Genomic DNA, 122,685 nt, shown 5'->3' with positions numbered 1-122,685 from the left:
TAAAATACAAAAGAAATTAACCGGGCATGGCAGTGTGGGCCTGTAGTCCCAGCTACTCGGGAGGCTGAGGCAGAAGAATTGCTTGAACCCAGAAAGTGGAGGTTGCAGTGAATCAAGGTCACACCACTGCACTCCAGCCTGGGTGACAGAGCGAGACTCCATCTCTACACACACACACACACACACACACACACACACACACACACACACACAAAAATCACTGGGCTCACACTAGGGTGGGCGTACTATCTGGACCAGCCAGTTCTGGTACTCCACCTCCCTGGCACACACCTTGATCTGGTAGTGGGCATGAGACCCAAATGAAGCCAGAGTTGTCTATATGAACAATATATAGATATCGCGAGAGGGTCTCACCTCCCTTTGTATATCACAAGTAGTGGAGATGTAGGCTTTGTGCTGACAGGGGTCACCTTTCCCACCATGTGAAGAGAACCTGCCTGAAAAGATGCCAACACACCATGCTCAATAGATGTTACCCACTACAATGTGTATATTCCTCTTTTGTGGAAGAAGCCAGGTCTCTGCAGACTAATGGGGAGGTGGGGCAGGGGAGCAAAATCAAAATCAAAACTCCGGTTTTTGTTATACAGTAGCAGTTATCTTTACTTTGGGGAAAAAAATCTGTTTTTGTGGGAAAAAGACAGGCTTACTAGGCTGAGACCTGGGTTGGAATCCAGATTCCAGCTGTGCTTGGCAACTGGAATTACTTAGTGCCCTGGGCTGATGTGAAGATCGAGAGAGATCTAAACACATAATTGAGTGCCCAGCTCAAGTAAATGGCAGATCCTTTCAATTAGCAGCAGTACCTACCAGGAAAGGCCCGTTAAAACTGATTAAACAAACAATGTACCAGAAAAAGTGAAAGCTAATTTGCTCTTTCTCCATAATCTACATTTATTTAAAAATTTGGGACATTTATCGATAAGACCAAATAGTTAACAGTGTCTGTGCACAGTCCCTCTTACACTTATTTACAGAATAATTTGAAGACACTGACATCTTTAGCATGTGAACACCCCTGCAGATTAATCAGAGGTTATACTTGAGGATGCTGCTACCACAGCAGTGGAATAAACAAAGGGGTCGGGGGGAATCTGTATGTTTGTGTGTGTATATATATACACACATGTGCATACACTATTGACTGAAACTTCGTGACAATTCCAAATGAAGTCTCCACTGTGGCAGAAGAGTCAACAAATGGCTTCACATTCACTCTTAGGTGAATCCAAATATGGTCAGGTGTTAAGTGGTTATCGAAAATGTCATCCTTCCCTCCCCCACTTTTTGTGAGAGAGGATCTCTCTCTGTCGCCCAGGCTGGAGTGCAGTGGCGTGATCACAGCTCATTGCAGCCTCAACCTCCTGAGCTCAAGTGATCCTCCCACTTCAGCCTCCTGAGTAGCTGGAACTACAGGCACGTGCCACCATGCCTGGCTAATTAAAAAAAAAATATTTTGTAGTGATGGGGTCTCACTAGGTTGCACAAGCTGGTCTTGAACTCCTGGGCTCAAGCAATCCTCCGGCCTCAGCCTCACAAAATGTTGTGATTACAGGCATGAGCCATCAAAGCACATCTGGTCGCCAGGGATCCCATGGCATCTTCCTGTCCTCCAGGATACATGACAATTTTCTGAATCCAAAGAATATATAGGTTCACTGGACTCTCAACAGTCAGGTATAGAGCAGTTCTGTTCCTGCCCCACACTGTTCAAATGAACAACTACCTCCATTGACTCTACCGCTGATTACACATAATGATTCTCAGGTGCGGCCTGAGGGCACCTCCATCCCACCAAACCCAAAGGGTGGTATAAAGAAGGGAGAAGAGGACTGGAAGTAATATAAAAAGCACCACCTCCAGAGACTCTGATACATTTCCTGGCCAACACCCGGCCTCACCCACCAGCTTTCCTCACATTCCTTCCCTTGTTTTAAAATTAAGTAGGTTTTTAAAAAAAGCACAAAAGGCCGGGCGCGGTGGCTCAAGCCTGTAATCCCAGCACTTTGGGAGGCCGAGACGGGCGGATCACGAGGTCAGGAGATCGAGACCATCCTGGCTGACACGGTGAAACCCGGTCTCTACTAAAAAATACAAAAAAACTAGCCAGGCGAGGTGGCGGGCGCCTGTAGTCCCAGCTACTGGGGAGGCTGAGGCAGGAGAATTGCGTGAACCCGGGAGGCGGAGCCTGCAGTGAGCTGAGATCCGGCCACTGCACTCCAGCCTGGGCGGCAGAGCGAGACTCCGTCTCAAAAAAAAAAAAAAAAAAAAAAAAAGCACAAAAACAGAAAAAGTAATTTGAATAGACCTGGGATTCAGAAAGCATGACTGGTCACTATATATGAAGTAATGACAAGGGTAGAAAATATAGCTCTAACTTTCCAAAATGTCACAACAATGAGTTGTATGATCCATGAAATCTTTATATAAGAATAGCCTTAAACAGTGGTTCCTGAATTGTGCAGGCATATACTGTAATGTCATCCACGTTGAAAACATTAAAAATAGAATTATTTACAAAATCAAGTTGACATTTTTTTTCCATTTTTTAAAAAAGAAAACTTCTTGAAAGTTGTCTTTCCTGAAGAAAAACTACTTTCTTTCTCTAATTGCCTATTATCTTCATACTTCAGAGTTTGACTCATCTCAGCTCCATTCATTTACATGAAACTTTCCCAAGATTATAAGCCACATACAGAAACAGCTGCAAGTGGAAAAAAAAATATCACAATGTAATGAAAAAGGTGAGAGCAGGTGCTCTGCTACCAGAGGCAAGTAGTTTTATACACTAATACTCTTTTTTTTTTTTTTTTTGAGATGGAGTCTCGCACTGTCGCCCAGACTGCAGTGCAGTGGCACGATCTTGGCTCACTGCAAGCTCTGCCTCCCGGGTTCACGCCATTCTCCTGCCTCAGCCTCCAGAGTAGCTGGGACTACAGGCGCCCGCCACCACGCCCAGCTAATTTTTTGTATTTTTAGTAGAGACGGGGTTTCACTGTGTTAGCCAGGATGTTCTTGATCTCCTGACCTTGTGATCCGCCCGCCTCGGCCTCCCAAAGTGCTGGGATTACAGGCGTGAGCCACTGCACCCGGCCTATACACTCATACTCTTAAATAAATCTTTGGGTTGGCCAGGGTTCCATTGCCACCTACTCATTTCTCATCTTTTGGAAAATAGTTTCTTTTTGGTAGAATGATGCCAAATATGCCATTGTCATGTCAAGATAAACGTGCAACCGCTAAACAAATTCTAACTGTTTAAGAGTGATTTAAAAAAATACTTGAAGCCAGCCCACTCTGCAGACGGAGTCTTGGGCTGATACTACTGTTCAGGGTCAAATCCAGAGGGTCACGTTGTCACTTCAATGAGTAGTGGAACTGACTCACACTATCTTTTTATTTATTATTTATTTGAGACGGAATCTCACTCTGTCACCCAGGCTGGAGCGCAGTGGCGCGATCTTGGCTCACTGCAACCTCCGCCTCCCAGGTTCAAGCAATTCTCTGCCTCAGTCTCCTGAGTAGCTGGGATTACAAGCGCCTGCCACCAAGCCCAGCTAATTTTTTTTGTATTTTTAGTAGAGACAGGGTTTTACCATCTTGGCCAGGCCGGTCTTGAACTCCTGACCTCGAGATCCACCCACCTCGGCCTCCCAAAGTGCTGGGATTACAGGCGTGTGACTCACACTATCAAGTGCATAGAAAACCAGTGAGCTAGGCGACAGTACATCCATTTACAAGTCTAAATAGTCCATTCTTGAGACTCTAACATATGTACATGCTATCAAGGTACTCTTTTTAAGTCACAAAACTATTCTGATGGCCGGGCGCGGTGGCTCACGCCTGTAATCCCAGCACTTTGGGAGGCCGAGGCGGGCGGATCACAAGGTCAGGAGATCGAGACCACGGTGAAATCCCGTTTCTACTAAAAATACAAAAAAAATTAGCCGGGCGCGGTGGCGGGCACCTGTAGTCCCAGCTACTCAGGAGGCTGAGGCAGGAGAATGGCGTGAACCCGGGAGGCGGAGCTTGCAGTGAGCCGAGATTGCGCCACTGCACTCCAGCCTGGGCAACAGAGCGAGACTCTGTCTCAAAAAACAAACAAACAAACAAACAAAAAAAAAAACAAAAAACAAAAAAAACTATTCTGAGCTATAAAATTGAGTTTTTCTTTTTTGAGACAGGGTCTCTGTCACCCAGGCTGGAGTGAAGTGACACAATCACAGCTCATTGCAACCTCGACCTCTGGGGCTCAAGGGATCCTCCCGCCTTAGCCTCCCAAGTAGCTGGGACCACAGGCATGTGCCACCATATCGGGCTAATTTTTTTTATTTTTAGTAGAGACACGGTCTCACTATGTAGCCCAGGCTAGTCTTGAACTCCTGGGCTCAAGTGATCCTCCTGCCTCTTCTCCCAAAGTGCTGGATTACAGGTGTGAGCCACTGCACCCAGCCTGAGTAATTTTTTAAAATGCAACATTTGTTGAGTAGGGAATCTTGGCAAATAGAATCAAGAGGTTCTTGCAAACTATTTCACTCAGGCTGAAGAAAACTGACATAACTTACTCCACCATGTTTATTTTCTAGTTTTTTAAACCTCTTAAGGAATATTGCATAAACTATGAAAATTATTTAACTCTTCTCCAGATTCTACAAGCACCATTATTTTTTTGTTTACCACACTGTTCTTTTATTTATTTTTTTGAGATTGAGGCTGTTGCCCAGGCTGGAGTGCAGTGGCACATCCTCGGTTCAGTGCAACCTCGGCCTCTCGGGTTCAAGTGATTCTCCTGCCTCAGCCTCCTGAGTAGCTGGGATTACAGGCATGCACCACCACGCCTGGCAGGCTAATTTTGTATTTTTAGTAGAGACGGGGTTCCTCCATGTTGATCAGGCTGGTCTCGAACTCCTGACCTCAGGTGATCCACCTGCCTTGGTCTCCCAAAGTGCTGGGATTACAGGCGTGAGCTACCGCGCCCAGCCTTACCACACTGTTCTTAAGACAAATGATAATAAAATCACTTGACAGAAAAACTGGGTGCAAAATGTGTGGCTTTGATTTAGGAGGCTGACTGAAATTAAAGCTTTCTTTCTGAACTTAAACCTCAAAGCTATAGGTAAATTTTTTTTTTTTTTTTTTTTGAGAAAGAGTTTTGCTCCTGTTGCCCAGGCTAGAGTGCAATGGCGCGATCTTGGCACACTGCAACCTCCGCCTCCCGGGTCCAAGCGATTCTCCTGCCTCAGCCACCCAAGTAGCTGGGATTACAAGCATGCGCCACCACGCCCAGCTAATTTTGTACTTTTAGTAGGGACGGGGTTTCTCCATGTTGGTCAGGCTGGTCTCGAACTCCCAACCTCAGGTGATCCATCTGCTTCGGCCTCTCAAAGTGCTGGGTTTACAAGTGTGAGCCACCACACCTGGCACAGCTATAGGTAATTTAAACAAAATAGGTGAAAAAATTTCCAGCTATAAAATGGACACAATTAGTCTTAAAACTCAAATAGAATATGGAAACATTTAGAAATAGAAAAAAGCTCAATGCATTCTACAGAATAAAAATGTCCAGTCTTTTCATATATATTTAAAGCCAGGGATCCCATTTTTATTAATATCTGCTAAAACCCATGCAGCAGTTTGTAGATGTAGTTATTTACTCAGGAACAGAGTGAATCCTAAGACACAAAAAATAAACTAAATTGTAAGCAGCTGTTTCAAAAAAGACTATACACACATAAAATAGGATTACACACTTTAATCTGATTGACATGGAGGAAGTAGGGAGGACATGAAAGAAATTTAGTTTTAGCTCTGCTTTATGCATAACCAGATGCTCCTTTTCTAAAAAGTATATTGAGGTTTTAAAAAACACATTTATCAGAATACTTCAGGAAACCATACTATGTGTAATCCAGGAAATACACTGTTTCAGAATAGGAAAATCATCACTGGCAACAAAAGATTAAAACAAAAAATAAAGCACCAGGGTTCTGAGCAGTTCTAAGGTGAGTATATCGGCAGAAATAGTGTAATTGCTCTTGACTGGTTGCTATGCAAACATGCTAATGGCGACTGGTCCACGTCTTAAAATTATTTTTTAAACATGTTTCTTTGGAAAAATGGCAATATTGAGTGGAAGAGAAGCTGTCCTTTTAGACACCCAGCTTATTGGCCTGGGTGAGAACAACTTTGAGAACTGGCATGAAAGCAGAGGTCTCACTGAAGTTGCTGGTGCTAACTATGTGGGTATGCATGGTCAATCCTTCTGAGTAGTTTCGAGTTTCAATGCTCCGTGCAATGCTGTGTAAACCACTGGTGATTGTTGGTGAAAGCTGAAACAAAAGTAGAACCAAGAGAAAGAATTAAATTAAGGGAGAATTTCCCATGAGATCCTCTACAAACATTATACCCAGATATTTAAGTGGAACTTGAAACAAATATTATAAAAATGTATAAACCATTTAGCATTTCTAGAAAGTTTCTCGAACCAAGCAACAGTTATCAAGTAGAACCATGACAAAATGATTTACATAAAGAAGTTATTAATGGATTATACATGTATAAGCCAGGTATTTTATTATATAAAAGCGGCCCGATTTCCCCTCCAAACTGAAATGCTAATGTCTCTCTCCACTTAAGAGAGCCTCAGGCCAGGCGCAGTGGCTCACGCCTGTAATCCCAGCACTTTGGAAGGCTGAGGTGGGTGGATCACAAGGTCAGGAGATCGAGACCATCCTGGCGAACACGGTGAAACCCCGTTTCTACTAAAAATACAAAAAATTAGCCGGGCGTGGTGGTGGACGCCTGTAGTCCCAGCTACTCAGGAGGCTGAGGCAGGAGAATGATGTGAACCCGGGAGGTGGAGGTTGCAGTGAGCCATGATCGCGCCACTGCACTCCAGCCTGGGTGACAGAGCCAGACTTTGTCTCAAAAAAAAAAAAAAAAGAGAGCCTCAGACCTTTAAAAAATTCTTCTATGCACAAAAAGGAGATTAAAGATTCTTAATCATAATATCTCAAAGGGCGGGCCCAAATTTACTAATTCTTAACTGCTTTTTATAATCCTGTCATCTCTTAAAACTATAAAACCTGTAGTTTTTTACGTCATTACTTGGCACAGGTGTCCATACTTTACAGAAGACTTTATTTTGGTATTTTTTTTTTTTTTGAGATGGAGTCTCACTCTGTCACCCAGGCTGGAGTGCAGTGGTGCGATCTCGACTCACTGCAACCTCCGCCTCCTGGGTTCAAGTGATTCTCCTGCCTCAGCCTCCTGAGTAGCTGGGACTACAGCCATGTGCCACCATGCACAGCTAATTTTTGTATTTTTAGTAGAGACAGGATTTCGCCATGTTGGCTAGGCTGGTCTCAAACTCCTGACCTCAGGTGATCTGCCCACCTCAGCCTCCCAAAGTGCTGGGATTACAGGCATGAGCCACCGTGCCTGGCCTGTTTTCATCTCGTTTTTTAAAAAAGTTTTAATATACACTCATCTAGATGTATATGCTAATTGTATCTTTTTTTTTTTTTGGAAATGGGGTCTTGCTATGTTGCCCAGGCTGGTATCAAACTCCTGGGCTCCAGTGATCCTCCCGCATCAGCCTCCTGAGTAGCTGAGATTAAAGGCATATCCCACTGTGCCCAGCGAGAAGATTTTATTTTGGATCAGTACAAGGACCACACTACTACTGTTATATCAACTTTCTTTAGTTTGGTTCTCATGAGAGAAATGGTTATTTTCATCTGATGGAACTGGGTGTGGGGAATGGGGTAGAGAAATGCTGAAATGGAAAAAATAAAAAGTCCCACTTCTTTTTTTCCTCTCCTTTCCTAGTGCTTTCATTAATAAAAAACAAGACAATTTTAGAAAGGAATGGTGAGGTGGGGACAAGAGGACAAACATAGTGAATCGACTTCTTACTCCTGGCTATCTTCATAGTTACAGCACATTACCTTATTCATCTTGTGGCTACATTTGGCTTTGTTTTTGTATAATGGCTATCCTAAAAGAAAAGGATCAAGAGTCTTAGACTCTGAGAAAGATTATAGATTCAGTCCCTGGAAAACAGAGTACCTGCCTACTCTTTGATTTCTTGTAACTGGGCCATATAAAAGGAACAGCAGAAGGTCAGTTACCTTATGGCCAACACAGGCTAGTTTGTATTTATACTCGTTATGAGAGGGTTAAAATTTCTCTCTCACCACACACACATAAACACACACACACACACACACACACACACACACACACAGCCATATCCCCTTAACCCCAGTGAGTGGAATTTATGATTCTAACACAGCCATGCCCATTCTCTAACTGTCATGACAATTTTGCCCCCACGCATACTAAATGGGAGTGCTGATGAGACAACTGTTTTACTAGCAACTAGGAATAAATGATTATCATAAATACTTTTCCTCCAAAACTTACTGTCTGTTCCCTAAGTTTATCATACAGAAACTCCAAACGTTTGCTGGCATCATCTAGCTTCCTCTTGGTTTGCTGCAGGAAAGAAAAAACAGATGTTATATTTGAACATTAACTTTTAACCTAAGAACTTGCCCTATCTCATTGCACTAAACCTTATACTTAAAATGTTGAATGGCTTCATTTTATAAAGAAATGGAGGCAACTACAACTAAGAAACTTGAACAGATTATGGCCAGGCACAGTGGCTCATGCCTGTAATCCCAGCACTTTGGGAGACTGAGGCACGCAAATCATGAGGTCAGGAGTTTGAGACCAGTCTGGCCAACATGGTGAAACCCTGTCTCTACTAAAAATACAAAAAATTATCTGGGCGTAATGGTGGGCACCTTTAATCCCAGCTACTTGGAAGGCTGAGGCAGGAGAATTGCTTGAACCCGGGAGGCGCAGGTTGCAGTGAGTCGAGATCTTGCCACTGCATTCCAGCCCAGGCAACAGTGCAAGACTCCATCTCAAAGGAAAAAAAAGAAAGAAAGAAAAAAAGACACTTGAACAGGTTATTAGAACAGAGATCAATCATCTATCAAGGGTGGAGGATGGAGAGCGGAGGGTGGAGGGGACTGGGATGAGGAGAGGATGGGACTTCCTTCCAGTGCACGAAAGAGTACTGATTGGATTTCATACGCACTGCAAACTCACTTGATAAGGTATATATGCATGTTTGCTTGCACTATATTCACAAGCATCAGGAGGCAGCAGTGGGTCAGTGTATCACAGAAAAGAAGGTCTAAGTACAGTTATTGTCGATTATAGGTGGTAGAAGGCAAACATACAGGTGAACTGTGGAATCTTGTTTTAACCTTTCAAAAATACTACTTAAACACTTAGTTACATTTGTTTAATCCTGCCTTTTTCTAAGCCTTTAAAGCACCAAGAAAAAAAAGAAAACTATTTTTTGGCAGCTTAAGATTACTGAGGGAAGTAGTAAAACACATGATTAAATTAAAAAGCTTTTTTTTCTCTCTACCGTAGTACTGTAGAGTCAAAGAAACTATTCTAAAACTAAAACTACCAGTTTTAAAATTACATGATTAACTTAATGTTCTACATTATACCACAGCCTCATGTTAGTTCAATATTTATTGACTGCTTACTGTGTGCTGTACCAGGGACAAAGTCTTGTATGTCATGCAGCTCATATCCCACTGGGTGAGAAAAGACACTAAATGAACAATATATTGCATGTCAGATGGTGATAACTGCTATGAAGAAAAGTTAATGCAGGAAGGGGGCGACATATGTTGGGAGTTGGGGGTAATAAAGAAAGGCCTGATGGCTAATGGGACATTTGAGCAGAGGCCTTGAACTTGGGAGGAAACAAACAATGCAGATATGTGGAGGAAGAGTTCCAGGCAGAAGGAGCGGCAAGTATAAAGTCCCTGATGCTGAAGCGCTCTTGGTGTGTTCAAGGAAGGAATGCCAGTGTGCTTGGAGAAGAGACAGGAAGAGACAGGTCATCAAGGATGCTACACATCAAGTTGTGTGGCAAAATTACTTTGTGCTGTTTAGACATAAAGTGAAAATAAGATAAATCCATGCTATAAAAACCATTACAACTATTGATTAAAATGAACTTTTCTGGAAAGGAAACCTTACAGTCCTTGCTCAAAGTTAACCTGGCCAGGCGTGGTGGCTTATGCCCGTAATCTCAGCACTTTGAGAGGCCAAGGTGGATGGATCACCTGAGGTCGGGAGTTCGAGACCAGCCTGACCAACATGGAGAAACCCCATTTCTACTAAAAATACAAAATTAGCTGGGTGTGGTGGCACATGCCTGTAATCCCAGCTACTAGGGAGGCTGAGGCAGGAGGATCACTTGAACCTGGGAGGCAGAGGTTGCGGTGAGCCGAGATCACGCCATTGTACTCCAGCCTGGGCAACAAGAGTGAAACTTCATCTCAGAAAAAAAAAAAAAAAGGAAGTTAACCTTATCTAGCGACAAACAGGAGCCCCACCCCAAGGGGGCAAGGGCAGCCAGGCAGGCAGAATATTAGAACTTCTTCCCCAACTAATTACAGGAATTATAGGAACACTTTGTCTTTTATGGTTCTCTACTACCCAGAGCTCCTTGGTATCCAGGAAGAATACAGAATGATGACCGAGAGAAGGGTAAATTATGGCCTGTCTATTTAGAAGTGTGCATAAGGGCTAGCATGTATCTGGTTATCAGCTACATCTGCTCTCTTGTTTCCACCTTGGTCTTCCCATCACTCCCAGAATGTCAGGCACGAAGCTTTCCTGATACTTTCAGTACAGAGAATGGCTTTCCACAAAGCCACTGACCAGCAGAAGGCTGCACATATTCATACTCAATGTCTGATGAACAATAAAACCCAGAAGTTGTTTTTTCATGCAGACAAGTAGCCAATGATTGAAAATATTCAATGTGTGCTACCAGAAAATGAAATTTCACTTAAGACTGGCTTTGTGGAATGTTTGTTGTTGCAATACAGGGGTATCCTAAGCAAACTAAGTAAAAATCAGTTGCTTTAAATGTAAATATGCCTCCGATATCTAAAACATTTAACTATCTTTAACATCTCTGCAAAGCTTTATAAGATGATCTATCTACTTTTAACAATTTCAATATAAGCTCAAAAAGAAATCCCAAATCTGAGTTTCTTGCATAGCACCATTATGTTCTGTTTATGTGCCAAATACCATTTTGTTGATGAGAGGCAGTAAAGCTTGGTGGTTGAGAGCATGAATTCTAGAGCCAGAATGTCTGGGTTTGAATGCTGGCTCTGACCTTAAGTGTTACTTACCTGCTCTTTGCCTTAATTCTCTGGTCTGTAAATAAAAATGACAAATCTATCTGCCACAAGTTATTGTGAAGATTAAGTACATTTATATATAAAAAGCAATTAAATATATTTCTATATGTAATGCAAACTATGTAAGTGCTAGCTTTATTACTTTTGTGCAAACTTTTTAGAAATATACCTTGTAGGACTTCAAGCAATAATTATAGAAGAACTCCATAAAGGATTCTTTTATTTTATTTATTTATTTTGAGATGGAGTCTCTCGCTGTCACCCAGGCTGGAGTGCAGTGGCACGATCTCGGCTCACTGCAACCTCTGCCTTCTGGGTTCAAGTGATTCTCCTGCCTTAGCCTCTTGAGTAGCTGGGACTACAGGTGCATTCCACCACACCCAGCTAATTTTTTGTATTTTTAGTAGAGATGGGGTTTCGCTATGTTGGCCAGGATGGTCTTGAACTCCTGGCTTCAAATGATCCACCTACCTTGGCCTCCCAAAGTGCTGGGATTATAGGAGTGAGTCACCATGCCTGGCCAAGGATTCTTCTAATTAAGCAAAATATGATTAAAAAAAAAATACATACAGGGTCTGTTGCTGAAGAAAGGCAGCGCTGAATAAGATCCTCAAATGTGGTCTTTAGAATGAGGTGTTCATCTGGAATAGGTTTCTTGGTAATTTTTTTTGTTGGCAAAGACTGCACATGCTGGAAGAAACACAACAAAAACTGATCAGAAACGACCAGAAGCTACCTTATATACACAATCTTGAATCTATATGATAAACAGAAACTGACAACCTTATAGATAGACCTATTCAAAATCAAATTAAAATTTAATGTGTGAAATCACTTAGGATAAGTAAAAATAAAAACCAGATATCTAGTACAAAGTGTAGGCATTCTTCCTACAGTTTGGATTTTCATATACAGGACTGGATACAAAGTAGTTGATTAATTAGGTAACATATGTTGGTCAATATTGTTTATAACTGATGGGAAATAAGTATGTGCCAGCAGAGAATAAAAACAAGGCACTGGAAAACACACTTGGCTGGTTAGAATGGCTGCTTGCTCTGCTTGTTGGCTCATTCTCGTGTGTGCTGGCATTCTTCTATTCTTTTACTCTTAGAGGTTGTTAATTGGGCTGTGATCAAAACTGTAAGATGAAGCCAAAGATTAAGAGAGAAGACATCCCGATGCTGCTGAGTGTACAGATGAAAGAACAAAGAAGAAATGGTTAAGTTTTATTAGTTCATTCTTTCACTCATTCAAAAAATATTAGGCAACTATGTGCCAGGCACTGGCTATGTACTACTGGTGAGCCAATACAGAAATGATCTCAGTTCTCAGGGAGTTTACAGGCTAATGGAAGAGGCACAGTTTAAAAACATCATCAATGTATGTAAAATGGCAACTGTAGTACATTAACACTTGGTGGAAACAAAAGATGCTATAACTGAGATTTGACTGAGGGAAGGGAAGGCTCTCTTCAGGAAATTTTACTGGAAGGACAAAATGGAGTTGAACAGTTAAGTGAGGAAAAAAGAGCATTCCAGATGAAAGGAATAACATGTACAAAGGAAGGATCACGGTAAAAGGGAGCTAAAAGGTCAGTATAGCTGGAGCAGAGAGAACAAGGAGTATGAGCTGAGGCCTTCCAGACAATGTTGAATATTTTGGTCCTTATCCTGAGAACGATGGGAAGCTGTAATGTTTTAGGCAAAGACGAAAAAAGGCCAAATTAGAGATGGATCAAAGTAGATATCAGCAGACCAATTAGGAGGTTCCTGCACTGATGAAGATTAGAGATGAAGGTAGCATGGACTAGAGTAAAAACGTGGAGAAGAAAGGATTCAAAAAATATTTTGGAGTGATATCGACAAGATTTGGGGAGACAGATTTAAAATAGAGGTTAAAGGGAAAAGTGTATAAAGATGATCCCCAGGTTTTTGCCTGGATTCCAAAGAAAAGATTATGGTGCCACTCACTGATAACAGGAAACAAGGAAAGATGACTAAGTTTGGGAAGAAGAGTATGAATTAGATTTTGGACATGCTGAGGTTGAAGTGCCTCCAAGACATCCAAGTAGGCAAGCAGCTGGGTATATAGCCTGGCTGAACACTATGTATCTTTCTCTTTTGATGGTAACTAAGCTTCAGGTCTAGGCGAGTACAGCATGAGAACCCAGGTCTAAACAAATATAAGGGCTAAGTAGCTTCCCAAAATAACACAGGCTTGTAATCTTTTTTATTTTTATTTTTAAATAAAACTCTGTAATTTTTATTTTTCCAGAAAGAACCATTTCTTCTCATCTTTGTCAAAATGTTTTTAAAATGCAACTCTTAACATTTAAAAATTCCTTAGGCATATTATCTCTTTCTTTTTTTTTTTTTGAGATGGAGTCTCGCTCTGTTGTCCAGGCTGGAGTGCAGTGGTGCGATCTCAGCTCACTGCAACCTCTGCCTGCTGGGTTCAAGCAATTCTCCTGCCTCAGCCTTCCGAGTAGCTGGGACTACAGGCGCCCGCCACCACGCCCAGCTAATTTTTGTATTTTTAGTAGAGACAGGGTTTCACCATGCTGGCCAGGCTGGTCTTGAACTCCTGACCTCAGATGATCCACCCGCCTCGGCCTCCCAAAGTGCTGGGATAACAGGTGTGAGCCACTGTGCCCAGCTTCAGGCATATTATCTCTTAACAGTAAAGTATACTCTTGTGACAAGAGATACAATCTTTACAAATTTGACTTCAATGAATCAAAGACAGAATCAGACAGTAGAACTAGTTTTTTTACTTGGGCAGGAGTTTGTTTCATCTTCTTATATTGAACTTTGATCTAAGCTCTTTATTTCTCATGAATAGATCAAAATACTTAACTATGTCTAAGTGTGTTATGTAGAAATGTGTTCAATTTTTCAACATTCAGGACTTTGCCAACTGGCTGTTTGTGTTGTGAAAAGCAAGTAAAAAATGTTTTTCTCTATCTGAAGATAAGGCTGTATTATTAGCTTTTATACATACACATAAAAATATATAACTCACTACATTTTTATTTTCTATTTTAAAGAGAAAAATCTTTGGAAACAGCTTTTACTTAGCAACCTCAGATGCAGAGATGATTCATCTGATTTTAAATTATGGCTATTGACCTAGCCAAGTTATAGTAAACACTCTTAAATGTATAACCTTCTTTTATGTGGCCATGTAATTGAAAAATAATATACATACATGATCAATCTTTAAAAAAAAAGTTACTATTTTTTGTTTAGGTTGTCTAGATGTTTAATAATAATCATGTAATCATAAAAGTTAGCACATTAAAGAAAATATACTGAAACACAGCCATCCTCCCATTCCACTTCTACAAATTTACTGTTACCTGGAAGGTATTTCCGATAGGAGCCCCTGGGGCACCTTCAATATTGGGCTTTGAGAAAGATGGTGGCATGCCTGTTTGACCAAGAGGTTGCTGTATGCCATGGAATGGCTGGCCACCTGAAAGATGTGGCTGTGGGAATGAAGACTGGCTTGACAGTGGTATTGGAGCTGAAGGCTGTTGCTGCAGCATCTGTGACTGGGGGTCACCCAACGGGTTCATGATTGGTGATGTGATGGGAACAGGAGGCATGAAGTTTTCAGGCATCTGTTAAAAGATGGAAATAAAAGACACCAGCAGTAAGAATAAAAATGATAGCAACATTTCTTCAGCTTAAAATAAGGGAGTGAGGTTATACCATGGCTAAACAAATTTTTTAATAGTAGTAGAAAGCTTTTTTCTAATGAAATTTTATGCAGAATAAAGTAAAGTAAAACAAAAATAGAGCTGATTTGGCTAAGACGGATAGGGAGCTCAAACTTGGACTTCTTTGTCTCCCTTTGCCCTCCCATACTTATCCCCAATAAAGGGGAGCTAAAACCATAGCTTTTTTTTTGAGACAGTCTCGCTCTGTCACCCAGGCTGGAGTGCAATAGCGCAATCTCAGCTCACTGCAACTTCCGCCTCCCGGGTTCAAGCAATTCTCGTGCCTCAGCCTCCCAAGTAGCTGGGATTACAGGCGTGTGCCACCACGCCTAGCTAATTTTTGTATTTTTAGTAGAGACAGGGTCTCACCATAATGGCCAGGCCGGTCTAGAACTCCTGACCTCATGATCCGCCTGCCTCAGCCTCCCAAAGTGCTGGGATTATAGTCACCATGGCATTTTTGAAAGAGGGTATCAGGTCTGGAGAACTGTGTGTAGCAATATTGGAATCAGAGGTGCCAAGTATGCATGTGCGTGTATGTGCACATGTGTTTAATATGATCAGAATGTAATACCTAAGTAGACATTATTTGGCAATTCTATCACACTAAAAGTACTAAATTCAGTTTCTGATTAATACTAACCTAAATATTGGCATTCTTTCCTCATTTAAAGCCTCCTAATTTTATATTGTGGCCTCTCATTATATTTAGGGAAGGAAGTCACTAGGAATTTTTTAGAAGTAAAAATGGCTTGGGCAGAAAGAAGCATCTAATTTGTGCTCTAACAGCTCTTAACAGTTACTGAGATCTGTACAGTGCTCAGCCATGAGGCTATTTCATTCACACTATATGTGACAGAAAAAGTCCAAAATTTAATTGCCAAATTCATGATTACTAGTAGAACCCAAAGACCAAAGTAATTCCAAAAAAAAAAAAAAAAGCAACCCTGAAGCCTGAAATTTTCTACTTTTTGAAAGAGGCTGGTTGGGAATTTATATCTTGCCTTCTAAAAGGGCTTTAATTAATATCACCATCATCAGAACAAGGTTTTGATGATACTGTTTTCTACTTTCTTTCCTTCCCTCCATGGAGTAGAAGGCGCATGTTGAAGTACGCTTTAAATCACTTTAAATACATCACTCAGTAAGCTTCGCCTTTAAAAGGATCAGTGAAGTATAGTGTGTTCCAAGTGGCTATGTGGTTAACATTACATCTGTAGGCCATTGGATGAACATCTTTTTCTAGTACCTTCTTCTTTTTGGGGACTCTGTTCAAAGCTGGAGGGTCATTCCAACCATTCTGAGGACCTATAACAGAGAACGTATTCCTTTAGAATCCTGAAAGGAAAAAAGTAAAACTGAATCCATCACTTAATACTTCAAAATTCTGCCTTAACCCTGAGATAACTGTCACACAAAGGTTTTACCAGCTGAGTGTGGGATCACTATGTAGCCCTGGATTCTCACACTCACATCTCTTAATAGGAACAAGGCCTTCACTTGGTAGGTAAAATATCTTGACACTGTTTCCATTTAAACTGAAAGAGCTGTGCTAAATTTAGGGTGGTGAAGTTTTTATTTATATTGGTGTATGACTTTCAAAGATCAGTTTACTATTCTCTCCTAATAATGAAAATACAGTCTGCTAAAAAACAAAAACAAACAGAAAAACAAACAAACAAAAAAAACACCAGGCTTCTGATATATTCAACATATAAAAAAACAATAAAATTAGCAATCTCCTATTTGCCAAGAGGGCAATTCAACATGAGCAAATCATCTATTCTAAACATGGTAGAAATATTAAGATAAAAGCAGACTCCAACTATGTAACACTAGTAATTTTTACCATCTTTGCCTTGGGAATTATAAGCAAAGTAAAAAAGGGTATTCAAATATCTGTGCTAAGATTTTTAATGCCATAAAAAAAATTTCCAGGCTAATAGCAAATATAAAATTAAAATACTACCAACTGTAGTAAATTTCCTCTTAAAAAAAACCACACACACACACTAACAAATCAAAAAACCGTGTTACTTCAAAGTGAAAAATGAACGATAATAGCAGAACTTATTAAGTATTTTAATGCCAGTATCTTTAAAGAAAAAAGAATACAACATGCTGGAAATAAGACAGAATAATTTCTAAATCACAATTAATTCTTTTACATTTCACTAAGTGTGAGTTTTGATATCCTCTATAAGGAACCAGATACTTGCTAAAGAAACTTTTATGTATGTATATATGTAAAGACAAAAAATTATTCCCTTCCCAATAAATGTTCTTTCAATATTTTAACTTGCACTTGTTTAAATGATATACATATTAAGTCACAAGAAAACTGTCAAACCAAAGTCACAGAAACTTTAAAAAATACAGATCTTCAACTAACCACCAGCACTTACTTGTCTTGATTTTAAAACATAATTCAGGCGAGGCGCAGTGGCTCACGCCTGTAATCCCAGTACTTTGGGAGGCTGAGGCGGGTGGATCACTTGAGGTCAGGAGTTCAAGATCAGCCTGGCCAACATGGTGAAACCCTGCCTCTACTAAAAATACAAAAATTAGCCGTGTGTGGTGGTGCACGCCTGTTGTCCCAGTTACTCAGGAGCTGAAGCAGGAGAATTGCTTGAACTTGGGAGGTGGAGGTTGCAGTGAACCAAGATTCTGTCACTGTACTTCAGCCTGGGTGACAGAGCGAGACTCTGTCTTAAAAAAGTAAAAAATAAAAATAAAAAAATAAAAGTAGAATTCATTTCTTAAAAGTTTACTAGGAGACAGAAAATCAGATGTGGCTCAAAACAGCCAAGAGTTAACCACAAAATATTAACTCATATGCTGCTTTCTGATTAACAAATTCTTAAACTTCTGGTTCTACATAGATTAATCATTCAAATCTCTGCAATCACTTTCTAGTCTTACCCGTGGCTTAAGACAGTCTTGGCATAGTTGTTTTCTTTATGTCTATATAAAACAGACAGCCTTTATAACCAAGCTACTTGTGTAATCATGTAAATTCAATCAGTTGTAAAATTTGATTCAATTGGGAAGCCAAAAAAAAAAAAAAAATTATCCTGATCAGATTTAGGATATCATCATCTTTGAAGTTCACATGCATTATTGTTAATGTTCATTCATTAATTGTATTCAATTATTCAAAGATTTCCAAAGGTATATTTTACAACCAATTCACCTTCCAACATAGGTGCCTGGTCTTGGACAGAATGGGTTTCTGTAGACAAAATGTAAAAATTACTTAACAGTGTTTACTGAAGACATTCTAAACTTTACTCATTTTATAATTGTTTCTTCTCCCTTAATTAATCCCCAGAAAGTATAAATTAATTTAATAAGAGAACAAAACTTACTTTTTAACCAAGTCATGTGAATTGTCCTCTAAGTAACCAGTTTTTTGACAAAGGGAATTCATTTGTTAGATCCAATTAACTCTTAAACATCACTTTTTTCTTACTCTTCTATCTTTTTTATGAGAAAATTTTATCCCTTCATATTTAAAAACAAATGTTTCCCTAATTGTTTGCATTGATTGTTTTTCTACTATTTAACTAATGAAGAAATATCACTGAGGGGATAGCACTTCCTAACATATTCACCTAATGTGTCTATTTTGGTATTGTTCAAAGCTGTGAATCCAAATCAGCTATGGATCTTGTTAAACCACAGATTCTAATTCATTAGGTATAGTGATAGAAGCTTAGATACTGTCTTTGCAGCCATCTCCCAGATGATATGAATGCTGCTGGTCCAACACTCTCTTGAAGCAGCAGGGAACTGGAGAAATGGGGTGATTTCTACACGTCCTACAGACTTCAACCTGCATTTGATAAAGATAAATGTGCTTATCTTAGCACAGTGGTATCATTTTTCACTGCTGGATTGAGGAGGCCCCAGTGGTCTGCACTCTGCAGAAACAATTTCTGGGGTCACACTGTGCATATAAATGAGAATAGGCCCAGCAAATAATGTAACCACCTCATATGGTCCTTTCTGTAAGAATATACAGATTTATGAGTGAACTCCCATTCACAACTGCTACTAAGAGAATAAAATACCTAGGAATACAACTTACAAGGGATGTGAAGGACCTCTTCAAGGAGACTTACAAACCACTGCTCAAGGAAATAAGAGAAGACACCAATGGAAAAACATTCCACGCTCATGAATAGGAAGAATCAATATCAGGAAAATGGCCTTACTGCCCAAAGTAATTTATAGATTCAATGCTATCCCCATGAAGCTACCACTGACTTTCTTCACAGAATTGGAAAAAACTATTTTAAACTTCATATGGAACCAAAAAAGAGTCTGCATAGACAAGATAATCCTGGGCAAGAAGAACAAAGCTGGAGGCATCACAGTACCTGATTTCAAACATTACTACAAGGCTACGGTAACCAAAACAGCATGGTACTGATACCAAAACAGATATACAGATCAATGGAACAGAACAGAGGCCTCAGAAATAACACCACACATCTACTAGCATCTGATATTTGACAAACCTGACACACACAAGCAATGGGAAAAGATTCCCCATTTAATAAATGGCGTAGGGGAAAACTGACTAGTCATATGCAGAAAACTGAACCTGGACCCCTTCCTTACACCCTATATAAATATTAACTCAAGGTGCATCAAAGACTTAAATTTAAGACCGAGGACCATAAAAATCCTAGAAGAAAACCTGGGCAATACCATTCAGGACATAGGCATGGGCAAAGACCTCATGTCTAAAACAGCAAAAGCAACGGCAACAAAAGCCAAAATTGACAAATGGGATCTAATTAAACTAAAGAGCTTCTCCATAGCAAAAGAAACACCATCAGAGTGAAAAGGCAACCTACAGAATGGGAGAAAATTTTTACAATCTATCCATCTGACAAAGGACTAATATCCAGAATCTACAAAGAACTTAAACAAATTTACAAGAAAAAAAGCAAACGACCCCATCAAAAAATGGGCAAAGGATATGATCAGACACTTCTCAAAAGAAGACATTTTTGCAGCCAACAGACACATGAAAAAATGCTCATCATCACTGGTCATTAGAGAAATGCAAATCAAAACCACAATGAGATACCATCTCATGCCAGTTACAATGGCGATCATTAAAAAGTCAGGAAACAGATGCTGGAGAGGTTGTGGAAAAACAGGAATGCGTTTACACTGTTGATGGCAGTGTAAATTAGTTCAACCATTGTGGAAGACTGTGTGGCGATTCCTCAATTCCTAGATTCCTATTCTAGAACTAGGAATACCATTTGACCCAGTAATTCCATTCCTGGGCATATATCCAAAGAATTATAAATCATTCTATGATAAAGACACATGCACATGTGTGGTTATTGTGGCACTATTCACAATAGCAAAGACTTGGAACCAACCCAAATGTCTATCAATGACAGACTGGATTAAGAAAATGTGGCACATATACACCATGCAATACTATGCAGCCATAAAAAAGGATGAGTTCACGTATTTTGCAGGGACATGGATGAAGCTGGAAACCATCATTCTCAGCAAACTATCACAAGATCAGAAAACCAAACACCACATGTTCTTACTTGTAAGTGGGAGTTGAACAATGAGAACACATGGACACAGGGAGGGGAACATCACACACCGGGGCCTGTGGGGGGGTAGGGGAGGGATAGCATTAGAAGAAATACCTAATGTAGGTGACGGGTTGATGGGTGCAGCAAACCACCATGGCATGTCTATACCTATGTAACAAAACTGCATGTAACCCAAAACTTAAAGTATAATTAAAAAAAAAAATACAGATTTGCAGACTAAGCACAAGTCTCCCAGAAATAACTACTTCTTATAGGAAACCAAAGTTTCTAGCAGTGGACAAGAGAAAAACAGACTGACAACACAGCAATCCCAATTGTCAAATACTTAGGGTCAGGCCAGGCCCAGCCTCAAATCAAGGGTATACAATGTCAGTATGTCAGACACATAACTTATGTGGATTCAGCTATCATTAATTGATGAGGGAGGGAGCAAAGCAGAAACTAAAATTGTGATTTCATTCTGCAATTAAATAGGCAGTAAAACAATAGAAAAAATATAGTGAGTTCAATTGAGTTTGAACTCTACTCAAGAAGCAGTTTCACAGGGAAACTGTGAGGCGGGAGAGGTAATCCCATAGTTTGAAATCTCATTGTGTAGAGTGCAATTCTAATGTTTACTGACAGATGTTTTTCTTATTTATTTATTTATTTATTTTTTTTGAGACGGAGTCTCGCTCTGTCGCCCAGGCTGGAGTGCAGTGGCCGGATCTCAGCTCACTGCAAGCTCCGCCTCCCGGGTTCACGCCATTCTCCTGCCTCAGCCTCCCGAGTGGCTGGGACTACAGGCGCCCGCCACCTCGCCCGGCTAATTTTTTGTATTTTTTAGTAGAGACGGGGTTTCACCGTGTTAGCCAGGATGGTCTCGATCTCCTGACCTCGTGATCCCCCCGTCTCGGCCTCCCAAAGTGCTGGGATTACAGGCGTGAGCCACCGCGCCCGGCCTACTGACAGATGTTTTTCATACAAGATATAAATGCAAGCCAACTTTTTCATCTGGGGTTTAACTGTAAAAAGGATCAATGATAACTGACTATAAGTGATTTTCTATTTTTATCTCAAATGATGACTTTACAACCTAGCTCTCCATGTGAGATATAAGTTCCTAACAGTATAGTTCACAAATGCCTGGTGAGTTACTGTGTGTGCATTCCAATAAAGGACTGACCTGATTCCCGACTACTCATGCACTCTCAAGCACCAGGCTTCAGTTTCTGGCTGAGGGAGGTAATATAATACAAACCTAAAAGTATTGGAAATACGCTGGGCTTGACCCTTTAGTCAGGTCAAAACAACATGCTCTCTTCCTGTTCCTCATAAGAAGATGCAGAAGATGAGAGGACTGCTTTTAAGCTGTGGGTGTTGAATCCTGGGAGGGTATCCAGACTTTACCAACTACTAGCAGCACAAAAAAGTCTGTGGAACTATTTTCTTATGTCCCCTTGGTAAAATGACACCAAAGTCATAATAAAATCAAATTCCAAGTTAGGGGTAAAACTGAATAGAAGCAAAACAAGTCTCTCAAGAGGAACAGTCAGTTGGCTAGCCTGAATAAGTTAAAGGGGGGTGGGGAAGGTCTGCTGAAGAGAAGGTCATATTTTATAATTAGGTACCCCTCTCCCAAAATATATGCCTAACTCCTCCTAACCTCAAACCATGCAATATATTAAGCTATGTGTTTTAGTAAAACCCCAACAGTCCTTTTATTAATTTAACGTAGCTTTGTCTCAATTATAATTCTAACCCCTTTCAATCCTTTTTGCTTTTATAGATTTAGATTTAGTGACTTTTCTTAAAAAAACTTCTCGTACTCAAGGATTGATTTTATTTATTTTATTTTTGAGAGGGAGTCTCGCTCTGTCACCCAGGCTGGAGTGTAATGGCACAATCTAGGCTCATTGCAACCTCCACCCCCCGGGTTCAAGTGATTCTCCTGCCTTAGCCTCCTGAGTAGCTGGGATTACAGGTGCTCGCCACCATGCTTGGCTAAGTTTTGTATATGTAGTAGAGATGGGGGTTCATCATGTTGGCCCAGCTGGTCTCAAACTCCTAACCTCAAACAATGCACCCACTTTGACCTCCCAAAGTGCTGGGATTTCATGACTTTTTACAAACAGTTCAACTGATCTCTACTTTATAGAGACATCCCTTAATAGCGACAGGACATAAAACAAGCTACCTGAAGAACATAAATATCTACAGAAGACCGTAACATGGAGATTCATTATGGATGTGAAAAATGATACTCTTGGTCAACACTTTAAAAAAAATATCAACACAGTACATTTTAACCTTGAATAGAAATGTCTCAGAAAACTGGAGAGGAGATAATCCTTCCCTATCCTTTTTTAACTCGTTCGAAAAACTATAAAGCGGGGATGAGTATTTTACTCTTTTTAAAACATGACATAACTTTAAGGGCATGGAAAAATGGTTCACGGTGTAATATTAAGAAAAAAGTAAGGTCAGGCGTGGTGGCTTACACCTGTAATTCCCAACATTTGGGAGGCCGAGGTGGGTAGATCACCTGAGGTCAAGAGTTTGAGACCAGCCTGACCAACATGGTGAAACCCCGTCTCTACTAAAAATGCAAAAATTAGCTGGATGTCATGGCACACACCTGTAGTTACAGCTACTTGGGATGCTGAGGCATGAGAATTGCTTGAGATAGAGGCTGCAGTGAGTTGAGATTGAGCCACTGCACTCCGGCCTGAGTGACAGAGTGGAACTTTTCTCAAAAAAAAAAAAAAGGAAAAAGATGTAAAATTACGTGTATGTGTGTGTTTGTGTTATGATCCTAATTTGTTAAAAATGCATGCACACAATGAAGTACTACTTCAAATCCATTAGGATGGCTATTAAAAAACAGAATAACAAGCCGGGGGCGGGGGCTCACGCCTGTAATCCCAGCACTCTGGGAGGCTGAGGCGGGCGGATCATGAGGTCAGGAGATCGAGACTATCCTGGCTAACACGGTGAAACCCCGTCTCTACTAAAAATACAAAAAATTAGCTGGGCGTGGTGGTGCGTGCCTGTAGTCCCAGCTACTCGGAGGCTGAGGCAGGAGAATGGCGTGAACCCGGGAGGCGGAGCTTGTAGTGAGCACCAATGTACTCTAGCCTGGGCGACAAAGCGAGACTCCGTCTCAAAAAAAAATAAAAAAATAAAAAACAGAAAACACAACTATTGGCATGGATGTGGAGAAACTGAAAGCTTCGTGCGTTCCTGACGGGAATGTAAAATGATACAGCTGCTGTGGAAAACAGTGTGGTGGTTCCTCAAAAAACTAAATGTAGAATTACTGTTTGATCCAGCAATTCCACCTCTAGGTAAACACACTAAAAAGCTGGCTGGGCGCGGTGGCTCATGCCTGTAATCCCAGCACTTTGGGAGGCCAAGGCAGGTGGATCACGAGGTCAGGAGTTTGAGACCAGCCTGGTCAATACGGTGAAACCCCATCTCTACTAAAAACACAATAATTAGCTGGGCAGGGTGGCACGTGCCTGTAGTCCCAGCTACTTGGGAGGCTGAGGCAGGAGAATCGCATGAACCCAGGAGGTGAAGGTTGCAGTGAGCTGAGATTGCACCACCGTACTCCAGCCTGGGCAACAGAGTGATACTCCATCTCAAAAAAAAAAAAAAAAAAAAAAAAAAGAATTAACAGATCTTTTAATCAAATAGATATTTGCACATCCTTGTTCAAATGCACAGCAGCATTATTCACAATAGACAAAGTGTCTATCAGCAGATGAATAACAAATGAATAACAAATGTGGTATATACATACAATGGAGTATTACTCAGCCTTAAAAAAAATTCTGATACATGCTACAACATAGATGAACCTGGAAGACATTATGCCAGTCAAAAAAGCCAGACACAAAAGGACAAATGTTGCATGATTCTACTTATGTAAGGTACCTAGAATAGTCAAATACACAGGACAGAAAGTAGAACAGTAGTTACCAGAAGCTGTGGGGAGCAGAAGCTATCGTTTAATGGGTATAGTGTTTCAGTATGAGATGATGAAAAAGTTCTGCAGGGATGGCTAATGGGTACAAAAATATAGTTAGATAGAACTGAGTAAGATCTAGTTGACATCACAACAGGGTGACTACAGTCAACAATATTTATTGTACATTTAAAAGTAACTAAAAGAGTATATGGACTGTCTGCAACACAAAGAATGATAAATGCTTGAGGTGATGGATACTCCAATACTGTTTACCCTGATGTGATCATTATGCATTGTATACCTGTATCAAAATATCTTCTGTACCTTAAAAACATATACACCCACTATGAATCCCAAAACTTTTTAAAAAAAAGTTCTGCTGGTTGCACAACAATATTAATGTACTTAATGGCACAGAGCTGTACCTTTAAACATGGTTAAAACAAATTTTATCTTATATATATATTTCACCACAATAAAAACTTTAATGCAAGTTTTTATGTATGTATGTATATATGTGTATGAAGGAAATAAACCTAAATTAATAGTAGTTATATTTGGGTGGTAGAATTATAGGTAATTTTTATTTTATTTTTTATATGACTTTGAGTCTTTTACAAACTTCCTACAATGAAAAATTAATAAAAACCAAGGAACTTTTTTTGTTGTTTTGAGACAGGGTCTCACTGCTGCCGAGGTGCGATCACAGCTCACAACCTCTGTCTCCCGGGTTCAAGCGATTCTCCCATCTCAGTCTCCCAAATAGCTGAGAATACAGGCACGTGCTTCCATGCCTGGCTAATTTTTTGTATTTTTTATAGAGATGGGCTCTTGCCATGTTGCCCAAGCTGGTCTTGAACTCCAGGGCTCACGCACTCCACCGTGCCCACTCCAAGAAACATTCATTTAAAAAATAAATATAGCATGTCACTGAACACTATGGAGTGTTATCCACCTTAGTGTAGAGATTCATTGTCCAGAGAATCTTTGGGGGAAGGAAGAGGGAACTGCTGGTCTCACATGCAGGGGTGGAGTTGCACAACATCCTTACCCAATCCCACTTCTCACTGGAAACCTTCTTAGGTACTCTTACAGGAGCATAATGGTAGAATCTATGCACTGGCTAAGACACTTTTCAGTGGACTCAGAGAAAAATATTAGTGCTAAAAGCATAGAGACTTTTGGCTAGAAGATTAATTTGAAACAGAATAGAGTATCTTTGTCAACCATATATCTTTCCTTTCCCTATAAGCCTAGCATGTCACAGGTTTAAAAAGAGTATCACAAAATTAAAAATTAGAAAGACATTCTGAATCCTTGAAGTCATTTTCTAATGATACAAGATAGAATTATTCAAAGAAAAGGAAGGAAGGATATCATGCTTTCCTTTACTTGAATAATTAAAACTAGGTGCTATAATTTGCCTAAGGAATGTTCATGAAAATTTTTTTAAATTTCAGAACACTGTTTCATGAGAATATACAGTATTATTTCCCTTCAAGACTCTTCTATGTGAAGTACAAGATTATACACATAAATTAAATTAGTCTTCATATTTCAAAGTGCTCTCTCCCCTAGAAACAGAAACAGAAGTGACAGTCAGTTATCCTAGATAGTAAAACAGGGAAAACTCCCTGCTGTCCTGTGCTGCCATCACAGAAACCGCAATGCACTATCCCAACTCAGGCTGTTACCATCTCCTACCTAGAACTAGGAAAGAGTCTGTTTTCTTACCTCTGATTCTGCTGTGCTGCCCACAATCTATCTTGCAAGGCTACATCCAGATTAATCTCCCTCAAGTACCACTTTGACTGCACCACTCAGCAGTTCAAAATCCTTCATGAGAAACTTCTTTCTTATTGTATTATATGAAGTAAAACTCCTTGCCCTGGCACTTAAGGCTCTCCAAAATTTGGCCTAAATACAAATTACATGTTCAATTTATAGCAGAGCTATTTGCTCTTCACTAGAAATGTATGGTCTTTTCTGCCTCTATTGTCTCTGGGATAATTCTGATTGTAGACCAAACAGGTATCCGTCGAAAATTTACCGAATGAATGTTGAGCCCTGAGCACGTTAATTTTGTGGTTCACTAATAGAGAGCTTGAAAGTCTCTGCTATCTGTCAGAAATTAACCATTGAACGGCTCGAATTTCTAAATCCTAAACAAAATCATTATCTGAGACACACTGGAATGACAAAATTTTTGTTTATAATTTTTTGAGATGGAGTTTTACTCTTTCACCCAGGCTGGGGTGCAGTGGCGCGATCTCAGCTCACTGCAACCTCTGTCCCAGGGTTCAAATGATTCTCCTGCTTCAGCCTCCTGAGTAGCTGGGATTATAGGTGCCTGCCACCACATCTGACTAATTTTTCTTTTTTTCTTTTTTTTTTTCTTTTTTGAGACGGAGTTACATTCTTGCTGCCCAGGCTGGAGTGCAGTGGCGCGATCTCGGTTCACTTCAATCTCCACCTCCTGGGTTCAACGGTCCTCCTGCCTTAGTCTCCTGAGTAGCTGGAATTACAGGCATGCACCACCACGCCTAGCTAATTTTTGTGTTTTTTGTAGAGACGGGGTTTCGCCATATTGGCCAGGCTGGTCTCCAACTCCTGACCTCAGGTGATCCACCCGCCTTGGCCTACCAAAGTGCTGGGATTAGAGGCACAAGCCACCGCGCCCGGCCTAATTTTTGTATTTTTAGTAGAGACAGAGTTTTGCCACATTGGCCAGGCTGGTTTCAACTTCTGACCTCAGGTGATCCACCTGCCTTGGCATCCCAAAGTGGCAGGATTACAAGCATGAGCTACCACGCCCAGCCTCATTTATAATTATTTGTATAACCTAAGCAAAACTTTTAGGAAATTTAAAAAGAAAATAAAATAAAGTTGTCAGTAGATTAAAATACAGCAGACTACTATAAGATAAAGTTGTCAGTAGATTAAAATATAGCAGACTACTAACGTTCAAGAGGTAACAAAGCAGACAGGCATACTGCATGCTCAACACTGAAAAGCTGTTGTCTGGCTTCTTCTTCCTTTTAGTCACTCTGTTTCTCAGCCAGGTTAGAACGTTCTGTTACTTTGTATATAAACAAAGACTAATCTCAAGGCCAAATGCCCTTCTGCTTAAGGAGAAAAAGAATACCTATGTAAATATTTAATTTAGATTATAAAGTAACAAATGCCTCAAACAAAAATCATCTGGATGATTTCTGAAATTGCAATGGTGATAGTTTTCTATCATTTACACCAGGACTAAACTACCTGGTACAGAAGAATGAACATGGGCTTTGAAGATAGGGAACCTGGTTTGTATCTCAACTTGGAGACTATCACTGTGCAATCCTGAAACATAACTCCTAAGAAACTCAGTCTCACAGAAATAATTGTTACTACTTCTCAAGGTTGTAAGACTTAAATAAGAAAACATATAACAAGTGCTAGAACATGTCCAATATGAACTCAATAAATGTTAATTCCCTTCACTACTTCCCTGTACCACTTTTTAAGTGGGGATTTACTCCAACCCATGCTACCTCTTTCACTCAAGAATTCTGATTCTTACCCAACTACGGAGAAAGGATACTATCTTCAGTCACCTAGGTTATAAAAGGTAATTTTTGGAACTCCACAAATGAATTAGCATTCCTCTCTAAAATATCAAACTATTGATGTATCTGCAGTGTATTACTGGAATCTTATTTGTGTAGTTAAGGATGATAAATACTGTGTGTGTGTGTGTAAGTTTTGGTACTCTGGACTTTAATATTATACAGTCATGTATCACTTAGTAATGAGTATGCATTCTGAGAAATACATCATTAAGTGAGTTCATCGTCGTGTGAACATCACAGAGTGCACTTACACAAACCTAAATGGTAGAGCCCACCACACACCTAGGCTGTATGATATAGCCTATTACTCCTAGGGTACAAACCTGTACATCATGTTACTGTACTAAACACAATACTCTAGGCAACTGTAACACCATGGTATTTGTGTTCTAAACATAGAAAAGGTACAGTAAAAATATGGTATAAAAGATTTAAAACATGGTATACGTGTATAGGGCACTCACCACAAATGAGCCTTAGAAGGCTGGAAGATGCACTGGGTGAGTTGTGAGTGAAGGTAAAAGCCTAGGACATTACTATACACTACTGTCGATTTTATAAACACTACATTTAGGCTACACTAAATTTATTTAAAATTATTTTTTTTTGTTTTTTTTTGTTTTTTCTTTTTTTTGAGACGGAGTCTCGCGCTGTCGCCCAGGCTGTGGCGCGATCTCGGCTCACTGCAAGCTCCGCCTCCCGGGTTCACGCCATTCTCCTGCCTCAGCCTCCTGAGTAGCTGGGACTACAGGCGCCCGCCACCACACCCGGCTAATTTTTTGTATTTTTAGTAGAGACGGGGTTTCACTGTGGTCTCGATCTCCTGACCTTGTGATCCGCCCACCTCGGCCTCCCAAAGTGCTGGGATTACAGGCGTGAGCCACCGCGCCCGCCCTAAAATTATTTTATTACCTTAGCTTGCTGTAACTTTTTTACTTTATAAACTTTTAAATATTTTAACTTTTTGACTCTTTTGTAATAACACCATAAAACACAAATATTATATAGCTGCACAAAAATATGCTCTATTTTAAAAATTTATTTATGGCCAGATGCAGTGGCTCAAGCCTATAATCCCAGCACTTTGGGAGGCTGAGGCTGGAGGGTCGCTTGAGGTCAGGAGTTTGAAACCAGCCTGGCCAACATGGTGAAAACCTGTCTCTACCAAAAATACAAAAATTAGCTGGGCTTGGTGGTGCACACCTGTAATCCCAACTACTCGGGAGGCTGAGATAGGAGAATCACTTGAACCCGGGAGACAGAGGTTGCAGTGAGCTGAGATCATGCCATTTTATATATATATATACACACACATATATATATATATATATATATATATATATATATATATATACACACACACACACATATATATACACATAATTTTTTTACTTTTGAAATTTTTGTTAAAAACTAAGACACAAAAACATGCATTATCCTAGGCCTACACAGGGTCAGGATCCTCAGTATCACTGTCTTCCACCTCCACATCTTGTCCCATTGGAAAGCCTTCAGGGGCATTGAAACACAGCGGTCATATTCTATGATAACAAGGTCTTCTTCTGGAATAATTCCTAAAGGACCTGCCAGAGGCTGTTTAGCAGTTAACTTAAAAAAAAAAAAAAAACTAGTAGAAATACATTCTAAAATAATGATTAAAAGTATAGTAAATATATAACCTGTAATAGTTGTTTATTATCACTATCAAGTATTATATACTGTACATAATTGTATGTATTATACTCTTCTGAGTGGCAGGCGGCACACGTTTGTTTACCCCAGCAACACTATAAAGACATGAGTAGGCTGGGCGCGGTGGCTCACGCCTGTAATCCCAGCCCTTTGGGAGGCCGAGGTGGGCAAATCACGAGGCCAGGAGATCGAGACCAGCCTGGCTAACATGGTGAAACCCCATCTCTACTAAAAAAATACAAAAAAATCAGCCGGGCGTGGTGGTGGGCGCCTGTAGTCCCAGTTACTTGGGAGGCTGAGGCAGGAGAATGGTGTGAACCCGGGAGGCGGAGCTTGCAGTGAGCGGAGATTGCGCCACTGCACTCCAGCTTGGGCAAAAGAGTGAAGCTCTGACTCAAAAAAACAAAACAAAACAAAACAAAACATGAATAATACATGTTGCGCTACAACAGTGTATCAGCTAAGACATCTCTAGGCTATAGAAAATGTTCAGCTCCATTATAATCTTATGGGATAACCATTATATACATGGTCTGTCACTGACTGAAACTTTATTAGGCAGCATATGACTGTACATCAAAGGAGGAAGATGTGTGTATAATTCTGGGATCAACTCTCTTTCCTTAAGACTTTAAAAGTAGTAATATCTGACCGGATGCGGTGGCTCACACCTGTAATCCCAGCACTTTGGGAGGCTGAGGTGGGCTATCACCTGAGGTCAGTAGTTCGAGACCAGTGTGGCCAACATGGTGAAACCCATCTCTACCAAAAATACAAAAATTAGCTGGGCATGGTGGCTTGTGCCTGTCGTCCCAGCTACTTGGGAGGCTGAGGCAGGAGAATCATTTGAACCCAGGAGGTGGAGGCTGCAGTGAGCCGAGATCATGCCACTGCACTCCAGCCCAGGCAACAGAATGAGACTGGGTCTTAAAGAAAACAAAACAAAACAAAACAACAACAACAACAACAAAAACTCAATCAAGGCCAGGCTCAGTGGCTCACACCTGTAATCCCAGCACTTTGGGAGGCCGAAGTGGGTGGATTACTTGAGGTCAGGAGTTTGAGACCAGCCTGGCCAACATAATGAAACCCTGTCTCTATTAAAAATACAAAAATTAGCTGGGTGTGGTGGTGCATGTCTGTTATCCCAGCTACCTGGGAGGCTGAGGCAGGAGAATCACTTGAACCCGGAAGGCAGAGGTTGCAGTGACCCGAGATTGTACCACTACACTACAGCCTGGGTGACAGAGCGAGACTCTGTCTGTCTCTCTCTCTCTCTCTCTCACACACACACACACACACACACACCAAAGAAACAAACCCAAACCTCGGTCAACACCTCACATTACCCAGTTTATAAACAGTTAGAAATAATACCCCTCCATCCACCCATCTGTTCATAAACAAAGGAGTGGGCCAAACCAAATCCCTTTCAAGCGCAGACCTGTTCTTTGGGACGCAGGCAGCTCACTGGCAGCAGGCAGTGTACCTGTTGTTCCAGGAGGCAGTGCATAAGCTGAAGATGATGGTGGAGCTCCTGGTCCGCCATGCTGGAAGGATGCTCCAGAGGAAGGGGGAGGAGGGAAAGAAGTAGCAGGGCTGGAGGTAGGTGAAGAGGCCTGGTGCTGTGCTGCGTACAGCTGAGACTGCCCAGAATAGGAAGAAGCAGAAGATATGTAAGGGGTGTTAGGGTAAGCATTTGAAGTAGGAGGAGCAACAGGCTGCTGAGGTCGATACATTGCTGACCCCCCTGTTCCGAAGGGATACGGCTGGGCTGGTTGATAAGCTACACCAAGGAGAAGAAACAGAAATTTCAATTAGTTACAAGTTTATTCAGATAGTAGCAGAAAACTAAAAAGTTATCTCAGTCTATAGAAATGATTTTAATCAAAATAAGTTATAATCCCAAATTAAAAATTTACAGTTATATTTTTGAGGCTCAAATGCCCCAAATACGCTTAAATTCAATAGATTCAGTACTTGAAAAATGCCATCCCCAAACTGCTGCTGGTTATGAAAATCTTTGAATCATCAGACCCAAGAACTGCAAGACTGACCCTTTTCTGAGACTTTTCTTGATCCTGTGAAAAGACTACAGTGACCACCAGATGGAACCAGGGAGGAATTATATATTCTAAGCACCCCATTTTACAGAAAAAGTTACATGGAGTTTGGTGGCAGCTCCAGACCTTCCTCCCAGTAAGAACTGTAGGGTGAACACTATTGTTATGCATCAAATATCTTCTCCAACATCCAGTTAAATCACCAGCTACTGAAATTTTGAGTTTGAGCACAGTTCCAGATTAACAGCCAACTCTAAGATCCCTAACAAAATTTTACATACAGTATGAAGATGGTTAGTAAACAATCAGGCAAGGCAGCCAACTCATGCTTTAATGCAAAGACCTAAACCGAGATTAGGGAGTTGTGGACTTTTTTTTTTTCTTTGAGACAGGGTCTTGCTCTGTCACCCAAACTGGAGTGCAATGGTGTAATCGTAGCTCACTGTACTCTCGAACTCCTGTGCTCAAGGGATTCTCCTGCCTCAGCCTCCTGAGCAGCTGGGACTACAGGCTATAGGTGCCACCACACCCAGCTAATTTTGACATTTTTTTTTGGTAGAGATGGGGTCTTCCTTTGTTCCCCAAGCTGGGCTCACTCTTCACCTCAAGCAATCCTCCTGCCTCAGCCTCCCAAAGTGCTGGGATTGCAGGCATGAGCCATTATGCTTGGCTTAGGGAGATATAAATATAAATACCATGACATTCTTTGTGACCAAGGGTAGGTATGAACCTCAACAGAGTGAATCTAGTAAAAGTGTATCTGTTCCTTATCTACTCTAAAGACAGCTTTCACTCTAAACGTTTAAGAGTGAAAAGGTTGTATCAAATTCATATTTATGTTGAGTAATAACATCCATTTTAGCACAGAACACACTCATTAAATCTTCCCCTTTGAGAATTTTATTTTTTTGCGCTTAAATTTTCAAACAATGCCAATATTTCACTTTCCATGTATAATTATTTTGTTTTAAAAATGCCACTAATAGATACGTCATTACACATTTGTTAAAATCCACAGAATGTACAACACTGAGAGTGTAAACTGTGGACTTTGGGTGATAATGAGACACTGATGTAGGCTCATCGATTGTAACAAATACACACTGTGGCACAGGACCTCAATAGTGGGAGCACTCTGTACTTTCTGCTCAATTTTGTTGTGAACCTAAGACTGCTCTAAAATACAAAGTCTATTAAATAAATAAAATGGAAAAACAGTAACAACAAATGCCCCTTGAAACCATTTTTCTAAAAATAATTTGTGTCACCTTGCCTGAAGAAAAAGAATACATATTAAATAATTTCTAAAATTTTGTTTCTTTGTATCAAAATGGGACACTTGATTCTCTTTAACAAGTCTTAGTAATAGCTGAGGAACAGGAATCAACTACTCTGAACAGAGTGACAAAGAAGCTACTTCCTAGCATGGTGATTCAGGCCACCTCCTAAAAAAACACGTTTTTTTTTTGCAGCAGGGACTCAGGAATCCTATGCAGAATGGTTCTTCCTTATTGATTTGACAATGACTTTGGGGCTTCAAAGTAAAGTTACTACATTGGATCATAAATACTGCTCTGAAAGGACTTTGGGGTCACATTACTTACGCTGTGGCTGTGGATAAGGTGGTACCTGGGTGTGCATATGACCTGGAGATGTGGGAAGCTGACCGGCAGCATTTGGATTAACATTTCCATGCATTATGAAACCTGGAGGTGGAGGATTTTCTCCCTAGGAAACAAGAACATGGTAAGAAGGCGGATTACAAGTAGAACCAGGAACTTCACCAGATGGAATTATAATCTCTGAAATGGAATTCTATGTTTATTTAAAAAAAAAAAAACAAAAAAACACTTTATTGCATAAGAAACATTGCATTTTGCATATTCTATCTTCCTCAGAAAAGCACATTTTCTGAGCAGCACATTTTGAATGATTAAAGATCAGACAGATCCAAAGTAATAATTGCAATGAATGGCAAAAGATGCTAACAGCCTTTAAAAATATTTATGAAATGTCACCAGGATTTTCCATCTCTACTAATTTCCATCCACTACTCCACTCTGTAAATATAAGTACAAATGCCATAAAGGGATCTTTTGTTTCTCTTCAATTTCTGCAATGCTAAAAAAGGAAAAAGAAAAAAGAAAAAAAGTCTTCAGTAAAATCAGATTTAAACCACTGCCAAAACCTTGGTTGGTGTTTTTGTAGTTCAAGTCAATTTAGAACTGCAAAAGGAGAGGAAGGATAAGGAAATAAATTAATTATACTAAAAACTGCTTCTTGCATCCTAAAAGCATTAAAATGCAATGAGCAGGCAGATGGATGGGGAGTGGGGGTGAAACAGCTTGAGGAAGGTGAGTACAGAACATATAACTATGTATATTTAGGTGAGCAGAATTCTGCTCAAAGAGGAATAATGAAGGATATACCTGTGTGTCAGAGGGAGAGGCTGCAGGTGGATGGCTGGGAAGGGCAGTAGGAGTTTTGTTACTCCAGGTAGTGACAGTAGGGGCAATTCTAACCTGAATTGAACAAAGAAATACCAATCACAGAAAATAAAAAATGAAAACGTTAAAAGAAGAAAAAACCCCCAAAAGGTATTAATAGCCAGATGCAAAGCAAAAGGTAAGATTGGCAAGATAACATACATTAGTCAGGCAACTGCTTTCAAGGTAGCTGGAATGCCCAAAAAAACAAAACAACAACAAAAACCACACAATCACAATGAAACAGGGAGAGGAAGGCAGCAGAAAAATCAATATGAAAACCTACGTCAAAGCACAAGAATAATGCCATTCAAGTGTCAAGTATAAGTGGGGAAAGTGAGGCTTTGTAAGTAGAGAAGGAAAAAAGACATTCCAGAAAAAAAAAATAATTGAGTAAAAAAGTGATTTTTTTTGGAAGCATTAATAGTATTCATGCTACTACTAATCTATAAACACATTGGTATAAGCTCTCTTTTCTGGATTTCATTACAGCCACAAAAATCATATTAGTCCAATATGAAGCTTAAAAATCATACAATCAGAGTATTAAAACTAAATATTAAAGATCATCCAGTCTAATCCCCACCCTTTATCGCTGACAAAACCAAGGTCCAGAGAAGGGAAGGGACCTACAACTCAATGGTGATTCCAGGTCGCCTGATTTCCAGGCCAGTGTTTTCTATACTACGCTACGTTGCTTGCCGTAGAGGCCACTGGGTTTTTCTTTGTTTGTTTGTTTTTGAGATGGAGTCTGGCTCTGTCGCCCAAGCTGAAGTGCAGTGGCACAGTCTTGTATCACTGCAAGTTCTGCCTTCCGGGTTCACGCCATTCTCCTGCCTCAGCCTCCTGAGTAGCTGGGACTACAGGCGCCTGCCACCATGCCCAGCTAACTTTTAGTATTTTTAGTAGAGACGGGGTTTCACTGTGTTAGCCAGGCTGGTCTCAATCTCCTGACCTCGTGACCCGCCCACCTCGGCCTCCCAAAGTGCTGGGATTACAGGCGTGAGCCACCACGCTGGGCCTATTTGTTTTTTTGAGCCATCAAAATCCTTTTTGTCAAGTAAATCTTTGAGAAACTCCAAAACATTAAAAAAAAAAAAATTAATACAATTGACTCTTGAACAACATGGGTTTCAACTACGTGGGTCCACTTAGATATGAATTTTTTTCAACAGAAGTTACACTGAGTGTGCCTGACTCTCTTGCCTCCCCTTCCACCTCCTCCACCTTTTCTCCCTCTACCATCCCTGAGACAGCAAGACCAACCCCTCCTCTTCAGCATACTCAATGTGATGACAAGAAGGAAGACCACTTCCACTTAATGATGAATATTAATGCTGAATAATAAATATATTTTCTCTTCCTTATGATTTTCTTAATAACATTTTCTTTTTTCTAGCTTACTTCATTGTTTTTGTTTGTTTCGAGACAGAGTTTTTTGCTCTTGTCACTCAGGCTGAAGTGCAATGGTGCGATCTCAGCTCACAACCTCCGCCTCCCGGGTTCAAGCAATTCTCCTGCCTCAGCCTTCTGAGTAGCTGGGATTACAGGCATGCGCCACCATGCCAGCTAATTTTTTGTATTTTTAGTAGAGACGGGGTTTCATCATGCTGGCCAGGCTGGTCTCGAACTCCTGACCTCGGGGAATCCACCTGCCTCAGCCTCCTAAAGTGTAGGGATTACAGGCGTGAGCCACCGCACCCAGCCTGCTTATTTCACTGTTAAGAATACAGTATATAATAAATACAACATATAAAATGTGTGTTAATGGACTGTTCATGTTATCAGCAAGGCTTCCAGTCAACGGCAGGCTAATTTTAGGGGTTAAGTTCTGGGGAGTGAAGTCATGGATTTTCAACCGCACGCAGGGTCGGTACCCCTAACCCACATGGTTCAAGGGTCAACTGTAAAGGTTAAGCTGTGCTGCTCAAAGTGGAAGTGGAACTCCTACTGATCTGGCCTCCCTCTCCTCCCTTTGACCCTGCCTGTTAACACTGCATTAAAACCACAAGCTACTGTCCTCATTCATTCAGTATATCATAAGCTTTAATCAAGAAAATCACTGCTTTATGATTCACTTTGTCTTTTCCTATAACATTGGTAAATCAAAGTATAACAAATCTTTCAATGTTTTTATCTTTTTCCAGAAAGATAAAGCTAAGGACATAAAGAGCAAATATTCTCTTTTCCTAATGTAGAGCTTGCCTTGCTTCAGTACCATGACAGGTAGTTTGGTTTAACAAGATGCTTGGGAGTTCTAATCCCAACTTGGCCGGTAACCAGCCATGCAATGCTAAGAAATTCAAGCTCTGTGTCTTCAATTCTGGTGGGCTGCTTGACATCTCTGCTTCTCAGTTTTCCCAGCCATCATCTGTTCTGCCCTACCTATGTCATAGACTTTCTAAGTCTAGTGCAATCTCCATGAGCGGGGGAATTCAGTCTATTTTGTTCATAAATATACTCCCATAGCAGCTAGAGCAATGCCAGGCACTCATGGCAGGGTCTCAAAAAAATATTTGTCAAATTAATGAAAAAAGTCAAAATAGAGAGTATTCTAGATAGTTAACAGTTATATTCAAATGTAATCTCTGCTGATTAAGCACCAATCAAAAACATAACAGACAAAAGGACATTAATTTTTTTGTTTTTCAAGATTTTATGTTTACTTTTGCTATAACAAAACGTAAAAAGACTCCATCAATCCTATCAGCAATTTGTTCTGTTTTAAAACAGGCAGAGTACCTGTTAACTTTGCTATCAATCAAGACCATTTATTACCTATGGAAAAAATATTCTTCATTTAAGTATACGAAGGTTATCTGCTGGTCTGGAAATATGGAAGTTTCCACGTGAAATAGTAAAAGATACTAAGAAGCCACATTTTATGACACCAAACATTTGGTAATTTAAATAAAATTATTAGTTCTTTTCACATTCCACATAATCTAAAACTTCACATACTTTTGATCATTCGTTTTTCTCTAACATCTAAATTGTCCAAAAAAAAAAAAAAAATCTGTATTCTGGATATACTTTATTGTGCAAATACAGAATACACTAAGCCTAAACCTATACTAATGATTAAAAATACTCAAAAAATACTATCTCCTAAAAATACTTTATAAAACAACCATATCACCAAGATTGTTCCTGTTACTTTACAGCTTGTTAGATGACTCAAATAGAAGTTTCAGTAACAGATACACATGTGTAAGTAAACTTTGAGTGACAGAGAAATAGAACAAATCTCCCTAGAGAGCTTAAAACCAATTTATATCTAAAATACAATCTCTTTGACCAAATGAGAGAGATGATTTCAAAAAGTAGATCATAAATACAACTTTAAGAATCTAGAAAACAGATCTATTATAACAATATATTGTCTAGTTTTACCATATCAGAGAAGGTCTCCTGCTGAACAAATGAAAACCACCAATTTGAAGAGAAATACAAAAGTGTTCCTACTTCATCTGGATGATATCACTCACATGGGGATAATATTGTTGAGTTTGAACTCTCGGCATCTCGTGGTGGCCAACTGGTCCAGGCCTGCCCTTGGGCAGCTGCTGTTTCTCATATGGAATTTTAGGTGATTCATGTCCTGCTACAGGCTCTCCTTGTGCTCTACAAAGTCTGTCACGAAGCTGCACGATATTTGGCTAAAAAGGAATGGAAAAACAGCAGACTGTTAGAGTTCACCCAGATATATGACAGCACGTTAATCTTCTTAATCAGATTATTCATCAAGATAACCCTTTTTGTTCATAATGCTGGGTATTATACAATAGACTCTGACACACAGATTTGACATTGTGCTTTCTACTACTCAAGACTGGCACCAAAGGTCCATGACATACAGTGCAACTTGTAATTTAACGGAGGCAGAGATTTGAATTATACCTACCTCATGGTTACTATGCAAGACCAGTATCACTTATCACTAGTACTCTTTTGATGTTTTTTTGTGGTTACCTAATGCTCATAAATCACAAAACTACTTTAAAAACTATAACTAAGGCCAGAGGCGGTGACTCACGCCTGTAATCCCAGCACTTTGGGAGGCCGAGGTAGGAAGATAATGAGGTCAGGAGATCAAGACCATCCTGGCTAACACGGTGAAACCCCGTCTCTACTAAAAATACAAAAAATTAGCTGTGTGTGGTGGCGGGCGCCTGTAGTCCCAGCTACTGGGAAGGCTGAGAATGGAGGCAAGAGAATGGAGTGAACCCGGGAGGCGGAGCTTGCAGTGAGCCAAGAACGCGCCACTGCTCCAGTCTGGGTGACAGAGTAAGATTCCGTCTCAAAAAATAAAAAACAACTATAACTAAAAGAGGCCACCAAAGAGAATCAACTACTAAAGATGGTTATTGAAGAAAATGGTGATTTAAGAAAGAGATGAAAATGTTAAAAGAGATTTTTGAAATAAAGAGTAAGATGTGAAATTCAGATCTGTAGCTCATATAGATCTACATGCATAGAGACTTACAAAAGTATGAGGTGATCATATATATGCTCTAAGTATTAACAAATAACAAAAAGGCAATGTGTTAAAATGTTTCAGCAAGATTTTAGTATCTTTAAAAATTATACATTCCTATACATTTGTTAAAGGTTTAAAGGGATCATTTAAGTGTTTTAGGCATATTTTATTTGCCTTTTACAGGGGAGAATTATATATTACAATGCCATCACAAAGTTTCAGGACATACTTCCCCCAACAAAAAAGGCAGGGTCTACTGAGATAAATAGGAAATAACATCAAAATTATGCTTTTTGGCCTAAAGAATGTTCTTTAAAGTCCAAAAAAAAGAGCATGAAGAATAATGTATAGAAAATGGATGTGCTTATAAATGGTACTGAAAATGAATTAATCTTAAGCTAGATGAGCTAGGGGTCTTAAGGTAAATTAGTCTTAAGATAAAAATTCTTATAATGTATCTCAATATAACTATTTACTTACAACTTTTTACTTACTAAGTAAAAAGTCTTAACAAAATTAGTATGCCAAAGTCACCCTAAAGGAAAAGATTATGTATCATCTATTCTACCTAACATTCCCATCAACAATTCAGAAACGAATGAGACGGATCTTATAGTTAGTGTTTACAAAACCAACTAGAGAGTCATACCTCCATAGTCCTGGAGAATATTATGTACTTTTACCCAATGAAATTTATCAATACTTCCCTAAAACAGACAAAATACTAAAAACAATTGACTAAAAAAAAAAAAACAAAACCAAAAACATAAAAAACAGAATAAAGTGATTAATAAAAAAGTATAGAGACAAGACAGTATCTGCAAGGCTCAAAATCAAGCTCCATCAGACACAAAATGCAGATATATTCTTGTGGAAAAGTTTCCTCAAACCTCACCCGTACTTCTACCTATGTTCCACGACTGGGTTTGGGTTCCCCTTTATTGTGTTCCACAGCATCAATACCCTTATTACAGTACTTATATCACACTTTTGGAATCCCATGTTTACTTGTCCATAGCCAACTTGAGTTTGGAGGCTTCCTAGAGGAAGGATCTTGGCAATCTTATTCACCATTCTATACCCACTTGTTGAATTGAATTGAAACAAGTATCGTTTTGCCCAAGTTTTATTGTGCAATAAATAAGGACAATGTAATTAGTTCCCTCTGCCCTGAATACATAAAAATATACTTGCCCACAGACAGTAGCAAACTAAAATGGCATACAGAATGAAGTTCAATACTATCTCGGGTGGAACACATGGGATTTAAAAAATGTTAACAGCTCCATTTGTTTGATTAAACATTAACATTTATAGTTTTTTGACATAAAAGATTCCCACAAAGAACTCTGTATGAAGAATTGGCATTTGGCTTTAGAAATAAAAAGTTGGTCTTTTCCCTATTCATTTTCCTAAAATACTATGTCAGTATGAAGGAATCTATCGCACTGCAAGATTATCCTATCTCTCTAACACAGCTTAGATATACCTAAAATGATCCCTGAAGAATTGTCAATAACATTTACCTGCAGTCAGGTTACAGAAATTCAACTGCTCCAAAACATTCCACCAACTAGTATGTTTATGTCTAATGCTAAGTGGTATCTACTGGACTCACCTTACTCAAACATTACAAAAATGGTCAATTCTAATTACCTGGTTGGTGTTGTCAGGAAGAAAAGCCAAGGCTGCAGCAATACTGCCCTGAGCTGCCAACAAATTGGCATACTGACTCATCTTCGCAGCCAAGAGAACTCCTACAGTACTAGTGTCCATGGCTTGAGTGAGTTGCACAGCTTTTCTCAGGATGACAACTTTCTCAATCAGATCCTAAATGAAAAAAATGAGTAACAAAACAGAAATATCAAGACCATGTATAAGAGGAAAAGATCAAGAGTTACTAAGATTTCTAAAACCCACTAAAAGTATAGTACCTGTTATCATCCCTCTTAGGAAAGTACAGCCACTATTTAAGCAAGTGAAAAGCTAGTAAGGCCTCTTACTTACGGATAGGGTAGGATAGGAAGGTTAGCGCCTTTTCCTAAATATCCTTAAGCTACCAGATACTTGTCTAGTGAGCTAAAACAGGCAAATACTCAAAGTGAAAATGACAGGCAGGTGTCTAAAGGTAGAAACTGTGTTCGAGCCTGTATGGGAGGAACTGTGAGTGAAAATATCTGATATGGTTTGGCTGTGTCCCCACCCAAATCTCATCTTGAATTCTAGCTCCCATAATCCCCATGTGTCATGAGAGAAACCCAGTGGGAGGTAATTGAATCATGGGTCAGGTTTTTCCAGCGCTGTTCTCTTGATAGTGATCTGATGGTTTTATAAAGGGCAGTTCCCCTGCACATGCTCTCTTGCCTGCCACCATGTAAGACATGCCTTTGCTCCTCCTTCACCTTGCACCATGATTGTGAGGACTCCCCAAACATGTTGAACTGTGAGTTCATTAAACCTCTTTTTCTTTATAAATTACCCAGTCTTGGGTATTTCTTCATTGCAGTATGAAAATGGACTAATATAACATCACACCATCTCTCCTAGAAAAATAGTACTACCATGAGGTGACCCGTAGACAGAGGCATGTGATTTCCAAAGGAGTTTACTATTTTAACTCAAAGTTCTCGTGTGCCCTTCAACACCAAATCTTCCCACAATGGGGAGCTATGCTTCTGGTAGAAAGCATAAGGATATCCTACCTTTCTGCCTTTCCTAAGTGCTTAGATCCAAAAGGGTAAAACAAGTGCTTTTCTCTCAGAAGCTCTTAAAAGAAAAACCTTGATTTCCTATCCTTTTTGTTTCAATAGAGTGATCTTTAAAGCAATGACTCTACTGAGAAAAACTCTTTCCAGACAGAGAAATATTATATGGTAAAATTATCATAAGACTCTTTGATTTGGCCGGGCGCGGTAGCTCAAGCCTGTAATCCCAGCACTTTGGGAGGCCGAGACAGGCAGATCACGAGGTCAAGAGATCGAGACCATCCTGGCTAACACAGTGAAACCCCGTCTCTACAAAAAAATACAAAAAACTAGCCGGGCGAGGTGGCGGGCGCCTGTAGTTCCAGCTACTTGGGAGGCTGAGGCAGGAGAATGGCGTAAACCCGGGAGGTGGAGCTTGCAGTGAGCCTAGATCCGGCTACTGCACTCCAGCCTGGGCGACAGAGCAAGACTCCATCTCAAAAAAAAAAAACCCCCCCAAAAAAAAAAACCCCCCAAAAAAAAGACTCTTTGATTTAAATGCTTAGAAAAAAATATCTAATATATAGTTAGTGCCTGAGAATAGTCCCCACATTTTCTACTTCCTCTCTTGCTTGTGTATTGGTGTCACATGGCAGTGGTCCCCAACCTATTTGGCACCAGGGACCGGTTTTGTGGAAGACAATTTTTCCACAGGCCAGCAGGGGGGATGGTTTCGGGATAAAACTGTTCTACCTGGCCTGTTCCATGAGGTATTAGATTCTGATAAGGAGGATACAACCTAGATCCCTCGCATGCACAGACTACATCAGAGTTCGTGCTCCCATGAGAATCTAATGCCACCAATGATGTGAAAGGAGGCAGAGCTCAGGCAATAATGCCTGCTCACCCACCACTCACCTCTTGCTGTGAGTCCAGGTTCCTAAGAGGCCACATACTGGTACTGGTTTATGGCCTAGGGGTTGGGGACCTCTGTTACATGGGATTCCATTTACCTCTCACTTTCATTTTCCCTTACCCATAAAGATTCTCTATTGGTATTGGGGATGCCTCCTATTCCTTTACCCACATTGCTTCTTTCTTTGCTCATGGCAGACAGAGCCACTGGAAGCAGACAGAGGAGCACACAGAAAAAGAGGTAAACCTGAGAGCTGTTTTCAATCCTCCTGCCACCTATTTCCCCCAATAAACTCCCAAATCACAACCATGATTTTACAACAGCTGCAACCCCATTTCCCTATCCTATCATCTCAAACTTTGCTTCTTTAAAGATAGTAATAAATGCATATAATTATACAGCAAAAGAAGTTCTTGAATGTACAGAAGAAATGAACTTACAGATTACAACTTGATGATAAGTAGGGTGAAAGACAACACTAAAAAGGAAGTGTCTTTTGTTTCAAAGATACTACCTGAAGAGACAAAGGGTGGCTTCCATCTTGAGCTTTAGTCCAACATGCAACTAATTTCTCTACATTCCCTGCACAAATATAGCAGAGACATGCTTGAGTCTGCAGGAGGCTATCTCCTTCATTTTCAAGCCTGGTTCCCAAAAGATCTATAAGTAAGAGGAAAATAAAATAAGATTATACCCAAGGTAATCTGTATATGAGGTTGTGAGCAGTTAAATAATATTTTCAGAAGCATGGATTATGCTTCATAACCAATGAATAGCATAAACAAAATCACTCTAAATGCTCAGTAAATATTCATTTGTTAAATGAATGGGAGTGAAAAATTGTATATAATAAATGATTTTACAAAACTATTATCTAACTGTACAACTAATTTTTATTAAATTAGAAAAACAATAAATGGTAACAATATTTGAAGAAAAAAACCCTAGAGGCATATTTGGAATAGATTTATCAATGGTAGCTAAGTCTAGTATAAATTACTTATAAAAATGCAGTTATGGCTGGGCGTGGTAGCAGGCCGAGACGGGGAGATCAGCAGAGGTCAGGAGTTCAAGACCAGCCTGGCCAACGTGGTGAAACCCTGTCTCTACGAAAAATGCAAAATTAGCCAGGCACGGTGGTGTGTGCCTATAATCCCAGCTACTTGGGAGGTTGAGGCAGGAGAATCACTTGAACCCAGGGGAGGCTGCAGTGAGCCAAGATCGCTCCATTGCACTCCAGCCTGGACAACAAGAGCAAAACTCCGTCTCCAAAACAAGCAGTTAGTATCTTGTAATTTTTATATTCTTATAATTCTTTCAAGGTAGCAAACGGCTATTTGTTTTTATACCAGTAGCCTTAAGCTTTTCTTGCAAATATTTATTCCTCAGCCACCAGTTTAGTCATGGCCTATAATGGTAATTTCTATTCTAACATTATCATTATTAATTTTACCATAGCTAACATTAAGTGAGAGCTACTTATGGTCTGTTTTACAGATGAATAAACTGAGGCTTAGAAAGTAATTTTTCATAGATCATACAGCTACTAAGTAGCAGAGGCAAGATTCCAACTCTAGTCTGTCTGAAACCAAAATCACTAAAATATTAAAAAAAAAAAAGAGTAGGTATGAAGATGTATTTAATAAATCTGAGAAAGGCACTGAAATGAGAACTTCTTTTCCTTTTTTGTGATTCGCAGATTTTAAAACGTCTCTAATAAAATTTGTCATTTAAGTTTATTTACAATATACTCTGCCACATATGTAAATGCAGTTAAATATAAAGCACATCTCTTACCACAAAGGGCTGAAAATTCATCTGGCTTCGCATAAGTCAACACAGCAGCTAAAGCCTCTCTCCAATTTTTAAGATCACAAGACTCAACAATCTCTTTCCAGTTCTTCATCACCACTGCAGTGATGAGCTTGAGAAAGAAAACAAAGGAAGAACTAAAAGTCTTTAACATAGCAATAAAAATTAATTCTGGCTAATTCATCGTGTCAACTATTTCATGTCAAATGTAGTAGCAAAATGAAGTATATTTTTGAATCAAATGACATAATAATGGTATTATTGTTCCTCAAGAAACAACAGCAACAACAAAAACAACTGACAACATATTTCATAAAGTGCTGAGAAGGAAAAACGTAAGATGCTATCAGAACCTTTAATAGAAAGGTGTAACCTGGTCAGATGGATCAGGAAAAACTGCCCAAGCATGTAGACTTTTGAAACGCGATCTGAAGAACAAGAAGGAATTAACTTCATCAAAAAGGAAAAAGCCTTCTAGGCCAAGGGCACAACAGATGCAAAGTTCCAGTGAGAAAGGAACATGCAATGAGTGAGGGAGGAACTACAATGTAGCCACTGTGGCTAAAAGATAACAGAGGAGAGAGTGACATGAGATGAGGCTGATGGGACTCAATACTGGTACAACTTTTATGAAAACTAATTTCCATAAAAATTACTTTTTTTATGATGTAGAAATAACATCAAGTAGCCACAAAAAACAACGAGATCATGTCCTTTGCAGGGACATGGATGGAGCTGGAGGCCATTATCCTTAGCAAACTAACACAGGAACAGAAAACCAAATACCGCATGTTCTCACTTATAAGTAAGAGCTAAATAATGAGAACATGTGAACACATGGACGGGAACAACACACACTGGGGCCTATTGGAGGGTGGGAGGAGAGACAGAATCAGAAAAAATAATTAATGGGTCCCAGGCTTAATACCTGGGTGATGAAATAATCTGTACAACAAACCCCCATGACACAAGTTAACTCATAAGTTTGTTAGATAACAAACCTGCACATGTACCTCTGAACTTAAAATAAAAGTTAAAAAAAAAATTTAGACCCTCTGTGCCAGAAATTCCTCTTCTATGACTCCAGTTCAATTTAAATAATCAGAAATTTGTACAAGTCTTTAGGCACAACAAAGGTGTTTATCATTATATAAACAAAGGTGTTTATTTCTATTTGGAAAATACTGGAAACTACCTAAACATAACAAAATAAGGGAAGCATTACATCTTCTTACCATAAAATATTATAGAGCAATTAAAAAAAAATTTTTTTTTTTTGAGACAGAGTCTTGCACTGTTGCCTGGGCTGGAGTGCAATGGCGTGATCTCAGCTCACTGAAACCTCTGTCTCCCAGGTTCAAGTGATTCTCCTGCCTCAGCCTCCCTAGCAGCTTGGATTACAGGCGCCCGCCACCAAGCCTAGCTAATTTTTGTATTTTTAGTAGAGACAGGGTTTCACCATGTTGGCCAGGCTGGTCTTGAACTCCTGACCTCATGATCTGCCTGCCTTGGCCTCCCAAAGTGCTGGGATTACAGGCATGAGCCACCGCGCCCGGCCACAATTAAAAATTTTAATAAGGCCAGGCACAGTGGCTTACGCCTGTAATCCCAGCACTTTGGGAGGCCGAGGCAGGCAGATCATGAGGTCAGGAGTTCAAGACCAGCCTGGCCAACATGGTGAAACCCTGTCTCTACTAAAAATACAAAAATTAGCTAGGCGTGGTGGCGGGCGCCTGTAATCCCAGCTACTCGGGAGGCTGAGGCAGGAGAATTGCTTGAACCTGGGAGGTGGAGGCTGCAGTGAGTCAAGATCACACCACCGGACTCTAGCCTGGGTGACAGAGCAAGACACCATCTTTATTTTTTTTTATTTTTATTTTTTTTTTTGAGACGGAGTCTCACTCTGTCGCCCAGGCTGGAGTGCAGTGGCGCGATCTCGGCTCACTGCAAGCTCCGCCTCCCGGGTTCACGCCATTCTCCTGCCTCAGCCTCCCGAGTAGCTGGGACTACAGGCGCCCACAACCGCGCCCGGCTAATTTTTTGTATTTTTAGTAGAGACGGGGTTTCACCGTGGTCTCGATCTCCTGACCTTGTGATCCGCCCGCCTCGGCCTCCCAAAGTGCTGGGATTACAGGCGTGAGCCACCGCGCCCGGCAAGACACCATCTTTAAAATTAATAATAGATAACAAAACAACAAAACTAGAATAATCATGCCAAACTGTCAACAACTATTTCCAGGTCAAGGAATTATGAATGAGTTTTTTAAATTCTTTGCTGTTTTCTGCATTTCAGTTATCTATAATAACAGTGTATTGTTTTTATAATTAGAAAGATAAATACGTTATTGCTTATTTTTAAAATAACATACCCTGGTAATTTTGCTTTGGGATTTTGCGAAGTATTTCTTCTGGGTTCGAGCCAAGAGTTCTTGTCCACCTGCTATGGCCAATATGATGGCATCGGCCATGCGGTTATCATGTAAACAAAGGTCAACAGCACTCTCAAAATTGCCTGTTAGCAAAGCCTGAGTAATTAAACCATCAATGTCTGCAACAAGAAAATAATACATCCAAGTTAAATATTGAGTTTTTGTTACCAAAACCAACAACAAAGTACTACATCTATCAATTTTTATACACATACATGAATGGAGACCACAACACTAATTTCTGATTACTAGTGGATTAATTTCTAACACAAGCTATTGGTATTTATGGAAAAGATCTACAGAAATATGCTGAGATAAATATAAAATAATACATTTTCCAGACTGCTTTAACTGGAGTATCAAAGATCACGTAGGTGTCTGAACACACCAGCCTTCCCACGACACTGATTACATATACGGTACTAAAGGAAAAGTGAGTTCTTTCTCACACTGTACCACCTGTGACAAAACTTTTTTTTTTTTTTTGAGATAGCGTTTCACTATATTGTCCAGGATAGCCTCAAACTCCTGGGCCCAAGCGATCCTCCTGCCTCAACTTCCCAAGTAGCTGGGACTATAGGCATGCACCATGGCACCTGACTTGAAGCATTTTAACTTAAATGCAGGAACTATTTGTTTTCCAATGGTTAAAAAAAATTAGAAATCAAAACCAACAAGTACTTACCCCCACTGACAGAGATATTAAATGTTCCTCCAGATGAGGGTAGAAATTCAGATTCTTCTTTTTCCTCTTTAATGTGCTAAAGAGATGAAAAAAGCAACAATTTAGCCAGAATAAAACTGTGGAATGATTTACTGACAAAAAAAAATTTACACATGATTCTTCATCTACAGACTAGATGACATACCAAGTTATTCCAGAAAAGTTCTCAGATCCAAATTTACACTAAGATCTATGACTTCCCTAAATATTACCTCCCATTATATAATCATAAATAAAATCCAAGGTCATGAAGAATACTGGTTAAGCAGGCTGGGCACAGTGGCTCACATCTGTAATCTCAGCACTTCAGGAGGCCAAGGCGGGCAGGTCACTTGAGGTCAGAAGCTCGGGACCAGCCATGCCCAACATGGTGAAACCCCGTATCTACTAAAAATACAAAACTAGCCGGGCATGGTGGCGCGTGCTTGTAATCCCAGCATTTTGGGAGGCTGAGGCAGGCAGATCACAAGGTCAGGAGATCAAGACCATCCTGGCCAACATGGTGAAATCCCATCTCTACTAAAATAAAAAAAATTGACCAGGAGCAGCGGCTCATGCCTGTAATCCCAGTACTTTGGGAGGCCGAGGAGGGCAGATCACGAGGTCAGGAGATTGAGACCATCCTGGCCAACATGGTGAAACCCCATCTCTACTAAAAACACAAAAATTAGCTGGTGATGGTGGTGGTGGTGTGCACCTGTAGCCCCAGCTACTCGGGAGGCTGAGGCAGGAGAATCACTTGAACCCAGGAGGTGGAGGTTGCAGTGAGCTGAGATTGTGCCACTGCACATCAGCCTGGCGACAGAGCAAGACTCCGCCTCAAAAAAAAAAAAAAAAAAAAAAACACTATTAAACAAACTAACGTGTACATATTCATTACTGGTATCTCAGTAATGAAGCCGAAGAATCTTTGTTTTCTTAGGTAACTATGAGTGGCTCAAAATATGGAAAATATATTTTTATTTTTATTTATTTAATTTTATTTTTTGAGAGGGAGTCTTGCTCTGTCTCCCAGGCTGGAGTGCAGTGGTGCGATCTCGGCTCACTGCAAACTCTGCCTCCTGGGTTCACGCCATTTTCCTGCCTCAGCCTCCTGAGTAGCTGGGACTATAGGTGCCTGCCACCATGCCCGGCTAAGTTTTGTATTTTTAGTAGAGACAGGGTTTTAACATGTTAGCCAGGATGGTCTCAATCTCCTGAACTCGTGATCTGTCCTCCTCAGCCTCCCAAAGTGCTGGGATTATAGGCGTGAGCCACCATGCCAGGCTGGAAAATATATTTTTAAACTACACTATTTTAAAATTTTAAAACAAACCTGCTTTTACACATCTAAGAATTCCTGTCCACTACATTTGATTATAAGGTGCTTTTGTTTTAAATGAATCATAAAAAAAAAAAAAGAATAAAAAATCACTTGGTACCCACAACGTAAAAGCAATATATTATTTATTAATACACTTAAATTCAAGTATACATTTCGTTTTCACTCAAATTAGTCGTACCTGGAACAGTGGGCTAGTCTGGTAAAAATAAACACAGTTCTGTTATAATTTCTGAGACTACCTGCAAGACTGATTAAAAATAAACTCAATGCTTTCTTTAGAAAAAATATAATGGAAGCATTTTGCAGGCAAATAATTTTAAACGCTTTCTCTCCCATGCATAAAAATTCAAAATAAGACAAAAATATATCAGAGATTAGAGATAAATTTTTAAAGAAAAACACAGCTTTCTTACATGAGATGAAATATCTATCTTCCGTGCTATATTATCTACACATCTGAATGTAAATATCTAGTATTCAAAGTCAGTGGCACTTTACAACTGGGTAATTTTAATGCAGAGTACAGCACTGCACCATCTGCAAATACACTTAATTATTAATGTTGACTATTACAGGAGAATATCTATAACCCTAATTCCCTTTCCCCAACTAAAGAGAAGCATTTGGAATTTAAAAACTCCAAGAAATTAAGAATTTAAGTTATTCACATTAAGGAATAAATCAGACACACTGATCTAATTACATTCACTAACAAACTTGCATAAAAATACTTTTTTTTTGAGACAGAGTCTCACTCTGTCACCCAGGCTGGAGTGCAGTGGTGCATTCTCAGCTCACTGCAAGCTCCACCTCCCTCCCGGGTTCACGACATTGTCCTGCTTCAGCCTCCCGAGTAGGGACCCGCCACCACGCCTGGTTAATTTTTTGTATTTTCAGTAGAGATGGGGTTTCACTGTGTTAGCCAGGATGGTCTCAATCTCTTGACCTCGTGATCTACCTGCCCTGGCCTCCCAAAGTGCTGGGATTACAGGCATGAGCCACCGCGCCCGGCCATTTTTCTTTTTTTTAAGTCACTATTTCTCCAATTTGCTTTCTAGAAATGATTTATCCTTATTTATGGACTTCTGAACTAGATATAAGGTCAAAAAATGCACAATTTATTAGGTAATGAGTGCCTTCAATGTGTAAGCTACTATGAAACAAATAGCTCATCAAGACAAAGGGGAAGATTTTATCTCCTTAAACACATTTTTTTCAAAGAACCAAAGTACACATTGATGACTACTATTTCATTAAATGCATATTTTCCTTACCTATTATTCATGAGTGCATTCCCAAATGACCCTCTATTTGATAATACATAGTCTAGCTGTACATAAATGAAAGTACATTTCTCTATGTATCTTACAATTCTGTTTAAATATTCTCAAAATTAGTTCTTTTCTTTTTTAAATCAGACAAGGTCTTGCTCTGTCACCCAGGCTGGAATGCAATGGTGTGATCATAGCTCACTCCAACCATGAACTCTTGGTTCAAGTGATCCTACCTCAGCCTCCCAAATAGGTAGGACTACAGGCATGTGCCATCCTGCTGGGTTAATTTTTTTTTGTTTTTTTAGAGATGGGGTCTCACTATGTTGTCCGGGCTAGTCTTGAATTCCTAGCCTCAAGTGATCCTCCCACCTTGGCCTCCCAAAGTGCTGGGATTACAGGCATAAGCAAACATCATGCCTGGCCTAGTTCAAATTTTTAGTAAGATTTTATCCACATTCTTTATTCTCTTGTTAATAAACTCTAGGAGATCCACTTCTAAGGAGAATGATTTTTGCAATCATCTTGTAATAGACTAAATTTACTGAATTATTTTTATAACTTAGTAAAAAATTATACAAAACATTCCATAGTCAAGATATTGCAAAGAACAATGAAAAAGCCAAAGATGAGATGAGAAGAACTTGTTGATTAATTTTCCAAGATGATATAAAATTAGAAAGCAAGAAAAGTAAATTATAGATTTGTTCATTAGTGGTTAAAAAAAAAACACCCAGAAAATTAAAAGGAAAAATTAATGATGTAACTCTGTGTTCAAGGACTCTTCTTAATTATTTACAAAAATTATCAACTAAGGACACATTTATTGAAAATCATGACAGTAAGTTTAGTGAAATATCCTTTACTTCAACTCCATGTTCAGTACTAATTCAGAGGCCTATGCCACTGATAGTTGGCCCAAAATTATAGGCCAAAAAAAGACATTAACTTTACATGCAACACAATGAGGATTTCTGAATAAAATCTCTTTTCAGTTTGACATCCTGATAGTCATCTGACCAAATTATGTTAATCTCACATCAACTGTTAGTTTTAAACCATATAATCCAGAAACAAGGTTGGAGAACAAGAGTCTGGAGATGATACTTTTATCAGTATAGGTAAATAGATTCCTATCCTAAACATCTCAAAGAAAACAATTTATTTCAACTTAATTTTGCCACAAGTAGTCAAGAAAATTTTTCTTATTTTAATGTGAGATACACAAATATCACAAATTTGTCCAGTATAATATGAAAAAAAAAAAAATAAGTACCTCTCCCAAGAGCTGCTCTTCAGCAGCAGGGCTCTCCTCCCCATCACTCTGTGCTACTTGGTCAGAGTCTTTAAGAGCCTTTGGTACACAAAACAATTACAGGGGAAGGTGAAAAATGTAGCATTAAAAGGCTGTTAGTGAACCAGGAAGACAAAAGACCCAACCAACAACATTCAGAGCTAGTTTAATCATAAAAAGCAACAGTGAGTAAATTTATTTGAGAATCACCATTAGAGGAAAAGTAAAGAACTATTACTGCTAACACTTTCCCATTCTTTTTTTTTTGAGACAGTCTTACTCTATCACCCAGGCTGGAGGTCAGTGGCACGATCCCGGCTCACTGCAACCTCCGCCTCCCGGTTCAAGCAATTCTCCTGCCTCAGCCTCCCAAGTAGCTGGGATTACAGGCATGTGCTACAACATCCGGCTAATTTTTGTATTTTTAGTAAAGACAGGATTTCACCATGTTGGTCAGGCTGGTCTTGAACTCCTGACCTTGTGATCTGCCCTCCTCGGCCTCCCAAAGTGCTGGGATTACAGGCGTGAGCCACCGCACCCAGCCCACTTTCCCATCAATTTTTTTTCCCCGGCAAAAAAACAAACAAAAAACAACAACAAAAAAAACTTTAAGTATTTGAGTAGTCATTAATTCTGTTTTTCCTCCTTTACAAAATTCAAATATGTATGTCAAGAGAAAGGAATGCTCCACCAGCTAAGCTCATGCTATTTTTAAAATGAGAATTATTAACTTATTAAAATATCTAGAATAAGCATTTATTTTTATACTATGAACCATAAAACACAAATTTCTTAAATGATATTTCCTTCTTTGTTATGACCTAGCCAAAGTTTTAGAAGGTAGCTATTTTTAAAGGCCTTCTTACCACATCGGCTCCATCCACTTTGTTCAAGGCCAAAGCAATCTGAAATAAAAATAACAGCTCACCTACTACATGGAATTCTATTTCAGAGCATCCAGCAAATGTTCACCTCTTGCTTCTCATTGGCGAAAATCCACAAAAGTTCTTATAGGAATAGTATGTTTAAAAAAACAATAAAAGCTATAACTGGTTCTCCACGGTTCTAGCTTCTTTCACACGGAAGTGATTAGAAATAATCTGACAATCATTCTATTTCCTCATTTTCTGCCATCAGGCATGCAAGTATAACTTTCATATATTAATCTCTTACAAGCCTAAAAAAGTTACAGTCTCAAGAAGTTTAGACTACGAATAAAGTTAAATATAAAACTCTAAAGGAGTCAGCAAAGACACAGCCACTAAGGAGTGGGGTTGTGATGTGATCTTAGTTCTGCTGGACATCAAAAGAGCACTAAACTTCAATATGCACTTACAGTGCACGGTATACCTCTATCACACATGCAACAACCTGCAATGTTACAGAAAACTCTTGTCATTTCCAAAGAATGATGAAAGGCTAATACAAGTATGTATTCAAAACTCTGGCAACCACTGTGGGTAATAATGGAGAATAAAAAAAGAAAAAAGAAAAAATGCTGGCAACCAAACACAAATTAGTATTAAATGTTTATTGGGTGATTTAAGATAATCTGTGTCAAACTTTATTTTTTTAAAGTGTGATTCATAAACAGCATGCCATCTAACTTTCCCGAAAGTTTACCTTCTTTCCTAGATCTTCTTTCCTGTATCCTAGAAGTTCAAGGTATTTTCCACGAGAATCATCCTCAAAGTTCACCTTTTAAAAAAAAGACATATTCTTAAAAGAAAGACCTACATTTAAAGGCCAACTTTTTATAAGAATGAATCAAATTCCAAAGAGAATTATTAAAATTATCTGAAGTCTACATTCTAAAGATTCATTGTTAGAACGAATCTAAAGAATAGTGGGTTTTTTGGTTTTTTTGTTTGGAGACCCAGCCTCAGGAGGTCCTGAGAACATGTGCCCCGAATCATTTTTTTAAAATAAGTGATTTTTTAATAGTAAATATACTAGTAATTAATTATTCTGGTTGAATAAAGTTTACTTTTGAACAGTAAGTTTTTTAAATACAAACTTATGTTCAAAGGTTAAATTGATACAAAACTCAAACTATGTGGAATATTCTATGTCCTAAAATTCTTTCCCAAAATTATTACAAAATATAAATTATTTAATTTTAGACTTTAACCTACCGTATTCAAGACTGCTTTACTTGAAAAATCAGTACTGTATAAAGAAATAGACATTCCAGTGCAGGCAAAATGACCAACAAGGAAATTCTATTTGTTACTCTATCCTAATTCCTCTTAAAGTAAAAGGAAAAATGCCTCCAACCTCTCTCCTCTATTCCTCTTCCTTTTTCCATTTTCCTTAACTAGATCTAATATAGATATTAAATATTCTATGTTTTCATTATAGTAAACTCTATGTACTAATCTTCAAAATAGGTATGCTGACTATGTCTCTCTCCTCTAAACAGATCTATTTTTGTTTTCTTATTAAAAATGTATTTCGTATTACACTTTTCAAAGTAGAGAAGGAAAAACTCTGGACACAGGTTGTATGCTCTTTATAAGGCTTCTTAATTTCATGATGAATTGCTGAAATCACACTTTTTCAATTCTTTAAAAGGAAGACAGATTTAGAATATAATGGAACAGTTAAATTTGCAGATAATGAAATAATACAGCCTTAAATAGCAACTTTACCTTCAAAAAGGACCACACATTTTTCTCAAATTCAGTCTGAGAAGCATCAATTTTTTTTTGGCAATAATTGATAAATCCTTGTGACTGCACAGCCTGCTGAAGTTGGTCTGACCGGCTGAGGAACTCCTTTTCTGTTACAACCTGACTAATGAACACATGGTGCTGCTGCTGCTGCTGCTCAGCTCCCTGATGAGAAGGCATTCTAACATTCTCAAATGTAACCAGTTTGCCTCCAAACTATAAAAGAGAGAATGAACAAACTCAGTGTTAACCCGAGGATATGGCCAAAAACAGTGCTTATAAAGTGGCCTAAACAGATAATCTGGATGAAATTAGTTGATACCACCTCTCATGCGCCACAGTCTGACATCACTTCAATTTCTGTTCTAGATGAAATGTACTTTTTTTTTTTTGAGACAGAGTTTCACTCTTAGTCACCCAGGCTGGAGTGCAAAGGCGGGATGTTGGCTCACTACAACCTCTGCCTCCTGGGTTCAAGTGATTCTCCTGCCTCAGCCTCCTGAGTAGCTGGGATTACAGGTGCCGGCCACACGCCTGGCTAATTTTTGTATTTTTAGTAGACAGGGTTTCACCATGTTGGCCAGGCTGGTCTTGAACTCCAAACCTCAAGTGATCCACCCAGATACAGAAGACCAGATAGGATGATGAGAAGATTAAGTAGATCCAAAGAACAAACTTATGAGTGACATAAAACATATTCGAAGGTCTATTTTAGGAAGATTAATCTTGGAATATGTAGTAAAGATTAGAGAGGAAAAAGACAAGCAACAAATATGCAATCAAGCTATTAGAAGTCTGGTGTGAAAGAATTAGGCAAAGTGTCAGCAATGTAAAAGGAAGAAAGAAACAAACAAACAAAAAGTGCTAGAGAGGATGTGGAGAAACTAGAACCCTTGTGCACTATTAGTGAGAATGTAAAATGGTAACGGTATAGAGGTTCTTCAAAAACTTAAAAATAGAACCATCGTACGATCCAGCAATCCCACTTCTGGGTATATGTCTCAAAAAACTGAAAACAGGATCCCAAAACGATAATTACAAACCCATGTTCACCACAGCATTTATTCACAATAGCCAAAAGATGGAAGCAACCAAAATGACCATCAAATGAAAGGATAAAAAAAATGTGGTATATATATATATATACAATGCAATATTATTTGGCCTGTAAAAAGAAGTAAATTCTGTCATGCTACAACACAAATAAACCTTGAGGACATTAAGCTAAGTAAAATAAGCCAGCCACAAAAAGACAAGTACTGCATGATTCCATTTATATGAGTAATTTAAAGTAGTAAAACTCCTAGCAACAAAGTAGAATGTGGTTACCAGGGATTCAAGGGAAAGAGGAAATGGGGAGCTGCTGTTCAAGGGCACAGAGTTTCAGTTTTGCAAGATGAAAAAGTTCTAGAGATCTGTTGCACAACAACATGTATATAGTTAACACTACTGTAGTATATATTTAAAAATGGTTGTAGTGTATATTTAAAATTGTTAAGATAGTAAATTTTATATTACGTATTTTTTACAATAAAAAAAGCTGACAATTAAAAAAGAAAGCTAAAAGGATGAAGAGGAGGGAGGACACTCCCTGTGAAAAGAAAAGAAAAGAAAAGAGAAGAGAAGAGAAAAGAAAAGAAAAAAAGAAGGGAGGGAGGGAGCGAGGGAAAGAGCTAGAGAGACAGAGAGAGAGAGAGAGAGAGAGAGAGAGAGAGAGAGAGAGAGAGAAGGAAGACACATTTAAAAAAAAGGGAGGAGGGCCTGGTACAGTGACTCATGCCTGTAATCCCAGCACTTTGGGAGGCCGAGGCAGGTGGATCACCTGAGGTCAGGAGTTCGAGACCAGCCCCAGTCAACATGGTAAAACCGCATCTCTACTAAAAATACAAAAATTAGCCAGGTGTGGTGGCGTGCACCTGTAATTCCAGTTACTCAGGAGGCTGAGGCAGGAGAACTGCTTGAACCCAGGAGGCGGAGGTTGCAGTGAGCCGAGATTGCGCCAGTGCACTCCACCCTGGGCAACAGAGCAAGACTCTGTCTAAAATAAAAAAATATTTAAAAAAAAAAAGTGGGGGGAGGAACATAGAGTGTTGGCTACACAACAACAATGTAAATGTACTTAATGCCATTGAACTGTACATTTGAAAATGGATAAAATGATAAATTTTATGTATATTTTACCATGTTTTTAAAAAAGGGAAAAAAAAGAGTAGGTTCCAGTTTTTCAGAGAAATCATTTTGAATGATGAAATACCCACAAATACATCTCAAATCCCAACTTAAACCCCGACTTCTTCCATCAGAGTGATCCTGTAATAACACTTTGGTATAAAAAGTCCTTTGTGACTATGGACCATAAAAACAAAATCCACCTACTGAAAAAGAAGCACCAACAGGCCTTCGAATCCACTTGGGCGGCTTCTTCAGAGGCAGCACTATACTATGCTGAGCAGTCTGCTGTGGAATTTGTAATGGAGGAAGGGGCTGTCCTGTGCCGAAGGGATCAAGATTCCCAAAAGATGATGAAAGCTAAAAAAGATTAATAACATGAGAATCTGACCATACACAAACTATCTTTCATTTTTTTCCAGTCATATCCAAAAAAATTTTTGATCACAATTGTCCAATTAACCAGCAATGTTAATCAGTGAAGTCATTTCAAAATATTACACAACATGTACTTTTTTCAGGCATTATAATAGAAAACTTTAACACTTCCTATTACCTTGTCAACTTGTTTCTGTCTTAAACCGTCTGTGCTTCCTCCCATGATAGAATAAACACTGATACGCCCATCAAACGAAGCAGCTGATAAGACAGCAGGATTTCGGGGACACCACTGAATATCGAAGCACCACTGTGTGTTGGTGGGAAGTTCATATAACACCTGGGCCAACAAAAAACAAACAACAACACTCAGAAAATGGTGGTGTGGGGAAAAGAAAGAGAGATCAGACTGTTACTGTGTCTATATAGAAAGAAGTAGGCCGGGCGCGGTGGCTCACGCCTGTAATCCCAGCACTTTGGGAGGCCGAGGCGGGCGGATCACAAGGTCAGGAGATCGAGACCACGGTGAAACCCCGTCTCTACTAAAAATACAAAAAATTAGCCGGGCGCGGTTGTGGGCGCCTGTAGTCCCAGCTACTCGGGAGGCTGAGGCAGGAGAATGGCGTGAACCCGGGAGGCGGAGCTTGCAGTGAGCCGAGATCGCGCCACTGCACTCCAGCCTGGGCTGGGCGACAGAGCGAGACTCCGTCTCAAAAAAAAAAAAAAAAAAAAAAAGAAAGAAGTAGACATGAGACTCCATTTTGTTCTGTATTTGAGATGCTGTTAATCTGTGACCCTACTCCCAACCTTGTCCTTGCAAGAGACATGTGCTGTAGTGACTCAATAAATACTGAGGGAACTCAGAGACCGGTGCCGGCGTGGGTCCTCTGTATGCTGAGTGCCGGTCCCCTGGGCCCACTTTTTCTTTCTCTATACTTTGTCACTTTGTCTCATTTCTTTTCTCAAGTCTCTCATTCCACCTCACAAGAAACGCCCACAGGTGTGGAGCACCAGGCCACCCCTTCATCTGGTGCCCAACGTGGGTGCTTTTCTCTAAGGTGAAGGTATGCTCGAGCGTGGTCATTGAGGACAAGTCGACAAGAGACTCCCGAGTATGTCTACAGTCAGCCTTGCGGTAAGCTTGTGCGCTCGGAAGAACCTAGGGTAACAATGGGGCAAACTAAAAGTAAATATGCCTCTTATCACAGCTTTATTAAAATTCTCTTAAAAAGAGGGGGAATTAAAGTCTCTACCAAAAATCTAATTACGCTATTCCAAACAATAGAACAGTTTTGCCCATGGTTTCTGGAACAGGGAACTTTAGATCTAAAAGACTGGGAAAAAATTGGCAAAGAATTAAAACAAGCAAGCAGGGAAGGTAAAATCATCCCACTCACAGTATAGAATGATTGGGTCATTATTAAAGTAGCTTTAGAACCGTTTCAAACAGAAGAAGATAGCGTTTCAGTTTCTTATGTCCCTGAAAGCTGTGCAGTAGATTGTCAAAGAGGCAGGGATAGAATCCCGGAAAGGAACAGAAAGTTCCGGTAATGGCTCGGTCAATGCAAAATGTTGACGATAATCAATTACAGGAGGTGATATATCCTGAAATGTTAAAGTTAGAAGAAAAAGGTCCAGAACTAGCAGAGCCATCAGAGTCTAAACCACAGTGGCCAACTCCTCTTACAGCAGCTCAGATGCCTGTAACTTTACAACCTCAAATGCAGGTTAAACAAGTACAAACTCCAAAAGAAGATCAAATAGAAAAAGATAGAGTCTCTGTCATGGCAATGCCAATCCAAATACAGTGTCCACAATATCAGCCGATAGAAAGTAAGACCCAGCCACCAGTAGCCTATCAATACTGGCCGCCAGCCAAACTTCAGTATCGGCTGCCCCCAGAAAATCCGTACGGACAGCCAGGAATGTTTCCAGCGCCACAGGGCAGGGCGCTATAGCCTCAGCCGCCCACCATGAAACTTAATCCTACAGCACCACCTAGTGGACAGGGTAGTGCATTACATAAAATTATTGATGAGGCAAGAAAACAAGGAGATATTGAAGTGTGGCAATTCCCAGTAATATTAGAATCAAGACCATCTGGAGCAGGGGCCCAAGAGGGAGAGCCTCTCGTAGCTGAAGCCAGATATGAGTCCTTTTCTATAAAAATGCTAAAAGGAATGAAAGAGGGAGTAAAACAGTATGGACCCAACTCTCCTTACGTGAGAACATTATTAGATTCCATTGCTCATGGACATAGACTCATTCCTTATGATTGGGAGATTCTGGCAAAATCATCACTCTCACCCTCTCATTTTTTACAATTTAAGAGTTGGTGGATTGATGGGGCACAAGAACAGGTCCGAAGACATAGGACTGCCAATCTTCCAATTAACATAGAGGTAGATCAACTATTAGGAACAGGTCAAAATTGGAGCACTGCTAGTCAACAAGTAATAATGCAAAATGAGGCCATTGAGCAAATTAGGGCTATCTGCCTTAGGGCCTGGGAGAAAATCCAAGACCCAGAAATCGCCTGCCCCTCCTTCAATACAATAAGACAAGGCTCTAAAGAGCCTTACCCTGATTTTGGCAAGGCTTCAAGATGCTGCTCAAAACTCAGTATCAATCGGCTCAAAGGGCAGAGTTGGTTGCAGTCATTAAGTGTTACAAGATTTTAATCAACCTGTTAATATTGTATCAGATTCTGCATATGTAGTACAGGCTACAAGGGATGCTGAGACAGCTCTAATTAAATACAGCATGGATGATCAGTTAAACCAGCTGTTCAATTTATTACAACAAACTGTAAGAAAAAGGAATTTCCTATTTTATATTACTCATATTCGAGCATACACTAATTTACCAGGACCTTTAACTAAAGCAAATGAACAAGTTGACTTACTGGTATCCTCTGCATTCATAAAAGCACAAGAACTTCATGGTTTGACTCATGTAAATGCAGCAGGGTTAAAAAACAAATTTGATATCACACGGAAACAGGCAAAAGATATTGTACAACAACCCAGTGTAAAGTACTATACCTGCCCACTCAAGAGGCAGGAGTTAATCCCAGAGGTCTGTGTCCTAATGCATTATGGCAAATGGATGTTACACATGTACCTTATTTGGAAAATTATCATATGTTCATGTAACAGTTGATACTTATTCACATTTCATATGGGCAACCTGCCAGACAGGAGAAAGTACTTCCCATGTTAAAAAAAACATTCATTATCTTGTTTTGCTGTAATGGGAGTTCCAAAAAAAATTAAAACTGACAATGGACCAGGATATTGTAGTAAAGCTGTCCAAAAATTCTTAAATCAGTGGAAAATTACACACACAACAGGAATTCCTTCTAATTCCCAAGGGCAGGCCATAGTTGAAAGAACTAATAGAACACTCAAAACTCAGTTAATTAAACAAAAAGAAGGGGGAGACAGTAAGGAGTGTACCACTCCTCAGATGCAACTTAATCTAGCACTCTATACTTTAAATTTTTTAAACATTTATAGAAATCAGACTACTACTTCTGCTGAACAACATCTTACTGGCAAAAAGAACAGCCCACATGAAGGAAAACTGATTTGGTGGAAAGATAACAAAAATAAGACATGGGAAAATAGGGAAGGTGATAACCTAGGGAAGAGGTTTTGCTTGTGTTTCACCAGGAGGAAATCAGCTTCCTGTTTGGAAACCCACTAAACATTTGAAGTTCTACAATGAACCCATCGGAGATGGAAAGAAAAGCGCCTCCACGGAGACGGAAACACCGCAATCGAGCACCATTCACTCGCAAGATGAACAAGGTGGTGATATCAGAAGAAAAGATGTGCAGGAAGTCAGGGACCCTGAACGAAGGGACCAGCTGAAGCCACGGCAGAAAAACATAAAATGTGAAGATTTCAAGGACACTTATTAGTTCCCCAAATTAATGCTTTTATAATTTCCTATGTCTGTCTTTAATCTCTTAATCCCATCATCTTCTTTGTAAACTGAGGAGGATGTATGTCACCTCAGGACCCTGTGATGATTGTGTAAACTGCAAAAATTGTTTGTAGAGCATGTGTGTTTGAACAATAGGAAATCTGGGCATCTTGAAAAAAGAACAGGATAACAGCGATGTTCAGAGAACAAGGGAGGTAACCTTGAACTGGCCGCCGGTGAGCCGGATGGAACAGAGCCATATTTCTCCTCTTTTTAAAAGCAAATAGGAGAAATATCGCTGAATTCTTTTTCTCAGCAAGGAACATCCCTGAGAAAAAGAGTGCGCTCTGAGGGTAGACCTATAAACGACCCCCTCAAGGCGTGCTGTCTTTTAAGGTCAAAGCCCAAGTGATGAAATAAGCCCTAGTCTCCTGTAGCACTCCCAGGCTTATTAGGATGAGAAAATTCCCACCTAATAAAGTTTGGTCAGACAGGTTGTCTGGTCTCAAACCCTGTTTCCTGGTAAGATGTTATCAATGACAATGCAATTTTAATTTTAATTTTAACGCCATCCTGTGGTCAGTGATCTCATCCTGCCTCCACTTGCTTTGTGATATTTTATGACTTTGTGAAGTATGTGATCTCTTGTGTTGGTACCAGAAACTGAGGCAACTGCAGGAGGTGCTGATGGCCTTGCAAATCTTAACCCTGTCACTTCGGTTAAAACCATCTGAAGTATGACTATTGTAAATTTCGTATGAATCCTTGTATGCCTGTTCTGTTTGCTGTTAGTCTGCCGGTATACCCAACAGTTCCAAAGAGACAGCGACCATCGAGAACGAGCCATGATGACAATGGTGGTTTTGTTGAAAAGAAAAGGGGGAAATGTGGGGAAAAGAAAGAGATCAGACTGTTACTGTGTCTATATAGAAAGAAGTAGACATAAGAGACTCCATTTTGTTCAGTATTTGAGATGCTGTTAATCTGTGACCCTATCCCCAACCTTGTCCTTGCAAGAGACACGTGCTGTGGTGACTTAAGGTTTAACGGATTTTGGGCTGTGCAGGGTGTGCTTTGTTAAACAAGTGCCTGAAGGCAGTATGCTTGTGAAAAGTCATCACCATTCTCTTAATCTCAAGTACCCAGGGACACGTACACTGCCAAAGGTCGCAGGGACCTCTGCCTAGGAAAGCTAGGTATTGTCCAAGGTTTCTCCCCATGTGATAGTCTGAAATATGGCCTCGTGGGAAGGGAAAGACCTGATCGTCCCCCAGACTGACACCCGTGAAGGGTCTGTGCTGAGGAGGACTAGTATAAGAGGAAAGAAGGCCTCTCGGCAGTTGAGACAGAGAAAAGCATCTATCTCCTGCCCGTCCCTGGGCAATGGAACATCTCAGTGTAAAACCCGATTGTGTGTTCTGTTTACTGAGAAAGGAGAAAACCGCCTTAGGGGGGAAAGTGGGCCGTGCTAGCGGCAATGCTGCTCTTTATGCACTAAAAAAGTTTATGGAGATGTTTGCATATGCATATCAAGGCACAGCACTTTTCCTTAAACTTATTCATGTCACAGAGATCTTTATTCATATGTCTTACTGCTGACCTTCTCTCTACCATGATCCTATTATCCTGTCACTTCCCTTTTTCTAAGATGGTAAAGATAATGATTAATAAATACTGAGGGAACTCAGAGACCGGTGCCTGCATGGGTCCTCTGTATGCTGAGCGCCGGTCCCCTGGGCCCACTTTTTCTTTCTCTATACTTTGTCTCTGTGTCTCATTTCTTTTCTCAAGTCTCTCGTTCCACCTAACGGGAAACGCCCACAGGTGTGGAGGGGCAGGCCACCCCTTCAGTATGGCCACTTCGTAACCAAAACACCTGAATGAACGTGGTCAACAAGTATAGCTAAATTGAACAATTTTTTGTAGAAAGTATCTGTAGCCAGGAAAAAGAATACTAAGATTTTTTAAAGTACAAGAATGATTCATTATGATGACCTATTCTGATTAACAGGAATGTGACTTAAAATTTCAATCGGATTTGAATAAACACATTTTAAAAACTGAGGTTCTTGTGTTCAAAATAGTGGATGCATTTGAAAAACCAGCACACTCTATTAGAGTCACCTTTTTTATTTTTTGCAACAGGGTCTCGCTCTGTTGCCCAGGCTGGAGGGCAGTGGCAGCGACCTCAGCTCACTGCAACCTCCACCTCCTGGGCTCAAGCAATTCTCCTGCCTCAGCCTCCCAAGTAGCTGGGATTACAGGCACCCGCCATCATGCCCGGCCAACTTTTTTATTTTTAACAGACACAGGGTTTCACCACGTTGGCCAGGCTTGTCTTGAACTGCTGACCTCAAGTGATCCGCCCACCTTGGTCTCCCAAAGTGCTGGGATTACAGGCGCGAGCCACCGCACCCGACCTAGAGCCAACTTTTTAAACTCTAAAAGATTAGTGATGTCCTGTCCAATTGTTTTTGTCTGGTAAGACCCAAACAACAACCATATTTAGGTTACTTGAGGATCAAATTTTAAAATCAATCTTGAGAAGGAAGAATTCACTAAGAAATTTGACTTTTAATCACGAGAGAAAACATGTACTGTACACACCCTTCCTATCACTGCAGAATCCTAACAGAATTCGGCATTATCAGCTTCCTTTAGAAAGAAAATGACAGAGAAAGAACTATAGAAAATGACCTATATGAGGCCGGGCGTGGTGGTTCACGCCTATAATCCTAGCACTTTGGGAGGCTGAGGTGGGCAGACCGCTTGAGCCCAGGAGTTCAAGACCAGCATGGGGAACATAGCGAAACCCCATCTCTACAAAAACAAACACAAAATTGGCCAGGCATGGTGGTGCATGCCTGTAGTCCCTGCCATCTGGGAGGCTGTGGGAGGACTGACTGAGCCTGGGAGGTCAAGGTTTCAGTGAGCTGTCATGGTGCCACTGCACTGGGAAACAGAGCAAGACTCTGACAAAAAAATAGTAATAGTAATAAAAAAATAAATAAATAGAAAATGGCTTATACGAAAGCTTTACAATGTAATGCCTGTTGTGAACTCAAAGTTAGTAAGGTGGTTAACTGCTATTCATAGAAGCAACACCTTAGGACTTTACGATAAGTCAAATGAACTTAACTCTGGTTTCATGTGACTTTTTTTTTTCCTTTTTCTTTTTTTTATTTTTGAGACAGGGTCTCACACTGATGACTAGGCTGGAGTGCAGTGGCACAATCACAGCTCACTGGAGTCTTGACCTCCTGGGCTCAAGCGATCCTCCCACCTCAGCCTCCCGAGTGGCTGGGACTACAGAACACGCCACCACAGCCACCTAATTTTTGTATTTGTTATGGAGATGGGGTTTCACCAGCCAGCCTTGGCCTCCCAAAGTGCTGAGATTACAGGTATGAGCCACCACACCTGGCCCATGTGACATTTAAAATGTTTAATTTTATTAAAAAATAGAATTAATTGAAAAGGTATTTAGCCTGCTCGTGTCTTTGGTATTTATTTTGTTTGGTAAGATATGCGGTTTGATAAAACTTAGATCATTTATCTATTCCTTATTTGTATTTGAACAAAATCCAATTTTTTAGTTGTAGCATGTACTAAAAGTTTCTTCCTTCAAAGTCCAAGCACACACAACTAATCATAGGCAAAAATTCATCTAATTAAATTATATAATAGAGAAAATGATGACAGAATAGTAAGTTCCATGAATTTTGAATTTACTTGGCAAGGCACAGTGTAAAATTAAGATTTTTGTTATTCATCCTACAAATGATATGCAGTAAAATTTATTAATTTTTTTCTCATCTCCCCTAATGTTAATGATTCTATATTTTATATTGTTACATCCACGACTCTTAAACCAGAAACCAAATAACTAAAGGGCTTGTTTTAATTTTAACAATATAGATGAAAACTTATCAAAGACACTATTTTTTTTTTTTTTTTGAGACGGAGTCTCGCTGTGTCACCCAGGCTGGAGTGCAGTGGCGCGATCTCGGCTCACTGCAAGCTCCGCCTCCCGGGTTTACGCCATTCTCCTGCCTCAGCCTCTGAGTAGCTGGGACTACAGGCGCCCGCCACCACGCCCGGCTAGTTTTTTGTATTTTTAGTAGAGACGGGGTTTCACCATGTTAGCCAGGATGGTCTCGATCTCCTGACTTCGTGATCCACCCGCCTCGGCCTCCCAAAGTACTGGGATTACAGGCTTGAGCCACCGCGCCCGGCCAAAGACACTATTTTTATTAGCATTCTATCAAACTACATAAGCACTAGCAATAATCTACCTTCACATAAAAAAGGTAAAAATATAAAAGCTATAATTTATATTCTTGCTTTATCATTCAGAAGAGAGATTGGAAAACTATATCTACCAATTTCCAGAAGTGAAACATGATCCTCAGGAATGGTAAAGCAGACAGAAGATGTAAACCTTGAACAATCCTACATCGAAGATACTGATTCCCATAAACCACATGTGAAATAAATCAAAGTATTTCTGAGTCTAGGTAATAAATACATTATTGGAAATGAGAAGGGGATGATTACTAGTTTAAAATATACTATTTCAATTACTGATTTTTCTGGTTAAAAAGCTGAGCTTAGATTATGTTCCTGATAAAATTGCAGCCAAATAAACACTGCACACACACCTCCACATACTTTTCACATAGTAATCCACTAAAGAATCCACATAGAAAATTTCTTATGTAGCCAGAAGTAACATACTACAAGGGCTACAAGGTTGAGAAACATTTCCTCCCCATACCTCTCCTGTGTTTGGATTGGAGCAGAGAATCTTAGCATCTTTTCCACAGCTCAGTAACAATTCAGGATCCGCCATGCTCCAAGCAATTGCCAAAATCCCCCTATAAAAAACATAAGGAACAAGGAAATTAATTAATCTTAAGAAAACCAAATCTCAATTATTTCTGCCTAGGCTTTGGAGATTCACACATTGTTAACAGAAATATAATTAAATGCAAGAGTTTCAACGCCGGGCGCGTTGGCTCACACCTGTAATCCCAGCTACTCAGGAGACTGAGGCAGGAGAATCACTTGAACCTGGGAGGTGGAGGTTGCAGTGAGCTGAGATCGTGCCACTGCACTTCAGCCTGGGCAACAGAGTGAGTGAGACTCCATCTCAAAAATAAGATAAAATAAAAAAAAGAAAAACAAACCAAAAAAGAAAGAAAAATAAAATAAATGCAATATTTTCAGAGGCAACTTAGTAACGTATATGCTATCTGATCATTACAAAGTCATAGATGTTCAATATAGTGCAGTGTATGATAGCAAAAAAGTGAAAACAAATGCCCAACAGACTATTTCACAATAAATTACAGACCACCTTCCAATGAGAAAATATGTAGATAAAAATTATTCTGTACACTTTGGGAGGCCAAGGCAGGAGGATTGTTTGGGGCCAGGAGTTCAAGACCAACCTGGGCAATATAACGACACTCTGTCTCTACCAAAAAATTTGAAAATTAGCCAGTTATGGTGGCGTGTGCCTGTAGTTCCAGGCATACTCATGAAGCTGAGGCAGGAGGATTACTTGAGCCCAGAGGCTCACAGCTACAGTGAGCTATGGTGGCTCTATCCTGGGCAAATCAGCAAGATCCCATCTAAAAAATATATTTATCATTTTGTGGAAATCAACTTCTTACCATTATACAGTATTCATGATTAACGAAAAAAGTTATCTAACTATATGCACAAATTATCCCAATTGTATAAAAATTATATTGGGATTATACATGCATACACACACACACACACACACGTACGTAACTTAGATAGGTACAGTGAAATGTTTTACCTATGGAAGGGCATGAAATCTAACTGCAGTAAGTCCTTACTTAATTCAGAAACTGTGACTTTATACAAAACAATGGATAACAAAACCAATTTTAGCATTGACTGGTAACTGATATAAACATTAAGTACCTATGGTAGCCAGGCACGGTGGCTCATGCCTGTAATCCCACCACTTTGGGAGGCAAAGGTGGGCGGATCACTTGAGGTCAGAAGTTCGAGACCAGCCTGGCCAACATGGTGAAACCCCATCTCTACTAAAACTATAAAAATTAGCTGAGTATAGTGGTGCATGCATGTAATCCCAGCTACTCAGGAGGCTCAGGCAGGAGAATCGTTTGAATTTGGGAGGCAGAGGTTGCAGTGAACCAAGATCTTGCCACTGCACTCCAGCCTTAGTGACAGAGCAAAACTCCGTCTAAAAAAAAAAAGTTCCTATGTCCTATGGTATATTTCTGGTCACAAAAACATCACCAACGTGTTTAGAAAATAAACAAATCAAGTTCTTTGGAACAGCAGCATGATACCTGGCATGGTTTTCCAGGACACGAAGTGGAGAGGAAGCAAATCGAAGATCCCACATCTGGATCACTGGTAACCGGTCATCCTCGGAGGCAAGGACCATCTGAGTAGCAATATCAGGATGCCATGCCAACCCAGAACAATGCATCTGCAGATTGTTAAGGTTCACATTTTATGAATCATATTACTTTATGAAAAACCAAACTAAAACGAGAAACATGCCTTTATTGAAACAAATAGTAAAAAAACACCAGCTTTGGCTTATTTTATTTATGATTTATTTATTGTCAGCCAGGCTGGAGTGCAGTAGTGCCATCTCAGCTCACTGCAAACTCCACCTCACCCAGGTTCAAGTGATCCTCCTGCCTCAGTCTCCCGAGTAGCTGGGATTGCAGGTGCAAGTCACCATGCCAGCAAATTTTTGTATTTTTAGTGGTTATGAGGTTTTACCATGTTGGTCAGGCTGGTCTTGAACTCCTGACCTCAAATGATCCACCCACCTCGGCCTCCCAAAGTGCTGGGATTACAGGCATGAGCCACCACGCCTGGCCTTAGTTTATTTTAAAAAACAAAACAAAACAAAATGTAAAACTACCAAATTTTATTGAAGAGTCTTAAACAGTAGTCTTAAAAGTAAGATATCTGAATATTTTCTCAATTCATGCAGCTATTTGATACACACAAAACCATTCTGAGTCAGAATAACTGTATACCAAAAATGAGTTTTACTATCAAAACTATAAGTATAAAGAAAATATTTCATTTTATTTATTTATTTTTTTGAGATGGAGTCTCGCTCTGTCACTCAGGCTGGAGTGTAGTGTGGCACGATCTCAGCTCACTGCCACCTCCACCTCCAACGTTCAAGTGATTCTCCCGCTTCAGCTTCCCCAGTAGCTGGAGTATAGGCACACACCACCATGCCTGGCTAATTTTTTGTATTTTAGTAGAGAAGGGGTTTCACCCTGTTGCCCAGGCTGGTCTTGAACTCCTGAGCTCAGGCAATTCGCCCACCTTGGCCTCCCAAAGTGCTAGGATTGAGCCACTGCGCCCGGCCAGTAGATAAAACATTTTATACACATTTAAAATACTTTCAGAAAAATGGAAAAAAAAAAAAAAAAAAGATAAAAGATTAACACATACAGGCTGGGCGTGGTGGCTCACGCCTGTAATCCTAGCACTTTGGGAGGCTGAGGCGGGCGGATCACCAGGTCAAGAGTTTGAGACCAGTCTGGCCAACATGGTGAAACCCCATCTCTACTAAAAATACAAAAATTTGCCAGGTGTGGTGGCGGACTCCTGTAATCCCAGCTACTTGGAAGGCTGAGGCAGGAGAATTGCCTGAACCCGGGAGGCGGAGGTTGCAGTGCCAAGACTGTGCCACTGCACTCCAGAATGGGAGACAGAGTGAGACTCCATCTCAAAAAAAAAAAACAAAAAACAAAAAAAAAAACCCTTAAAAATAAAGAAAAAAGATTAAGACACACACAAGACACAAAAAACTCCATACTTTTCCTCTATTTTATCAGAAAACTCAAGGCAAAATATCTTAAGCAAAAACTACCATTTAAATTTTCATATGGAATAAACTAACATTATTAGGAACTATCTGCAAGTTCAGATTCTATTAAATGTTCCACAAAATGACTAAAATGCTTCTGGTATGGTTTATTCCATTGACATTTCTGTTTTAAAACTCCTGATTCACTTGAAAACAATACTCTGAAGAAGTGTTCTCCCAAATAGTTTTTTGTTGTTATTGTTGTTTTTAAATTACATATGTATACTCTGACTTTTGCAAACTTATTTTAGAAAATGTCAAACCATGCAATGTACTCATAAACAAAAAAAAAAGGCTCCAAATTATATCTAAATTATTTTATGGCACCTAATGACATAAAAAAATTAAGATACCTATAAGGTTCAGAATTTAATGTGCTCTATGGGAAGTGCTGGAAATATATTAGCTCATTTTAGCAGTACCTAATCAGAGGAAGAGATGAGGCCAAGAAGTCAAATATTACAAGTTCACAGTGATGAAGTTCCCAGCAGGAAAAATGTTTACATTTTAAGAAAAGCTAAAGATGAATTAAAAAGTTGCTGCAATGGCCAGGCACAGAGGCTCAGGCCTGTAATCCCACCGCTTTGGGAGGCCGAGGCAGGCAGATTATGAGGTCAGGAGTTCGAGACCAGCCAGACCAACATGGTGAAACCCCGTCTCTACTAAAAATACAAAAATTAGCCGGGCGTGATTGCGCGTGCCTATAATCCCAGCTACTTGGGAGGCTGGGGCAGGTGAATTGTTTGAACCCGGCAGGCAGAGGTTGCAGTGAGCCAAGATTGCGCCACTGCACTTCAGCCTGGGCGACAGAGAGAGACTCTGTCTCAAGAAAAAAAAAAAAAAAAAAAAGTTGCTGCAATGTTTTAAAACAGCTAGCAAAGTAAAACAACCAGTATACCATGGAATAAGTTCCTTGATTAACCAATCTCTCTTCATCATTAATAATATCCAACATATTTATTGGATATGATTTTCCAATTTCCATAAAATCATAAAAATTTTATGATTTTCCCTTAGAAGAAAAAAACAAACATTCATTCTAACATGACTGATTAATGAAAAAACAGGATTTGACTTCACAGAAATTTGATTTGTTGTCAACTCTGACAAACAACACAGGAATACTTACAGCAGAAATACAACACGTTCATCACAAGTCAATCACATACTTACTCTGTTACTATGGTCACTGACTTTGATGATTGGTTCATTTTTTCTAAGATCCCATACAGTGGCCCGGCCACTGGGACTGGCTGATGCTAAAATATGCTGAACTTGTCTGTTCCATGCAATGCAGCTGATATCTTCTGGCGGCTACAAGGAATAAAGAGTTAATAAAAACTGTTTCTCTATTATAATCAAATTTAACTGTAAAATTGGATCCTTCATTTTGAAAAGTATATTACTTTAAAATTTGACCCATTTATCCCACAAATTTGCTTTATAGTCCTACATCTACATTCTCAACACATACAATTATACGATTTAAAGTGCAGGTACATGCCATTTCAAGTGTATTATCTTGTTTAATAATATCTCATTCAACAAGAATTTTATTGAATTCCTGCTATAAACCAAGTACTGTTTACTTTGCAACTGGTGCAAGGTAGATCATGGACCACAAAGTAGATGTTGGTGACTATAACAGAAAACTAGGCAGGGCAAAATTACAGCCTAGACCATTAGCAAAATACCTTTATAAATGGTAGTGCATATGCTATCATTATGCTACCTCTCAGATTGCCAAAATGTTAGAGCCAGTTACACTGGCTATTCAATTGGATAGCCTATACAACATAAAGAAGAACAGGAAAAGACTGTTCTTACCAAACTTACTAGAAATACACAGGCAAAGGGCTTGAGGTATTTATTTTAAACCTTGTCTTCCATGGTCTTGCCTAAGTGTGTTTTAAGAAGGTTGGTTGTTGCTAAAACACAGAGCAGCTATCACACAAAGAACAAAAATAATTATACTATATCTAAGACAATTATTAAGGATTTTTGTTCATTTTGCTTACTACTGTATGCCTAGTATAATGACCAATGTCTACCAGGTGGGAGATATGAAATAAATATTTACTCTTGAAGGACTCACTCATACTTTGAAGAAACATATTTATTATTACTTTACTGAAGAAAAATCAGTAACATCTAAACAATGATTTTAAACATATATGTTTTGTGTGAGAAGCCTTAAAAGTGAAATAAGTGGGCTTAGAAGAACTACTTTTGGCTTTTTTTATTACAATGATCAAAATCAGTATAAAAATACCTGTGTTTTGGCTCCTGGTGTCATTGGGGTTGCAAAATTATTTAGATCCCATATGTAGATTTCAGATTCATTAGCACCAGAAGCTACCAGATTAGTCTGTAAGAAGAAAACATAACTAAATAGCACTTATGCACAATTAAGAAAATTCAGAATAACTCAGTTCAGAGTTAGAAAGATATTAGATGTAGCATACACAATTTTTCTATTTAATTTAAAAAGTGAAAAACATATGCATGAATTTCTAAATTATGCATAATTCTTTCAAAATTTAAAGTTTTCTAGAAAAACATAAAATTCTACTTATCAAAGACAAAACATGTCTACTGAGAACAAACTAATTTTCTTTTTTTTTTTTTTTTTTTGAGACGGAGTCTCACGCTGTTGCCCAGGCTGGAGTGCAGTGGCGCAATCTTGGCTCACTGCAAGCTCCGCCTCCCGGGTTCCCGCCATTCTCCTGCCTCAGCCTCCTGAGTAGCTGGGACTACAGGCGCCCGCCACCGCGCCCGGCTAATTTTTTGTATTTTTAGTAGAGACGGGGTTTCACTGTGGTCTCGATCTCCTGACCTTGTGATCCGCCCGCCTCGGCCTCCCAAAGTGCTGGGATTACAGGCGTGAGCCACCGCGCCCGGCCTAACAAACTAATTTTAATGCAAGATATTATTTTAAAAAGTATATGGATAAATTCTTTTTTTTTTTTTTTTTTTGAGATGGAGTTCTGCTCTTGTTGCCCAGGCTGGAGTGCAATGGTGCAATCTCAGCTCACTGCAACCTCCGCCTCCCGGGTTCAAGCAATTCTCCTGCCTCAACTTCCCGAGTAGCTAGGATTACAGGCATGCGCCACCACTCCCAGTTAATTCTGTATTTTTAGTAGAGATGGGGTTTCTCCTTGTTGGTCAGGCTGGTCTCGAACTCCTGACCTCAGGTGATCCACCTGCCTTGGCCTCCCAAAGTGCTGGGATTACAGGTGTGAGCCACCAAGCCCGGCCGGATAAATTCTTAATCAGTCTTGCAACCATGTGAGGATTACTGTTTATATCTTTGCATCTCTGGAAGGAGATTTAATTACAAGATTAGAAAGGTAATCAATTATTGCTTTCATAAAAAGCTGAATGCTAAAATTGTGGTATCTTTCTCAGTATACTTCAAAGTCAGCTTCCAGAGCTGAATCAATACAGCACTAGTAAAATCTCTTGTCATAATTCTTCTCATATTTCTAGTTCATATACACTCAATCTTGTTCCAGGTGGCAATATTTCTAGGTTTTCTCTGGTACAAACCTTAAGGGTCAAAAAGAACCTGAAATTGTAATACAAAGTACAGGAAGACAATGGGCTTCATATACTGACCTTCATCCACTACTATTTACTTTTACAAATTATTCTCTTATCAGCTGGCATATAACTAAAAAAAGAGAGAAATTCTATGGTAGTAGCTACCTACAACACAAAACACTTTATTAAAAATCATCAGCTGTTTCATACAATTAACAAAGGAGCTAGCTAAAGAGCAGATACCACAAACTATAGAAATGAAGGCCAGGCACAGTGGCTCATGCCTGTAGTCACAGCACTTTGGGAGGCCAAGGCAGACAGACCACTTGAGCCCAGGAGTTCAGGACCAGCTTGACCAACACAGAAAAACACTGTCTCTACAAAAATTAGCCTGGTGTTATGGCTCATGCTTGTAGTCCCAGTTACTCGGGTGGCTGAGACAGGAGACTTGCTTGAATCCAGGAGGTCAAGACTGCAGTAAGCCATGAGCCACTGCAGTCCAGCCTGGCAGAGGGAGCAAGACCCTGTTTCAAAAAACACAAAACAACAACAAAAAAGAAATAAACAAGTTGGGTTTCTGTATTGCTATACCCTAAGGATCTATTTATAATATAAGAAAAGGAACTATTTAAAATTTTCTTAATACTCATTTTTGGTTGTTATAATCTAGTATCCTATTAACTCAAGGTCTTTTTTTTTTTTTTCCCAGACAGGGTCTCTGTGTGTCACCCAGGCTGGAGTGCAGTGGTGCGATCATAGCTCACTGCAGCATAGACCTCCCGGGCTAAAGCCATCCACACGAGTAGCTGAGACTATAGGCGTAGGCCACCATGTTCTGCTAATTGTTTGCATTTTCTGTAGTGACAGGGTTTCACCATCCTGGGCAGGCTAAGATCTTTATTAAGCTGTGCATTTATATAATTAACACCCAGTAATGTTTATGAAGGCAACAGTACAAAGAATCTTAATTGACTATTTGTTAAATCTGCATTATATTTAATTTTTCTTTTTTTCAGTTTTGCTCTTGTCGCCCAGGCTGGAGTGCAACGGCACGATCTCAACTCACTGCAATCTCTGCCTCCCTGGTTCAAGCAATTCTCCTGCCTCATCCTCCCGAGTAGCTGGGATTACAGGCACCTGCCACCATGCCTAGCTAATTTTTGTATTTTTGGTAGAGACGGGGTTTCACCACGTTGACCAGGCTGGTCTCAAACTCCTGACCTCGTGATCTGCCTGCCTCGGCCTCTCAAAGTGCTGGGATTACACAGGCGTAAGCCACCATGCCCAGCCATTGCATTTAATTTCTAATTATTTCATAGAGTATTAATGTCTGTCATAAACACAAAATTTCTCAATTAATAAAACAGTGAATTAACCTGGACATCACAGCACCAGCCTAATGCTGAACTAGCACGAACTTTTAAAAGGCAAGGTTTCCAATCTATGCGGCTCTTAATGTTTATAAAATGTCTATTCGAATGGCATGACATCTTCAGACTTAATTAAACCCATCAGCCAGCTGGGCACGGTGGCCCACGTCTGTAATCCCAGCACTCTGGGAGGCCAAAGCAGGTGGATCACAAGGTCAAGAGACCATTCTGGCCAACATGGTGAAACCCTGTCTCCACTAAAAGTACAAAAATTAGCTGGGCATGGTGGCACGCACCTGTAGTCCCAGCTACTCAGGAGGCTGAGGCAGGAGAATCACTTGAACCCAGGAGGCGGAGACTGCAGTGAGCCGAGGTCACGCCACTGCACTCCAGCCTAGTGACAGAGCGAGACTCCATCTCAAAAAAAAAAAACCAAAAAAAAAAAAAAACCTATCAGTCTGATTCTTTTCAGGGAGGTAGTATTTTTAACCCTGATCTCAATTCTGAACCCACCATTCTTTAAACAAACACTTGTCAACCTGTATAGCCACATAGTTTTTCAACTTGCAGTTCCAAAACTGAGGCATAGTAGATTCATATACTGATTTCAAAAGAGGAGCACACAGTCTAAGAATTATGAATGAATGTTAAAGTCTTACCTGGAAAATGTTAACATCCAAGGCTCTCACTGGGCCAGTATGCTTGTCATTCTGGGCAATCACAACTTCCTTGTCTCCAGCTATAATTTTAGAAGGATCATAGAGAATAACATTTCCATTTTCACCACCTGCAATCAGAACTCCAGAGACATCTCCTTTGGAATCCATTTTATAAGGCCCCCAAATCAACTTGTGGTATCTACAGGAGAAAATGAATAAAATAACTCATTCTTAAAGTCAAATAAATGTAGACAAAAAATTGAAATTATACATTTACTTTTTAATGTTTTCATAAACAGTTCAAATATATTACTTCCCCACCACTCCTGGTAACTATGTATGACTTTGGTATAATAGTATTTCATTTTTTATTTATACTCATATTTGCATATTTGATTTTGTAATCCTTAAAGAGTAAAAACTCTTATAAGGTAGTGTAACAAAATATACTTGAGTTGTGTGTCAAAAAATATGAGCTTAAGAATGATTTTACCATTTAGAAATGGTGAGACCCTAAGTTTTAATCTTCTTAAATTGCCTCTGGTTCATTGTAAAATAGAGCTAATCAATCACTTCCTTTGAAAAGTAAAAACACTCTTTATTTGGCTATAGAAGGGTCTCATGCTTTGACCTTTGTCTGGAAAAAAAAAAAAAAAAAACAGGCTGGGCGCGGTGGCTCAAGCCTGTAATCCCAGCACTTTGGGAGGCCGAGACTGGCGGATCACGAGGTCAGGAGATCGAGACCATCCTGGCTAACACGGTGAAACCCTGTCTCTACTAAAAAATACAAAAAACTAGCCGGGCGAGGTGGCGGGCGCCTGTAGTCCCAACTACACAGGAGGCTGAGGCAGGAGAATGGCGTAAACTTGGGAGGCGGAGCTTGCAGTGAGCTGAGATCCGGCCACTGCACTCCAGCCTGGGCGACAGAGCGAGACTCCGTTTCAAAAAAAAAAAAAAAAAAAAAAAAACCACAAACAAGGGTCACTAACAAGTGGTCTGTTAAATAGTAAAGGTGTTAAAGGAGTCATGTGAAATTTTCTAAGAAAAAGAATGTATTCTAACACTAGAGAAACGACATCAAGATTATATTATGACAAGTACCCCTACTATTGGAGAATAAAATATATGATCCAGAATGGAGATGAAATATGAAGGCAGAAAGGTATACGATGATACAGACGGTAGTAAGCAGAAAAACTACTAGACAAAAGGTATCTGGGGTTCCCATCCCACTGTGACAGCTCTGAAGAACATGAGCAATCCCATGAAACTGCATGATTTGAGCTGTATTCTGTCAGCTAAAGAGCAATCTCTTTAAACACTGCTAAGATACTGAGGCAATAAAGATTATTTTATTACTCAAATGAAGGCATCCTTTCTCTGCATTACAATAGGGCATAAGTACTTGAAAGTATGATCCAAATACCTAGTTATCTAGTGTATTAGAAATCATGTCAACAAAACTGTGAAATATATTTCTAAATATTGTAACACAAGAAAATAAAAATAAGCTACCATTCAGAGATAATCACTACTAATACTTATTATGACTACTTCTTTCCTAGTACATCTACCTTTTTGCAAACAGGCACAATAAAGGAGAAAGAAAAACGAACTCTATACAAAATTAGCCGGGTGTGGTGGCACATGCCTGTAATCCCAGCTACTCAGGAGGCTGAGGCAGGAGAATCGCTAGAACCCAGGAGGCAGAGGTTGCAGTGAGATTGCACCACTGCACTCCAGCCTGGCAACAAGAGTGAAACTCCATCCAAAAAAAAAAAAAAAAAAAACCACACACACACAACCCAGAAAAAAATGCTAGAAACTACAGCTTCTCCTTCCCACCTTACATATAACAGCAATAAAAAAGTCAATGGAACATACTGGCCAGGCGTGGTTCCTCACGCCTATAATCCCAGCACTTTGGGAGGCTGAGATGGGTGGATTGCTTGAGGTCAGGAGTTCAAGACTAGCCCGGCCAACATGGCAAAACCCTGTCACTACTAAAGATACAAGATTAGCTGGGCGGGGTTGTGCGCACCTGTAATCTCAGCTCTTTGGGAGGCTGAAGCACAAGAATTGCTTGAGCCCGGAAGGTGGAGGTTGCAGTGAGCCGAGATCGTGCCACTGCACTCCAGCCTGAGCTACAAAGTGAGATTCTGTCTCAAAAAAGCAAAGGAAAAAAAAAGTCAATAGGACATATAAACACTACTTTTACTTCCATAAAAATACACTCACATGCTTTTTCACAAAATATTTCATGTCCTTGATGGCATTCCTTGTAGTTTCTAATAATGGCATAATTATAAACAAATTAGGAATCAAGAACAATATATAATTAAATAATCACATGAATTTAAAGCTGAACCTCATACCTGTGAGAAGAGGAGAAAGTGGCACAAGATTTCATGTCCAAGGATGGATCCGAGAGGTCTAATTCAAATATCTCAAGGGAAGCATTGGTACTAAATGTTGCATCCAATTGCTGAGCAGATGTTCCTATAGAAAATATATTTATGGTAACTATACACACAAAAATAAGACTCAGAGAAACCTTACAAAACTGAAGTTAAAAGCATGTTTTTCAATTCTCTTGCTCATGAATGCTGCGCATACGCCATTGAGCAGACGCTTAAATCACTATAGCAATGAGATTCTAGCACAGGGCTAGGAGAGGATGTTTATAAGAGTGGGTAGTGTAAAATAATTTTTTAAGCCTGTAGGTATTTAAAAATCTCTGTAAAAACGGTCCCATGATAGGGGATGGGCGTGGTGGCTCACGCCTGTAATCCCAGCACTTTGGGAGGCCGAGGCGGGCGGATCACAAGGTCAGGAAATCAAGACCATCCTGGCTAACACGGTGAAACCCCACCTGTACTAAAAAATTAGCCAGGTGTGGTGGCGGACACCTGTAGTCCCAGTTACTTGGGAGGCTGAGGCAGGAGAATGGCGTGAACCAGGGAGGTGAAGCTTGCAGTAAGCAGAGATTATGCCATTGCACTCCAGCCTGGGTGAAAGAGCAAGACTTCATCTCAAAAAAAAAAAAAAAAAAAGGTCCTGTGATTTACTATATCTGCTTATAGACATACATGATATAACTAATTCTTTTTATATAAAAATGCTAACATCAAAATTGCTCTTCGTTCATTCAAACTGATATTAACTGTTTTTTTTTTTTTTTTTTTTACATGCCATCTATTGTGCTTAATACTGGAGGACTAAAGATAAAATACAATTCCTGTGAAGGAAACTATTTTAGATGTAACACATCATGATCAAAATACTATGGGAATGCACAGGAAGAACACTGAACTTGGCTGAGAGAATGTCGGTAACTTGCCAGGGAGAGAGGCTTTCCAGAGAGAAGATAAAGATTAACCTGAATAAGCTAGACGCAGAAGAGAAGAAATTAGGTAACTCATACTATCTTCTCTCCTTTGAACTTACCTGTTGCTAGGTAAATGGGGTGATTCTGGGCAGGGCTCCATGCCTGCATGGCTGTACGATCTACTTCCTTTAACTTCATCCTGCTAAAGGGAATATTTTACAAAGAAATAGACTTGAATGATTTGAATGTCTAACATAGAACACAGATATTTTACACAGAAACATACTGAACAAACCACTACAATATTAGTAATGTCCAAATGCAAATAAATCAACTTGGTTTAGGTGTCATTTGTTGGAAATATTAATTAGAAAGAAGACAAACTTGAGGCCGGGCGCGGTGGCTCATGCCTGTAATCCTAGCACTTTGGGAGGCCGAGGCGGGCAGATCATAAGAGCAGGAGATCGAGACCATCCAGGCTAACATGGTGAAACCCTGTCTCTACTAAAAATACAAAAAATTAGCCAGTCGTGGTGGCAGGCGCCTGTAGTCCCAGCTACTCTGGAGGCTGAGGCAGGAGAATGGCATGACCTGGGAGGTGAAGCTTGCAGTGAGCTGAGATTGCGCCACTGCACGCCAACCTGGGCGAGACAGCGAGACTCCACCTCAAAAAAAAAAAGAAGACAAACTTGATAAATTATTCTGAGACAAATACTGGTCTATTCTGTCTACAGATTATAGTTCTTCAGTTGAATCGGTCTAGAAAAATAGCCCACAAAAATAATGAGGTGGTACCTGAAGAATTAACTTTGCTACACATGTGTTTATCCAACAAGGATGGGTGACAAAACATTATGGGTAAGAGCAGCCAAAAAATAAATAAGGTACAACTTCCTGGAGTAGGATTACTCAATGATAAGAGCAGTTTAAAAAAATAATTCAAAATTAAAACATATTAGAGAGAATACAGTGAACCCACAGATTTTAAAGATAAAGTAGAAATTATTAGAAAACTGGTCATTTCAAGGTATAATCTCATATACCACTTGTTTACATATTTTCTGTCATTAAAGTTACTTTGATGGGGTCAGGCGTGGTGGCTCATGCTTGCAATCCCAGCAGTTTGGGAGGACGAGGCAGTTGGATCACTTGAGGCCAGGAGTTCGAGACTAGGCTGGCCAAAAGGGCAAAACCCCGTCTCTATTAAAAATACAAGAAAATTAGCCAAGTGTGGTGATTGATGCATGCCTGTAATCCCAGCTATCTGGGAGGCTGAGGCAGAAGAATCACTTGAACCCAGATGGTGAAGGTTACATTGAGCCGAGATTATGCCACTGTACTCCAGCCTGGGCGACAGTGCGAGACTTGGTCTCAAAAAAAAAGTTACTTTTATGGAAAAATTAGAATAAGATCTTTGTTATTTTTACATAAATACATTGAAATGGCATAGTACTCCACTGTAGGATGTACCACAATTACCTAGTCAAATACCAACAAACACCTAAGCTGTTTTTAGCTATTTTTACAAAAAATGCTGAAATAAATGGTCATCTGCACGTTATTTCGTTAAAAACAAGGGACAGCTATAAATTTCCAGAAGTAAAATTGCTAAATTAAAAGGTTAATGCAGGCCAGGCGCGGTGGCTCAAGCCTGTAATCCCACCACTTTGGGAGGCCGAGACGGGCGGATCACGAGGTCAGGAGATTGAGACCATCCTGGCTAACCCGGTGAAACCCCGTCTATACTAAAAAATACAAAACCTAGCCGGGCGAGGCGGCGGGCGCCTGTAGTCCCAGCTAGTCGGGAGGCTGAGGCAGGAGAATGGCGTAAACCCGGGAGGCGGAGTTTGCAGTGAGCTGAGATCCGGCCACTGCACTCCCGCTTGGGCGACAGAGTGAGACTCCGTCTCAAAAAAAAAAAAAAAAAAAAAAGGTTAATGCAATTTTAATTTTGATAAATATTACCAAGTTGTCCTCTATGGCAATTGTGCCTTTTCATACCACCAAGAGTAATATACGATTACTTCTTGCCCTGCAGCCTTAGCAGAGTATACTGTCACACTTTTAGATTTTTTGCAACATTAAAAAATGAAAGGCCAGGTGCAGTGGCTCAGCCCTGTAATGCCAGCACTTTGGGAGGCCGAAGCAGGCTGATTGCTTGAGCCCAGGAGTTCAAGACAAGCTTGGAAAACATGGTGAAATCCCATCTCTACAAAAAATACAAAAACTAGCCGGGCATGGTGATGCATGTCTGTCCAACTTCTCGGAAGTTTGAGGAGGAAGGATCATTTGAGCCCGGAAAGTTGAGGCTGCAGTGAGCCGTGATCACACCACTGCAATCCAGCCTGGGTGACAGAGTAAGACTATGACTCAAAAAAAAAAAAAAGAAACGAAAAGAAAAGAAAAACAAAAAGAAAAATGTTAGCTCTGTATAGTAATATTACAAATAATGTATAACAAATCTTTTTTTACATGATTATGGGTCAATCATATTTCCTTTTCTGTCATCTCTTCTGTCTAGTCATGTATCATTTGACCATTTTTCTTTTCTCTTTTTTTTTTTTTTTTTTGAGAAGGGGTTTCTTTCTGTCATCCAGGCTGGAGCACAGTGGCGTGATCTCGGCTCACTGCAACCTCCGCCTCCAGGGTTCAAGCGATTCTGGTGTCTCAGCCTCCCAAGTAGCTGGGATTACAGGCACACATCACCACATCAGGCTAATTTTTTTGTATTTTTAGTAGACATGGGGTTTCACCATGTTGGCCAGGCTGGTCTCGAACTTCTGACCTCAGGTGATCCACCTTCCTTGGCCTCCCAGAGTGCTGTGATTACACGGGTGAGCCCCTGCAGCTGGCCATTACTTGACAATTTTCCTATTAAGTCGATAGACTATCTTTCGACTTTGCTTTTTTTAAAAAAAAAAAACAACTTCTTTTTACCTTTCATAGGATTTTGATTTAAAAAAAAAAAAATATGCTTTATCTTTTAGATTTACGTTCCTAGAAAAGTTGAGCACAAAGTACAAAAAAATGCTACACAGTTCCCAACCACATAACCTTTCTCACTACCAACATCGCACATCATAAAGGTCTATTTGTTTCAATCCATGAACTAACATGAGCACATCATTATCACTGAAACTCCACAATTTATATGAGGGCTCACTCTAGGTGTTGTACATTCTATGGGTTTTGACAAACATATGACAACATGTATCTGTCATTATAGTATCACACAGGGTAGTTCCCTTGTCCTAAAATCCCCTGTGCCTGTTAATTCCTACTTTCCTATCAATGGAGCCTATATAGTAAATGTTTGTGAATTATTCTTGGGACCTAGAAAGAAGGGGTGCTCTCTGTTTTCAGGACCTACAGCTCAATATATATACTAATTAAATCCTCTTTATTGATTTGTTTAGATATCCTATGTCCTTATTTTTTTGTCCACTTGATCTGCCTTGGACCGAAACAGTGAATTAAGCCTCTTACTGCTAATATATTTATGTTTATTTCTCATGGTATCTCCTGAAACTTTTGCTTTACGAAAATTACTTTGTTATTTAATACAGTTATTTGGTGCACATCCATAATGTTCAAATTCACTGTCAAATGTACACTTTAGCTTTATGAATATCCTTCTTTGTCTGAAATAATAACTTTTGGTCTGAATTCCACCTTTTGTTTGCCTTTACACGTATACTTTTGCCCTTCAGAACTATGTCAAATCATTAGCTATACGGCAACAAAGAAACAAAAACCCAAAAAACCAACAGATTTTATTGGTAATCCAATTTGAAAATCTTTTCAGTAGGTTAAATGACATTTAAAATGACATGACAGACGTAGTTGGTCTTAGTTTTGTCATATTTTACTTTGGTTTAATATCTTTTGGTAATAATTTTTAAAAAGTCTTTCATCTTTTTTGTGCAATTACCATTTTTCTGATAATTAGGATGATGTATATTTTCATTATAATATGTGTTTGATTTTATCTTTTTAATTGTAATTTTAAATATTTTACTTAACACCATTAATCCTCTATTTCTTTACACAGAAACTATTAACTCCCTACTATGAGCACTTATGAAATTAGCTTGTATAATCTTACTGCCCCTCCACACAACACAGTTACAATCAATAGTATTATCTTTCTCAGTGTTTACCTTTGAACTGCTTATACTTCTAACTGATTTGTCAGCTTTAAATGATGTCCTCTGACTCATAACCATTACAGATGTGGCAATTCACAAACTTATTCTACCTCCAATTTCTTTCCTCTTCTCTTTTTATTAGTTGTATAACCAATCCCTATATTATTGGACATTTAATATTTACATTTTATTCTTTCTTCCTCATTCTCACTTTTGTTCCAGTCTCAGCCCTGCAGTTAAAAATGATACTCAATGCTATCCAACAGGACTTTTTTGCCAGTTTCCTTACTCAGCTCCAGAGTCTATCCTCTAACATTTTCCTTAAGATTGCCTTAAACATATGCCCCGAGTCTTGTACCTGCAAATTGTTTATATTTGAAGGAGATTTTATACAGGAAAAAATTAAGATACGGAAAGTTAGACAATCTGTACATGCTAGCAAGGGGGCAAGGGGCTAGAGCCAAGATCGGAACTCGCAAGTTTAGCTCCAGAGTCCAAGTTCTTATTACTTCCAACAAGTTCAGGTATTCAATTTTCATATCATAGAGGAAATATTAACATTTAGGAGAAACAATAACAAAGCAACCAGCATTCATGATGAAATTGAAGAAATGCATTTTAGAAATTATGTTAGGTTAGGGCAAAGTGAGATTAGGAGGCAGGATGTATCACATAGCTAAAAGCATGGTCTCTGGAGTTAATCCTCAATTTGACTACTGGCTCTGCCACTTATTAGCTATGATACTTTGGACACATTATTTAACCTCCCTGAGCCCCAGTTTCTACATTCGTAAAACAGGGAAAAGAGTGACAACCTCATGGGATGTTGTGAGGTTCCAATGAGATCATATGTTTTATAATAGGGAGCCAAACAAAGTGCTTAGCACGTGGGTTAGTGCTTTTGATAGGCTTGCTATTTTTAAAGATTACTGCTATCATGAGATTAAACAAGAAAACTTCAGGGTTATTTGTGGGGAAAAAATTCCAACTTTCTAAGATATAAAAAAGGCATTTATTTTCTTAACATGAATTTCCTCTTCTTCCTCTTTGCCAACTGTCTCATCTAATCTTTAGTAATAAATTCAAGTTCCAGCTCCTCCATGAAAACTGCCCTGATGATTCAATCCACATTGATCTAAATACTCACCACAAGTTTATATTTGTCAGCATTTTATAATAATATCATTCTATTTTAATAAACATTTTGTAACATTCTACTAGCACATATTGTTGACATATTTTCCAATTACTTTTTAACCAGTTGCCTTATGTGCTATCTTATCTCATCAACTAGACAAATAGTCTTTTTCAAAACTTTTACCCCTTTTTAGACTCAAAATTGCTTAGCACACTAGGAGATATGCAGAAAGTTCTGATTTATTTTAAAAGTTTATATTTAGGGGAAAACAAGTAGACTAATGAATTAGAATGACCAGTTTTAGATAAAACATTTACATTTAAATTCTTAACTCTTTAAAGGATCATTTACTTTTTAAAAAAGGAGAAAGTATTGTTAAGGGGGAAAAGGTTATAAGATGGCTTCAGAATAATTTCTAAAAGTGAAAGCAAAATAGCTATATTATAAAAAAAAAGGAATACAATAATAGTACTTCCAAGAGCTAAAGTACAAGGACTACCTAATTCATTAATGCTTGGTTAATGTGTAACATTGAAAAAGAAAGAGACACATTATATGAACATAAAATGGTTAAATGGGAATTCAAAGCATTTACTGAAGTTTATTTCTTAGCCTTAGTACTCAGTGTTCCATGAGAAGCAGTTCTGCTTATTAACCTGTACTGAATATAAGGTTTCAATACCATCTATTAAAATAAAAAAAAAAAATCACTATACTACAATGGCCTAGAACTATATTATATGCCCTGAATCTAATTAAATAAGAGTACCATAATCGATCTACTTATTGCAATCATTCTCAAAATTACTAAAAATGCCATGAAAATATAGTTACATCTGGATATACATATTTCCTTCTCTTGGAAATAATCATTCAGTTGTAAATGATTTTCTTAAAAATATGAAAAGTTTTTTTTTTTTTTGAGATGGAGTCTCACTCTGTCACCAAAGCTGGAGTGCAATGGCATGAAATTGGCTCACTGCAACCTCTGCCTCCCGGGTTCAAGTGATTCTCCTGCCTCAGCCTCCCAAGTAGCTGGGATTATAGGCACACACCACCACCCTGAGCTAATTTATGTATTTTTTAGTAGAGACAGAGTTTCACCATGTTGGTCAGGCTGGTCTCAAACTTCTGACCTCGTGGTCAGCCCACCTCGGCCTCCCAAAGTGCTGGGATTACAGGAGTGAGCCACCACACCGCCCAAAAAGGTATTTTTAAAAATGTATTTTAATTTTTTTTTTTTTTTAACAGAGACAGGTTCTCACTATGTTGGCCAGGTTGGTCTTGAACTCTTGGCTTCAAGCAATCATCTTTCCTTAGCCTCCCAAAGTTCTAGGATTACGGGCATGAGCCATCGCGCTCAAAAACAGGAAAAGGTTTTAGATTAAACCATACATACTTCCCAAGCAAGACTTACTTTAAAAGCCGTGTGTAATGTTTTTTCAATATTAAACGTGATTACAATTTATACTATGAATACTTGTTTCACTCAATACTATTTCAAACAGAACATAATCACTACGAAAATATAAAAAGAAGGCCGGGTGCAGTGGCTCACGCCTGTAATCCGAGCACTCTGGGAGGCAGAGGCAGGAGGATCACCTGAGGTCAGGAGTTCGAGACCAGCCTGACCAACGTGGCGAAACCCTGTCTCTACTAAAAATACAAAAAATTAGCCGGGCTTGGTGGCAGGCGTCTGTAATCCCAGCTACTCTGGGGGCTAAGGCAGGAGAATCCCTTGAACCTGGGAGGCGGAGGTTGCAGTGAGCCGAGATCGCGTCACGGCACTCCAGCCTGGGCAACAAGAGCGAAACTCCGACACACACACACACACACACACACACACACACACGAAAGAAAGAAGAAAGAATGAAAGAAAGGAAAGAAAGGGAAGGAAGGAAGGAAGGAAGGAGGAAAGAAAGAAAGAAAGAAAGAAAGAAAGAAAGAAAGAAAGAAAGAAAGAAAGAAAGAAAGAAAGAGAAAGAAAGAGAAAGAAAAGAAAAGAAAGGGACAAGACAAGACAAAAAGAAAATTGTGTGGACAATCGCTTGTTCATATATGCCATCTACAAGACAGTATCTATACCACAGCAATTAAGAGCATGGGGTCTAGGGCAGACACCCTCAGTTTAAATTCCAGCTTCACCATGTCTACCTCTGACTTTAGTCATGTCGCTTTATCCATGTATGTCCTGGCTCCTCTCTCATTAAAATAAGGATAACAGTATATATACTATAGGGTTGTTGTGAGAAATAAGTGGTATTACTCAGAGTAGTTAGAACAGTGCCTGGCATATATAAACAAATGTTCATAAATGACAGTTATTACAAACATCACCATTTAAAACGTCTACTACCATGAACCTTCAAAAATACATCTATTGGCCAGGCGCAGTGGCTCATGCCTGTAATCCCAGCACTTTGGGAGGCCGAGGTGGGCGGATCACTTGAGGCCGGAAGTTTGGGACCAGCCTGGCCAACACGGCGAAACCCCATCTCTACTAAAAAATACCAAAATTAGCCGGGCGTGGTGGTGCGCACCTGTAATCCCAGCTATTTAGGAGAATGAGGCAGAAGAATCGCTTGAACCTGGGAGGCAGAGGTTGCAGTGAGACAGAGGCTGCAGTGAGCCTGAGAGACAGAGCTAGGCTCCGTCTCAAAAAATAAATAAATTAAAAAAATACATATGGCCGGGCGCAGTGGCTCCCGGCTGTAATCCCAGCTCTTTGGGAGGCCGAGGTGGGCAGATCACGAGGTTAGGAGTTCGAGACCAGACTCACCAACATGGTGAAACTCTGTCTCTACTAAAAAATACACAAATTAGCTGGGCGTGGTGGCGCATGACTGTAATCCCAGCTACTCGGGAGATTGAGGGAGGAGAATCGCTTGAACCCAGGAGGCGGAGTTTACAGTGAGCCGAGATCATGCCATTGCACTCCAGCCTGGGAGACAGAGCAAGACTCTGTCTCAGAAAAAAAAAAAAAGATTTATTGAGGAATATTTATATTCCAGACTAGAACTCTTATTTTTCATGCAACTTTCTCTCGATAATTGCATTCGATAAGGTGGAAACTTTTTTCTTTCTGCTCATTTTCAAAATGTAAATTTTCTGAAGCAATACTAAAACCCAACAGCACTTGGGTTTTAGTATTGCTAAATACTTTTAGTATTGTTGAAATTGTTGAAAAGTAAGTAACTTCTCAAAAAAAAAAAGTAACTAAAATTGTTGCTAAGTATTTAGCAATACTAAAATTGTTGAAAATGTTGAAAAGTACCAACCTTACAATGCTATATAGAGCTGACCCATACCTCAGAAAGCAAGTAAAAAGTTAAAGAGGTAATAGAATTGGAACTTTGATTCCCAAACCAGGTATACAATCCCTAGTTGGCATTGCTTTTAGTAAAAATCCATTTTCTGTGGGCAAAATATCTCAATATGGATAGAAACAATTGTTCAGAGGATTGATTATTTTCAATGTCCTAGGTTCATTTCACTCAACCCAAACCAAATCAAAGGAGAAAGTAACTGTGCACTGGTTACTGAACTAATTGGTGTCATATTAATCTTAGGTATAATAAAACTTTTTGAGCTGAAATTAACCTAATGACATTTCTAAAAACAATGTAATCAATGTAAATCAATCTAGTAATATCCCTTTACAGGAGTTTTTAACTTGTAAACTTCATAATATTATGTACACAGAAAATCCTACACGTCACTTGAGAGCAGGAGCTTGAGTCCAGCCTGGGGAACGTAGTGAGACCCCCATCCCTATAAAAAATAAGAGATTAACTGGGCGTGCGCCACGTGCATATTCCTAGCTACTTCTGAGGCTGAGGAGGGAGGATCTCTTGAGTCCAAGAGTTCAAGGTTATAGTGAGCTATGACTGCACCACTGCACTCCAATCTGGGCAACAAAGAGTGACCCTGTCTCAAAAAAAAAAAAGTAAAATAAAAAAAAAGAAAATCCTACGTGGGTATATGTGCATTCTTCCAATGCTTTCATTAGATTCCCATAAGACAGTGAAATCCCCCCAAAATTGTGAATCATTGCTCTTCACAGTTTACAAATTTATTTCTATTCCCACGTTATTAGTTTCAATAAATAATTTGCCTATATAAAATTAAGTAATATTATTCTAAATCTACCTTAAATTTCAAGTTTCACAAATAACCGTGGACGTATGTAAGATAAAATCACTACAAAACTACAGAAACACCACGAGTTATCCAAAAGTTCTTGGAGTCTACAAACCTCTCCCTGAGCTGTAATTAAGGAATACTGAGAAACAAGAAGCACAGAAGAACCACTAAAGGAGAGTAGGCTGGGCGTGGTGGCTCATGCCTGTAATCCCAGCACTTTGGGAGGCCAATGCGGGCGGATCACTTGAGGTCAGGAGTGCGAGATCAGCCTGACCAACATGGTGAAACCCAGTCTCTACTAAAAACACAAAAATTGGACGGGCGTGGTGGCGGGCGCCTGTAATACCAGCTAGCTACTCAGGAGGCTGAGGCAGGAGAATCACTTGAACCCGGGAGACGGAGGTTGCAGTGAGCTGAGATCGCGCCACAGCACTCCAGCCTGGGTGACAGAACGAGACTCCGTCTCAAAAAACAAAACAAAACAAAACAAAAACAAACAAAAAAACAAAACAAAAACAAAAAAGGAGAGTAAGCTTTTGCCAACCCTTGAATAATCGGAGGTACAGAAAACGCTAGACGCTATAACAAGAACACAGCTTTACTGATTAAATACAGTTATAACTGCCCACAAAGACAACCAAATTTCAGTTTTCTATAGTTAGAAAAAAATAGGAGAAAGGATTTGTCACAGACTATCAGATCATTGCAACTGCAAAAAGCCCTACGTAAAATTAGTTCCTTAAGCGCAAGGAAAATTTTATAATGCCCACAAGTCCAGGCAATATTTTGGTTTATTTTACAACAGCCCCGTAATTTAACAACTTATTAGCAAAAACATGTAACACTTAATGAGACTGCCCTCAAAGTACAGGCTGCTCCTGGCTACCACTGTCCTTAAAATAATCCAATCCTAGTTAAATGACAGTAGACGTCAGTTCAAACCTATGAACCTTTAACTATAAATCTGGCAACAGTTCAAGTACAAACAAACAAATCCTAACCAAACTAAAGTCAACCAAAGTAATCCTTAGATTTTTTTCCTTTCCTCACCCTCGGGGACCGCACCTCTTTGTGCACAAGGGTCTGAAAGTCTCCTAACCTCAAACTCCAGTTACCAGCCCGGCTACGACTCCCCGGCAAGACACCGTCGCCAGCCTCGGGTGGCTTTTGCTCAGCAGTGGAGACGTCGGCGGATGCGGACGGGCGCGATCACTGAAGGAGTCCAGACGCCAGGCGTTGTTCCGCCGGGCCCGAAACCAAGACTGGGGGCGCGCCGTCACCAGAGACCGGGCCTCAGGCTGGCGCGGCAGCGGAGACCCAGGCTGCGGTCCCAGTTTTGGCCTGGGCTTTACCTCAAGGCTTAAGGACCGGCGAAGAGGACAAAAAGCAACGGGTGGACACACCTGGCAAGGACCTTGAGCAGCCGGATCCTGCGTTAGTGCAGCGCCCGTCGGAGTCTCCCAGCATTCGCCGCCGCCCCTCCTCCCGGGCCAGGGCCACCTCCACGTTCCGTTCCAACGTGGCAGCCGCAGCCGCAGCCACGCCCTGCCGCCCAACACTTCCGGGAGCGACATTTCTCCCCGCCCACCCCGACGCACGGCCCGCCACGGCACTTCCGGGACCGGCGGTAGGCTGGGGTGCAGGGTATGGCTCTGCGGGTTGGGCGCGCTCTGCGGTCTTCGCGCCCGCGCGAATGTAGAAACCCTTTTCTGAGGGGCGGCGCGCAGAATATGGATGCGGTAGCCAGGACTAGCAGGTAAAGGAGTAGTGCAGAGGGTGTCTCCGTCCGGCCGAATAACCGCTGTGGTCCGCAGGAACCCCACGTAGCACTAGTCCTGTGAGGTGTCTGCAGCCCCTGGCGACACTGCCCAAGCCAAACCACGTGGAAAATTGGGCTGCAAGAGCTTTATTGTAATTTGTGACTGAGTTCTTAAAATTACCCACTTGATTACACATTCTGGCATTTTGAGAACTTACACAAAGCGAAACTATCTGGGCATACCCAAAGGCTATTGTGGACAGAGAGGCATAGATGGGGTGTTACGGTGTTATCAATTAGTACCCTTTCATACTTGTTACTATCCCATGGTATTGAGACTCCGTAGCACTCGCCTTCCGCTGTTACTAGTTTCCCCAGAGCTTCAAATCTAATTAGATGCGTTGCCTGGGTGTACTTTTAGTTTAGGGAGGAATTATTTTACAGCGAGGTAAAGCCAAAGGAAAATCACTTGCTAAACTACCAGAAACTGGATTCAACCCAGGTCTCCTAACTTCTAGACAAGTTCTTTTCTCATTACACCTAGCATTCAAAGCCAACTCTTGCACTTTGGGTGGCTAAAGCAAGATCCTGCCTCTTGAACAGCAGCAGTGTCAACATTCCCAGTCAGCTACATCTTCTGTAACATTCCATCTGAAGCTTGCAGCTTCATAAGATAGCTTAACATTATCACGCCAACTTCTGAAATAATGAACCCAGCTTTTACTGGTAGTAATATATTTTCTTTCAACGCAGTAACTAAGGTTATCACTTTGGCCTGAATGCTAGTCAAACTGATTGGGATTTGTTTTTGATTAGTCTTCAAACAAGTAAATGCTCCATTTCAACCGCAAGCAGCTTTCTGTTCCTAGTGCAATTAAAACTGAAAGACGTTGAAGCAAGTTTACCTTTTTACATTTATCATACTTTTTCAATAGGCCTGTATTACAGCTTCATGCAGGTCTGGGTCTCAACCTATCTTTGCTTTGCTGTCACCACTTTCAAATCTTCTAATCACATCCAATTTCACTTCCAGCGTTATCACTTTTCTTTGCTGCCCTGTCCTTTGTTGACCAATTACCTATTTTGATTATCCATTTCTGTAAATGGTCACAAGTTTTAATCTCTGGGGTCACGGAGGCAACACTACTATGCACTTTGTGCTTTGCTATCTGTGCATGAACTGATGGATCAGTAACAAATCACCAACAAACTTTGAAAGAACGTAACTGGCCACTGATCATGATGCACACCTTTTTTTGGCGGAGGTGGGGGGCACAACGATTTGTGGACTAAAGAGCTAGCAGCAAAATTTATGCAAGTTTTCTCAGTACTGTGGTAATGGAATTATTAACCACATTGTTGGACTGGTTTTATTTAACTTAATTGTGGTAACTGGCATTTATACATATTGGAACTTTGCAAAGCAAGGACTGCCTGTATCTAAAAAAAAAACTCTAGTTCACAAAACAGTTGTAATCCAATTTCGTTAACTACTATCCAAGCCTAATCCTGAATCAAATAAAAACTGAATTGCTCACTAGAAGAATGTTTGGAGAGAATTTAATGATGAATTCTTCAAATTAGGATTTCATAGCACAAAGATATTCTCATTCTTTTTTAGAGACAGGTTTTTGCTGTGTCACCCAGGCTGGAGTGTGGTGGCAATGATCACAGCTCACTGCAGCTTCAACATCCAGGGTGCAAGTGATCCTCCCACCTCAGCCTCCCAAGTAGCTAGGACTATAGGCACATGGCCATGCTTATTTTATTTTTTGTAGAGACAGAGACTCATTTTGTCACCCATACTGGTCTGGAACTCCTGGCCTCAAAGGATCCTTCTGCTTTAGCCACCCAAAGTGCAAGGATTATAGGCATAAGCCTCGATGCCCACTTGACATTCTTTCGGGAATTCAGATCCCTTCCCCTCATTTCAATAGTCTTGCGGTCTGCAAAGAGCGAAGTTGTAGACAAAACAATCATCACAAGGCACATGACTGTTTATGTAACTTTTCCATAGCAGCCAGTATTATGTTTACACCTCAGTAAAACAGTAGCATCCATTTCATTAATGTTTTAGTTTGTTTCTGAATGCATTTATTTCACAAACTTGTTTAAGGGCTATGAACAAAATTTGTATCAACTTTTACGTTTGTATATATTTACAAAATAGAAAATTAAGTCAGCATTAAGTCAACATTAGTCACAGAATTTTTCCCTTTTATAAAGGGTGCATATTCAAGGAGACTTCAAAAAGTTTGTAGAAAAATGGAATTAAAAGATAAAAATATAAACGATATTTCTGAACATTAGCTCTATAGGGTTCAAGACACTTTTGTAAGTGATGATACCAGCTATAAAATTTAGTCCATCCCTAAAGAACTGAGAGTTCTGGGAATTTACCCACATCAATGCAGTGTTTTTACATTAACTTTAGAAAAATGTACTTCCCTTAAAAAAATTTTTAAGATTAGGAAACAAAAAGTCAGGAGGAGCCAAACCAGGACTGTAGGGTGGATACCTAGTGATTTCCCATCAAAACTCTTGCAAAATTGCCCTTGTTTGATGAGAGGGATGAGTAGGAACATTGTTGTGGTGAAGAACTCTCTGATCTTTCTCAGGCATTTTTCTGCTAAAGCTTTGGCTCAGTGTCTCAAAATACTCCCATGATAAGCACATGTTACCATTCTTTGGCCCTACAGAAAGTCAACAAGCAAAATGCCTTGAGCATTCAAAAGCTGTTGCCATGACCTTTGTTCTCAACCAGTCCACTTGTGCTTTGACTGAACTACTTCTTATCTTGGTAACATTGCTTTGTGTTTTGTCTTCAGGATTGCGCTGGTAAAACCATGTTTCATCTCCTGTTACAATTTTTCAATGAAAGGCTTCACGATCCTGATCCCACTTATTTAAAATTTCCATTGAAAGTTCTGTTCTTGTCTGTAGCTGATCTGGGTGCAGTGGTTTTGGTACCTATCGGGTATAAAGTTTGCTGAACTTTTCCAGTCAAAATTGTGTAAGGTGAACCAACTGAGATGTCTATGGTGTTGGCTGTCATCTCTGCTGTTAATTGTTGGTTTTCTTCAATTATGCCATGAACTAATTTTTTTCTCACAAACTGATGTGGATGATCTGCCACTGTGGGCTTCTTCTTCAACATTACCTTATCCCTTCTTAAAACGAGTTATCCATTTGTAAACTGATTTCTTTGGAGCATTGTCCCCATAAATTTTTCATAAAGCATCAATTAGCTCACCATTCTTCCACCCAAGTGTCGACATATATTTGATGTTTGTTCTTCCTTCAATTTTAGCAGAATTCGTGTTGCTCTGATAGAGCCTCTTCTCAAACTGATGTCTTATTCTTCTTAGTGCTTCAAACTAGATCCTGTTCAAACATGTTATAACAAGTTAGTAGGAGTTTATTTTGGTCCAAAAATTTTGAAATCCATGCAGTTTTTTCATGATATGCATTTTCCATGAACTTTTTCAAGACCCCTCATATTTCTTAAATTTGAGAAATACCCACAATAACAAGCCTAATTAATGACAGAACTAGTTTTAAGATTCCTAGTTTCCTATCACCTTCTTTTCTACTGTTCCTGACTTCCTTAAGTTATAGGATAGTCATCCTTGACATATCTAAGAGTCATTTGTAAACCCTGGATCTTTAAGAATTCAGGTGCTGAAAAGATTACATCATTATTTCTAAGAAAAGATAACCAACAGCCAGGTGCAGTGGCTCATGACTATAATCCCAGCACTCTGGGAGGCCAAGGTAGGCGGATCACTTGAGGCTGGAAGTTTGAGACCAGTCTGGCCAACATGGCAAAACCTGGTCTCTATTTAATAAAAAAAATTAGCTGGGCATGGTGGCATGCGCCTCTAATCCCAGCCACTTCGGAAGCTGAGCCACAATAACTGTTTAAACCCAGGAGGCAGAGATTGCAGTGAGCAGAGATTGTGCCACTGCACTCCAGCCTGGGCAACAGAGTGAGACTGTCAAAGTTAAAAGCTCCACCCCCTCCAATGCCTTTCCTGAATTGAATCTATTAATTTAAAAAATACTATTTTGAAATAATACTTATTATCTTTAAAAGCTGGAAGAGTAACAAAAAGAAAATTTTAATTCAGAGTACAGTATCCACATTAGACTCAATAAATGTGAATTTTCTACTCATACCTGACCTTTTTTGTGTTCTTTTATCAAAATAAATGTGTAAGTCCCATACCTTATTACATAAATCTTCAACTTCTTGATCAAATAAATATGACAAATGATGTTCTCTAAGAAAAACACCCTTCAATTTTATTCCTAAAACGAAAAACATTCAAAGGAACTCATTGTGCAGAAACACAATATATACAAGCCTCACCATTTTCTTTTTCTATTATGTCCTCATCCACATACATTAATCACAACAAATCATGATGTGAACAGCAGTGGAAAAAGTTTAATCATTGGACATTTATTTCTTGAACTTCAGCTCTACTCATAAGATTCTCATTGCTTAGCTCTTTAAAACAAATGCGTATATTTATCTAATGTAGAACAGTTAAGACCTCCAATTTTACTATAATTGGGGAAAAAAACCCAGAACAATGTCAAGTATATCACTTTATCGACTTTGTTAACCTGCTATGCATCTGACAAAAGGGTAGGTGTTCAACAAGTGAGATACCAACCCTAAAAAGCAAGAAGTCTGTATCTACTTTCATTGGGTCATTAAGAGAAATAAATATTGTTTAAGAAAACCAACTCTTTCTTTTTTGAGACGGAGTCGTGCTCTGTTCCAGGCTGGAGTGCAGTGGCAAATCTTGGCCCACTGCAACTTCCACCTCCTGGGTTCAAGTGATTCTCCTGCCTTGGCCTCCCAAGTAGCTGGGGTTACAGGTACATGCCACCACGCCTGGCTAATTTTTGTATTTTTAGTAGAGATGGTGTTTCGCCATGTTGGCCAGGCTGGTCTTGAACTCCTGAGCTCAGGTGATCCACCTGCCTTAGCCTCCCAAAGTACTGGGATTACAGGTGTGAGCCACCATGCCTGGCCAAGAAAACCAACTCTTTATACTATATATAAAAATCTTACCAGCCTGGGCAACATGGCAAAACCCCTTCTCTACCAAAAGTACAAAAAATTAGCCAGGTGTGGTGGCACACGCCTGCAGTTCCAGCTACTTAGAGAAGCTGATTAGAACTAGAGTATGGCTAGAAATTAAGTATCCCTACTCATATAATTTTCCTTGGGGTGGTACTAACTTGGAAAGTTGAACTTTCTATGAATATTTCAACGAATATTGTCCAATTTCTTCTGTGCAGTTATACAAATATTTGCCATAGGATGGAGTAAAGGTACAGATGTACAGCACCATTAAAGGAGTTTGACCTTTTCCCCCAAAGTGGATTTTTATCCACTATGATGAATACATTTTACTATTTGCTTGTCTTTCCCTTCTGCTGCTTCCACCCCCACCTCCCACAGGCTTCTACTCCTCATCAGCAATAGACCTTGTCAGGCAATCAGAATGTTTCTAATTGGCAGAATACTAATTCATGCCAAGATTTATAATCTTTTGAGTCTTCTTGTTTTCCTTTCATCACTGCTCAAAAGTTCTGTTAGAAGAAAAAACACTCCCCCTTTTCCTTGAAGTCTTAGCACTGCTTCTAATAGTTGGAAACCACTTGTCTAATAATAGAAGCATTACGTATAAAACAAAGCATAACTAGTTTTGGAGTACATTAGGGTGTAGCTGCCCCTCCATATCAGGCTTGATGCTGAGAAGACACTTCCAAGTTAGCATGAGATTCTAGAAGTAGAAATAATTATGTAACAAATAATGATTTAACAATAATTTCAAAACTCCATGGCTTTCTGAAACAAAAGACAGAACTCAAACAATGAAAAATTTGGCAAGACAAAAGGGGTAGGTGCTCAACAAGCAAGATACCAACCCTAGAAAGCAAGAAGTCTGTATCTGCTTTCATAGCTATTATAAGAAATAAACAGTGTTTAAGAAAACCAACTCTTTCTATATACTCTATATAAAAAGCTTAGCAGCCTGGGCAACACGGCAAAACCCTGTCTCTACCAAAAATACAAAAAAAAATTAGCCAGGTGTAGTGGTACATGCCTACGGTCCCAGCTACTTAGGAAGCTGAAGTGGGAAGATTGCTTGAGCCTGGAAGACAGAGGTTGCAGTGAGCTGAGATTGCGCCACTGCACTCCAGCCTGGGTGACAGAGTGAGACCCCATCTCAAAAAAATAAGATAAAATAAATAATAAAAAGCTCAGCATAATGTGTGGCCCATAGTAATGGGCCAATAAATAATTTATTATTCTTTCCAAGTGGACAATTAATAAGATTCTATACCATAAAATAGGTAATTAGATTTCATCAAATCCTTTATAAATGTTTTTTACTTGGACATTCCTCCATTTCCAACTCACTGCTATAGTTCCAGGAATACTTAACACATTTAGAATAGAAAAATATACTACCTTCCCCTGCATATTTTGAGTAATTATCTTCCAAGACCCATGTATCTTTTCCTGACATCTCTGAGCATGACTCCTGGAAAGAGATATTTTCTTTTAAAATTTTTTGTGCAATAGTCAATGCCTTTGCAAATAACACTATCTTTAATACAGCTTACATATCCTCATTTAAGTATTCAATAATCACAACAGTTCATTATGTGAACAGCAGTGAAAAGGTTTAATCACTGGATATGAAGTTACTAGAAGAAGCAACGATATAACCAAAGGATCAAATTGAGAACTTCAATGTCAACAATAAAATAAACAATCACAACAACAAAAAAAGCATATATAAGTTATAAACAAATGTAAAGATAGGATTACTTATTTCCTATCCAGAAGTAAATATCTACAGCAGTAACCCCTTGCGGCTATTGCCTTCATTTAAGTAAATCTGTTCTAATAAAAGCAGTTTTCAGAAACTGATTTGAATATAATAAAGGAATGTTGTCAGAATAATGTGGAAGCACACTGTTTCAACTTTAGGAAAGGCAAATAGTTACAATCCAATTAAACAGGAAAGAAAACAGCCCTCATTTCAGATGATGAACTGGCAGCAGTACTTTTCAACTCTACCTTAAGAAAATGGCAAGTGAAGGCCTGTATCTGCAAACAAATTTTGAGTCCTTAAGAAAAGGTAAACACCACGATGAGACAGTCACTTCACACCACAAATGTGGAGAAACTGACAGCCTCATCCACTGCTGGTGGGAATGTAAAATGTTGCAGCTACTAGGGAAAATAATCTGGCACTTCCTCAAGAAGTTAAACACAGTTAGTTACCTTATGACTCACCAGTTTCACTCTTAGGTGTGTAATCAGGAAAATGAAAACATTTGTCCACACAAAAACTTGTACACAAATGTTCCTAACAATTAAAAAAAAAAAAAAAAAAAAAAAAAGGAAAAACCCAAATGCCCTCCAACTGATGAACAGATAAACAAAATCTGCTACATCCATAAAATGGAATACGATTCAGCAATAAAAAATAAAGTACTGATACGTGCTATAAGATGGATGAACTCTGAAAACATTCCAAGTGAAAGAAGCCAATCACAAGGACCATATATTAGTTTATAATTCCATTTACATGAAGTGTACAGAGCAGGCATGGGCACACAGAAAGTAAATTAGTGGTTGCTGAAGCGGGGTGGGGGAATATTTGGAGGTACTGCTAATAAGAATGAGGTTTCGGACAGGCGCGGTGGCTCACGTCTGTAATCCCAGCACTTTGGGAGGCCGAGGCAGGTGGATCACGAGGTCAGGAGATCGAGACCATCCTGGCTAACATGGTGAAAACCGTCTCTACTAAGAACACAAAAAATTAGCCGGGTGTGGTCGCCGGCGCCTGTAGTCCCAGCTACTTGGAAGGCTGAGGCAGGAGAATGGCGTGAACCTGGGAGGCGAAGCTTGCAGTGAGCCAAGATCGCGCCACTGCACTCCAGCCTGGCGACAGAGCGAAACTCCGTCTCAAAAAAAAAAAAAAAAAAAATGAGGTTTCTTTTTGGAGTGATGAAAATGTTCTAAGATTGATTGTGACTATTGCACAATTCTGTGCATATCCTAAAACCCACTGAATTGTACAGTTTAAACCAGTTAGTTGTATGGTATGAGAATTATATCTGAATAAAACTGTTACAAAAATACAAGGCAACTGATTTTTTCCTCAAAGACAGCTAAAAACAATGTATTTTTATTCAGCCTCATTCAGGTCTTAATTGGTTGAGTATGAAAAGGCTCCAACAGCCCAACCAACTTACAGTATTTAAATCCAGTTCCTACTCTCTGCACACATCTTACAGCCAAAAAGTATTTTCCCTGCACATCCCCCAGGGACCAATTTTTCCAAAGTTCCTTGACTATCCTTAGGCCGTGTGACTTTTAAGGAACCATAACCAAAAGCTATTAATTCCATCCAAAGAAGACATAAACATATTTTAGTGGAAAACTGGTGTGAATAAATAATACCTTAATATGTGTCTTTTCGGCTGTAATCAGGACAAAGTAAACACAAAGGGGAAAAAGAAGCAATCTTGTTAGGCCTGGATATTTGGAATTATTTTTGTGTGCTATACAAAGAAACGGAAAAGTTGCAAACCCTTCTATTTTCTGTATGCTAAGGATCTCCTCAGAGACAAAAACACACTGCCTGTTTCCTTCTAAGCAAATTGAATCTCTTCCTCAAACATAAGGGCTTATAACTAAGACATTGTTCTAAGCTTTTTCTCCTGAAAGCTATCCATAACGCCTCATTCCCAACCAAAACCACTTAATTGCCCCTTGTCCCCTGCCCCTATTACTAATGACGAGCCCCAAGAACCTTACCTTATGTCCTTCATTGTGGCAGTGTTTCAGAAAAGGGTTCCTCGAATTAAAAGTCGGCGTATCCTGTTTGACTCCCGCTCCTCCCGTATCAGGTACCTACAGCCAACCATGCCAAGAGTTTCCGCATTATCTCCGCATCGGAGAGCTACAAGATAAAGCGCAAGAACACGACACGCATCTCAGTAAATCATGTATTTTGGGCCCGACTCTGTCTTCAACATACCTAGGGCACCGTGTTTTATCTCTTTTCCATACCCTTTCCTCCCGATATCCTCCAGTTTCAGAGAACGCATCCGGAGACCCATTGGCAGGTTCCCGGATTCGTCTCAATTTTGGTCCTGCCTCTCTGCTTCGCATTTTCAGGCTCGGTCTCACAAAGAACGACGATGGCGGCGGATTGTGCCAGAATGGGTGAAAACAGAAGGAAAATGAACCGGTGGCAGCAAAACCCACTATTGGGCCTCCAACACGGAAGGAGGAGGGGTCAAGTGCACGTCTTCAGGCTCAGGCCCTTCCGATTGGCTGCTGCGACACAACGTGGCCTGTGATTGGCTACGGTACCGGCGCAGGGCCTTCGGAGAGGAAGTGTGGAAGTCCCGCGCCTCTAAAGCCCGCCTTTCCTGACAAATAAAGGTCGTAGCCGCAGTCAACGGGCGGAGCTAAAGTGGTCGTGATTCATGCTGTCGCGGGAACCCCGAAGGTGGGGCCCCACGTAACAAGAAGATGACCCGAAGTTGCTCCGCAGTGGGCTGCAGCACCCGTGACACCGTGCTCAGCCGGGAGCGCGGCCTCTCCTTCCACCAGTGCGTATGGGAGCAGCCTCGGACCTTCGAACTCCCTGCGGGGCCCGGCGGGCCGTAGCGCGGCGTGGGGCGGGGCGGGGCCGCACTGTGGGTCGTGCAGTGGATGTGACGCGACGTGACGTGACGTGCGCAGCGTCGGGGCGTGGGAGCGGAGTTGGGGCACTGTGAGAATTGAGGTTCTCTCTCTTCGCTCAGTGTTTACCTCTTTGTAGCCGGGTCTCGCACCGCTTACCGCTGTAGCGAGAGTTACGCGAAAGGAGTCCTCCATTAATTGGATGGTCTTATTATTTAAAGTGAGGAGGCCGGAAGGGAAGGCAGTTTGGGACAACGGTTGAAGTGTGTGGCGTGTTCCTGAGCACGAGTACAGATCAGTTTTCTCCTGTACTGGCAGACATTGAAAGTTCTTAAGTGCTATTAGCCGAGCTCTACAAGGCCGGTCCGATTCTGGTTGGATTTGATCATGGGGAAGTTTCGTTTGGCTCGACAGTGGGGAAGAATTTCAGACCAGTCTTATCTGAACTTATCCATGGTTCAGACTGCTATAGGTCATTCAAATCAGTATTCAGAGTGTACCGGCAAGTAGAAAAGTGGGTAAAAGAGATCATCCCAGACAAAAGCAGATTTATGGAACGATCGAAAAGAACTTTATGGTTGGAAAATGGGTTTAGGAAGAGGGTAGTTAGGAATGGCATGGGAAAATGTAAAGGATAGAAAGTGCAAATATAGAGGAATGGGAAAGTACCTGAGAGACAAGTCATTTAAAAAATTTAAATGCCAGGTTAAGGAGTTTGGATTATGTATGGTAGGCTGTGTATCAAATTCATTGATTTTTTTTTTTTTTTTTTAATGTTTTAAATAAGGCTGATCCCTCCACCTAAATTGTTAACAGTGTGAACCAATTCATTCTGTATGTGAGACGATAATTGATTTGGGATTTTTCTTGTGATAGAGGTAGCTTTAAACTAGGGAGACATGAATTCAAATTTTAATTGATTATTTACTGATCTCTGTACTTAGTTCTGGGTCTTGGTTTCTTCTTCTGTAAGAGGAATAAAAACCTGCCTTGTAGAGTTTTGTAAAACCAAAACGTAAGACTTTATAGCATACGTAGAGCACAAGGTAAATGCTTTAAAAATGGTATTATTACCAATTTAATTTTTTCCAGAACTCAAAACTAGTTATGCTAGTTAGACTACAATATTTCCCAACCTTTTTCTTCTTCTTTTTTTTTTTTGTTTTTCCTTTTTTTGGAGACAGGGTCTCACTGTTGCCCAGGCTGGAGAGCAGTGGCACTATCACAGCTCAGCGCAGCCTCTATCTCCCAGGCTCAAGTGATCCTCCCACCTCAGCCTCATGAGACTACAGGCACAGGCCACCACCCCGGCTATTTTTTTTTTTTGGTAGAGAAGAGGTCTCAGTGTGTTGCCCAGGTTGGTCTCCAGCTTCTGGGCTGGGATTACAGGCATGAGCCACCCTGCCCAGCCCCAGCCTTTTTCATAGCATTTTACGCATAGGAAATAATTGTTCAATACTTTGGGGGCAAACCTGCAGCACTCTCTGGGGCTGCCTTGAAGTAACTACTCAGGTGTCCCAGGCCAATATCAACAGCTGTACTCACTAGGCATACCAGTTGGGAAGCTTTGCATCAGAGGACCACGCTAGTAATAGAAGTTGTTGGACCAGCCAACTTTTGAGGGTTGCTTGCACATTTAGAGACTATACCAAATCTGTGGAAAAGCTCCCTTGCAAATATGTTCCATGAGTTAAAAAATAACTCTGAAAAAAGATAGATTTGCTCCAACCTTATTGGAAAAAGAATTCCCTGTTCATTTTCCGTTGATCAAGTATCATCGTCATCCTGGAACAATAAAATTGTAATCCCAAAAATGGAATTAGTTGTTCCTAGGAAAGCGCAAACTTTGGATAGTACTTTAGAGTTTACAAAGTGATTTTGAATACATTTGTAGCCTCATACACTCTTACTACAGCCCCATGAGGAAGTTCTAAGATTGAGAGATGTGTCTAATACCATATAGCTGGTAAAAGGTCAGTGTTCTGATCTTTTAAAGCTATAAAGCTTAAAAACAGGTTTTCCAAGTCAGTCTTCTTTCTCAAGGTGATTGAGAGAGTATCTCAGAATTATCTTTTACCACACTGCTATGTTTTTGTAGCAATTAACTGAGAAATAAAATTTATACCAATCTCAGTTCTGGTAACTATGTGCCTTAAAGTCTAAATTAAAATGCACAAAAAGCATAGTTACCTATAAATCTGTCTCTAAAATAAGTCAAAGAAGAGGGGGCAGAAAGAGTAGTTTTGTGGTTCTTATTGTGTTAATTTCCCAAGTTTCTTGGGTTTTTTTTGGTTTTGTTTTTTTTTTTTGAGATGGAGTCTTGCTGTCGCCCAGGCTGGAGTGTAGTGGCGCGATCTTGGCTCACCGCAACCTCTGCCTCCCAGATTCAAGCGATTCTCCTGCCTCAGCCTCCCTAGTAGCTGGGATTACAGGTGCGAGCCACCATGCCCAGCTAATTTTTGTGTTTTTATTAGAGACAGGGTTTCACCATGTTGGCCAGGCTGGTCTTGAACTCCTGACCTCAAGTGATCCGCCCGCCTCAGCCTCCCAACGTGTTGGGATTACAGGCGTGAGCCACCACGCCTAGCCGACAAGTTTCTAAACATAATTTGGCTTGGATTGAAAAATAAATAAATGCAAGGTAATTTTTATAATCAGGCCTAGCAAAAAGTAGTGCCTTTAAACATGAAAAAGTTGAATATAGTAAATATACTTGTCTTGTTTTCTACTGCTGCATAACAAGTTCCCTCAAAATTCACTATAAACATCTCACACATTTCTAAGGGTCAGGAATTCAGGAGTGTAGCTGGATGTTATGGTACCTGATAAGATTGCAGTCATCTGAAGGCTGAAGTCACCTGCTTTCAAAAAGACTAACTCAACATGGCCTTTGACTGGAGGCCTCAGTTGTTCACCAACTAGTTTTCTCCACAGGACTGCCTATAACATGCCAGATACCTTACCCCAGAGCAAACCATTCTCTACAGGGAGCAAGGAGGAAAACTTGTTCCTTTATGACATAGTCTGTGGTCACTTACTGTCACACGTTCTTTTTCCATTCCTTAGCAAATCACTAACTCTAGCCCATACTCACTCACGGGGAGGGGAATTAGGCTCCACCTTTTTTTTGTGACGGAGTTTCACTCTTGTTGCCCATATTGGGGTGCAATGGTGCGATCTCAGCTCACTGCAACCTCCACCTCTGGATTCAAGAGATTCTCCTGCCTCAGCCTTCCCAGTAGCTGGGATTACAGGCACCGGCCACCACGCCCGGCTAATTTTTTGTATGTTTAGTAGAGACGGGGTTTCACCATGTTGTCCAGGCTGGTCTTGAACTCCTGACCTCTGATCCTTCCGCCTCAGCCTCCCAAAGTGCTGGGATTACAGGCATGAGCCGCTGCGCCCGGCCAGGCTCCACTTCTTAAAAGGAGTACCAAATAGTTTAAAATCACCACGGGAAAGGAAAAGAGTCATATATTCTTTAACCATTTAAATTTGAGCAGATTCTGTTAAGTGTAGGAAGTGAAGACAAAATACAGTAGGATTTTTAATATGAGAATTGCCCCTCTATGATTGACATAGACAATCAGATATTGAACTTGTGGATTAAAAAAATCAAAGAACTTTGAAAAACGAACTAAGTAAACTTTTAATTCACTCGGCTTTATGTTTCTATAAAGCAGTAAAATAATAAATGGGTTTATATAATAAATACTACTGCAGTATTACTATAATGTTTTCATGTTAATGGAACTTTAATCTGATTGCCATAGATTTCCAACTGATACCATACAGCGCTCAAAATGGATCAGGGCTGTTAATCGTGTGGACCCCAGAAGCAAAAAGATTTGGATTCCAGGACCAGGTGCTATACTGTGTTCCAAACATTTTCAAGAAAGTGACTTTGAGTCATATGGCATAAGAAGAAAGCTGAAAAAAGGAGCTGTGCCTTCTGTTTCTCTATACAAGGTACTAAAATGTAGGTGTAAGTCAACAAAATGAAAATTTACAGAGCTTTTAAAAATCAAGATAGCCCCTGTTATAGCTAGAATTTGCAGACAGAAAAAAATCCCAAGTCTTAAATCCAGTAATAGATTTTAAATGCTTTGAAAATTAAAAAAAAAAAAAAATCTATATATATTAGCATTTGTTCTGGAGCTTTTAAAAAACTATATAAATGCAAATCATTTGTCTAGATATATATAAAGGTTACTAACCAATTGCAAAAATCAACTGGTAGATATAAATAGCCTTAGAATACAGACTTTTTAAAATTATGAGACAGCTTTCAAAGTTCTTTGAAATTATGTTTTTTGGTTCCTCCTAATAATGTTATTTATCTTGATCAAAAATATACCTAATTATTAACATTGATACAGGAAGTCTATGGGAAATAATGAAACTTTCTATGAGTGAGTCACCAGTATTGGTATGATATTCTTCTGTTTCCTATGACTGGTTTTATTTTATCCTTTTACCCCTTAACGACAACTCTGACACATGGGCTTTCACTTTCTGCACAGTCTGTGATAGTCACCTGTTCTATCCTCACACTTGCCTTACTTTCCTCTTAATCATCAGAGTCTCCTTCTTTCAGTATTGGTTTATCTCATTCCCCTATTCGGAAGTATTTAGTTGGTGTCAAATTCAAACTCACCAAGTTCCAAGAGCTTACTAACTGATTTGTACATTTTTAACTGCCTTGAATTCTCTTTTCAAACCGTATATACTTACTATATATGTGATACATTTGCCTGCTTTCATACTTTTGTGTAAAATCAATAATGGCTGCCATTATTGAGAGCTACAATGGTCCAGGCATTGTACTAGGAGATCTACATAAATTCTTATATTGTATCCTCAAAACAACCTTGTATTATTATCCACATTTTACAGATGAGGACACAAGGGATTGTAGAGCTTATGTGACAGCTAATTGAGGGAGCTAAGATTCAAACCCAGGTCAGTCTTAATTCCAAAGCCATGCTCTGTCCACTATGCCTTCCTTTTTGCACAAATAACTTCTCTGTCACCTTCATTAACCACGTTATTGTACCTTCTAAGAACTGCTTAAAACTCACTTCCATGAAGCCGTCCCAGTTTACTATCACTTTTCTCTAGTTATTTTATTTCAGAAACTTTCAACATCACATTAATATTTCTGTGTAGTGCAAAAAAAAAAAAAAAACCAAAAACTGTTTAGATTACCCTATAAACTATACATTAAAACATTCAGAGATTTTGACCTTTTCTTTCCTAACTAACTCTCCACAGCAACCAGATTAGTGCTTTGTACCTAGGGTATTTTTATAGATACTCTCCTGTGTGATTATTTCTAAAATAACTTTAATTTTATATGTCTGTCATAGATTCCTCAAGGTGTACATCTTAAAGGTAAAGCAAGACAGAAAATCCTAAAACAACCTCTTCCAGATAATTCTCAAGAAGTTGCCACTGAGGACCATAACTATAGTTTAAAGACACCTTTGATGATAGGTGCAGAGAAACTGGCTGAGGTGCAACAAATGTTACAAGTGTCCAAAAAAAGACTTATCTCTGTAAAGAACTACAGGATGATCAAGAAGAGAAAGGGTTTACGATTAATTGATGCACTTGTAGAAGAGAAACTACTTTCTGAAGAAACAGAGTGTCTGCTACGAGCTCAATTTTCAGGTATTTCCCTTTGGTAACCTGTAGTATTTACAAAAATAGCTGTTTTTCTGAAATACCATTAAATATTTATTTTGTTCTTGCCTATGAAAACATGCTTTTAGTTGGGAAGTGAAAGTCTCAGCTTAAGCAAGAAGAAAGAAAATCACCAAAATTCTTTTGTATCTTATGGTTTTCCAGTTATAAAAGTAACATTTATTATAGGAAAGCAAAGAAATATTTAAGTAATTAAAATAATGTGTAATCCCACTACCCAGAGATGAGACCATATGGTTTATACCATTTTCTGTTCTGCACTTTTCACTTTTTATAGTAGCTCTTACCCATTTGCTACTGCAAATTCATTATAAACAGTTTTAACTGCTACATAATTTTACCAAAGTTTTTTTGCAGTGGCGTTGTATTAGTTTGCAGAATTTCTTTGAGCTTGGAAATTGTGTATCTCCACATTTTTTTCTAAAATATTCTATAGAGTAGACCTGTAAACCCACGGAAAGGCTACCTAGTCCTCTTTGTGAACTAAGATATTTGAAAAAGGGCAAAATAAAAATTGCCAACTTATTCTTTGATGAAAGCAGCAGAGATTTGGATTACATTCTAGGAAAAGAGAAACGTGTCCTGTTTTTAGAAAAGAGTAGATATCTCCAAAGGAGGAGAATATTTTATGTTTTTCCAAGAGGGGACTAGAGGTCATAAATAGGAATCCCCACCAGGAAAAGAATTTTTTTTTTTCTTTCTCGATATTAGGCAAGATGGTCTGTTCAGTCTGAATAGTACCCTATCCCCATAAATGTTTTTCATATCTAATTTTCACCCTCAGATAAATACTAATCAGGAAACAAAATAAAATAAATAAATGTCCTCATTTTATTTTCTTTCCTGTTCCTCTAAAAATCTCTCCACTCAGGCTGCCACTGAATAGTAAAACATAATTCAAGTTGAAAAATTGTTTTTCCCTCTAGTGAAATGATTCCAGATGAACCGAATAAATTGGTCAAGGGGCCTACATGGATATTAACCTCTGAATAGACTTAATTAAAATGCATCTATATTTGTATTTGAATTTTGATGCCCAGTGCATTTTACATCCAAATGCTATAATCTGTACCTGAAAATTTTACTATTCATCACAAAGAATAAAAAAATTTATTTTAACAGATTTTAAGTGGGAGTTATATAATTGGAGAGAAACAGATGAGTACACCACAGAAATGAAACAATTTGCATGTACACTCTACTTGTGCAGTAGCAAAGTCTATGATTATGTAAGAAAGATTCTTAAGCTGCCTCATTCTTCCATCCTCAGAACGTAAGTGAATTACTTTATTTTTTAAAAGTGTGTTTCTTATCACCACATCTTGTTGATTACATGTGAATTACTCTTTAGATGTTAAACCATATTATTCTTTTATCACATTTTACTTATTAAGGCTATTAGTACTCATACTCCCATTTAAAAAAAGAAAACATGGACTAATGAAAAAATGGACTCCCATTATTAGCCCATTTTCTGTTTTTCAAAAACTTCTAGGTGGTACTTGCCTGTTATCATAACAGCAATATTTTCACTAACAAAATGAAGACACATAGTGTGACAAGCTTTTTGCATCTCCCAGACACTCTGGGTGGATAAAATTTGAATCCTGAAATACTGGAATTTCCAGTATACTTCAGTAGTTTAATATCTGACTATCCTGGAAAATCTAGAACAGTTCTGGATTGATCGCCATTGGTCTTAGGCAAAGCACAAAAAAAATCTGCGTTTTTTCATAAACATTGCAGTTGATGCCAATGTAGGTTGTCCAGGGAACAGATTTTGATAAATAATTTTTTAGGATTAGTGATCAAAATGGATAGATATATTTATAATTCTCTTCGTGTGGAGTAGTTAACAATGATTTTTTAGTAATGTCTTATAAATTTAATACTGAATTCTTAATTTTTACTGCTTTTACCACTAGTTTTACAGATTCCTTTTTTTATTTTTGAGACTGAGTCTTGCTCTGTCGCCCAGGTTGCATGCAGCACAGTGGCATGATCTCAGTTCACTGCAACCTTGCCTCCCAGGTTCAAGCAATTCTCATGCCTCAGCCTCCTACTGAGTAGTTGGGATTGCAGGCATGTGCCACCACACCCAACTATTATTTTGTATTTTTACTGGAGATGGGGTTTCGCTTTGTTGGCCGGGCTGATCTCGAATCCCTGGTCTCAAGTGATCTACCCACCTTGGCCTCCCAAAGTGCTGGGATTACAGGCATGAGTCACCATGCCCAGCCTAGTTTTACAGATTCCTTTTTTTTTGAGATGGAGTCTTGCTCTGTTGCTCAGGCTAGAGTGCACTGGTGCAAGATCTTGGCTCACTGCAGTCTCAGCCTCCCAGGTTCAACCCATTCTTCTGCCTCAGCCTCCCGAGTAGCTGGGATTGCAGGCGTCCACCATGCCCAGCTAATTTTTATATTTTTAGTAGACGTGGGGTTTCATCATGTTGGCCAGGCTGATCTCGAACTCCTGATCTCATGATCCACCCACCTCAGCCTCCCAAAGTGCTGGGATTACAGACATGAGCCACTGTGCCCAGCCCAGATTCCTTTTTTAAAAATTGTAGATTTTCCTGTATACACACTATTACAATAATACTACTAATAAAAGATTTAAAAATAATTGACCTTCAGAGTGGGCTGCTCTTCTAAAAAAATTTAGAAGACGAAAAATTTATTGTTCCCATACATTATATGTATATTATATATAATATATACTATATGTAATATATAATATATAAAATATATATATTTTATATATACGGTATATGCCATACTATATATATTATATATAATATAGTATATCTCATACTGTATATATATACACAGTATATATATATAAACAATTACTGTTAACCTTTAGAGTATTTCCTTCCTGTCTGTGTGTGTGTGTGTGCACTTAGATTTACTAGTGTTTACATAGTTATGATCTTTTGTAAATAAATTTCCAGCCAGCCTTTTATCACTTTATTATGTATGCCTTTTATCTATAACATTATTTTGAACTCTTTATAGACAAGTTTTAATAGCTGCATGATACATGGTAGTCCTACCCTACCTAACTCTGGCGTTCTCCAGCTATTGGACATTTCTATTGTTTCCATTTTGGGGTTATAATTGTTTTTTCATATATTTAAATGAACATTTGTATATAAGGCTTTACTCTTTTATAGTATGATTTTACCATTCAGGCTAGATATTATACTTATTTATAAATGTTCACTTTTTGCTAAGCAAGAGAGTTTTATAGGTGCTATGTTAATTTCTCCTCCTATACCTTTTTGGTTTTTTTGTTTTCTGATTGATAGCTGTACATATTCTGGGGGTACATGTGATATTTTGATACATTTATATAATTTGTAATGATCAAATCAGGGTAATTAAAATATCCATCATTTATAAATCCAAACATCTATCTTTTCTTTGTGTTGAGAAGCGTATACCTTTTTAATCTCTTCTACATTGGTTTTAAAGTGTTACTTAATGATATTTCACTGTGGTTTATATAAGATATTTCATGTAACTTCTCATCTTTTTCATGGTTTTCTTCATTTCCCATAGTTCTGCATCAACTCCTAGATTAAATCTTCCTGGTAATTCCAGCTCACATTTATCTTTTCTCTCTTCATGTCATTTGGCATTTTGTGACCTTTGCTGTAACATTATATATATATTTAGATTTATAATTCCAGTATTCAAACAGTTGCTCATTTCTTTAGGTACTTTGCGTATAAGTAAGGTATATTGTTTAGTGTGATGGTAATACATGTTTGTTATAAAACATTCAAACCATATATAAGTACATAAATACCAGAAAGTGAAAAACACAGTACTTCCCTTCCCCTAATCCCACAAGATAACTACAATTAGCAGTTTTGTGTATATCCTCCGAGTTAAAAAAAAAACAAAAAACTATTTACCTACCAATAAAATTTTGTTTTAGTGGCCATATAGTGTTCTGTTATATTAATGGTATATAGAGCTTCCGTTTATTTTCTTATATTAATGTAAGATTATATTATATTAATATAAGATTCTAATATTAATGGTATATACATTTCCATTTATTTTCCCATATAAAAAGTGATCTGTTTTTAACACAGTTATCTTAAGTATTAGATCTTTATAATCATTATATTTAATATTCATTTATTCAATAAATATTTATTGATCAGGAGCGGCCAGTGAGGCAGGAGGAAAACCAGGAGATTGTGATGGCCTGGAAGCCAAGTGTAGAAAGTATTTCAAGGAGGGAGTAGTCCACTATGTCAAATGCTGCTGGGAGATCAGGTAAGATGAGGACAGAGAATTGACCATTGGATTTTGCAAGATGAAGGTCATTGGTGACCATGACAAAAGCAGTTACAGTAGAGTGGTGGAGAGGTAAACCTGGCTGGAGTGGGATTAAGAGAGACTAAAAGTGAAGAAGCAGAGAAAATGATTGTGGACTCTTCCATGGAGTTTTGCTATGAAGGAGAGCAAAGAAATGGGTCTGTGGGTAGAAAGGAACATGCATTGAGGAGAGGGTGTTTGTTGAGATGGCAGATGTTCCAGCATGTTTGCATGTTTATGGGAATAATCCAAGAGAGAAAAGAAAATTCGTGACGTATAAGAGAAATGATAATTGCAGGAGGATGATATCCAACACCACTGTGGAAGGAAATGTGACCTTAAGGTTTTGGGACAGTTCATCCATTGAAACAGGAAGAAAAGCAGAAGTACAGATACAATAGGTTAACAGATTTGGTAGTAGGAAAATGAGTTTTGTCTTTTAAAAAGATGGGTTCTTGGCTGGGCGCGGTGGCTCACACCTGTAATTCCAGCACTTTGGGAGGCTGAGGCGGGCGGATCACGAGGTCAGGAGATTGAGAACATCCTGGCTAACACGGTGAAACCCCGTCTCTACTAAAAAAATACAAAAAAATTAGCCAGGCATGGTGGCGGGCGCCTGTAGTCCCAGATACTCAGGATTCTGAGGCAGGAGAATGACGTGAACCCGGGAGGCGAAGCTTGCAGTGAGCTGAGATCGCACCACTGCACTCCAGCCTGGGTGACAGAGTGAGATTCCGTCTCAAAAAGAAAAAGAAAAAGATGGGGTCTCACTGTGTTGCCCAGACTGGCCTTGAACTTCCGGGCTTAAGCAATCCCGGAGTAGCTAGAACTATAGACATGCAACACCACACTCAGCAGGAAAATGAGTTTTTATTGCATTGCTTCTGTTTTCTCAATGAAATAAAGTTATTAACTGAGAGTTGAGGAGGAAGGCATTAGATTTGGAAAGAAAGGAGAATATGTGACCAGTCACCGACAGGAAAAGTAAGTAACTAGAAAAATGCAGTACCAGATTTGTGGTCAAAACTGTTGTCTTTCCCTCCATAATGATGGAGAAACAATTAGATGGTTAAGAATCGGACGATGACAGACCAAACTAGACTTAAATTTTTTTTAAACCCTTGGTTTGGTTAGATAGGGTGCCTCATGAATTTCTGATTGTCATATATCTTTCTCTAGTCTTAGCTACATCAGATACTTCTCTAATTTTCTGTTTACTGATGTTGGATCCTTTTTCAGTTCTCCCTGGATTCTTTATGTCCAAAACTTTCCCAAAGCTGTTTTTTTATAATTTTCAGTGTTTGCGGTCTTTTAAGGTAATTTATTTTCACAAATCCTTTGAAACTAAGTCTTAATAGCCTCAACTTTCTTTGTTATAATAGTGATATGTTTAGTGTGATCTTGGTCATAGATAGAAAATGCTGGCACAGTTGCTTCTTATTTATATTTCCTCTGTTTCTAATTTTTGGTTTATATTCACTGCAATTTAATAAACCAACTCCCTCTATAGATTACCTGCTGTGAGAGAATCAAAAGTAACGACAGTGGGAGTAGCTAAAAGTCTTAACAGAAAAACACTTAGCACTGCAGATCTCTAGGACTATATTTTTCCCAGGCAGAATTTTAGGCCACACAAGTGACTCCCTATAATCATTCCATAACTAAGTTATTAGATATTGGTTTGTTAACTTAAAATATCATGTTGATGAGAGTATAAATGAAAATTGGTTTGAACTTTTGCAAGGACAATTTGGGAATATGAATTTTTTTTTTTTTTTTTTTTTTTTTTTTTTTTTTTTTTGAGACAGAGTCTTGCTCTGTCGCCCAGGCTGGGGTGCAGTGGCCGGATCTCAGCTCACTGCAAGCTCCGCCTCCTGGGTTTAGACCATTCTCCTGCCTCAGCCTCCCGAGTAGCTGGGACTACAGGGGCCCGCCACCTTGCCCGGCTAGTTTTTTGTATTTTTTAGTAGAGACAGGGTTTCACCATGTTAGCCAGGATGGTCTCGATCTCCTGACCTCGTGATCCGCCCGTCTCGGCCTCCCAAAGTGCTGGGATTACAGGCTTGAGCCACCGCGCCCGGCCTGGGAATATGAATTTTAAACTGACCCACCAACTTATGTGCAGCTGAAATCCAAACTTTGTCTTTAATTTCTTATAAGTAAGTTTACCTCGGTATGTTATTCCTAGGAATTACACAAATGACATAAATATGTATATGTGTATGGGTGCACATGCATACACATACACATTGTGGTACTATTATCTAAAATTTGAAATTATCAAGATGTCCTTTGATTTGAGTTGGTTAAATTATTTTTCATTTAACTATACTGTGGTATATACTGTGTACACAGTTAAAATGTTGCTGTAGGTTGATATTTAAGGGCGCATAAAAATATGTGAAACATTACTTACCATTAAGTGAAAAATAGTTTCAGTATACAATTTTGAAAATTATATCTAGGTATGTATACACAAAGACATTAACAGTAACTTTTACTTCTTTATACTTTTTGTGTTTAGTTTTTTTAAAAAGAAGAATGTCTTTTTTTATGATCAGAAGAAAATTGTTTTATTTTCAGAGAAGAAGAGAGATTTAAAGGAGAAATTGTTTCCTTCCTTACCGTTCTAACTTATGAACTTGGTTTGGGTATGCCTACTCTTTCTTGTAAAAACTTTAAAAAATAAATCAACAAATCTACATACCATTCTGCTTCATGTTCATGACATTGTTTTAGTAGCTGTAGATATTCAGATACCATTGAGATTTCCATTTAAAAAATCAAACTCAGCAGAACATAAGTTGGTTGTTTTTTTAACCCTAACCCATTTAAAATAAAATTACATAGAGACATTAAGTGCTTTGTTATGTATGTACCACATATGCAACACAGTTAGCATCTTTGGTGCTTATTTGAGAATCCTAATGTAAAAGAAATAAACTAAACAATTAAAATTCGGTGACATACTTGCAAAGAGTTGTCAACATTCTAGTGTGCTGTAGCACTGCTATATTGCTTAGTCATTGTCTTACTATTTTTTCCTTTTTTTTTTTATCTTTTAATTTTAGGTTCCGGGGTACATGTGAAGGTTTGTTACATAGGTAAACTCATGCCACAGGGGTTTGTTGTACAGATTATTTCATCCCAACCTCCAGCCTCGAGTAGACCCCAGTGTCTGTTGTTTTCTTCCTTGAGTATGAGTTCTTATCTTTTTTTTTTTTTTTTTTTTTGAGACAGAGTTTCACTCTTGCCCAGACTGGAGTGTAGTGGTATGATTTTCGCTCACTGCAACCTCCACCTCCCGGGTTCAAGTGATTCTCCTGCCTCAGCCTACCAAGTAGCTGGGATTATAGGTACACACCACTGAGCCTGGCTAATTTGTGTATTTTTAGTAGAGATGGGGTTTCACCATATTGGCCAGGCTGGCCTCAAACTCCTGATATCAGGTCATCTGCCTCCCTCGGCCTCCGAAAGTGCTGGGATTACAGGCGTGAGCCACTGTGCCCAGTCAAGTTTTCATCATTTAGCTCCCACTTATAAGTGAGAACATGCAGTATTTGGCTTTCTGTTCCTGTGTTAGTTTGCTGAGGATAATAGCCTTTAGCTCCATCCATGTTGCTGCAAAAGACATGATGTCATTCTTTTTTATGGCTACATAGTATTCCATGGTGTGTATGTACTACTTTTTCTTTATTCAGTGTGTCATTGATGGAGATTCAGGTTGATTCCATGTCTTTGCTATTGTGAATAGTGCTGCAATGAAAATTTGCATGCGTGTGTCTTTATGGTAGAATAATTTATACTCCTCTGGGTATATAACCAGTAATGGGATTGCTGGATCAAATCATCGTTCTGCTTTTAACCCTTTGAGGAATCACTTTCCACAATAATTGAATTAATTTACACTCCCACCAACAGTGTATAAGTAAGTTTTCCCATTTCTCTGCAATCTTGCCAGCATCTGTTATTTGTTGACTTTTTAATAATAGCCATTCTGACTGGTGTGGGATAGTGTCTCATTTTGGTTTTGATTTGCATTTCTCTAACGATCGGTGATGTTGAGCTTTTTTCATATGCTTGTTGGTGGCATGTATGTCTTGAAAAGTGTCTGTTCATATCCTTTGCCCACTTTTTAATGGGCTTGTTTTTCTCTTGTAAATTTGTTTAAGTTCCTTATAGATGCTGGATATTAGACTTTTGTCAGATGCACAGTTTGCAAATATTTTCTCCCATTTTGTAGGATGTCTGTTTACTGTTGACATTTTCTTTTGCTGTGCAGAAGCTCTTTAGCTTAATTAGATCCCACCTGTCAATTTTTGCTTTTGTTATGATTGCTTTGGTGTCTTTGTCATGAAATCTTTTACTGTTCCTATATCCAGGATGATATTGCCTCAGTTGCCTTCCAGGATTTTTATAGTTTTGAGTTTTACATGTAAGTCTTTAATCCATCATGAGTTAATTTTTGTATGTGGCTTGTAAGGGTCCAGCTTCAGTCTGATGCGTATGGCTGGCCAGTTACCCCAGCACCATTTATTGAATAGGGAGTCTTTTCCCTTTTGCTTGTTTTTGTCAGCTTTGTAGAAGATCAGATTGTCATAAGTGTGTGGCCTTATTTCTGGTTTGCCTATTTTAATATACGAACAACAGATACTTTTGTCTTCTGAATAGATTATAACCTACTTATAGTCAAGGTATGTCTTTTGCCATCCTGTAAGTATGTTGTTTTGTTTTGAGACAGTTTTGCTCTGTCACCTAGGCTGGGGTGCAGTGGCGCAATCTCGGCTTACTGCAACCTCTACTTCCCAGGTTCAAGCACTTCTCCTGCCTCAGCCTCCTGAGTAGCTGGGATTACAGGTGCGCACCACCATGCCCAGCTAATTTTTGTATTTTTAGTAGAGATGAAGTTTAAGCATGTTGGCCAAGCTGGTCTCAAACTCCTGACCTCAGGTGATCTGCCTGCCTCAGCCTCCCAAAGTGCTGAGATTATAGGCATGAGCCACCATGCCTGGCCTATAAGTGTGTTTTTTAAACCTATTAATGGATCATGAAATTAGTGGGTCATAATTGCCATTTAAGTATATATAAACACACATATATATATATTTAAACTATTACAGACATCCCTTGGTATATGTGGGGGGATTGGTTCTAGGACACCCCCCACTTGTGCCAGTATACCAAAATCCATGCATACACAAGTCCTGTAGACAGTCCTGCAGTACTTATGTGTATGAAAAGTTGGCTGGCTGTATACGCAAGTTTTGCATCCTATTAATACTGTATTTTCTCTCCATGCATTTGTTTGAAAAAAAAAAAAATTCAGGTATAAGTGTACCCATGCCATTTAGTTCAGAAGTCAACTCTGTGTGTGTGTGTGTATGTGTGTGTGTGTGTGTGTGTAGTATATATATTTCATATATGTGAAAGTTCATAGTATGTACTAAAGGTGAATTTTGTTTATGAAACTCCTAGGTGACACTTAAAATATTTGGAAAGCCCTATCCCAAAATACTTAGGGAAGAACATTAAACTCACAATTAAGTAGAGGTCAGCTGTCCAAGAAGAAGCCTTGGTTGCCTTAGAATATAGCCAGAAAATCAGAAATTTAACTTAACAGACATTTGAGTTACAAAAGTGTATGTTAGTTACAGGTGAACATCCTAGTCTCTGCCTCAGAATCCCTTTAGTTTTAGACAATTATTAAATGTGGCTGTTTTCTTTCCTGGTCTATAACAAGTTAGAGTAAACTAGAAGTAAGAAGAATTCCAAAGATAGACACCGTAATAGGAAGAAAATACTTAGCAGTCTGAGAAGAGCAGGGATACTATGAAAAACAGTAGCGCAGGTAGGTTGTATAGGGGTGCAGATGCACACTTGTTATATGCCTTTAAGGGTGTAATTTTGAGGCTGTAAAGAATGAGAAATGCACTAAACCCCTGGGCATCAGGAAAGCCAGGTTTCACATTCATTCATAACTAACAGTATATTATGGGCCAAGTCGCTTAACCTCTCCCTCTGTCCCAGTTTCCTAATCTGTAAAATGAGGTAGATGTACTAGATGTTCTCAAAGGTTCCTTCACATTCAGCAATTTTCTCATTTCAGTGAATTTACAGGTAAGACTTGTTTATGATTTACCATATAAAAAGATCAGTTAGAACAAACTGGTTAGTTGTTTACTTTTTAAAGAATAAATGAGGAATTAAAAATATGTTGTATATTTGCATCTTAAAATACTACTTTGTGTTTCTAAGTTTCTCTTATCTTACTATTTTATTGTAACGAATTTACCATTGAAAATATTTATAGAGTTTGGCTGCTTATATACTTGGCTTTATTTCTACAGGGATAGGAGACTACTTTAGTACTGCTTAAGGCATTTTCCCATTTATCTTTTTATTTGTCTTTAAGTTTTCTGTTTTTCACTTTTTATATATTCTAGGTGGTTATCCAAATGCCAACCCAGTCCAGGTTTCAACAGCAACATTTTTTCTTTTCTTCAACGAAGAGTAGAGAATGGAGATCAGCTCTATCAATACTGTTCATTGTTAATAAAAAGTATACCTCTCAAGCAACAGCTTCACTGGGATCCTAGCAGTCACAGTTTGCAGGGGTTTATGGACTTTGGTCTTGGAAAACTTGATGCTGATGAAACGCCACTTGCTTCAGAAACTGTTTTGTTAATGGCAGTGGGTATTTTTGGCCATTGGAGAACACCTCTTGGTTATTTTTTTAACAGAGCATCTGGATATTTGCAAGCTCAGCTGCTTCGTCTGACTATTGGTAAACTGAGTGACATAGGAATCACAGTTCTGGCTGTTACATCTGATGCCACAGCACATAGTGTTCAGATGGCAAAAGCATTGGGGATACATATTGATGGAGACGACATGAAATGTACATTTCAGCATCCTTCATCGTCTAGTCAACAGATTGCATACTTCTTTGACTCTTGCCACTTGCTAAGATTAATAAGAAATGCATTTCAGAATTTTCAAAGCATTCAGTTTATTAATGGCATAGCACATTGGCAGCACCTTGTGGAGTTAGTGGCACTGGAGGAACAGGAATTATCAAATATGGAAAGAATACCAAGTACACTTGCAAATTTGAAAAACCATGTACTGAAAGTGAATTGTGCCGCCCAACTCTTTAGTGAGAGTGTAGCCAGTGCATTAGAATATTTGCTATCCTTAGACCTGCCACCTTTTCAAAACTGTATTGGTACCATCCATTTTTTACGTTTAATTAACAATCTATTTGACATCTTTAACAGTAGGAACTGTTATGGAAAGGGACTTAAAGGGCCTCTGTTGCCTGAAACTTACGGTAAAATAAACCACGTGTTAATTGAAGCCAAGACTATTTTTGTTACATTATCTGACACTAGCAATAATCAAATAATTAAGGGTAAGCAAAAACTAGGATTCCTGGGATTTTTGCTCAATGCTGAGAGCTTAAAATGGCTCTACCAAAATTATGTTTTCCCAAAGGTCATGCCTTTTCCTTATCTTCTGACTTATAAATTCAGTCACGATCATCTGGAATTATTTCTAAATATGCTTAGGCAGGTATTAGTAACAAGTTCTAGCCCTACCTGCATGGCATTCCAGAAAGCTTACCATAATTTGGAGACCAGATACAAATTTCAAGATGAAGTTTTTCTAAGCAAAGTAAGCATCTTTGACATTTCAGTTGCTCGAAGGAAAGACTTGGCACTTTGGACAGTTCAACGTCAGTATGGTGTCAGCGTTACAAAGACTCTCTTTCACGAAGAGGGTATTTGTCAAGACTGGTCTAATTGTTCACTAAGTGAGGCATTATTAGACCTGTCAGATCATAGGCGAAATCTCATCTGTTATGCTGGTTATGTTGCAAACAAGTTATCAGCTCTTTTAACTTGTGAGGACTGCATCACTGCACTGTATGCATCGGATCTCAAAGCCTCTAAAATTGGGTCACTATTATTTGTTAAAAAGAAGAATGGTTTGCATTTTCCTTCAGAAGGTCTGTGTCGGGTCATAAATATTTGTGAGCGAGTTGTAAGAACCCATTCAAGAATGGCAATTTTTGAACTAGTTCCTAAACAAAGGGAATTGTATCTTCAACAGAAAATATTATGTGAGCTTTCTGGGCATATTTATCTTTTTGTAGATTTGAATAAGCATCTCTTTGATGGAGAAGTGTGTGCCATCAATCACTTTGTCAAGTTGCTAAAGGATATAATAATCTGTTTCTTAAATATCAGAGCTAAAAATGTTGCACAGAACCCTTTAAAACAGTCAGAGAGAACTGATATGAAAACTTTATCAAGGAAACACTGGTCATCTCTACAGGATTATAAATGTTCAAGTTTTGCTAATACCAGTAGTAAATTCAGGCATTTGCTGAGTAATGATGGATATCCATTCAAATGAGAGACCTAGAATATATTAACATTTTAATTAAGAACACTTGATCAACATTTTTTAAAGTTCAATTTACCATATTTTATAAATTGATCATTCTGCACAGTGGGCAAATTTGCAATTCTGACTTATTAAAATTTCAAATTCTGCATATCACAAAATCTGCTTATACTTTTGGTATGGCTTGTAGCATTTATGAGTTTTCCAAAATGTAGAAAGCAGTAAGTCAGTAGAAGCAGACTGGCCAACAGGTACTGTCTTTGAATTTACTACTGTAAGACTAAGCAGTGTTACTGGACACAGTTTTAACTTGTTCAATCTGCTTCAAAAACAAGAAAAACAACTATGAGTTATCAAAACATTGACTACTTTTATGACTACACTGCATTTCTAAAAGATCTTTGGATTACAATTCTTAAAAATATTAACAATACCTATAAAACCTTGAAGATAACTTTTACTTAAATATGAAAATTAAATTGTAGTTTGAAAATTAGGCTCAAACAAATATCAAATACTGCAAAAATCCCCTTGTCCCAGGATACCTAAAATAGAAGTGCTTAAACTTCGTCAGGCAGAAGGTAAAGGACATGAGCCATGAGATTCTTCCTTGTGCTACAGCCACACTGGGGAGTGCAGTCTGGAAAGAACATACCTAATGTGTTTTTCACTGTCCATTATCTCTGAACTTTGAAATATTACTTTTGAATAAAAGGCTGGAGACTTAGTTTGACTTGAAAAAGCTCACTGCTCATCAGAAAACAGGGGGAACCTAATTTGAAGATGGAAGCATACTAAGGACAATTTTCTCCACTCACATCCACATTTGAAAAGAGAAACAGAAAAACATAGGTAACTCTGCTTTCACAAATGAGAATAGTTTAATGGATAGAAGAAACAAGCACATTATTCACCTGTGTTATAAAACATCTCTTTTTTTGTCACTAAGTGTTTGCAAAGTACAGTTAATCCTAATATGAAAACTTAGAATTGTAAAAGATTAATGATAACGTAAAAGTATATTAATTAAAATTCCCCTTACAAAGTATATTTTGATATGTTTGTTTATTCTACCTCAAACAAAGGCTTAAGTTTTGAAGTGTAACCAATTTATACTTCATTTTATACAGAACCTATTGCTGAAAAGTCTGAATATTGTGCTTTTTTTGTTTGTAAATAGAATTGAATACACCAGGATAAATCTTATTTAAAGGAAGCCTGTTTGTAAATCACCAACTTTAACTTATTGCTTATATAAATCCAAGCTCTGTACCTGATCTTTATGTAAAGCAAGATTTATATGTGTAGTTATCTAATGCCCTTTGGTGTTACATTTGACTGATGTGCAGATGTCTGTATTTTAGTGTTTTGCATTACTTTAAGTGCTAGATAAATTGGAAAGAGATGGTCGATAGAGACGATGAATATTGAAGAATCTGAAGGTCACAGATTTCTCTTAGATAAGAAGATAAGAATAGTCTCATCACTACTTTTAGCCCAGTTAATTGCTCCTGCACTTGTGAAAGGGCTTGGAGTCTTATACCAGATTTACTTGATATGATACACTTTACAGTGAAATAAATTATTCATTCATTTTTGATTTAGGGCAGTTTGGTTATAATTTCGACTTTGCATTTTGGCCATTTTTTTCTTCAGAGAAAAGCATTCCCTTTAAAAATTTATCCTCAGCCGGGCGCGGTGGCTCAAGCCTGTAATCCCAGCACTTTGGGAGGCCGAGACGGGTGGATCACGAGGTCAGGAGATTGAGACCATCCTGGCTAACTTGGTGAAACTCCGTCTCTACTAAAAAATACAAAAAACTAGCCGGGCAAGGTGGCGGGCGCCTGTAGTCCCAGCTACTCGGGAGGCTGAGGCAGGAGAATGGCATAAACCCAGGAGGCAGAGCTTGCAGTGAGCTGAGATCCGGCCACTGCATTCCAGCCTGGGCGACAGAGCGAGACTCTGTCTCAAAAAAAAAAAATTTATCCTACTTTCCAATAACTAGTGCTAGGAGAAATGGTTATTCACATGCAAAAAAATTAACTTGAAATGAAGCGAAGACCTGAATAGAAGAGGTAAGGCTATACAACTTGTAGAAAATATAGAGTTAAACTTTGAGAATTGGATTAGGTGGTGGTTACTTTTTCTTTTTTTCTTTTTTTTGAGGCAGAGTCTCGCTCTGTTGCCCAGGCTGGAGCGCAGTGGAGGGATCTTGGCTCACCACAACCTCCACCTCCCGGGTGTAAGCAATTCTCCTGCCTCAGCCTCCCGAGTAGCTGGGACTACAGGCATGCACCACCATGCCCGGCTAATTTTTGTATTTTTAGTAGAGACGGGATTTCACTGTGTTGGCCAGGCTGGTATTGAACTCCTGACCTCATGATCCACCCACCTCAGCCTCCCAAAGTGGTGGGATTACTGGTGTGAGCCACTGTGCCTGGCCAGGTAGTGGTTTCTTAAGACACTTAAAGCACAGCAAAGGAAAATAATTGTACTTCATCAAAATTAACTTGTGCTTTGAAGGGATACCATCAAGAAAGTGAAAGACAACCCATTGAATGGAAAAAAAGTTTGCAAATCATTTATCTAATAAAGTTATATCTAGAATCTACAAAGAATTCCTATGACTCAAAAGGACAAATAACCAAAATTTTTAAATGGGTAAAGAATATGAATTTTTCTCCAAAGGAGATATACAGAAGGCCATAAAACACATGAATATATGTTCACATCAGCTATCCGGAAAATGCAAATCAATATGACAATGAAATATCACATCGCACCTGTTAGGACAGCTATTATAAAGAAGACATCGAGGCCGGGCGCAGTGGCCCATGCCTGTAATCCTTGCACTTTGCGAGGCTGAGGCGGGTGGATCACCTGAGGTCAGGAGTTTGAGATCAGCCTGGCAACATGATGAAACCCTGTAATCCCAGCTACTCAGGAGGCTGAGGTAGGAGAAGCGTTTGAACCCGGGAGGCGGAGGTTGCAGTGAGCTGAGATCATGCCACTGCACTCCTGCCTGGGCAACGAGCAAGATTCCGTCTCAAAAAAAAATAAGACATGGCCAGGCACAGTAGCTCATGCCTCAACTCCCAGCATTTGGGAAGCTGAGATTGGAGGATTGCTTGAACCCAGGAGTTTAAAACCAGCCTGGACAATATAAAGAGTGAGACCCCCATCTCTGAAAGGAAAAAAAAAAAAGGAAAGACATAGTATTGGCAAGAATGTGGAGAAATTAGAACCCTCATACACTTTTGTTGGTGAGAATGTAAAATAGTCCAGCTAGTGCAGCAGCTTTGGAAAATAGCCTGGCAGTTCCTCAAAAGCTTAGAGTTACCTATGACCTAGCAAATTGTACTCCTAGGCATATACCCAAGAGAAATGAAAACGTCCACACAAAAATGTGTACGTGAACTTCATTGATAGTAGCCAAAAAGTGGGAAAAAGCCTAAATGTCCATCGACTGATTAATGAAAACAACAAAATGTGCTATAACCACAAGATGGGTAAGTATATGTTTAACCTTATAACAAACCGCCAAAACTTGCAAAGTGAATATCATTTTGCATTCTGGCCAGCAATATATCAATGTTCCCATTGCACTACTTCTTAGTACTTGATATTGTCAGGATTTTGGTCTGTTTTAAAGTAGCCATTCTAATAGGTGTCTAGTGCTATTTCATTGTAGTTTTCACTTGCATTTTCCTAATAACCAATGATGTGGGGCACCTTTTCATATGCTTCTTTGCCATCACGTATCATCTTAGGTGAAAGGTCTGCTCAAGTCTTTTGTTCATATTTTGGAAGATTGGCTCTTTTCTTACTGAGCATTAGTTACATATTCTGGATATAAGTGCATTATCAGATGTGTTTTGCAATTATTTTTTTCTCAGTCTGTGGCTTTTTTTATTTTCTTAACAGTGTCTTTTGAAAAGCAGATGTAATTAATTTTGGTAAGTCCAGTTTTTCAATTTTTTTCTTTTTGGGAATCTTAGTTTTATACTAAAATCTTTGCCTAACCCAAGGTCACAGATTTTTCTTAGGTTTTCTTCTCAATATTTAGTAGTTTTAGGTTTTACATGTAAGCTATCATTCATTCTCAGTTAACTTTGGTATATGAGTTGAGGTTCTTTTTTTTTTTTTTTTTGAGACCGAGTCTCGCTCTTTTGCCCAGGCTGGAGAGCAGTGTGACATGATCTTGGCTCACTGCAACTCCACCTCCTGGGTTCAAGTGATTCCTGTGCCTCCTGAGTAGCTGAGACTACAAGTGTGTGCCACCACACCTGGCTAATTTTTGTGTTTTTAGTAGAGATGGGGTTTTGCCATGTTGGCCAGGATAGTCTGAACTCCTGACCTTAAGTGATCCACCTGCCTCGGCCTCCCAAAATGCTGGGATTACAGGCATGAGTCACGGCGCCTAGCCATGAAGTCCATATTTTTACATATGGATATGCCAGCCCCATTTGTTTAAAAAACTATCCCCATTGAACTACTTTTGTGCAATTATAAAAAACCAACTATATATATGTGGGGTCTCTATTCTCTTCAACTGATAAATAGGATCTATCCACTACCACACTGTCTTAATTACTCTAGTTTTATCTGTCTTGAAATTAGGTGGGAGTTCTCCAACTTTGTTCTTTTTCCAAAAATATTTTGGCTGTTCTGGTTGCCCCTTTCCATATAAGTTTTATCATCAGCTTGTTGATTTCTATAAAAATTCCTGCTGGGGGCCGGGCGCGGTGGCTCAAGCCTGTAATCCCAGCACTTTGGGAGGCCGAGACGGGCGGATCACGAGGTCAGGAGATAGAGACCATCCTGGCTAACACGGTGAAACCCCGTCTCTGCTAAAAAATACAAAAAACTAGCCGGGCGCGGTGGCGGGCGCCTGTAGTCCCAACTACTCGGGAGGCTGAGGCAGGAGAATGGCGTGAACCCGGGAGGCGGAGCTTGCAGTGAGCTGAGATCCGGCCACTGCACTCCAGCCTGGGCGGCAGAGCCAGACTCTGTCTCAAAAAAAAAAAAAAAAAAAAAAAAAATTCCTGCTGGGATTTTGACTGAAGTTGTGTTAAATCTATAGATCAATGTGGAGAGAATTGACATCTTAATAATATAGAATCTTCAAATCCATGAAACATGGTATATCTTCTTTTTGTAGGTTCTTTTTTTTCATCTTCTTTTTGTAAGTTCTTTGATTTTTTTCATCAGTTTTTTACTTTTCAGCACAGATCTTACATATTTTTGTTAGATTTCATGTTTTCTGAAATCTGTAAGTGGTGATTTAAAGATTTGTTTCTAAACATTCATTGCTACTACGCAGAAGTAGTCAACTTTTGCATACTGATTTTGCTAAATTATTCTAGTACTTTTTAGATTCTTTGGTTTTTCTGTATAGGGATTCATATCATCAAATAGATACTGTCTTATTTATTTATTTCCAATCTGTGGGCCTTTTTCCCACCTGCCTTATTGCACAGTGCGCTACAGTGTTGAATAAGAATGCCTTGCTCCCAGTCTTACAGGAAAGCATTCTTCACCATTTGTATGTTAGCTCAGGCTTTTTTTGCAAATGGTCTTCATCAGGTTTAGTCTTAGTTCTCTGAAGACTTTATTTTTTTGTTTATTGAATCATATGTGGCTGTTGAATTTTACCAGATACTTTTTTCTGCACCTTTTGGGTAAAAACAATTTTTGAGATCAAATTGACGTAACCATAATATTCACCCTCTTAAATAAGCATATAGTGGCTGGGCACAGTGGCTCACGCCTGTAATCCCAGCACTTTGGGAGGCCAAAGAGGGTGGATCACCTGAGGTCAGGAGTTGGAGACTAGCCTGACCAATATAGTGAAACCCCATCACTACTAAAAAATACAAAATTAGCCAGGCATGGTGGCGTGCGCCTGTAGTCCCAGCTACTTAGGTGACTGAGACGTGAGAATTGCTTGAACCCGGGAGGCAGAGGTTGCAGTGAGCTGAGATCGCACCACTGCACTCCAGCCTGGGCGACA

At 39.3% G+C, this 122,685-nt stretch overlaps 2 protein-coding genes and 1 long non-coding RNA gene across 53 annotated transcripts; 1 reads left to right on the top strand and 2 right to left on the bottom strand.

Moving 5' to 3' along the window:
* Window positions 1-5,758: 5,758 nt before the first annotated feature.
* On the bottom strand, window positions 5,759-88,270 carry SEC31A (SEC31 homolog A, COPII coat complex component). Of its 50 annotated transcripts, none has more exons than XM_078003413.1 (28): window positions 87,828-88,270; window positions 77,419-77,501; window positions 76,347-76,470; window positions 73,972-74,170; window positions 70,672-70,767; window positions 69,573-69,713; window positions 66,844-66,986; window positions 65,268-65,367; window positions 56,739-56,900; window positions 56,390-56,542; window positions 53,993-54,229; window positions 52,965-53,039; window positions 52,208-52,246; window positions 51,324-51,401; window positions 47,414-47,489; window positions 46,669-46,847; window positions 44,285-44,411; window positions 43,002-43,147; window positions 40,544-40,717; window positions 37,896-38,066; window positions 33,526-33,649; window positions 31,303-31,644; window positions 18,197-18,235; window positions 16,253-16,311; window positions 14,641-14,904; window positions 11,850-11,969; window positions 8,449-8,520; window positions 5,759-6,350 (listed from the first exon to the last, which is right to left on the bottom strand). In XM_078003413.1, the coding sequence occupies exons 2-28, from the start codon at window positions 77,495-77,497 to the stop codon at window positions 6,171-6,173; spliced, it is 3,699 nt and encodes a 1,232-aa protein (XP_077859539.1). In that variant the 5' UTR covers window positions 77,498-77,501; window positions 87,828-88,270; the 3' UTR covers window positions 5,759-6,170. The 50 variants fall into 50 exon arrangements, with proteins under 50 accessions (XP_077859539.1, XP_077859545.1, XP_077859541.1 ...); XM_078003419.1 differs by having other exon boundaries at window positions 31,348-31,644; XM_078003415.1 differs by having other exon boundaries at window positions 77,419-77,498.
* Window positions 88,271-90,468: 2,198 nt separating this feature from the next.
* Window positions 90,469-97,766, bottom strand: LOC106998329 (uncharacterized). Its single transcript, XR_003729637.2, has 5 exons — window positions 97,603-97,766; window positions 97,348-97,492; window positions 94,984-95,056; window positions 92,716-92,798; window positions 90,469-91,871 (listed from the first exon to the last, which is right to left on the bottom strand). It is a non-coding gene; the product is annotated as an uncharacterized LOC106998329 (long non-coding RNA).
* Window positions 97,767-98,002: 236 nt separating this feature from the next.
* Window positions 98,003-117,720, top strand: THAP9 (THAP domain containing 9). 2 transcript variants are annotated; one of them, XM_001086766.5, is made up of 5 exons: window positions 98,003-98,150; window positions 101,997-102,192; window positions 103,593-103,896; window positions 105,052-105,202; window positions 114,707-117,720. In XM_001086766.5, the coding sequence occupies exons 1-5, from the start codon at window positions 98,071-98,073 to the stop codon at window positions 116,679-116,681; spliced, it is 2,706 nt and encodes a 901-aa protein (XP_001086766.2). In that variant the 5' UTR covers window positions 98,003-98,070; the 3' UTR covers window positions 116,682-117,720. The 2 variants fall into 2 exon arrangements, with proteins under 2 accessions (XP_001086766.2, XP_014993903.2); XM_015138417.3 differs by having other exon boundaries at window positions 101,997-102,202.
* The last annotated feature ends 4,965 nt before the right edge of the window (window positions 117,721-122,685 follow it).

This window comes from Macaca mulatta, chromosome 5, assembly GCF_049350105.2.
Source record: "Macaca mulatta isolate MMU2019108-1 chromosome 5, T2T-MMU8v2.0, whole genome shotgun sequence".
Taxonomy (NCBI): domain Eukaryota; kingdom Metazoa; phylum Chordata; class Mammalia; order Primates; family Cercopithecidae; genus Macaca; species Macaca mulatta.
The sequence above is the reverse complement of the archived record's forward strand: the minus strand, read 5'-3'. Positions and strand labels throughout refer to the sequence as shown.

What these genes read in the sequence shown, in the direction of transcription:
- SEC31A (XM_078003413.1), bottom strand. Translation starts at nt 77,497, where the DNA reads ATGAAGTTAAAGGAAGTAGATCGTACAGCCATGCAGGCATGGAGCCCT. An exon ending in CTGTTGGTGCTTCTTTTTCA is followed by an intron (nt 54,230 to 56,389) that starts GTAGGTGGATTT and finishes TCTCTTTTATAG; the next exon opens with TTTGGAGGCAAACTGGTTAC. An exon ending in ACCTTATCCACAGCCACAGC is followed by an intron (nt 31,645 to 33,525) that starts GTAAGTAATGTG and finishes TCCTTGGTGTAG; the next exon opens with CTTATCAACCAGCCCAGCCG.
- THAP9 (XM_001086766.5), top strand. Translation starts at nt 98,071, where the DNA reads ATGACCCGAAGTTGCTCCGCAGTGGGCTGCAGCACCCGTGACACCGTG. An exon ending in CTTCTGTTTCTCTATACAAG is followed by an intron (nt 102,193 to 103,592) that starts GTACTAAAATGT and finishes TGTCTGTCATAG; the next exon opens with ATTCCTCAAGGTGTACATCT. An exon ending in GCTACGAGCTCAATTTTCAG is followed by an intron (nt 103,897 to 105,051) that starts GTATTTCCCTTT and finishes TTATTTTAACAG; the next exon opens with ATTTTAAGTGGGAGTTATAT.